Genomic DNA, 144,179 nt, shown 5'->3' with positions numbered 1-144,179 from the left:
TGAATAATATTGAACTTTGCTTATAAAACAATGTGATGAATTAATTAGGGCATGTTTGGTATGGGTTTTGTTTTTCGTGTTTCTGTTTTGTAGCAATGGACAGTGAAAAAACGTGTTTGGTTACACAGTGCCAAAACGTTTTGTGATGTGGCCAAAAATCGAAACACCAATTTGATATTTTTATATATTTTCGCATTGTAAAGTTTGATAATGTAGTGATTAACAATAATAATTATTTAAAAAAAAAAAAAACTCTTAAATGACATTTTTAACTAACCATTATATTTTTCAAACTTAGTATAACTTTTTTACAAAATTACGTTTTCATGTTTTTGTTTTAAAAAATCTTACAACAATAAACGTTAGAACATAATTTTATATTACTATTTAAAACACTCTATAATAAAATACTTATTTTATTTCAAATTAAAATAAAACTGCCAAAAATAAAACCTCGTATGAAATATGCCCTTAATTTGTGTATGATACACGAAAAAGTAGCTACTAACTATGTATCACTGTTTAACTCCTAAAGTTTCACATGCATGAAAGCAGATAATAAACTTGACAAGATAGTGATAGATGTGTGTGTTATAAGCTCTATTTTGTGGCGGCCATTGAATTAGAAACATAAATGTCATCCATGTGTTTGAACGTCATGTTTGCCACAAAAGGAATAAATTCACATTGTAATTTTAATGTCAGTTGCTTAAAATTTCAAAAAAAAAAAAAAACAATACAGTATCATTCACAATGTCTTAACCAACATAATCATTCACGATGTCTTGATCTGTCCCTGTAGATTAAACACAACATTAAATTACCAAGTCGACTCTAATAGATTATTTGTTACCCATCTTTATTCTTAATATAATATATATATACTTTTTTTTAGTTAAAGTTCTTAATATAATATGTTGCAACTTACATTAATTGCATTGTGAACACCGTTACTTAAATAAACCCAACGAATACGACTTTCATTTTGCATTTGTCATGTTATTTTTATTCTTTTCCATAGGACATTCTCAATCAGCACTTCTTTCTTGATCACTCTAAATTGAGTTTATATTGAATGTGTTGTACAAGTCATGTCATTAATATATTCATCTAATAAAATATAACATATTATTTTATTATTAGCAATTTTATAAGTAAGCAAATCGAACATTTTTTTGCAAAGGTGCATTGTTTTTGGATTAGTATATCAATAAAGTGAAGTGCAAAGCATACCTAATATCTAATGTACCTTGATTGAGATATTTTTGTTCAAATATTCAATCTTTACTAATTAAAACATTATTTTTGACTTCAATGGGAACTCGAATAAGTTTAAATCAAAACAATTTTTTTTTTTTTCAAATATTTAATCTTTATACATTAAAAATATTTAGTGACTCAAAAGGTACATTGATTGAGGTAGTTTCATTCAAAAATTCAATCTTTATTTATTAAAAATCTCTTATTAACTTCAAATGAAACTCGAATAAGTTTAACTAAAAACAATTCGAATAAGTTTAACTAAAAATACTTATTTTCTTTCAAAGATTTAAACTTTATATATTAAAAAGGTCTACTGACTTAAAAAAGTACCTTGATTAAGGTATTCTTTTACCATTTTTGTTACGAAATATACAAAAATAATGATACAATATTTGAATCCAAAAAAAGCTAAATAAAATTTATGTGAGTAAGAATGTAAAGTCCACTGGATGATGTCTACGAAGTGGGATCCATGGCCCCATTTACATCACCCACATTTGACGTGCATATCATTTTCTGTAATATTTTAAAAGCTAACCAGTCATCGATAAGTCCTAAGGTGGGGTTCATATTAAGTTCACCAGATGAATTTTGGACATTTCTTATACGATGTGTTGTATCTACATCCATTTTGTCGTAGGAAAAGCCAATTTAGATCTTACTCACATAGACTATTGGGTAATTAGTCAAGCTAAGTTATTTAAGGCATGGTTTGTAGTTTTGAAAATAATGAAAGACTTCAAATAAAAAATAAAGAAAAAATTAAATGTTGGTGATCAAACGTAAACAAAATTGTTAAAAAGTAATATTAAAGTCAAGAAAATATGGTTAGTGACTATTTTTAAAACTTAATCGAGTTTCATTTGAAGTTAATAAGAGATTTTTGAAACTCGAATAAGTTTTCAAAAAATACTAACTTGTTAATAAAATATTCTAAAAATAAATTTTAGATGACAAAATTGTGGATTCATTCTCCTCTCTCTTTCTTGTTATATTTTCCCCTTTTTAGTTTGCAAATTACCAATTAAAAAATTAGGATTTCTTTAATAACCTTTTTGAACTTTTTCTATAATATGTATATATCTTAAATTTAGAATTTCTTTATTAATTTTTATTTTATTTTTTTAACGGCTCTTGGACATGATCGAAAAACATGTTGAGCACAGAACTAAGAATATTATATCCATAGTTATAATTTATATGAATATATATACTTTCAAGTTTGATCAAATTATATACATATATATATACACACACATCTTGTTCACATAATAAAAGATTAAAAATCACAACACCATTCAAATACACCTCCATTCCCTTCCCTCTTCATCTTAACCTCTAATTGTTGAACAACAAAAGTATTTAATGTTGAGAAGAAATATGTTCAATTAAAAATAGATATATTAAAAGAAGGATATTTATATAATAAACCATCAAATGGTCACTTATTAGTAATTAAGTTTTAAATTAGTGACTATTTTTCTTTCCTCAACTTTAAGGTCACTTTATAACAATTTTGTTTAGGTTTGGTCACTAAATTATAATTTTCCCTAAAAAAAAAATATATACAAAAACTCTAATTAGTTTATTTTTTAAAAATATTTTTTAAATTATGTTATAAAAATACATGCTTTCAACAAACAGCATTTTATAATTTTTTAAAAATATATCGAAAAAGTAGCTTTTTCCTCATAACTACATTGTGGTGGTACCCACAAAGAAATAAAAATAAAAATAAAAACCTATCATACTATAAACAGCAGTACATGATTCACACAATGCCCTAATGAAATTTTGATTTCTACTTCGATGCCAACCGGGTGTTATGACAAGAACAACATTGCTAATAACATTCTTGAAATGTGAAATTAGTTTTCAATATAAATGTGCGCGTTTACATATATGTTACCTATTTTTATCCTTATAACATTCTCCGATCACAATCGGTTAAGATTCTTGAAATTTTATTAGAAAAGATCCAAACTCAACTTTAAATTTTCCACTAATAGGAGAAAAAAACTTAAAGAAATAAAATATAAAAATCACAAAATTTTAAAAATATATATAGACTTAAATAAAAATTCTAACGAAGTCATATCTACCTCACTCTAAAATTAATTTGTAAATATCAATAATTAAAACATTATTTAAAATATTATATTATCTTAAAATAAATAATTGATGATTCTTAAATAGTGTACTTAATCCGTCTATGACTTTATTTTTGTGCCCCTGTGAGAAAATTATAATTAGATATATGATATATAATTACATCATTTACAAATAAACAATAAAAATAAAACAAACATAAGGAAAAAAATAAAGAAAATAATACTCAGACTCAAGACTCAAGGTGATGTGTTATTGTAGCTGTACTACACTTTAAAAAATAAAATTATAAAGACAAAACTATCATTACAGAAACAATTAGCAAAGAATCTCAATTACCAATAATATCTCTCTTCATCCATTTCTTTCCATTGTCAAACCATTTTTTATTTTATTTTCTCACTCTTTTCTCCATTATCATCATTGATTCCTGATTAGGATACACAAATATTGTTGGAAACAGGTGCATTAAAAATATAAACTTTGGATGAAATTTGGAATAGATTCCGCTTATAATTTTTTGCGAATCTCTAGATGAACGCATTTCTCTCCGCAAGGAGATGAACGTAGTATATTTACTTTCTCAAATCCGTTTTCGGGTGAAAGAGAAATTAGCTTCAAAGTGTGGTGTTTTGATAAGCCTAAATAGGTATGCAAAATGTGTGAAGTGTTTGTCCCACATGGAAAAAAATGTTGAAACTAACTCAAATTTAAAAAAGTCAAATTTGGGCTTAGGCCTAATTGTAAAGTCCAATTATTCTTTTTATTAAATGGAATCTTGGATTGGCCTTTAATTTTGGGTTAGGCTTATTTAAATGGGTAGTTAGTTTTTTAATTTAAATTAAAAGTTAGTTTTTTTTTTTTTTTTTTCCAAAAGGTTCCATCTATTTATAAAGGGTTGCATCTGTTTTTCAAAGAGTTGCATCTGTTTCTAAAAGGTTACAACTCAAAACCAACAAACATAACTATTCATATGAACCATTGCAACCTATTGGAGTTGATGTGTCTATTGGTGAACAGACACCATGTGAACCATTGCAACCAATTGGAGTGGATGTGTTAAGTGTGAAGAGACACATATAAATGGTTGTGTCCAATGATGAAGAGACACACCCAATCTGTAAAGGCACCTTACTTAAAAACTACTTTTTAGTTTTTTCCAAATGGTTGCACCCAATCCGAAAAGACACATTAATTAAAAAACTACTTTTTAGTTTTTTTCCAGAGGGTTGCACCCAATCCGAAAAGGCACCTATAAATACCCCCCTTTGGATCATTTACAAATCATTCATTTTCATTTTCTTCTATCTCCCTCTCTAAACTTGAACCCAACCCAAGTGGGTTCAAACCATAGGTTAAGTGGTCCAAGTCACTTAGACCTTAATCCAATTTCATCGAGCAATATTAAGATTAGTCCGAACCATTTTGTTCGGATTGCACCCAATTCAGTATTTATATAGTATAAATGCATTTTTGAGTCAGAGAGAGTATTACACGGAGGAGGTTCACCGTATCCACGAATTTGTAGTGCTGCTACTGGTGGATGTAGACCGTTGTATCCTGGGAGATAGACGCCACTGAGTTCGTTAGCACCATAGCGGGGCGAATCTGTCTTAAGGATATAGTATCCAATACTAGCCTCGGTCCAGGTTCTTTATTTATTATTATTATTTTATTACTTTATTTTGCATATTTAATTAAATATATAGAATTGCATATTTAATTAATGATTTCTTAACATATTGTTAATTATTTCATGACATATTAGTATAAAATTTGTTATATCTTAAATGTCACATGAAACATATATTTATAAACAATCTTAAGACAGATTCATTCCTTGCGTAAATTTTATCACTTACTTCTATTTAAGATATAAATAAGTAGATATTATACTAATAGTTGAGATATAATAAAATAATATTATATGCATTATTATATAATAATATGTAAAATATTAATGTGTTCAATATTATGTGAAATGGAAGCATGTTATATAAGTAGATTATTGAATTATTTATATAATTCAATATTGGTTGAATTATTTTAATTTTGTAATATAATATTATGAAGTATATGACATTACCTTAAACACGTGCCAACTAGAGGTGGAAAAAGGTACTTCGTTACTTTTATCAATGGTTGCACAAGATACTGTTATGTATATTTGCTATGAAGTAAAGATGAAACCTTAGAAATGTGATATCATATGAATTATGGAAAGGTTGAAAACCTTCCTATCAATTTTTAAAAGTGAAGGGGTGTCTATCTAAGGTTACAGTTCTTACTCCTAAGAAAGTTAAAGTGGGACTTAAAATATGACAACCTTGTAGGTAGGTGTGTCGTGGACGGGTGCAAGAGGCAATGACAGACTACCACACTAGACGAGTTACAAGTGTACAGCCCCATATTGCTTAGGTAAGGGAAATATGAAGTGCTTTTATGTGGTGAAGTTATTTCCAATTGGTATAAAGGCTTTCTAGGATAAAACCTAAGAACAAAGTCATGCAGGCTCGAGCCAAGCGGACAATATCATACCATATGGTGGAGTGGATCGTTATATAAAACTTTTGATAGGTTATGCTCATAACAGTAGTACAAATCATTTTCTTGTGCATAAATCATACAATGAAAATAATGATGAGCTTAGATGTAGCAAAAGCGCTAGAACGTCTAAATCTTTTGGTCCTAATTTTCTAACATGTTTATGAGAATAAGCCACAAAGCTTTAAGGAAGTAAAGTCTTATTCTGAATATTATTATTAAATTATTTTTTAGATTAATTATGTGATATAATTAATCATGTGATATAATATGAAACTATATTGTTACGCAAATTCAATATTATTTTTATAAATGTTTACTTTTATTTGATACTATCATATTGAACTATGTAGTTGAATTACTTAATGTGCATTGTAATTTAAATTTATAACGTAATTTATATAATATGTGATATTATTGAATTTGTATGAATTCATGACCGGTTTGTGTATGTAATACAACAAACAAAATTGACTAGTCCAACTATGTCAATTCTTCCGATAGTCAAGGGAAAAAGATCTATACTAGTGTCTAAGACACGTATAATTGTGAATTGGCTAAATAAGAAAAGATTTTCTAATATCGTTTAATGGAAAATGTTATGGATATACTAAGCAAGTATATCGAGACAAGCTAAATCAAGCTAGTTAGTTCTAATGTATAATTTAGCTAAAAGCTAAAATGTTACTGAGTTGCAGACTAATTAGCTTAACTATAAGCTTAAATGATTAATGAGGTGCACAAAATCTAAGAGGAAGATAAAAATCTATTAGCTGATTCTAGCTCTCAACTTGGTAGTAAAAAAACACGAGGGTGATGAGTAGTCATTTTAGCCATAAGCTATTTGAGTTATACATCATATTTGTTCATGTAGGAGGAAATAATATTACTTGTAAAGTAGTAGTTTTTGAATAATATTCTTCAAAACAAATTACTCTACTACCAAGATAGACTACTTAGATAAGTGTGTACTAAAGTTATGAACTACTAGAATTGATAACTAAACAAACTTAACTTCAAGCTGGTGGTAATAGCTGAAAAGTGGGTGCTCATCATAACCTAGTAGTGAGATATGAGAAGAGTGTACTTAATCTAAGCTAGTAATGATAGCTAAGAACTCACTTTTAACTAGTAATGATAACTGATAAGTGAGTGTTCACTCTGTGGTGATTGTATCCAAAACTTAAATAATAAGATAATTATTTGCTTAAATGATTGAGTTATGTGATGTGTGATACATGAAAGGTTATGACATATTAATATAATTGACTTAACATGAACCTAAACATGAATAACTCAATTCAAAAATACAAGAGATGTAAAATTAAATATTAATTAAAGTCCATTGTAATTAATATCTCTAGCATTAATTCACAGTGACGTCTGTGACATATTATAAGAACAAGCTAGAGATAAAGTAAATACATATGCACTAGAGACTGTTATACATACTTGTTGAGAAGAGAATATAGAACCTTGGAAAGGTAGATGAGGTGAAATATTTAAATATAGTATTTCAAGAGTTTGAAAACCATAAGAAATATATTATATATAAAATTTTAGGATTATCCCAAAATTGTGGGGGGATATTGTTCATAGATGAAATTTGCTATGAGTTACCTCACCAGATAAGAAATACTTATAAATGTAGGGTTCTTAATCCTAAAAGATTTTGGACAGAACCAAAAATTATTTATAGTATTATAACAATAGTGCATGTTGTTTCTTTTGAGGAAAATAATATGGAACAACTAGAAGTGTTCTTTTTCCAGCAGAAGAGCTGAGTTATTTGTTCTAGTTGAAGAGTAAAGTGTGCAAGCTTATAAGTCATTGAGTGGATTAAAGCAAGTACCAAGACAATGACATAAATGTGATGTATAAGTCATTGTATGCCTTAAAAAAAAAATTAATGATATACTAATTAATATATTTTATATGAAATATTTAACATCTGATAACATAGTATATTCTCAATAAAGTGAGATTGAGATAATAATAGTTATGATAACAAAAATCAAGCTAACTTTTGTGAATGTAAATCTCAAATATAAATACTAGTCAAAGTATATCATTGGTTGAGATTGCAGGGCATCTTAATAATTGTGTTTAATTACATATTTTCAATCCAGGATCGGATCACTGAAAAATAACAAATTGGGTAGTTGAGATACACCCTAAGTCCAATATTGCATAGATTGAGGTATCTAACTAAATTGGAGGTATAACAGTGATGCAATCTGGATGTGGGATTTTAAAGATTTCAAATCCAATAGTGGATATATCTTTAATATTAAAGGTGTAGTTGTATGTTCTTAATATAACTCAAAGTTAGAAAATTTGAATAAGTCAAATAGGAAAGTCAATAGACTTCACCTAGAGGACATTTCAAAGTAAGTTTACACCTGTGCCACTAAAGAAAATGATATTTCTAACAATAAACAATTTTAGGGCACAAAGTATACAGTTGCTCTCAACTGGAGAAATCTCTGCAGAGTGTAATATTTCTAAATACAACTATGTGGCCACATATAAAATTAAGGGTTGTATTAGAGAGCAATTGTATAGATCATCGAGGGAAAAAGGGTTTAAAGCCGAAAGCTAACGAGTCACCTTAATGGAAACCCAACCTAGTTGACTGTAGATCCCAAGATCTAGGTTCAAAGGGACAACAGAAATTCTGAGTGGCTCACCAGAAGCACTGGGAAGATATAAATCTTCTGCCCATTTCTATGATGAAACAGTGCTACCTACAACGAAAATTAGAATAAGCTACGCTTTTAATGACTCTTATACCTTGAAAATTCTAGTGGGGTATGGTAGGATACTCTTAATAAGAAGTCACCAGTGTGAAGTGTGGCCGCTTCTATGAGAACTATAAAGGCTAAGTTTTCTGGAGCACTCATTAAATACTAGGACTTGTTCAGGGCCAAAATGAACACAACAATGAAAACCAACTTTGTGAGGAAAGGTATTGTGTGTTTGTTATTGTCTTGGTTTACACAAACAGCTGAACAGTTCAAGACATCGCGTTCACTGGTTAGCCAGTAAATCCGATAGCAATACACTAGGGAAGGTTCAAAGCCAAAAGCTATCTATCCTGATGCAGTAACTTTCCGACTATACTCTCTTTAGTGTCTGCATGATCATCTTTTGCATTTTACGCAAATTTTCATTCATGTGGGGGATTATTGGAAACAGGTGCATTAAAAACATAAACTTTGGATGAGATTTGGAATAAATTCCGCTTATAATTTTTTGTGAATCTCTAGATGAACGCATTTATCTCCGGAAGGAGATGAACGTAATATATTTATTTTCTCAAATCCGTTTCCAGGTGAATGAGAAATTAGCTTCAAAGTATGGTATTTTGATAAACCTAAATGGGTATGCAAAATGTGGGAAGTGTTTGTCCCACATGGAAAAAAATGTTGAAACTAACCGAAATTTAAATAAGCCAAATTTGGGCTTGGGCCTAATTGTAAAGTCCAATTATTCTTTTTTATCAAATGGAATCTTGGATTGGGCCTTTAATTTTGGGTTGGGCTTATTTAAATGGGTGGTTAGTTTTTGAATTTAAATTAAAGTTAGTTTTTTTTTTTTTTTTTTTTTTTTTTTTTTTTTTTTTTTTTTTTTTTCCAAAAGGTTGCATCTATTTCTAAAGGGTTGCATCTATTTTTCAAAGAGTTGCATCTGTTTCTAAAGGGTTGCAACTCAAAACCAACAGACATAACTATTCATATGAACCATTGCAACTTATTGGAGTGGATGTGTGTATTGGTGAACAGACACCATGTAAACCATTGCAACCAATTGGAGTGAATATGTCAAGTGTGAAGAGACACATATAAATGGTTGTGTCCAATGATGAAGAGACACACCCAATCTGTAAAGGCACCTTACTTAAAAACTACTTTTTAGTTTTTTCCAAATGGTTGCACCCAATCCGAAAAGACACATTAATTAAAAAACTACTTTTTAGTTTTTTCCAGAGGGTTGCACCTAATCCGAAAGGCACATTGTTACCTATAAATACCCCCTTTTGGGTCATTTACAAATCATTTATTTTCATTTTCTTCTATCTCACTCTCTAGACTTAAACCCAACTGTAATACCCTTAATTTTAAAAGAATAGTCTCGGTATTTATTTATTTGTTTTAATTGTATTTTTTAATTATTTAATTAATTATTTGACTAATTGTTTATGTGTTTAATTGAATTAGGTATTATTTGATTATGTGTCTATGTGTTAATTGTTTAATTAGATTATGTGCTTAAATGGTGTTTTGATTAATTGTAAATTAAATGTTTTTTTTCTTTTATTATTTTATTTTATTTTTCTTTTATGGTTATGGTTAGTAGTAATGGGCCAACCAATTGGATCCCATAGACTACTTGGATAGGAGGTTGGATGTGTATGGATTATTACCCATGAATAATGTATGTATATATATAGATATATATTATATACATATATAAAAAGGAAAGTAATTTATTAATTATTTTTATGGTAACTTGGGTAGTAATATTTAATCTGATGTATATGTTTTATATTTAAATAATAAAAATATACATAGATTTAATACGTGTTATGTTTTAAGTTACTTTATAATATTATGGTAACTTAAGTATTATTGGATAATCCATTAATAAATAATGGAATGTGTATAATTTATTTATTTAATAAACATATACATAAATTATATACGTAACATATTTTACTTACCTTTTTAATATATATATATATAAAAGATAAAATAATTTATTAATTACTTTTATGGTAATTTGGGTAGTAATATTTAATCTGATGTATATGTTTATTTAAATAATAAAAATATACATAGATTTGATACGTGTTATGTTTTAAATTACTTTATAATATTATGGTAACTTAAATATTATTGGATAATCCATTAATAAATAATGGAATGTATATAATTTATTTATTTAATAAACATATACATAAATTATATACGTAACATATTTTACTTACCTTTTAATATTTTTATTTTTATTTTTTTTTAGTTAACTTGGATTGGGAAAAGGGTTAGGGTTATTTTATTTAGCCTATAAATATATAGCTATAGGTTGTAAAAGGGGGTTAGAAATATTCACGTGATATATACTGGAGAGATAGTGTTAGAGAGGGAAGGAGAAAAATGAAGGAATGAGGAGAAAAACCTTATTGAGAGAAGATCAAGGAAGAAAAAGTTTAACTTTCGATCCGAAAGTTTAAGGCAAGTTCTTCTTCTATCTCTTTCCCTTTGATTCGTGTTTCTGTACATACCTAGGAAATTTCAGAATTTATTAAACACATAAAATTAAATAATTATGCATGTTTAATTGGGTTAGAACATAGGTTTTATGGAATTGGTTCATATCTGTTCTTGTGTTATGAATTGATAAAATGCATGATTTTGATTTGATTTCTTATGTGAATTTTTACATGTTTAAATTATGTATTTTTCATATCTGTGGAATGATGGAACGTAGAAACATGCCTAGGATTCCTGAACATTAAATAGGGACTAGGTTTGGGTTTTAATAAATTTAAATAGACTCAATCATAATGATGCTTACTATTTGAATGTTTTAAACAAACGAATGGATTTAATCTTTTTAAAATATTTTAGCAATTGAGATTAAATGTGTAGGATGAATTGGATATAGAAAATCCTTATTTAACGGTATAATAAAATATCATCATGTATAAGATTCAGTTTGTGTAGGACATGTGATATAGGAAGTTTAAAGAAATAATAAGTCAATCCTATTATGTGATAACTTGATATCATATTTATCATAGTTATTTATGGAATGTTTGATGTATTTCCTTAATTGTTACATTAATTGTTGGATTGTGTGGTTTAATGCACCGGTATGAGACGGTGGCATTCTAGGGATGGATTAACTTATCAGTTAAGTCCTACCTATTTTATATAAGGGAATGAATTAACTAAAATGTTAAGTCCTACTTATATTTAAGTCAGGTCAGCTGAACAAGTCGAATGACCTATGGAGGATTAATTTATTATATAAGGGAATGGATTAACTAAAATGTTAAATCCTACTTATATTTAAGTCAGGTCAGCTGAACAAGTTGAATGACTTATGGAGGATTAATTTATTATATAAGGGAATTGATTAACTAAAATGTTAAGTCCTACTTATATTCAAGTCAGGTCAGCTGAACAAGTTGAATGACTTATGGAGGATTAATTTATACTGGATAGGATGGTTACTAGATTATATATATATAAGTATGGTGCCATGATATGAGCTTGAGTCTCAGGATCAATGGTTAGGGCGCGTATATCGCCAGGGATGTGTAGCTAGATATAGTGTAGTTGTGTACCCTGGTAGGTCTAGGTACTCATGCCCACTATATGTGCGTTTTGCATGTTGCCTACTATTCAGGTTGAGACAACCCTATAGTCTAGTGAGGTTCCTTTAGTGTGTGTATATATATATATATATATATATATATACGGACTACTAGTTACTGTTGGATTGACTAGGATGTATACGTGTATCGGATCTCTGCTTGGACTGTAGTAGAGTAGAACTTGTTTGTGGGCCTGACCCACCATTATTTTTCAGGTGTTCGTCACGAGTAGAGGTTGTTCGTGCTGAGCGGGGATCAGTCTACTTCATTCTGCCGATGCTACATAGGAGTTCCTTTATGATTCAGTTTCCTGTTTCAGATTATTGTCATTTGTTTAGTTTGAATTTTCTAGGGGTTCACATAGTATGGATTCCCGAGTTGTATTTTGGAGGATCAGTTGTATCAGAAGAGTTTATTAATTAATGGAAATATATTATGAGGTTTATTATTAGATTATCATTTTAGTTTCTTGTCAGCATTTTATTTATTCTTCTTTATTCTTTTGTACTCTGTGTTCGTTTATTATCAATTTGTTTTGATATCCTCGGGTATTCGGGCGTGGGCCTGGCCAACCCGCATTCAGAAATTCGGGGGTATCACACCAACCCAAGTGGGTTCAAATCATAGGTTAAGTGGTCCAAGTCACTTAGACCTTAATCCAATTTCATCAAGCAATATTAAGATTAGTCCGAACCATTTGGTTCGGATTGCATCCAATTCAGTATTTATATAATATAGATGCATTTTTGAGTCAGATAGAGTATTACACGGAGGAGGTTCGCCGTATCCACGAGTTTGTAGTGCTGCTACTGGTGGATGTAAACTGTTGTATCCTGGGAGATAGACGCCACTGAGTTCGTTAACATTATAGCGAGGCGAATCTGTCTTAAGGATATAGTATCCAATACTAGCCTCGGTTCAGGTTCTTTATTTATTATTATTATTTTATTACTTTATTTTGCATATTTAATTAAATATATAGAATTGCATATTTAATTAATGATTTCTTAGCATATTATTAATTATCTCATGACATATTAATATAAGATTTGTTATATCTTAAATGTCACATGAAACATATATTTACCAACAAATATATCACTTTATAGTATTTGGTTTTTCTCCCATTATCTTCGGTGTCATCATCGTTGTCACCGCTATTCGGTCGCCTGGAGAGACCACTCGTTCCTCTTCCATGGTGGCATTCTCTCTTTCTCCCCCCTTCAAGTTGATGAACTCAGTTCTTTAGATTCGTCACTCGATCGACGAGCCAATTTAATCTGTTGTTGGTTTTGTGCAGAAGAGTGTTGATCATATCCAACAATTCAACATACACACACGCACCACTTTTTTTTTTTTTTTTTTTTTTTTGGAGTTATGATAGAAAATTTTAAAAACTTGTTACTTATTTATTTTGTATGTTTTGTGAAATTTTGCATATTCTTATATATATATATATACATATATATTAGAGGGAGAGTGTTTTGATAAAATTTTAAAAACAAAATTATGGGATTGAATTGCAGTATGCTTAATAATATATATATATATATATATATATATATATATATATATATATATATGTTTGTTGATTTCTTTTTAAAAATTTATATATTATTATATGTATACCTATCTAAAGAGACATTGTTTTGATAAAATTTATAAAAAAAATTTAAGGGATTTTTAATTATAGTTGTTTTTGAAACGATGATCTAAATTTAGTGACCCTAAAGATGGGAGGATGAATACAAGAAGGCAATATATGAATAATTTTGTCTTTAAAAATTTATATTATTTTAATCTTTCTACCTGAATATCACGATTCAAAAATAAATACTTGAACCCTAATTGTTCACTTTACCATTTTTTATTTTTTACCGTTTAAAAGAGCGCCGTATGGTCTTATGCTGTCATTCTTCTCTGCATATGCTAGTTTGGAAACTTGACTTTTTTTAGTATGTGAATTTCTTAATTAACTCAAAATTTTTAAATGAAAACAAAAAATTAAAAATGGCCAATTTGATGGATTTTTTTATTATAATTGTGCACTCAGATTATTGAAAAGGCAGAACGGTAAACTAAGAAAGAAACTTTGTAGAAAATAGTTTTCAAAATAGTTTTTTCTTCACCAAATATGTTTTTCATGCTATTCACTTTTCTTTTTTTTTTTTTTTTTTTTTTTAATTAAAAAAAAACAGAGAAAAAGTATTATCTTATATTTTCAACAGTTCTACAAAAAGCAAGCCTCATTCAAATGACTGAAATGAGCACTAGAATGTGAATTCCAATTTTAGCAAATTTTCTCTAGGAAATAACATCGACATTTGAATGCGTCTTTCAGGTCTTCTCCTGCTGGCACAATGCACGATAATAGCCTTCTGCTGTCAACAAACAAAAACTTCAATCAAGTTTGACATGCCATTTTAAGAAAATAGTTTTTTTATTTCACTGCAGAAACCAATTCAAACACATTACTTCTTATTAAAATGAACAATAACAGAAAATACTTCTAAAATATGATTTGCGTGATATTTTTATTTCATATTTAAAAAAGTGTGTAAAAAATATTATTAATCTTTTCACATTATGCAAAAATACTCATCAACCAAATATTTGACATAAATTAATGTTATATTACCTGTTTTGTCCTTTTACTATTTCAAAAATATTCAAGGAATATATATGCTACTAATATCATAATATAGAGGTGTAATGTGCACATTACCTTTTTTTTTTTTTTTTTTTTTTTTTTTTATAACTTTTTTCTCTATATATATCTCTAATTTTTTTTTTTTTAAAAAAAAAAATTTTGAAAATTTGTAGAACTAGTATTTGAATTTTTTGAAATTTCCGTTTAGTGAGTTTTACTAATTTCCTTATTTTATTTTTTTCGTACCAACACGGTTAAACAAGAAAAAAAAAAAGAATAAAATTCCAATATTAGTGTGCACTGGCTTTCGGAGTTTAGAGTAAATTTGTTTTATTTAGTTTGCACTATATTTTTGTTTTTTATTTTTTATTTTTATCTTTACTTTTCTTGTATACTTTTTTTTTTTTTTACTTGTCCGCTGCCAGCGTCCTCCAATAGTGTCTTTTTCAATCATTTTACAAAATTATTTATTTTTATAAATTTTATAAAATGGTTTAGTAAAGGTTATTTAGTAAACTTATAATTTAAATTTGTCAAATGGATCTATTTGCACCAAATTTAAACATTAAGGATATTTTTTGCACGTTAGGGGCATCCACCAATAGTGTCTTTTTTGATTATTTTACAAAATTATTTATTTTTATATATTTTTCAAAATGATTCAATAAGATAATTTAGTTAACTTAAGTTTAAATTTGTCGGAGGGACTTATTTAAGTCAAATTAAAATTTTAAGAATAATTTTTGGACGTGAGTGATGTGATATGTATTGTTAACATATTTTATGAGTGTTTTACCCTATTAAAATTTGTGAGGAATTGAAACAGAAAAATAAGATTTTAACATTCAACAACTTTGTTGTAAAACAGAATCCTATATTTTTTCCGATGTTTATTATAAAAGTGCAAATGCGGTCACAAAATCTATATCGTTGTGCCAATACTTTCAATTTAAAATTCATCCCTCACTTAGAAACATAATCTATATCGTTGTGCCAATACTTTCAATTTAAAATTCATCCCTCACTTAGAAACATAAACTTGAACTGAACATCACACCAAATAAATTATGGTAATGTTTGGTAGCACTATATAAAAATTTTAAATTGAGATTCTAAGTCCCTATTTCAAATTTACTATTTAAATATTACAAAATAATATGGGATTGGGATTGTAATCCCAATATATCCCAAATCAACAATTTAAATAGCACGATTGAACCAAAGATTCTCAATATCAAACCAAGCCTAAGAGAACACCTCTCTCTTATGGCTCATTCGACTTGTCAGAATTAGGTGAATGGAAATTTTAATGTGTGTATGCGTTTATATACATGTAGAGGATTATTTGACATTAAAAAATATTAGAAAAGAGACAAATGGACGTATGTACGTAGAATAAGAAGGTGGCGTGAGTGTGGTCTGCTAGCAGCCTATTTTACAACATAATTAAATTTATATTTATATCATATATCCCACGTGTCACTATAAGTTACATATATTTGGAAGCCTTGATAAATAAATAAATAATAGAAAAGAAAAAAAAAAAAACACTCCAATCATTTACTTAATTACAAGTTAATTTCTAAAAGAGAAACAGGAAAAAAAAAAAAAAAAAAGTTACTTAAAATTTGGGAGACAACATACCCATGCTATTCATTTTTTTATTTTGGACTGTTCAAATATTATTTGTTGAATAAAACAAACATCTTATGATTGAAATTTATCTTATATAGCTAAAAGAATAAAAAGTGATCATCAAAATTTAATAATTTTAATCTTTTGAAATGAAGTCGAATAGTAAGATAAAAAATGATTGATTATAAAAAATATGATTGTATTGAATAATTCTGACTAGCTAAAGTTAGTGGGCCATTCCTTTTTTCAGCTAAAAAATGTTAATTATTTCAGGATAATTGTTATATTGATGGTAAGTAGTCCTAACCAAAATGTTGTGATGTTAATTGTTGTTGTTAATTGTTGTGATAAAAGTAGTAGAAGTCTTGTGATGAAAGTAGTAGAAGTTTTGTGATGAGTAAACTAAAAAGTAGTAGAAATTTTATGATGAGTAAACTTTATATATTAGAAACATATAGTGTGGAGGCAAACTAGTAGAAGTAACTAAAAACTAGTAGAAGTTTTATGATGTTAATTGTCATGTGTTTTTTTGCATGATGAACATCAACCTTATGTATAATGGACTATACTTTGAAGGTGAAAACACTACTATTCTCCCAAAGTGAAAACACTAAAGTGAAACATTTGGCTTATATGATAATATTATTGAAGTATTGGAGTAAATTAAAAATGATAATGAGTATGGGTTATAACCAAGTATTTGCAAAATGAAAATTTTCGAAACCACATGAAAACACCGTATTAGTTTAGTGTGACAAAATTATTGAGGCATTGTAGTAAACTAAAAATAGTAATAAGTATGGGTTTCAAAAGTTTGGGTAGCCATAACCAAATATTTGCAAAATGAATTTTTTTTGTTTGATTCATATTTAACTTTTAGTATCATATTTATATAATTATAAATAAATAATTACAATTATAGATAATGCCTTCACAAAACTACATATACATATGAAAAATATCGTGATAATACCTAGGGGTGGCAAATAGGTGGGTTGTACCGGGTTTGGGTTGGGTTAAAAATGAGTGTGTGGTCAAGACCGATATTCAACCTGTTCAGAATGGGTTGAAAATAGACTGATTGAAAATGGATCGGGTTAACCCGTTACGATCCACGGACCTATTAATTATTATTATTATTTTTTAAAAAAAATTTTTTGGAACTAATTTTTCTCTTTTTGGAAAGTGGCCGCCGGATCTGGTCAAAATAGACCACCTGACTCGCCGGCGGCAAAATTCCGTTTACCGGAGAATGAGTTTCATAATAATTTTGTTTGATTGAGCTTTAATGGATTTTGTAGGTTCTTGGCAATGTCTGCAACAGTTTGTAGCGATTCAATGGTGATATCTGCGACACAATCACAACCTGTGGCGTCGAAGGCGGCGACGACTCAAACCGAAGTGGAGTCGGCGAGATTTATTGACGGAGGAGTGTACTCTGGCGTACATAGACCGAGTTCGGGAGCGATACCAAGGCAAATGGATCTGCAGACTGTGCTCGGAGGCCGTGAAAGACGAAATCGTTAGATGCGAGAGGCTGATCAGCACCGAAGAGGCCGTAACTCAGCACATGAACTTCTGCAAGAAGTTGGAACCGCCTTCGAATCCGACGGTTCATTTGATCTCTGCCATTAAGCATTTGCTCAGGCGAAGTCTCGATTCTCCGAGATCAATGAGGTCATTGCCGAGCAGTCCGATTAATCGTCGAGCTGTTCTTGCTCGATCGGAAAGTTGTTTTGCTCGATCGGCAAAATTCCGTTAACCGGAGAATGGTTGTGCATTCAAGGTTTTAAATTTTTTTTTACTTTTTATATAAAATTATTTTTTTAAAAGAATTTCGTAGAGAGAGAAATTGATGAGAGACAAATATACAGAGATGATTGTGAGAGAGGTTTTTAGAGAAAAAAATGAGTTGAGTGTAATATAAAATAAATGTGTTATGTGTTTATTACATGACGGGTGAAATATGACCCTCAAACTAAATATGGTTCACTCATAATCATTAAAAGGTGAGTAAATATGGACAAGTTAATAGTTTCAGACTCATTTTGCCACCCCTAATAATACCCATGGAAAGCAACTCCACGCATGGTAACAACAACATAATGCAATTTACTAAATTGATTCTAAGCAAAGAATGAGATTTCCAGAATATCCCAATTGATTGGGTTATATCCAGATATTGGTCATAGAATATTATATGGTAATCGATTACACACACTGAAAAAAAAATTTAATAGGAACACTATTACCTCTATATAATGAATGAAGATAAGCTAGTTTGTTTTCAAATTAATAATAAAAATCAATAATAACATACGGATGAAGAAGCAACAATTTGTGTATGATTCTTTGAAAAAAAAATTAAAAGAAAAAAAAATCAGTGAAATATACAGTCACTGGAGCGTAGAATAGCAATTAATCTTAATTTTGAGGTGGGACCTACTAAATCTTGATCCAGGATTTAGCACTTGACTAGAGATCTTTCCCGTAAAAATTACTACGTAGAACTTGTCAACCGTGCACACCAAGTGAAGTGGGGGCAAGATTAGGTCGTTTATGTTCCTGAAAAGAAGGAAATAGTTGCCTTTCTGAGCTTGGAAAAGTCTCTCAAATTTTAAAAATCAGTGAAGCCAATATGCTACCTAAATTGTGGAGACTGTCGAGTGAACATCACTATCCACCGATCTGTGAAAGAGAAATTATCTTTTTTTTTTTAAAAAAAAATTATTAAATTAAAGATGCCTTGGTATCAAACCCAAGACAAAATGACTTTAAACACAATTAATTAAATCATAAATTTCTCTAAAGAAACATTATTTTCTTGACTAGAGTAATTTTGTCTGACTTTATCGAGATAGATCCCTTGTAACCATACAAATCAAAATATTAGCAAATGGATCACGCTTGCATCTTCCTTTGTGCCAAATAAAAAAAAAAAAAAAATCTTCCTTTTGTGCTAATCTTTTCTAATGCGTCATGTATCGTCATAATTACGTGAATGATGCGAGTTAGTGACTTGATGCCTATTTATTATTATTATTATTATTATTATTATTGTTATTATTATTATTATTTTTTGTTGCATTAGGAATTTAATTTTTTATTAATTATTAATGCTACAATTAACTATTTGTATATTTTGTGATTTTTTTTTTTCTCTCTTTTTTAGTTTTATAAATTTATAAATTTCTTGTTACCCAAGTCCATGCCATGCACCAACTAAAGGCATGTTGTGAATAAAAAGCATTTCGCAATTTCAGCAATAAAAAGTGTAGTAATTTTGGCTTTTTGTGTGTTCAATTCAACTTGGTTGAGGAAGTTTGTTAGACTTGAGTTCAAAACGAAAAGACATGAAAGTCCAGTTTGCATATTTTTAAGAGAAAAAAGTTGAAGAAAGTGTTGCGCAATTCATGTGAACCGACTAGGCTATTATTCTAATAATAATAATAATATATTATTATTATTATTATTATTATTATTTAGAGTACGACATTTTTTTTTTTAGTTAAAATATTTAGAGTACGCTTGTTCTCGTGGGTACAACCAAATTAGAACATTAATTATCATAAATGACCCTCAAAATAATAAATAATAGGAGGGTCCGTAAAGAAAATAAAATGCAAAAAAATAAGGGAAAAGTAGTTAGCTTGAGACTACGTAGTAACTTTTGACCCTATATGACCCAAAGAGTCCCCCTCCATAGCTCCCATACCTACCGTCAAGGCAACAAAAGTCCATGTTGTTGGGGGCCATGGTTAGAATTTATTTTATTTTACTTTTCTGGTATTAATCTTACTTTAAAATTTCATTATATAACAGTCCTAAGATTTTTCATTCACAAATAGGGAGGGAGTTGATATTGGCGTTTCACTAATATACGGGACATTTTCATTTTCTTATTTTTATAAAATAAATTTACAAAAGAGTCCATGCACCATTAAATACTTTATTCTTATATTTTAAATGTTACAATTGTTCTTCTTTTTAACATTTACTATATAAGTAAGTAATTAAATAATAAGGAAAAGTGTAGAAAATATTCTTGAAATATACCTTTTGTAGCACTTTTACTTTTTAATTAAAAAAATTGCAATAAATACCTCTAATATTTAATATTTTGATATTGTGTAAAATTATCCCTTTATTAAAAATTTAACATAAATTAGTGCTGTAATATAATTTTTTTTGCCTTTTTATTCTTCTCAAAATGCCTATGCAATCGTCCTTTTCACTGGCCGAAAATTTCAGTGTTCACCGCGAAAATTTCTTTTTCTTACTTTAACAAACCCATCAAACTTGACTTTTTGCCTGAAGAGGAACTGCAAGAAGTGAAGTATCAATGTCAGATTGTCATATGGCAATACTCCCATCTCTCAAAAAAAAAAAAAAAACAAGCGTATTAATAAAAATGAGTAACAATGGACTAAAATTGAACGAAAGATTACAAACGAGCGAGCAAGCTTCTCCAGAAACAATCAGATTATTGACTAGATTTTTTAATCTGTCTTTGTTTGTGTAAGAAGGATGTTACGCCAAAGCTTTTTCGTGTGTATTTGTACCCCTCGTCTTTTGGACCATTCTTTGACTTCCGTGAGTACACTCGGCCTGTCCCAATGATGGAACCATTAATATCGCCAATAAGAATAAATCGGAAAAAGAGAGAGAAAGCTGCAGAGATAGAGATCAAACAGATGGTGGTCTCACCGTTTGCAGCCATCGCCCGTAACCACCCTTACCAAGCAACTACCCACCAGGTGACACCCACCAACTGTACCACATCTGACGCCAGGACCGCCGATGAGAAACTCCTTCTGAACGGGGATCTATACATAGGAGGGTTTTCGGGAAACGTGTCTCACGGATCAGGAAAGTATCTATGGATCGATGGGTGTATGTACGAAGGGGAGTGGAAGGCCTCCAGGAAAGGGAAGTTCTCGTGGCCGTCGGGGGCGACATACGAGGGCGAGTTCAAGGCGGGTTGGATGGAGGGGTTTGGGACCTTCATCGGCTCCGACGGGGACACCTACCTAGTCAGCGGATCAGAAGCACGGGTACGGCTAGTGGTACGCCAACAACGACTACTACGACGACTCGTGGCAGCGAAACCTCCAGGACGGCCAAGGCCGGTACGTGTGGAAGAACGGGAATGAGTTTGTGGGTGAGTGATTGCTGATTTGGGTGAACGGAAATCGATACGATGGGGAAACACAGTGTCCTTTTTGGTCTTTTTACAAAAAAATTATTTTTATATATTTTATAAAATTATTCAATAAGGGTAATTTGGTTAATTAAGATTTTAAATATGTCAGGGGACTTAATTGCACTAAATTAAAACTTAAGAGGAGTTTTTTTTACACGTGAAGAGTGTGATATGCACTATAAGTATATTTTAGGGTGTTTTTTGCACTTGACCCTTAAATAATATAGGAGTTTACCTTTACAATTTGTATGTGATTATGATAAAAAGATGGGTAAAAAAAATGTATTTGAGTTGGAAGCAAACTTTGTATCACTGAATTTTCCCTAGTTCAGTAGGGAACACAAGTAAACAAATCTACAATAAATAGTAATCTTTAGTTGATATTTTTCTTTCATTATTTTAAGGGTATATTTGAATGAATTGAAAGTATAAGGAAAAACTAATTTTACTTAAATATAAACTACCTTAAATTGAAAGTAAATCAATCTCTACAATAAATAGTAATTTTTAATTACTTACAAAAAATAAATAAAAAAGGAGCTGATATTAACACTCCCAAGGCACTGGATTCTCTCTTCAACCAAAATTAAAAAATAGCCCCTAAACCATTCAATGTTTTATTCTTACAATTTTTTATATCATAATTTTCCTTCCCTATTAAAGATAAAGATTCTTGATGCTAAAATAAAAATTCTTTCAACTTCCTTTTCAAGGCTCCATCCCTTCCTTTTCTCTATGCGCAAATCTAATGGTGATTTTTTTTTTTTCAATAAAGGCGGGAAAAAAACTGGACGCGAACCAAGTGTTTAAATTGATATCTCTAATTATCAACAACAATACATGCTAGAAAATTACACAAATTCAAAAATTCCAGCAGTTGGCCAGCCGCAATTTAAAGCATCATTAAAGTGCACCAAATTCTACTGGACCAAAAAAAAAAAATTGTATTTTGAAAGAAGAATAATAATTTAAAGATGGAATTTGATTAATGTGAGTATAGTGGTGAATTTATTATATGATGTCACCTTAACGTAATGTAATGAAACTCACCACCTCTTTCACATGAATTGAATTCTGTCGATAATATTTTCATAACAGTGATTGGTAAGGCAATTATAGAATGATACGTTCTACAATGTTCTACAATCTTCCAGAGAGTTATATTAAAGTAAGAGTTAATTGATATCCACGATGTTGATATTTTTAACACATTTATTAGACTTAATTGAGATAATATTTTTATAACATCTGATTGGTAGGACAAGTATAGAATTATACATTCTACAATCTTCCAGAGAGTTATATAGAGAGCATTGGAGGATTAGATAGCTGTGGTTATGGTTGTGGTTGTGTAAATTTTGAATGTTTTAGAGAAATATAGAAGGATTAGAGAGTTGTGTTGTGGGTAAATTTTGAACGTTGTAGAGAAGTATAGAATGATGTAAATTAAGCATTAATTATAAATGCATCCAAGTTGTCAATTAAGTGAAGGATGGTTTCTTTTGTAAATCAACTAGATCCAAGTAGTCAGAAGCTCCAAAAGCTAATCAACATTTTTTTTGTTTTTAATTCAAATAGCATTTCGTCATGGCTTATAAAAATAGATTAAATATTATGTGACAATACTATTGAGGTATTGGAGCAAATTAAAAATAGTACTACTTTCGTTTCATTTTAAATGTTATCTTTGAAGATTATGTTGTGAGTCCCGAAAAATAACATCTAAAATGGAAGGTAACATCTAAAATGGAACAGGGAGAGTAATAAATTTGTAGATTTGTGAATTTTGAACGTGATAGCGAAGTATAGAATGATATAGATTAACCATTAATTATAAATGCATCCATTAAGCCATTAATTATAAATGCATCCATTAAGCCATTAAGTGAAGGATGACTATAAATATGATAATGGTTTCTTTTGTAAATCAACGATATCCAAGTGGTCAGAAGCTCCAAAAGCTAACCAAAATTTTTTGTTTTTAATTTAAATAGCATTTTGTGGCAATTTGATAATATTATTGAGTCTTGGAGTAAACTAAAAATAGTACTGTAGCTTTGTGAAGGGGATTGTAATTATTTATTTATAATTGTAATTATTTATTTATATAAATGTGATACTGACACAAAATCTGATCTATTTTCTAAATAAATAAAAAGTAAAATATGATCTTTTAATTTGGCTGTTTCTCATTTTGCCAAAATTTGGTTATGCCTGCCCAAACTTCTCATAAATTCTCATTCTCCTGTGGGCACTCCACCAATATACTGGGACGCTCCATTCTCCAATTTCTATAAAATAAATTTATAAAAGAGTCCCTGCACCATTGAATACTTTATTATTATATTTTAAATGTCACAATTGTCCTTCTCTTTAACATTTACTATATAAGTAGTTAAATAATATAGGAAGTTTTTTTTACTACTTTTATGTGATAATGATAAAAAGATGGGTGAAAAAAATGTATTTGAGTCGGAAGCAATCTTTCTGTCACTGAATTTTACCTAGTTCATTAGGGTACACAAGTAAACAAATCTACGATAAATAGTAACCTTTAGTTGAAAATTTTTTATTTATTTATTTATTTTTTTTTAAGGGTATATTTGATTGAATTGAAGTATAAGGAAAAACTAACTTTACTTAAATAGAAACTACCAAAAATTGAAAGTAAATCAATCTCTACAATAAATAGTAATTTTTAATTACTTACAATAATAAAAAAGAGCTAATATTAGCACTTCACTATTAGCCTAAGGCACTCCAACTCTTTCTCACTTCAAACAAAATTACAAAAGAGTCCCTAAACCATTCAATGTTTTATTCTTACAATTTTTTATATCATAATTGTCCTTCCCTATTAAAGATAAGATTCTTGAAGCTAAAATAAAAATTCTTTCAACTTCCTTTTTAGTGTCCATCCCCTCCTTTTCTCTATGCGCAAATCTAATGGTGATTTATTTTTTTATTTTTGGTTCTACTTTCTTCTCCAAAATATGTATTTTGAGTTAATTTTGAAAATATTATTTCTTCTTGATGAATCAATCTATCAATATTATTTTAGCACTAGATTTTATTTATTGGGATGCTATGTTGAGAATAATAGTCTTAATAGATATCATTCATGTGTAAATTAAAAATAAAAATTCATTCAACCTCCTTTTTAGGCTCCATCCCCTCCTTTTCTCTATGCGCAAATCTAATGGTGATTTTTTTTATTTTTGGTTTTACTTTCTTCTCCAAAATATGTATTTTGAGTTAATTTTGAAAACATTATTTCTTCTTTATGAATCAATCTATCAATATTATTTTAGCACTACATTTTATTTATTGGGATGTTATGTTGAGAATAATAGTATTAATAGATATCATTCATGTGTAAATTAAAGAGCAAAAATAAAATATTATTAAATAAAAGTGAAAAAAATTTAGGATTCAATATCATGACTTGAGAGAGTATCCTAATAAAATGTATCCAACTAGGATAGAAACTTTAGAAAGTATTTGAGTTGGAAACAAATGGAAAAACTTGCCAATCTATAATCTTATTATAATTGTAAATTAATTGCCATATAAACAGAAAAAAATACCTATTGATCATGTGTACATAAAATAAATTACACTTTTGCAATCACAACAAACCTCTAAACTTAAAAATAAAAATCTCAAACGTTGATAGATTGAATTCTAAAAAGGTAAAAAGAAATTGTCATATTTTAATTTGATAACGTTGAGAGAAAAAGTTAATAAATTGAAATTCTAAGAAAGGTAAAAATGAAGTTGAATTTTAAAATAGTTTGAGAGGGTTAATACATGTAAAGTGGGATATTAAGGTTAAAAAAAATTGGAAGGATCAAGGAGGGCAATTATGGTATTAAAAACATAAGAACTATAGATGGTGTAATTTAAGGACTCTTTTGTAACTTCATTTTGAGAGGGAATAATAATGAAGATGATGATTCAGTTTAATAAAGATTTGTTCCAACTATTTTAAGTCTGCTTCATATATCGATCTTATTGTGTCTAGAATTAATAATAATTTCAATTAAACCATTTTTTAATATGTTTTATAATAACTATTTGAGTTTTTCAGAATTTCAATTTGTCCATTTTGCCAACAACAATCTCAACTTAATTGGGATTATGTTACTCGATCCTCTTCAGTAGTCCGATTACTAACCCTTCTTATATATGTCAAGATCAATTTCATTATTCAATTTGTCTAATTAATTATTATATCTGTAGCATTAAGAATTTTTTGTTTTTTATTACCTAATTAAAAAAAATCACCATTTTTTTTATCACTATTATGTACAATTGTATACGGATCGATTGACCATCATATGAATTCTCATTTTCTCTCTTTTCTAATACACATAACATTTCTTATTTTTATAATATTTAATAAAATATAAAAATAAGATAATAGCACATTTGTCGGTGACTATTCTAATTTATAGGCCTTCACAATATAACTGACTTATTGAGCATTTATATGACATGCATAAATATACTCTTCTCAATAATACGAGGAAAACGACATTGCTTCCATAAATAAAATAAATAACGGAATTACTTATCCAAAATAAATAAATAAATAAAAGAATAGGATACGTATCCATCGTGCAAATTATTAGATATTGGTTGGTGGTGGGGCTACCCTCAACCTCAGCATAGCTTTGTGCCCGTGATTGTGTCGGGGACTAAGAACAATAGATTTGGTGATTTTAAGACTTATTTATTTATTTATTTTATGACTTTAAGATCATTTTGAACAAAATTTTGATGCGGCCAATGTTTTTAGGACAAATTATACGGATTTCTTGTAAAATTTGTCATAATTATAGGAACCTTCTCGATAGTTTGAAAATTTATTCAAACCTGCTTTAAAAAATGAAATTATTTTACGCAAACAATGGTATTTTAGGGATTTTATTAAATTTTGTACCTAACATTAGCTCAATCTGTGTTGATTATAACAGAAGGGAGGTCATGTAGGATATTTTCATTTTTAGGATAGGCCCGAATAAAATCCCAAACTATAAATTTTTTTTTTTGTAATTATAACAAACCATAAGGGAAACTGTGTAATTTATCCTACTAATAACAGGGATGCCATAAATTTTAAATATATATATATATATAGTCACTAAAAATATATATGTATTCATTTTTGTTTGCAAATAATAATACCAATTGTATTATAATTTTTATTTTTAAAAGTAGTCTGATGACGCAAGGGAAAATAATATAAAATGACATGAAAGAAAATGTATTTTTTTCAAACAAAAGAAAGATTGTTCTAATTATTACAAATTTCATGGACGGTTGATGTAATAAGTTGTGTTTTGCCTGTTTGAAGCTGAGCAGAGGACTAATATTAAACCTAGACCTATTTCTGATTAAGTAACGAAGCTAAAATGACATGAGCATGGCGTAATAACATGGTTATAAGGTACTTGGACACCCTCTATGCACGGTGATTAATATTTGTCGCTTAGGGCAAAGAAAAAAAAAGAAGAAAAAATCAATTCTCGTGAAGAAACAGTCGTACAATTAAATACTACTATGATTAGAAGTACTTCAACACCTATAAATATTAATAGTCCCCACCCTCACATGCACTAGTTGATACCTTTAACAACCACTGAATTATTAGGTTGGGTTCTAGATCCCCAAAAGCCAGTTTTCAGAGGGTCCAAATCGCATTCTGAGTGGTTTTCTGGTAGAAAAGGTGGTTTTCAGGTACTCCAAAGTCATGGGAAATTGCATAGAGACATTCAGACATAGCGAAGAAGTAGAGAGAGAGCAAGAAGAAGTAAAAAGAGGTGGTTTTGTTAAGGAAAATGGTGGTATGAGGATCAAAGTAGTGTTGACAAAGGAAGAGTTGGAATTGCTACTGTTTCAGCTGAAGAACAAAGGAGAGAAGATGAGGTTGGAAGATGTGTTGGGAGAGATTGAGAGAGGAAGAGAGCATAGAGTTGCAGCAGGGTGGAAGCCCTCTCTAGAGAGTATCATGGAGAGCCCTGAAGTGCTTGAGATGGTCAAATGAGTCATTTAATTACTTACAGTCTTCTTCTTTTTCTTCTACTGTACTGAGTTTTTTCCCCTTTTTTATTTTTACTTTATTTTTATGGGTTATAACCCAATTTTGTAATTATTTTTATGTATTAACTGAGAAGCCCTGAAGTGATTGGGATGAAAATGTTCTTCAAGCTAAAATCTTCTTTTTCCCTTTCTTGATTATTTTGATGTGGTTGATGACTCAATTTATAATTTGGATTTCCTTTTCATGGTAGGTAGGTGTTTTGAAACCGATCTTTGTTCTAAATATTTTTCTTTTTCTTCTTGAGATTCTTGAAGTGTTGTACAGCATCCAACGATTTTCATCACTCATGTGTAATTGCATCTAATGATTCACATCACTCACATGTGCGCCATCACACATGTGAGTGATGCACAAGTGTTATACTACATCTTTCACTCCCCTTTTTCTCACTCGAAATATTAGACTTTCTCATCCATGATATAGAACATTATTTAGGAGAGCAACATGTAGCAACATATATGTCCCGGATATTGAGGACTTTCTCCAATTATGTGCACACGCATATGTCAGCATATAATGGGTTAAGCAGCAGCTAGTTGGGAAGACAGATGGATAGGTGCACTTTCCACTAGTTTTTGCAATGTGAGAAATTTTAAACATCTACGTGTTTGCCATTTGTAACATAATATTATTTGGTAGGTCATGTTATGGTCCTCGCAAATTTCACAATAACTTAGTAATTAATGACAATGTGGTTCTGTGGTCAATTAATGACAATGTGGTTATGTGGTAGAGGGGGTTTTCTCTGCCAATATAAGGATTTTTGCTTTCCTCTTGTCACTTATTTACAGCCTGCATATCCTCTGCCACTCATAATTTTGTGTTGTTCGAAACCTTAGAATATCAATACATCTGTTGTGGAATAGATTGCGGATAATTTTGGAGCCTGTTTGGAGCATCAAAAGGCCAAATGGACGGGGTGATAGAATTTTTCGGAATATTTTTGATGAGCTCGTTTTGATAGGACAAAACGCTAGTATGATTCGAAACAGGTTAACTGAAAAAACTCACTAACTTCGGTGCCGGTGTAAGATGCTTTCAGCCAAATTCTATGATTTAGGTTTCTTACTTTAATTTTGTAGAAATTTTGGAGCTTATGGTTTTAGCTTTCCTTATGCTATTATAGTTTATTTATTATAAATACATAGTACATTTTGAACCGTTTCCTTCCTAATTTCTTTATATTTTTCAGTTTTCTTATGCTATTAGAGTAATCATTCATTCAATTTTCAATAATATATCAGAATTCTCTCCAATTTTACTTCAAATTTGTGAATTCAAAGTTACACCTTATTCCTCTGTGAACGTTTTCAAATCTTGCACTTCGTTAATAACATTGCGGGTAAGTATTGAATACCCCGAAATGCTGACTATGTGTTTTTCATTTGTTAGTACTACATAGCCAGTACCCCATAATACCAGTATCAACCATATCCGCCCATGGAATCACGGTCAGAGAACTTTGGGAGAGACTAGTTACAGGTTGAAAAAGAAAATATATATCCACAGCTTTTTCACTCATATATGCGACACATTGTATGTGTGAACGGAAAGGGCGGCTATGCATACAACCAAAAAGGCTGTGGAAATAGTATATTTCCCATATTTGATGATTCAATCGATAAACAACTAGATGGGTAGTTGTGACTACGTGAGTGAAATTTTAAAAAAAATGTCTGGTATTATTATTGGTTAATTACATTGCAGCTTTCTAATGCGTTGGAGACTAATCAAAGTGTAAACAAAATTGAAGAAATCAAACTTATTAAAGATGGTCTTGTCGAATTTCTGGTGATACTGTAAAAAATGCTATATACATGCATTATAAATTGCAAAAAATAAAAAATAAAAAAATAAATAAAGCAATTTATGATCTAGTGAATTGAATATGTGCATTTGTGTTTCTGACTGCATACAAGTGAATGTTAAATCAAAATTTTCACTGATGTGAAGACAAACCACAAAGAAATTAATCAAAAACAGAGACATCCTTTTTAGTGGCAAATTGAATCCCAACATGTTCCACATGTAAAATGGCATTGAAAAGGTACAGAACTTTGAATGCATGTTCCACGGCTGTCATGGACCTCTCTTATTTTCTTGCAACATTTTGAGTGAACATCGTTGTCACTTATGGTGTTTTTTGACGCCGTAATCAAACATACTAACTGAGTCGATGCAATACTAGGGAAAATTGAATGCGGTTTCCTGCTGCTGCTTTTTTTCTTTTTGTTTTGATGAATTGTTTTTTCTTTCGACAAAAGAGTTTTATGAAGTTTAGCAAAAGAAACCAAAAGTGAACCTTTATATTTTGATTAAATGTACTTAAGTACTAAAAGTGTCTTGCTTCCTCAATAATTTGTTTCTCACAAGTTTAATATTCCATTTGTCTGTATATATCTCTTCCAATTCAGCTCAAAAAAACATTAATGCATGCCAACTGCTTAGAGATGACTATAGTATCCCTCTCTGCCATTACTGTATTACTGCAACTTCAAATTTTCAGATGAATTTTAATATGACATTCCCTTTTTAGCTAAACTAAAACATGTGGACAATAATTGGACCAAAACCGATTTCCAATCAAGCCTTCAGAACTACTCATTTCAGTTTCAATAACTTCATTAAAGTTTAAACTAAGACCATTAAAGCAAAAACTTACATAGATGTCCTAAATAAATTGTAACTTTGGTTGAATATTCAGGTCCTTAATTGACGTAACAAAAGTTTTGTTACGAATCGTTCACAAGAAAGAAGGGTAAGTTTGAATCTGAGAATTCTGAAATAATATTGATAATTGATTTGAATTATTAAAAATTTCTCTAAAAGTATTGAAAAATAGAATAAGAAACTGAATCACTAAAAAGTACTAAATATAAAATCTTATATCATTCCGATTTTGTTTAGGCTGCACACAAAAAATTCAAAATAATCAACAAACCTTTTATAATACCGAAAAACCCAAATTCAGAGTCTTTTTCCGCCGAAAAACCGACACAGTCTCACTAACTATTTAGCTAGATGGTTTTGATCAATGGTTTGTTTTCACTTAAACAAACACTCCTTTTTAGTCAAAAATGGACTCGTCCTTACTGAAATTCTGTCTTGCATCATTTATGAGAATAGTGTTACTAAATGCTTGAACAACATAATACATAAATACAAGCAAACACGATGCAACCGTCAAGAGTGACTTGATAAATTAAATGGTGTAAAACAAGGCAAATGATTTCACTAGATGTAATACGGAGTAATACATTACAAATATACAGTTTCATATATATATATATATATATATATATTGCTATATATAATCCACTTTCATGTTGATCAATTTGAGTTCTGTTCAACAATTCAATACTGATAAGAGAAAAGAAACTCTTGTTAGACGTTCATGATTGCAAACAAAGGAATAGTGTCGCTTGGAAATTCTAGACATGATCAACAGAACATTTCTAGTAATTAAGAAGATATATAGCATCAAAATTGCGTTTTCATTGTAAGAACATTAACAAATGAAATCCAAATAGTATTTAAAGGTAAAATTATAATTCTAAAGTACTTCTTCTGGGATACTCTTAAGCACACGATCATTGCTAGCACTACCAAAAACAACAGTGACCCGACTAGTTGGGATTTGTACTAGCTCATGAGCCACATCCTTGAATTCAAGCATTCCTCCATCTTTACACTTCAATAATAGCCGCGCTGCTTCTTCCTTTGTCATCAAAATTTTAACTCTGAGCCCTCCTTTCTCCTCATCGCGGCCATTAATGTTAATCTTCCCGCCTTCTTCTCGTCGGAGCAGTGGTTTTGCTTCGCCGTCAACTGTTTTCCTAAGCTTGTTTGGTGATGACTTCTTGTCCATCTCATCTCTGTATACATAATGTGGTAGCATTTGTTTCCTACTTTTTGTCATCTCATCAAAGCAAGAACGCACAAAGCTCAACATATTTAGAGAGAGAGAGAGAGTGATAAAGAGAGATGATAGTGAATATATGAGTGAAGATGATGGCAAATGAAGCATGAAGAATCTTCACATATATAGAAGCTGAAGTGCGTGGGTAATGAGAACTATTGCATTGCGCACAATTTGGGCTGGACCGTCAAGGCCTTGCTGTCCCTTGGTCAAATACTACTCAATATTCTCCTACGATGGCACTGCGCAAGTGTGGGCCCCGGGACTTTGCTCAACTTGAACTTGGTCGCTTGCGTGCCACTCTTGGATGGTGCATATCTCCACGGTTTTCTTGTTATGGTGGGGTTCGCATCTATATATAAGTCTTTGCGTTTAAAATATATAAATTTTATTTAAAAAAAAAAAAAAATAATAAAAAATTATTTCCTTCTTACATATAAGATCGAAGAAATCTCCTCTTTATCTTAAGTCCCTGGATAATTAGACTATTTAAATTCTGATGCCCCATTGATAAAACTATAGTTAGACTATTTTAAATGAATATTTTGTTAGCATTTGTCCGTATATCTATCCTAAATTGGTTTAGAATTAAATTTAGTTGTTAAATTTTGCATGTGTGTGATAAAAAAGCAACTCCGAAAATAACTTATTTTTTTTTTTTCATGTCCCCCAATCCACAATGAGAGTACAAGCTTAAACCCCATCCCAAAGAGACTTCTTAGATTTTTCCTCGAAAAAGATGAATGGGACGACCTAAAATGCGGGGGATATAAAACTTTTTCTTAGAAAAAGATGAGTGGGATGACCAAAGTATGTCCCCTAAAATGCGTGGGATATAAACAGTAGACAGAAATGCCATGTTTCACTTTTTGACGGGATTTGAAATTCAACACGTTTTAGTGTTTTAATTTTCCCATGTAAATATACTTACTTATTAGAAGACACAATATTCTTCTTAGACCATGGAGAAATTGTTGCTTATTCAAAAACCCTCACCTTACGTACACTTATGAATTGAAAAACAGACCTGTTTGGCATACACATTTTACATGAAAGATTATTTTTTTTTTCTCTCACTTCTCGTGTTTTGTTCAAAACTTAAGTCTCAGCCCAGAAGAAGTCATTTTTAATATAGTGGGTAGATATGTAGAGAAAAATATAGGCCTGCTAAATAAGTTTCAGCCCGGAAGAAGTCATTTTTAGGTTTTATCAGTTGCTTTCATTTTATTGAAAAATTTTTAAAATACTTTTAAACAACTAAATATTAGAAATAATATTTAAGAATAATACTTAACTACTCACTAGTGAGATCTACACTATTCTTATTAGTGATATGAATCAATAATAAATGAACATATCATTTTTAATTACTAAATTTAATATAATAAGTAAAAATATGCGTGCGTATGTGTCAAAACAAACGAAGTGACAAACACGAAATCTGAAGTCAATACTAATTCTATTTGTCATATTCTAATAAGTAAAATTTTCACAAGTAAAGTTGATAACATCCATTCCATCGATGTGTTTCTAAGAAAATGACATGAGTTTTGTTGATAGCATACGCGTTTTGGCTAGAAGTCGTGATAGACCCAGTCACCACTAATTACTACATTAAACTTATCATTACAAGTTACATTAAACTTATCAAATTCACAAAGTCACAAGACTGACATTACGCGCAAAATCAATTGCTTTTCAAAGTAATTTTTCGTCCCAGTAATTTCACCGCAATTGCCATATCTTGTCTCCAGTAAATTCCCTACAATTGCTAAGTCTTGTCTCAGTTTGTTTCGATGTATTTTTTTTTTTTTTTTTTTCAGTATTTGACAAAGATTTAGGTCGAGTCTATCGAGCAGGGCATATAAAATAATTTGTCGAAAATAAATTGATAAGTTAATTTTAATATTTTTTTCTTAGTGAATATTTTACGACAACCAAACACCACAAAAATATATATATTTAAAAGAAAATTTACATCCAAATAGACAAAGCCCTAATATTAAGAGCTTTGGCATGTAAAGAATTCTTGTTCCCAGTGGCGGATCCAAGGGGAGGCTTGGGTGGGCTTGAGCCCCCCCCCCCCCCCTCTCAATATTTTTTGGGTATAGGTATATATAGCCTAATGTTTTAAAAAAGAAAAAATTAGAAGTAATATTAGCTCCCAATTTTAACCCATCCAAACAAGCCCAATAGCTAAGTCACAATTTTAAAACAAAAGTCCAACCAAATAAGCCCAAGCCAAACAAACTCTAAACAATCACTAAGCCAAAATATAGAGAACTATTAAATTCCTAATCTTGCACAAATCAGAGAGTTCACTCCTTTTCTCCCTTTAAAGTCTAACCCTATTTTTTAAAAAATTTTCTAACTCTTTAATCTTTCGATCTCTAATTCTCTCTTCTTTAATATTAGTCCCCCATTAAGAATTTCTGGATTCGCCTTGGCTTGTTCCCCAATAATTTTACGTATTGTCTAAGTCATCTAATACTAGGAGCTTTCGCATCTTCTCCCCATTAATTTTACCACAATTCCTATGTCTTTTTTGAATCATCTAATATTACGGTTTTTGCAAGCACAAAATGTAGTATTGTAATGTGTTTTTTGAATCATCTAGGAGCTTTGCTTGTGAAAAGTAACGTTTTGTTCCTAATAATTTCACCAGCAGTTACTATGTCTCTTCTGAATTCCTAGCCTTACATTTGAATCTAGTTCTTGGAAGAAAAATTAATGTCTTCTCCACGATAATTTCACCACAATTGCTATGTTTTCTAGTCATCTAATCATTGTTAGGAGCTTTGGCATGTAAAAAGTAATTAAGTCTTGTTCTTAGTATTTTCTGTAGGGAAACGTGCTAATTTTAAAAACTTTTTGAGGAATTTTCATTCACAGATCTTAATTCATCATATGGAGACAGGTTTTATGCAAAAATAAAATATGGTATATCATTCAATTAACAGATTGAATATTTACATCAAAGGTCTGAGTAAACCTTTAAATCTGTCATTTAAAGTGAATGTTTTCACTTATTGTAAATCCCTTAATAATATGCCTTCTCCTTAGATTTTCATTTTCTTGGTAATTGTTTTGCCTTTAGGAATCACTCATAAACTTCCATGAATGACCTTGGAAAATTAGGCTCGTGTGAGCCTCCATTAGATGAGAACATTAACCCTAATTTTCTAGAGAGAGAAAATATATTCATTTTTCTTTCTACTAAAAATCACCCCCCAAAATATAAATAGACCATGTATATATATAGGCAACATAAAGATAAGGAAAAGGAAACAATAAATCCTTCTCAATCTCTAATTCACATGTCTCAAATCTAATATGATTCTAATATCAAGTTAGGCTATGAATGAGAATCCTTTGGGCTTATTATTTTATTGGTTACAATGAATTAATAATTGGTCCGATCTATGGACCCAATTCAATTAATTCATAAATTAATTTCTACTCCATTAAAATAAATTAATTGAACTCCAATTAAATAATAAATAACCTCTAAGTCAATATTGCACTTTGACCCCTCTATGCATAATTAGTTATCGGATAAATAAAGTTATCAATCTGACTACTTAATTAATATATTTATTTTGGTACCATTGATTATTTCTGGCTCGATCACAATAAAACATTTGTTTGAAAAAAAATAATAATTTAAATAAATAAATATATAATAAATTATTTTGTCTAAAAACACACGAAGGCCTTCGAATTTATTTTGTGATCAACCATAATCAATACAAAATAAATACACGTAGCAATGATGCAAATATTGAAAATATAACCCTCTAACTATTAATTACATAACTACCCAAAGTGTCGGTCTACGGATCCTGAAGTATTCGCCGAACAAATCAAAGTAATTATTAATTAATAAAAGAGTTTATACTTTTTTCATACTTAAGAGTCAAATGCCATGACAGTGATAGGAAGCAATTGCATACGACGGCTCTCACAATATATCTCAACCTAACCCGGATCCAGTTCAAGTCTTAGTTAATAATGAGTCCATCCATAATTACCGACTATGAATAATTTATGATTACTATTTATATTCATGTATTGATCGCCATCACATACATATATAAATATCTTTTGTAATCAAATAGATACTATCAATTCCATAATGAATTGAAACATAATATATTGAATTCACCAATTGTATAAAGTATTAATATTTCAGATACGTCAGGAACATATGTCACTTTAATCCAAACAGGAATTGTAATACCCCGTAATTTTAAAGAATGTATTTAAATTAATTTTGTGTTAGGTTAATTAATTTTATTTATTTGTGCATACTACATTATTATATTATGTTCATTTAATTGTGCATGTAAAGTAATTGTGTATGTTAAAATAGTAAATTTATTCATTTAATTATGCATGTATTATTAATAATAATTTTATTTGTTGGTTATGCTTATATTAATCATTATTAGCTAATTAAAGTATTATATTTGTGTTATATAGTATTATGATGTTATAATGTATTCTTTTGTAATAATAATAATTATATTAGTTTAATAATAATAATAAAAAATAATAATATAATAATCATATAATAATAAAAAAATTTATTAATAATAATATTAGTAATAATAATAATAATAGTTATAATAAATCAATGTGATGATGGAAAATTAAATACTAGGATAGAATTTCATTTACTATGGTAGAATGGTGGATCAAATATCTTGATTAAAGATAGCATTGTCTTAAAGCCATATAGGTAGGAATATGAGAAATGGGTGAGAAGTTATTATAAATTAGATATTTGTAATATTTATATTATATATTTTGTGTATAAATTAACTAGCTTGCCTTAGAAAAAAATAAAGGGAGTTGGAAGCAAAGTATAAATTCTAGAGAGCTATTTTATAAGAGTGAAAGGAAAAGAGAAAGAGAAAGAAGCTTGGACTGGTGTAGGCAATTTTACCCGACTACGCGCAGACCGGCGGATTTATTTTAAATCCAAAAAGGCAAGTTATTATCTACTTTTCCCCTTTGAATTAATAAATTAATTGTTTAGCTTATTTTTATGCATAGAGCCAAGGTTTGGAGGTTAATAAATTATTAATTTTATTTTATTAAATTAATGGAATTTTAATTATATAGGATGGTATATATTTATTTAATGTCCTATGAAATTAATAATGGCTAAAAATAATTAAATAAGACTTTAGGGATTTTTCTAGAATTTTCTAGATTTTTTCGGGCATTTTCTGCAATTTCCGGCGACCTTCCTGCGAGTTTTCCGGTCGCCGGCAGTGGGGGAGACGACCGGAGTGATCCGGTGCGACGCGGCGCACCATAGGAGGGTGTACGCGCGCATCCTGGCCATTAGTGGAGTCTGATTGATCCGGTGCATCGCGGTCCATGATACCGCGGTACACCCGGATCCGTGGACGTTGGATGGAGGAGATGTAGGTGGATTGATCCGGTGTGGCGCGCACGTAGGAAATCTGATGCAACCGACCAACCAGCACACGCCGCGTCAGCAAGGCACCCCTAGTGCGCGCGTGGCAGCGCGTGCACGCGCGTGGGACTCTCCAGACGCGCGTGGGAGCGCGTGGCTGATGCCAGACGCGCGTGGAGGCGCGTGGGAGAGTGGGGAAGGTTGGGCTGCGCGTGGGGAGGCTCTGGGAGGCGCGTGAGGGCGCGTGTGGGGTCCCTACAGCTGCTGGAAATTACCAGAATACCCCTAGGGACTGTTTTGTAAATTCCAGAACCTTAAACTTGGATTTTTAGGTACTGTGTTGGTAATTACGGGTTTAACGGGCCACGAAATTATTATTTTAACACCCGTTACTTATTCTTATGGCCGATTAATCTTTTCTAAGCATTTATTGGCTCGTTCGCAGTACGGATACTAATGTGATTTATTTAACGACATTTTTAAATATAAATAGTGTTATGATCGTATTTAATGGTATCAAACATTACTGTTAAATTAAATAAGGCCATGGTTTTAGTCAGATAAATTATCCATGATATCTTATAGGATGTTTATACTGTTAATTGATATATAAACCATGATTATTATGCTGTGTGCATTTCAGGAAATAAATGGACTGTTTAATTATGTCGCATTTATATTATATGGATGTGTTGCCATATAGAACCATATGAGCTGGCTAATAAGTTTAGACTCATTTATACCTTATGCATTCGTTGCGATAGACAGATGTGTGGCTGTCGGGGTATGTGGTTTAATATTATTGGCATGTGTTGCCTAACTGACATACTCGGTATATTTATTCATATTATTGGCATGTGTTGCCTAAATTGACATTATCGGTATATTTATTAATATTGTTGGCATGTGTTGCCTAATTTATATGCTCAGTATATTCATCAGTACTTTGCGAGGTGTTATCACTGTGTAGTTCGTTATAGTCTGTGTTGTCAGTACCGTGCACCATGTATAATAGCTGATTTCCCGGGTAGGGAAAGGCGACACTTAACCACCTAGTGTGAGTCTAAGTGATCACCGTCTATTCTGGTTGAGGTCATGTTATACATCGGATAGTTCCCGTAGGATGTATACGGATATAGTACTCACCCGATTCATAATGATTAATTTATTTGATTCTCTGATTTGGGTCATAGTAGAGAGGACTTGCTCGTGGGGTTGACCCACCATTGTTGTTATTTCAGGATACGGTCAGTATCCGTTTCAAGGCTGAGGTTAGCAGTGTGGGACCATCATCCGAACTCATCTACTCTTACGATCCAGTGCAGGGTAGAAGTTTTATGTACTACTTCAGTTTCAGTTTTTATTTACTTTTGACGTTGAACTCTCAGGGTTATATTTAGGGATCCCTGACGTAGGATTTTCAAGTTGTAATGAAGTACTGTATTAAATAAAGGATGGATGGATGTTGTATCATTCAATGTTTCTTTCCTGTCTAAATTCTTTTATTTCCATCATTTTGTATTCCATGCTTGTATATTGCCAATTGTTTTTGATATCCCTCGTTTTTCGTGTATAAGCCTGATCAACTTATGCGTGGAAAATGTGGGGGTGTTACAGGAATTTACTATAATAGGGCATATAAATCCCAACAATTTCACCACAATTGCTATGTCCTTTCTAAATTATGTAATGCTAGGAGCTTTTGCATATAAAAAGTAATGTGTTATATCAGTAATTTCACCACAATGGCTATGTCTCTCATGAATCATCTAATACTAGGAGTTTTTGCATGTAAACACAAATTCTTCCATTTTGCAAGGGAAAAAAATATACACATGTGATTGTAGATGCTTATGCATCATTCATTACCATACATAACCTTTGTAGTTTAACAAAGACAAAACACTTTCAAGCGTTGGAAAATGTTTTAAAATTAAGTATAGTTTTCAGGCTTATGTTACCGTCATAAACTAATCATGGCGATAGACTTGCCCTTAGCTAGGGCTTGAAACGGAGGTTTAGTTTGGGATTCGATTCAATCATATAGACGAAATCAATGTTAAATGAGTTTAGATTTTTTTTTTTTTTTTTTTATTGGAAAATTACAGATAGGTGGAGTTTGGAACGCATTTTACACTAATAAGGTATTTCTTGCTCTAGAATGGACTTTTGTAACCTAATTATAATATAGTGACTTGGGAATTCCCTGCAGAGCGTTACTCATTTTTTATACCAGAACTGCCCTTTTAGCATTAAATTACCAATCTACCTAAACTTAATTCCCCTAAAATCAAACAAAATCTTCCCAATTCTTCACAAAATCAAACATTCAAGAGTTTGTGATTTTCTTTGATGTTGTAACAAATCCTAAATTCTAAATTCATGGCAAGAGCTCCTGATTTGGACTCCAAGGTGATATGGAATGGTCTAGAACATCAATGTCTTACTGATGTTTTTAGCTTTGGTTGCATTTGGGCTAGCTTCTCTTTGTTGCATTTTCTTTCTTGTTGAGTCTTGGGTCCATCTTGCAGGACTGGGCTTCCTTTTAGCCCACTCAATATTCTGCACAGTAGGGTATGCCCTACTATACTCGTATATATTTATTTCCTTTAAGTAATTTATTCACTTATTTACCAAAAAAAGAAAAAAGAAAAAAGAGAGCATATGTTTGTATAAATGTGTGATAATTATAATATAATACATTTATGCTATAGTAGCTAGCATTAGAACCAATTAATTGGTGATAAAATGAGAAAAGCTAACTATGTAAATCAGAGATGAATGAAGTGGATTGATGTAGATGACTGTGATATAGGCATGTGGTTTTTCTGAAATTTATGACTCTGTAGAGATGGATGGTGAAACAGGATTCAAATTTTAGACCCAAATGGTTGCAATAACACAGTTGAGTTGGATTTTGGTTGAGTACATTGGTTAAACTAGACTAGAAATAAATAGGTTCAATAAGTTGTGATGGAGTGGTGCTTCAGCAGTGTTTTGAGTGTACTCCTGGTATAAAGCAAATAAAGTCTTTGGGTAAATACCTCGATAGCACAGTAGGTTAGTATTTTCAGTGAATTTTGAAGTGCCAGATTTTGACTCTCTGCATCTACTAATCTAACGTCTAACACTTCTTGTCTCGTAAATAAATAAAGCCTTTGAGTATAAAGTATGTTTATAAGTAATGCTACATTTATTCAGCCTATTTTTAATTTATTTATTTTTCACTTCTGACTTCTTATTATTTTCAAGTTTGTTTTAATTGATTGCTCAAGTTTCTCATTTTATGTACTAGATTGATTCTATTTGATGAAAATTGTTACCAAATCAATAGAGAAGAAGAACCATAAACATTGCCATTTTGTTAAAGTTGGCAGATTTGATGACTGGAAACAATCAAAAATATTTGGTGAAGGCCATCATGAGTGCACTCATTCTGAAGAGTGAAGAAATCATTTTACTAATATAGCAGAATGTTGATGATTAATCCATTAAAAAATCAACTTTTGTTGGCTCATTGTTGGATAGGAATGGTTTAATTAAAGCTGGCAAAATGATCAATTCTGAATCTCCAGATTGATAGTTTTCACATTCAGCTATTACAGATCTCTCTCTTTTTTTCCTTCTACATTGCTATGTCAAAAAAAATGAAAATCCAGCGGACATTACCCTTTCGGGAGAACAAATGTTCGAGTCTTGTTAGAAGCAATATTGTAATGTGTGCGCATTTTTTTGAACTTATAAATAAATAATATATATATATATATATATATATATATATATATATATATATATAAAATACATTACACTGAACAGAAAAATTCTGCACAAATTGAGCATTTTTGACAATCATGAATCCTTCTCTGTCAAAGCTTCAAGAACCACAGACCTGGGACTGACCATTGGAGGGCCCTTCTCGCGGCGTTCGAGCTCTTCGAGCCTGAAAGTGATCAATCTATCCCAGTTACCCCCTTCAAAGAGCACTCCAGCCTTGCCATCAGTGATTCTCTGGACAATGCCACAGTACATGTAATATGGGCTATTAGTATTCTTGACAAGGGCAATCATACCAGGCATAAGCAGTGGCAATTCAGGCGGTTTCGGCTTCTTCATCAAGCTCTGATTGAACCCTGCGGTGGCCAATCCATCATTCACTGCTGTTTTTTTGGGAGGCGGGTTTTTTTCAATGAAATTTTGAAGACCCTTTTCACCACCAGGAAATCCACCAGTCAAGCCTAGTAACTCCTTGTCAAATCCATCTTCTAGGATAGTCTCAACAGTTGATGATGATGTAGCTAGCTTCTTCTCTTGGTCTTTGATGGCAAGTGTTGATGGTGGTTGTTCTGTGATGCTTCTCTTCAGTTCTTGTTGGAGACCTTCTTCTCCATTACAGAGTCCTCTGCCTCCTAATATTTCAGAGAGTTTAAATTTGGCTGTGGGTTTCAAGAGAAAGGTTAAGGGCACTTTGGGAAATATCAAATTTGGTTTCTGAGGAAGATTAAAGAGGTGTGTTTGGCCAAGAAAATGTGATTTGTGTAGGAGAGGGCCTTGAAGGCTTGGGAGAGTGAAGGAAGAGGAGGCCATGGACTGCAACAATGAATCTTGGAGAGAGAGAGAGAGAGAGAGAGAGAGAGAGAGAGTTTTATTCATTTAATTGTGGCCACAAATAAGTTTTGTTTGGATAGTCCCATCTTTCACTTATTCTTTGCTTCATCCATTAACTTATTGAGATATACATTTTATCTGTACAGACTGCAGAAGATCCACTACTCTTCATGAAGACAAGAATTGAATCTGTGGTGACTATTTGATACAGTTAGTGGGCTGTGGGCCTGTGGCCCAGACCAGGTAGTTGTTGAAACCAATCTCTTTCAAATCTACTACACTCGTCATTTTTCCTTCACACTAATCAGAAAGAGGAGTTGATTTTTCTTTGTATAATAAAAAGGATATTGGTAAGTAATGTTTACTTTGCTGTAATAAGACAAATTTTTAAAAAATTATGTTGAGTTTTGTAGCATGAAATCCCTGCCTTGAATTTGGAATTAGGAAAATAATTAGTTTTAAGTAATTAAGTTATTAATTCCAATTCCAAGAAGTTTATTAGGTACTTCTAAAGACATTACTAATTTTGTTTTTCTTTTTTCTTTTTTTAAATGAAGGTAAGAAATTTTTTTTTTTTTTGGATGTTCAAATGAAAAGTTTTTACATCCCTTTTGTGGTATTTTATTTTGTGGACTAATGTTTCAACCATTCTTTCTTTCTTTTTAGTATGTAAAATCTGTATGCAGAAATTATAATTTGCTTTATTGGGTAAGTAGAGGGAAACAAGAGAGAGAGAGAAAAAGAAAAGAAAAAGAAAGGCATGATCAAATTAAATATACTATAGTTCCTTTAGAAGAAAGAAAAAGAGATTTTGTGCCACTAGATTATAACTTTGACGAATTTTTCTCATTAGAATAAAATAATTATATTTAAACGAGAAACTTTTTCGTGTTTAAATAAAATTTTACATTAAGAAATTCTCAGAACTGATTGAGAAAAAAAGAAAAGAAATGTAATAAAAAATTAAATTTTATATGTATTCAAATTTAATTTAATTTTTTAAATACTTAATCAAATTTAAATTGTCATAGTAGTATAATTGTTATATTTGTTCATCAATTTTATGTACGAACTCCTAATCTAAGTTTCTGAAAATATTGATCAATTTTATGTAACTCCTAAATTGATGAAAACAAAAAATTATACTACTAAATTTTTTTCACAACAAAAACCAAAATCATATGTATATATATTTCCATTTGACTTAATTCTCAGAAAACAATAATTTTCAAATAAATTTCACACAACTCACAACTCCGTACATATTCTCATTAAAAAAAACATAAACAAAACAAAAATAAAAAACTCCGTACCTAATTATCAAAGGTATCAAGGGCATTGTTGTCATTTGAAACCAATTATCCTACCCCAATACGAATCACATTTTAATTTCGCAACAATACAGAAAACCCTCATCTCTCTCTCTCGACAAAAAATTCGAGATTCAATCGCACTTTCTCATCTTCAGACGAAAACAACCGACTCTCTCTCTCTAGGGTTCGGCTGCTCTCGTATCTTTTAGGTTTCTGATTTCGATGCAATCCCGCGATCTGATCGGTCAGAGTCTCCGAAAGTTCAGCCGTCAGATTTCCGGAAGGCTCATCGGCCGGCCGGCCAACCATATTTCGTTCGCGTGTTTGACCGACAACATCTGGTAACGACAGAATCTGAATGATTTTGCCGATCTTAGTGAAAACTTCAAAACTAGGGTTCTGAATTTTTGGTTTTGGTTCCTGTTATCTATACTATTATTATATAGTTATGACGCGAAGTTCTCGGCACAAATCGCACAAGCAAAGCAAACATGGTTCGAAGGACGAGAAGGAGTACTCGGAATCTGCAGAAGATGTGAAGATGAATGAGAGGAACGGCAAGGAAGAAGGTTCAGTTAGGCTTTCTAGGGATTCCTATTCTGGTGAGAAGCGTAAAGTTTCTTCGCAGTCGAGAGAGGGTAAAGATCCGTCTGATCATGGTAATGGCGATACAACAGAAGAGCCTGTTGTTTCGAAGCGTCGCAAGGAGAAGGCTGATGCCGCTGCTACGGATAGGTGGAACAGTGCAGGGGACGAGCGAGGCGATGGTGTGACTACTGATAAGGAGAGGAAAGGGGAAAGTTCGAGGCTTGATTCAGATAAAAGCTCAAAGTCAAAGGTTTCGGCTGATTCAAAGAGTAAAACTAGTAGAAGGCATGATAATGTCAGTGAGAAGAAGGAAGAGAATGTCTGTTCGGTGCCAGAGAAGGTGGATCCAAAACATAAGTCTGAAAAGGATTCTGGGTTGAAAGCAGTTCAGCAATATAAAGATTCGAAGGAATCAAAAGACAAGGAACGTGGGTTGGAGAAGGAGAAGAAGGTTCAGAACGTTAAGCGTGATGCAGAGGCACCGGCAATGGATGGTGAAGTGGCTGCAAAGCAAGGATCGCAATCAGGGGATTTTGGCGAAGAGCGGCAGGGCAAACGAAGTAGAGAAAATACTGGTAAGGTAACTAATTACTGTGGTCATATCATACTTTTTTTTTTTTGTTGTTCTGAATCTACTGATACGATACTGTTGGTTTTGTGGAAGCTGTTGCTATTAATTGTGTTAAGTAACTTGACTTTAATATTCACCCGAAACTGTACTACTTTTTTTGCCCAAAATGAGACCTTTATATATATATATTTAATTCGACTATGTATCTCAGCTTTCCACAAGGTTAGAACTTTGCATGTACTTTTGAGTTACAAAAGGTTGAGTTAATTGCCTCCCTGCTTAATAAGTAAATGAGAAGGTCATTACTACCCTACACCAAAATATGGCTAGAAGTAATCAGATGTTTCAAGTGGTAGACAGAGAGAAAGATAGTCTTTCGGTTAGTTTCTACTGTATCCAATTAGTAATTATGATAGTCTTAGTGATGGGAGTGTGTTTTGAAAAAGTATCTTTTTAATAAAGTGTGGCACAAAATGAATGGATTGAAGGTGTATAGGATATTGACACGGGTATAAAAACAAGTTGGGGTGGTTTGCGGTGTGTTTGCTGAAGAATTTGATTGGATCGGGGATTTGGTGTGTGGCAATCTCGCTATTAGATATTAGTCATTACCAAGGTGGTATCTCGTAAAACTGAAAATTAGCTTTTAAATTTTTTACTGATGAATTAATCGTCCTGAATACTTTTCAGCAGCTGAATATGTAGAACTGAAATAAAAGATAAATTTGTGGAGTTTGTTGAAATTTAAGATCACTTTTCCTTTAATACATTCAACATTCAGTCATAGGTTTAGTCTCCCTAGCATAATTTCACACATTTTTTAACTGGAATTTTCTTTTTAAGTGAGAACTTAATGTGTTTTATCAAACACACTTTATGTAGTAAGCATACAAATTTCACTTTTAAGCACACAATTATTCTATTAAACAACATCTCAGATGATTTACAACTTGTGCTATCTAGCCTGAATGTTTTGTTTTGTCAATGGACTCTTATTTAAGAGAATTACATGAAATGGTTGTAGAAATGATTAATAAATTTTGTTGTAAGGAGGAAAAAACAAAGAATTTGGGAACTGTGTAGATAGCTTTGAGGAAGCTTCCATTCTTGTGTTTCTTATGTTGGCTAAAATGGGTAGTTAATGTGCTGAAACTAGACATGGTTTGATTTCAAGACTTTTGTAGCTTTCCAATTTGATGAGATATGTTAGTAATGAGATTAGGCTGTTGCAAATCATACGGTGGAAAAGTAGTGCCAATCTTCCAGTTTTCAATTATCTATTGATTGAAGAGGTCTGTAGCCTTCCTTTGAGCTAAGCTGACTTATTTCATATTTCTAATAAAATTGGCTGTTTAACATCTTTGTTTTGTGATTTTGAGGCTGGAGGTTTTAACATATGTTCCCGTTTTCTTTGGTTTGAGAAGTTTGCTAGTTAAATACTTATAGGGCTGTTGTAATGAGGTTAACCTCGAGGAGTATTATTGTTGTCTTGCAGAACATTAGTTTGTTGCATGATTCTACGATTAGATTGTCAGCTAAGACTTAAGTGGGTTAGAAGATATCCTTGTTTAGCTTAGTAAGGATGCTAGAAGTGGACTACTAAGTAAACAAAAAATGTGTTTGATAAGTGGAAGTAGTTCCCAGGCCGTACCGCCATAGGAAGAAGGCTTTCCATTGAAAAAGTGTTTATAGTGCTAAGGAAGAAGTTCTTGTAATAAGTTGATTTCTTGTGGGCTATATAATTTTGCAAGTCAAATTCTTTATTTAATTCTTGTGGGCTTGCAAGCCAAACTCTTTACTTTTCCCATATTAACAAGACAAAAAGTAAGAAGTGAAAAGATTGAGAATTTGAGAGTACTAACTGTAGGCATTGACCATATACTTGTTTGGAAAGTGAACACGCTTTTCATTGATTCTTTCATCTCGAGGATTTATCAAGAATGATTCTATTATTTGTTATTTTTAACATCATACTTTATGGTGCTATCTGGATGATACTGCATTTGATTGAAGCGTACAGAACCCTGTCTTATTGGAATCACTTTAATTTATGATGTATTATAAGTTGCTTAGGCACATATATTTATGAATTTAGACTAATTGTCATGGATTTATTAGAAAAAGTTATTAGTAATTAGGCGAAAGAAGTTTGCTCCATTGAGGGTCCCATGACTCCCATCTAAGCTTATGCATATTGTCTCCTGCACGTCTATTTCACATTTGCATTTGGAATTTGATCTTGGCTTGTAGAGTTCCGTCTTCTTTTTAATGTTTGAGGTTCCTTTTTAAGTGTGATAACCTGTAAAAGAAGTAGAAGGCACCTTATTACTTGATTTTCAATATTGTCACTGTGTAATAATGTTCCTTGTCACTTCTTTCTACATGCACCTCTCGCTTCCTTGCACATGTACCCCTTTTCATGTGTTTGCTAATTCTAATAGATGTTGAAAGATATCATGCACATATAATGGCATGCAGTTGAATTTGTTACAAATGTAAAATTTTCAAGATGTTGGTCTATCTTTTTTTTTTTTTTCTTCCTTGACTAAATTTCAGTTTACATTTCTGTAACTTGTCAATTTTGTGACCATCTTATTTTCTTTTATTTTTTATTTTTCGACCACAGGGCGGCCTATACAAGATGAGTTACGAAATCCCGAGTTAGAGAAGGAGCTTGAGAAACGGATAAGGAAGAGAAGAGATGGTTCTAGTGATAAAGATAGAAATCAGGATCATGCAAAAGAAATTGATGATAAGCGATTGTCTTCAAGGGGTGAGCGTGGAAAGGATGGAAGATACAAGGATGAAAAGCATAAAGATGGAAGTCATGGAGATAAATATAAAGAAGATGGTGGAAGGGAGAATAGAAACAAGGACAATAAGTATGGGGAAGATGGTGACAAAGATAATAGAGTCAGAGACGAAAAGTATCGGGAAGATGGTGCTAGAGATAAGAGACACAGGGATGACAAGCATCGGGAAGATGGTGACAGAGATACTAGAAACAGGGATGGTAAGTATCAGGAAGAGGGTGAGAGAGATAACAGACACAGGGATGATAAGTATCGTGATGATGGTGATAGAGAAAACAGACACAGGGATGATAAGTATCGTGAAGATGGTGAGAGAGAGAACAGACACCGGGATGAAAAGTATCGCGAAGATGGTGAGAGAGATTACAGACACCGTGATGAAAAGTATCGCGAAGATGGTGAGAGAGATAACAGACACCGGGATGATAAGTATCGTGACGATGGTGAGAGAGATAACAGACACCGGGATGATAAGTATCGTGAAGATGGTGAGAGAGATAATAGACAAAGAGATGATAAGTACCGGAAAGATGCTGACAGAGATAATAAACATAGGGAAGATTTTGACAGAGAGAATAAACATTCAGATGGCAAGATTAGAGATGATTTTGATAGAGATAAGAGACTCAGGGACTTAAAGTACAGAGACGAACGCATTTCAAGAGATCGCACTAGTGACAAATCTGATATTAAGCGTTCGAGGGATGAAAGTAATGCTGGAGAGCGTTATAGGAAATCAACCAATCGTGATGATAGTCCTATATATGATGATCGTAGCAACAGGTACAAAGATGACAAGGGAAAGAGAAGAGCCAATGATAAAGATGACAAAGAGGATAATAGTGATATGAGATATCATAGTACCAAGGAGCAGCGTTCTGATGCAGAAAGGAAATCTATGAGCAGTGCTAAAGTAGACTTGGTTACTGATAGGGGAAGATATTCGAGGAATGCAGATGTGGAAAATTCCCTTAGCCACAGCAGACGGAGGAGTTCCCCCAGCTCCAGTTATCATGCTGCAAGAGATCACTACAGGTCATCATTATATAATTCTTTTTTGATACATTAGAGTTATTTTCAACTATATGTTTCGTTAACCGTGTGCAATATATTGTATGGGTGTTAATGATACACTCAAATTTAGCATTATTTTTGGGTGGTTGCACACACTGATAGGGTTATGGTTGCTCTTTCTAAATCAAAATTTTCCGCCACTGACTCGCTCCAAAGAGGAGAAAAGAAAAGAAATATGCACCTTGTTTCGTATTCTGGGGACTGAAATCTGTGCCATTGTCTCTTACATTGGGTTAGGTGATAAACTTTGTTGTCCGTTATTTCCACCAGTTTTAATGGCACGAGACCACAAAATTTGGCACCCATGTCTTTGTTTACCAATGACTGGGAAATAGAATTTGTGCCTATAAGTTATTTTCTGTGAAAAGAAACTATAGCTGATACGAAGAAACAATATGAGCTGGTTGGGAAATGTATAAAAGACTTAATTGGATCAAATGGATACCATTAGGGACAAGGTTTAAGAAGCTTAATTATACCTAGCTTTATTACTAATCTTGAATCCTGGAGAACTCATTTCCTAAGAGGCTGTTGAAACTTGATAATAGTAATTATTGCATTTTTTTATCTTATTATATTGAAAATTTTGAGAAAAATGGGAAAGTTTTTGGGCATGTGTAATGTGATTTCCTTAACTTATTTTATCAAGTTCTCTACAGTTCTATTTTGCTTAGTGTGAATTTTTTGGTGGAAAATGAAGGTTGTGTTTCACATGGAAGTTTGGATTTGAAGAAAAGTCCCTTACTGGCCTGACTGAATGGAAGGAAATTTGAATCTTGTTCTGTTCTATTGCTAGTGAAGTGTCAAAGACATAAATATTGCTAATGTTGTTTACCTTCCTGTACTTTCAAGTTTTATTCAAGTAGATGTCAACCTAATTTTTTTAAATAGCATTGGGGTAACTGTTAGGAAGGGTATCAATAATTAAATTGTTCCTTATCACTACTGGCGTGTGTGCTGCATATCCTTATGCCCGTGGCTATGGTGGTGCCATACATGGGGCACTGACTCTGATTAATGAAACTACCTTTGTAGAAGGGCCATATTTTGCCACTGTTGGGAAGGGTATCAATTAATACGTATTAAATTGTTCCTTATCACTACTGGCGTTTGTGTTCCACTTCCTTATGCCCATGGCTTTGGTGATGTCATTGTACATGGGGCATTGCCCGTGGGCAATAAAACTACTTCTATTAATTCATTAGGAGCGCACTTCCAGTTGATTTTCATCACTTCGTTTACAATTTTAGTTAGATAGCAAACTGAGCTCAACATTCATTGTCTGTCTTGTGCTGATCCAGGCTTTCAAAGCAAGAAGGATCAAAGTACAGGGACTATGCGAATGAAGAGAGAGTTTGGCATGATGTAACCGCTATTAAAGAATTTTCTGGAGTGACTCAGAAAGTTTCTGCCTCTCGCTCAATAGAGAAATCTGTTCCAAAAGATGAGAGCCACTTGAGTGAATTCTCAATTGAAAAGCGTCAGAAAACAGATTCCCGCACTTCTCCCTTGCAGAAGATGGATAAATCCCCATCATCATCGAGTACTGATCGCAGACACTTGACCAAATCGGACATCCGGCGAAGTCTTGATATTGAAGAATCAGGGCAGAGGAGTGGTGGTTCTAGGGATACAAAGGATTATTCTGATAAGGAAGGGAGAGGAAGTCGTGAGTTGCCTATGGATACACTTCCAGTGGATGAACTATCCCAAGCAGATGGGGACACTTTATCTGTTTCTTCACCTTTCAGTAGAACTAGTCGTTTCCCTAGCAATTCCAAGTCTCTTCTACCTCCTCCTCCTCCTCCCTTCAGGACAGGGGTTGACAATCATTTGGCATTTTCTATGGAAGATGACAATAGAGGGAAGTCAATAAACCGCCATAGGAGGGTTGGCGATTCTAGCATTGGAAGAGCACAAGGAAATACTTGGAAAGGTGTCCAAAACTGGCCTTCCCCCATGGCAAACGGCTTCCTACCTTTCCCACATGGTCCACCGCCTGTAGGATTTCATCCAGTGATGCAGCAATTTCCTGCTCCACAGATGTTCGGCGTTAGACCTTCAATGGAAATAAATCACACTGGGGTTCCTTACCATATTCCTGATGCTGATAGATTTTCTGGCCATGGGCGGACATTTTGGCGGAATCCAGTGGATGACTCCTGCCCTCCTCCCTTACATGGTTGGGATGCTAATAATTCTGTATTTGGGGAAGAATCTCACTTATTTGGAAGGCCAGATTGGGACCATAATAGATTCCCGATGAGTGGTCGGGGTTGGGAGACAGGTGGAGAAATGTGGAAGGGGCAAAATAGTGGTGTGAGCACAGAGTTGCCAGCTGATCCCCAGAAACAGGATTATTCAGCCCATGGGCCAGCAGATGAAGTTTGGATTGGCCAGTCAGGGGAGCGAGCTCAGAATGAACAAAAGCAGCCGTGTCTAGAGGCAGAGAACATTGATATCAATAAGTCCAGTGGTGCAGTTGCTACAAACACACTTAAAGCTCCCAAAACACTTCAGGAGGATAAACCTAGCAGTTCCAAGCCATCAAGAAAGGATGATGATTTTCTTTGGCATGCTTATCTTTCCAAGCTTGACATATCAGCAGATCTTACTCAACCTGAGTTGTATAAGCAGTGCACTAGCTTAGTGGATATGCATCAGAAAACTAATTCTGGTGAAAATGATTCCAAGATTCCATATACAGAGGTAAACTTTGTGACCACATTTTCAAATATGGGGCTGTTTGGGAATATAGAGAAGTGTAGATGAGGGTTGCCTCATTTTTTATACCCCTCTTATGAGAAACCAATAATGAATTGATCTGTGAATGGCCTTTGTTTTTTTTGTTTTTCCTTTTTCTTGGGACTTATTTTGTATGTGGATACCCGTACCAAAGATAGGCCAACGGGAAACCAATCAGCTTTATTCTTATTGAGTTTGTTCATGGCCTTCCCAGACAGTTTTTATTTTTATTTTTATTTATTTATTTATTTATTACTTCTAATTATATCAATCATTTAGTTCTAATAAAACCCGTTCTTTTTTGTTTGACAGGAGGCTATGGAAGCTAAAGTGATGAATTTCAGAACAACATTAAACGCCTCTCCTTTTGCTGCCATAAATGATTCCATTTTTCAGGTAATGCATGCTGGGAAGTGAATATATAATTTACAAATAAAAGAAAAAAAAAATTTATATATTGCCATCTTTTACGGTTATTTTACACATAATATTCACTGCATTTTCGTTATAATGTTTATACTTATGTTCTTTAGGCTGTAGTAGTTCAGTGGCGGAGCTAGGAATTATATTGGTGGGAGGGCAACCATTTACAATAATATGATCAGAAATTTTGAACCAAAATAATAAATAGCAAAATAAGAGTCGTTTCTAAATTTTAATTCTTAAAAATTTTGTGGGATCCACTGGAAAAGAAAAGACTGGTTTTTATTTTTATTTTTATGAATTTTGAAAATCATGTTGGGCCAATGAATTAGAAATGAGGAGTCTTTTCAATTTTAAAAGTTTTTTTAAGGTCTTTTGTGAATTTATTAGAGATTCTATTGGGGCATTTTTATAATTATTAAAAATTTGTATAAAAAATAAAGAATAACATAAAATTTCAGTGGGGACAATTGCCCCCACTGGGAAACATAATGTGGCTCCAACACTGGTAGTTACTACATTCTTATCATTTAGACCGATACTTCATCCGTCCCTTAATATTTGTTCATCTTAGGGTTCTACCTTTTTGAGATGTGTAGATAATGCATTCACCTTTTGGGATATATATCTGAAAAAAGATGGGCACATAATATGTGTCGGATGGAGTAATACATTTGTTTTTGGTAGGGAATTATATGCTTTGATCAAGTAAAAATTATCTGTTTTATTTATTTATTATTTATTTAGATTTTCCAAGTTTTCTTGATTGCAAGTGTCCTCACCTCACCCGTGGCCAAATTGCGTTCTTGGTAATGGTCCTAGGTTTCCCAATGGTCTTACTCAAGAATTTGATTGAATATCTTCAACGGTGAACATTTTTGTTCAAGAATGGATAAGTCTGTTTAGCTATATAGCCTATAGGGGGTTTTCCCCCTCTTATAGGTCAAAAAGTTGAAGCATAAGTAGTCATGCCCTGAGTTTTATTTTCTCCTCTTATAGGTCAAAAAGTTTAAGCATAAGTATTCATGCAAATCAAAGTTTGGGCTACCCTCTTTGTTATTTGTTGCTTTGATTTGCCCTTCTTTCCTTCGAGTTACCCATGTGGGTGGTGCATTGTTTATGTACTTCTGTTGCTCTTCCTGTCCGTGAATAAAGCTTGCTTGTCTAGAAAAAGGATTTAGATTGCCAATCATCACTGCTAGGTTGGGTGTTCCAATATGACCATTTGGTCCTCTTTTTTACCCTCTTCTTTTCAAATTTATCACTTGAATATTTTATGACTTTTGAGAGAACTAATAGTTCTGGATCTCACTTCATCTGTTTAAAAGCCTCTCTCTCTCTCTATGTTGTGGAGTTATGTGCTTTATTTTCATCATTTGTAAAGTGTAACAAATCTTATGAATTGATGATTTGGAATTGCAAAGATTGTACTGACCAGGATATTTGCAGGTTTAGTGAATGTGAAGTATCTTACTGATATTATGGTTAACTTGCAGAAAGCCATGTCCCTTTACAAGAAGCAGAGAGAAGAAATCAAGGCTATTAATGGGGAGAGAGTGCCTTTTCTTTATGTGGTGCCAAAAGATGGTTCAAACGATGATGAACCAGGGGAGCTGGATCCGGCTTGTGATCAGCAAGAGGCAGATGATGCAGTCTCAGAACCTAATCAGGAGAAAGCAGAGCTTCCAAATACTTCTGAAAAGCTAGAAGTGTCTCCCGTAACAACCAAGAAGGCAGAAGATGAACCAGATGATCTGAACAGTTTGAAGAAATCAGAGGAGCCATTTTCAACTTCAAACGAGGTGGAAACGGTGGTTGATCCTGTTTGCATTCAGGAAGCCTCGGAGAAGATTCTGGAGGACAAATCTTCGCCTCTGGAAAATGTTGAGTGTGATGTTCACTCACCTTGCAAGGTTGACGATGTGGACTGTGGGAGCGACTCCATAGGCAATCATTGTGCTAATAATAGTGAGGAACAGAAGTTGGTTGATACCATGTGTGGTGCATTCCTTTTTTCTGGTATGTCTTCTGAGGCATGTGAGGTTGTGATGCCAGAGTCAATCGAGTCTGGGTTAGTAAATTTAAGCCGGATACATCATTCTCCTGAAAGTACACATTAAGACAATATATTTCTTCATGAGTTTTTGAATTGCTGTTATAGATCATGCTTTCATTCATATGTTCTGTGCTTGCTGCTCATCTTAGTTCATCAATAAAATTTCATTTTCTTCATCCATCTTTATGTGGATTTCTGTTCCAAGGAAGGAAATTCCCAATCATGATCTCCTGGAATAGAGATCTAACAAATCCTTCAATTACGAAAATCATTTTTTTCGTCTTTTGGGAAAACTTGATCGGCATGATGGTTTCTGTCTGCTGTGGCTGAGGTTTTGTGTGGAGTATCAGGTATTTTATGAAGCCTTGCAAATGTTTGTGAATCATTTTAGTTCATAATGCTCAAATTGTTGCATCTTTAAGCTGTTTGGGAAATTTGATATAAGACTATTTTGCAGAGGGATTGACAGATGGATTTCCCTGTAGTGATGACTCCACCATCTTGGCTAGTTGGTGAGTTTATTTTTCAACTTTATCTTATAATTAACAATTAGATTTTCATAGGAATTGAGCACGCTCGCCAGCGTCTGCAAGTTCAACTTTCATATGGCGTTAAATCATAAAATTATAGACCAAATTGCATCAGAATAGTTTTTTCATTTTTTAGCCCCCTGAAATTATGGTTTTAAATATGGATTTTGGTGATCTTTAATATTAACTTTTGTGAGGAAAATTTGAGAAAATGTTAAAAGACAGGGTAAAAGATTAAAGTCTCGATGGGGAACATTAAAAAAAAAAAAAAAAGAAAAAGAAAAAGAAAAAGGTTTGATTAAAATAGTTGATTTTATTAGTGGCCATCCACATAGCCTTCAATTGCAGTTGCATTCAGAAAAGAGGTAGCAGCATTATATTGTTCAATTCATTGTTGGTCGTCTTGAGTGCCAACTTCCACGTCAAAATGGGCACTACACTTACCCTACCCTACCATCCCTACCTACCAACTTTTGGCAAAGATGTAAAACATTTTACAAAATATATATATATATATATATATATATATATATTTGTTGTTTGGTGTAAGTTATTTTATATGTCTTGCCCGATGGATTTACTAAATACCGAAATATTAAAATTTAAAAAAAAAAATTTATTTAAAAAATATATATATATTTTATGTTTGGAGCTTTAATTAATATGATTCGAGGCATATTATTTTTTTCTTCGTAATAGCTTATGGCTCGTGTCGTTTGTTAATTTAATTAGTTTAAATAATAATAATAATACAAATTTATTTGTATGTTTGTGTTTGTGGGTGTGCCTATTTTGCTAAATATATATATATATTTTTATTACCAATAAAACAAAAGATAAGGATCTCACAGGAAACTTTAAAGGCGGAGAGAAAAATTGTTAGGGAAAAAAAAACAAACCAATAAATAAAAGATACAATGGAGTATGCTAATAATTAAAAAAGAGAGGAATATGTCGGTTTACTATTTGTGTGATTTATATGAATATGAGCACCATGGGGTATAATGTATTTTTTGGTTTGGCAAGCCACGTTACACGGAGTAATTAATTAGATATCAACATCAATTTTGTTTGTCTGGTTACTACAAATTGAACTGACCACCATGAACCCTGTTTATCTGTTGTTTGATCATGTGGATGGAATTTCATTCCATACTTTCTACACTTTGCGTGGAACGTTCCTATTATTATTGTTGTACTGTATCACCGAAACATGCATATTATATATATGCTTGAAAATGATATTTAAGTTGATCCCCATTATTTATCACTTAAAAAACATATTTAAAAGTAAAGGTCGTATTAGTGCTTTAAGTCGTGTTGACTACATTATAGGATAACATTATTCTTTACGAAAATAATTGGAGGAGGCCGAAACTCCCACGAGCGTGCACGATAGGGAATTGAAAATTAATATCTTTTTAAGTGACATAAATTAGTGAAATTAATGAAATTATCTGATCTTTTTTATTTTATTTTATTTTTATAGTTAAAGTTAATATCTGATCCTTGAGATTAAAGACTCGAGACGAATTGATTCTTTTTCTTTGTTCCAATAACCAACTTATTTCGTGAGGTGGTGTTTTCCTTTCAAAAAGTCTGCCATTGTCTAAATATGGATGCAAAATTTGACTCGATTTACATAATAATCTTCTTAAATTTTTAATAGAGGTGTCTCACTCATTCTCCAAATATAAACGTATTTTTATTTATTTATTATGATGAACAATCGTTATGCCACGTGTTAATCCCATTTGCAAGGCCAAGAAGACAAGACTTGAAAATAAAAAAAATAAAAAAATTGAAGGAAAATGATATTTGCAGGAGTAAAGAGGCAGACCACGTGCATGTATTATAGTGAATTTACTTTTCCACTGCTCGTTGATTCTGTTTCTGCATTAAGCAAGTTTTACTTCTTATTATTGAACTGGTGCAATGTTACAAAATAAAGTACATAGGAAAGAAGAAAAATATATATATCCATGCTGTATAGGTTTTATAAAAATGCATACAAAAATTGTTCTTCAATCCTACTCAATTTTAACCCATATTTTTTATATGTCTCTATAAAGCGTTAAATTTAATGATTCTTATATCAATCTGATTTTATTTTACTGGATAAAAATTATTTCATTCCGGATGTGTATTTGTATAAAATGCACTTTTCATGAGATGTTCTTAATCACTTTTTAATCAAATATTTAAGAGTTCTTTAAGTATTCTTCTAAAGATTTTTTATATATTTATTTTATTAACTTCTACTGTGTTGTTTAAAATTTTAAATAATGCCTATAAATAAGCTCTTTTCTGTCAACATACTTCAATCTTATCATATATTAAATTTAATGTGTTACTTCAATCTTATCATATATTAAATTTAATGTTACAAAATAAAGTACATAGGAAAGAAGAAAAATATATATATCCATGCTGTATAGGTTTTATAAAAATGCATACAAAAATTGTTCTTCAATCCTACTCAATTTTAACCCATATTTTTTATGTCTCTATAAAGCGTTAAATTTAATGATTCTTATATCAATCTGATTTTATTTTACTGGATAAAAATTATTTCATTCCGGATGTGTATTTGTACAAAATGCACTTTTCATGAGATGTTCTTAATCACTTTTTAATCAAATATTTAAGAGTTCTTTAAGTATTCTTCTAAAGATTTTTTATATATTTATTTTATTAACTTCTACTGTGTTGTTTAAAATTTTAAATAATGCCTATAAATAAGCTCTTTTCTGTCAACATACTTCAATCTTATCATATATTAAATTTAATGTGTTGCTAATCATTTTTTTTTTTTTTAGTGAATCAATAAGATAAATTAACACAAATATAACCTCTTATTATTTATTTATTATCAAATTAAATTTATTTTATTATTCAATTTTATACTTAGCAATCCTACCAACAGAAAACTGAAATATAAGCGTTGTGAGTGAATAAATTTTGGACGTCAAATCATGTTAGTAAAGTGTCAAATTTATCATCATTACAAAAACTCACCTCGATAAGTCACCTAATTATCATGAGAAAAGTAATTATTGAAAAGTTTATTTTTAAAAATTTATTTTTTCAAACTGTAATAATTTACAACCAATTAGTCAAATAAGTGGAATATAAGGAAATCAATGGGCAATGACTTTGTTACTTGATTAATTAGTCGCTTTATTTATATTCATATTCTTTGGTCGGCTTCAACTCTTGGATTTGTGTGGCATAACTTAACCCGTAACAATACATTTATTGTAAGGGTTAAAAAAGTCTTATTACATGATGAAATCACTCCGGTCACCCATTACCGAACAGTCGTATGATTGCAGTCACAGGGTCAAAACTTTTCCGAGATGACAATGAATACGCATTAGCTCCTCTTCCAACTTCCGTGGAGGAAAAAAGAAGAAAGAAGTAAATTAAAAGGTACAAACCCTCTTCTTCTTTGTCTCTCTAATTTCTATTCAGTTAATATAATCTGCTTTTTGTATGTTGTATTTTGCTAATCGCTCATGCTTTTTTTTTTTTTTTTTTACCTCACTCGCATATCATATTTTTAGTTTCTTGATTTTATTATTATTATTTTTTTTAAGAATTAAAATTGTATATAGAGATTGGATGGAAATCATAAGGCTGTCTATCTATTTATGATATATATTGTTAGATATCTACCGTCTACACTCGTATTGAGATAGAAGTTCCTCCAAATTATAATTTCATTGCATCCTAACTTTGTTATTGTTTCAAAATATATATATATATATATATATATATATATATATATATATAAAATTAAAAAAAAAAATTGTTATTGGGACTTTTTATTCAATGGGAACTACTGGATTTAGCTCCTTACGTGATTCGCTGAGTGATTTCCTATATTAGTCGTCCAAGCTTGTAGATTATGTGGATTGTTTGTGTTGAACTTCCTTGATTCACTTGGATTGTAGAAGATCAACACTAAGTACAAACACTCACCATTTAGATGCTATGTTGATGAATGGAAAAACATGAACTCTAGCAATTAATTTCTAAAATGCACGTTATATGCTTTTCAATGTTTGATACACGCTACTATATGTATTGGTGTATATTTCTGAAAATGTTTTTTGTAGAGTTTTGAGACTGGAAGGATTAGGGTTTGAAGTGTTTAATTCCCTTTTTGTACTTTTTAGAACTTTCAATCGATTGAACTTCCTGCAACTTGGATTTTTAAAAATTTCAAGTCAAAAACAAAATTTATGCATTCAAAACTTCTTTCTAGGATACAGACATGTTTGTTATGAACCCTAAACATGAATGATAATGAGAATTCATGAAAATGAAACCCTAATTTGGTGAGTGCACAATTTGATAGTTAAAATTTACCATCTTAACCTTATTGAATAACTGAAATCTCCATGTTTTCCTTTGGTTTGAGGTAACTCAACTAACGAACTAACTTTCACAAAATAAGTAAATGAAAAAAAATAATAATAACGCACACTTTTGTTTTGAACTAAATTACAAACTCCGAAAAATAATTTTCTTTGTGATATAGACTATTACTTCTTGTGCCTCCTTTGGATAGAGGCTTGGAGATGACTTATTGGCACTTTGTAGGAGTTGATTCTAGAGATTCCATGCACATATTGTGCCACATTGCATCTTGGGGTCAAAATGCAGCAATTAGATAATGAGTTATGTAGTGTGTTGCTTTAGTAGAATACCAGGTGCCAACAATTTTTTGGAGACCTTTCATTATGTTCAATTTTGAAGGTTTGTGTATTGGGTACTGATTTTTAAATTGCCATCCTCTACAAAATTAACCTTTAATCTAGTAATGTAGACAATATTGTTTATATGATAATAGGAAAGTATCTTATACTATATTCTTTTTTTTTTTTTTTTTCTTTTTTTGATAAGTAAGTTTTAATAGAAGAGCGCCCAAAAGGGGGAGGCAACCCAGAACAATTGCACAAAAACTATAGCTTTAAGATATCCACAAAAGGCGAAAGAACCTCCATGAATTTACAATTGGAACCCTAAATCCATAGAATAGGAAACTAAGAACAGAATATCTAAACACCCCCCCAAGGAGCCTTTACCCCATTCAAAGGATCTCCTATTTCTCTCCTTCCAGAGCCCACCACAAGCATAGGGAGGCTGTCCTCCGCATATCTCTTGGGACTGCACTCGGCCACCATTAGTGTGTGTTTCTAGCAAGCTGTGACCATGCTGAACCTCCCCCACCCCTTTTTTGATAGGTAAGCCTCACACACCCTCTATTTTCCTAATGGGGACTTGAACCCTTCACTTCCCATGAAGAGGAGATGCCACTTGGGTTAGGTCTTTGGAGGTAAGATCATTCTGAACTGGAGGTTTATTAATGTATGAAAGTTGATTTTTCTATAACATCTCATTTTCAATTTTATTTATGACCTTAGGTTTGTGCCTTCTTAAAGAAGTAAAAGTTAGACTTCATGGATGATGGTCTTAGGAATATATCCCAGATCACATTTCGAGCTTCGACATAGTCTCTGGACTCTCTTCCAAATAGAACTTCCTCTATTTCACATCAAAGAACTGAAACTTGTTCCACGTATTTTTTCTTGATGAAAAACTATGATAATGATTAAGAAAAGAATGGAACTGAGAACATTTTAGTTGAATTTCAGTCTAGTTTCCTTATTTTTCTTTTAAGATAGGTTCGACTTCCGTTTGTGGGCTCAAGGGAAACTAAGTGGTGCTGCGGCAATGTTGAAATTGTTTAGTCTACCAGGGCTGCCATGGGGATCTGGTACTGATAATGAGGAAAAGGTTGATCTGATACTTTCATTTAGCTTATCAATCGGTGTTCGTGAAAATTCCATTTTCATGGAAACCTTAATTTTGATTGGCAGGTTGTGCTAACTGCTGCAGAAGTAGAATCCCTTCGATCAGAACTTGCTCATTTAGAAGAAAGAGAAGCTCATTTGAAAGCTCAGTAAGGGAAACTTGATGCTAAAGTTTGAAGATATGCCTTTTTGCGTTGTGGACTTCATTTCTGTCTTTCTATGTTATATTTATGTTTTATAAAATTTGCATTTAGATATCGTGGTGCCCTGGTGCATCAATCATGTTATAAATTCTCAAGCAACGTAACAGATGGAGTTAAGTTAGCATCTGAATTGTTAATTGTTGACATAATAATAAAATCAGGAGGTTATTATTAATGTGGTGCTAGTTGGTGGAGGTTTTGGTTTCACTTATCTATAATAAAATCAGGAGTTTGTTGTACTCCTTTGTTGAGACCAAGGGCGATTAAACTTGATGGGATGTATGAATGTAGCTAATTAACTGTGTGCTATCTCTCTTTGAAAAAGAAAACAACTATAGAGAAAACACTCATACCTACATTGTGTTTTTACATTTTATTCTAAAGATCATCTTCTTTCGTACTTGTTGTGTTGTTGACTATATAATATTGCAGTCTCTAAACATATTTCTGTTCCTCTGTATTTGTACTGAGATTCTTCTATTCCATACAGGTTGGAACACATTGATGAAATTTTGCGATATGCTCGTCTGTCTGGCTATTTATACATTCGGAGTGTACTATTTCCATCTCTTCAGTTTCAACTTTATTCTAGTTTTTATAGACATGTGCATGTTATAAATTTCATTGACATTTTCTTATATTTTTTCCTTTGATAGAGATGGGCAGCATTACCCGGAGAACCTCCTCCTATTGATGATGTTGATGTTGATGACTGGCTTCCACGATTTGTTGTCCTTAATGGGCCATGTATCTTCTTCTATCTGCTGTCTACAGGTGATTGATTCTTGGAAATCTTAGCCTGCCAGCATCTTTCGGTACTCCTTTCTTTCTGTCTTTATTTTTATTTTATTTTTTTACAATTGTAATTTGTACATAACAATTAGGTAGGTTGTATCACACTTTCTATGTTTGACTGAGTTTCGTACAATGTACTATTGTTGTGAAGGGTTAGGAACTTTAGGCCACAAAAACCATATATTATTATTAATCAGGGCTGCCATCAAAACTGGATTATCTATCCTAGTTGAAGCAATTGTGTCTTTCCACCTTTACTGCATGAAGAGAGTAGCTGATACCGAGCTAGGAACCTGGGAATGGTTTGATGTTGCATTAGCACAAGCTTATGATTTTAATGGGCCCTATTGAATGTGTTATAGATGGTATACTTGCTTATATAAGCATATTCAAGATTTATATAACAATTTAAATTTTCCTTTCTTAGATGTGCCAGTTATGGTGGTGATAGTTTTAACAAGAATTTTGTGTTCCTTTTTCCAATTAGAGTTTACTCGTACCAGATTTTCAGGATTGTTGAATCGCACTGATTCTTGGTAAAGTGGTAATCCGTGCATGAGAATTCAATGTATCTGTTTGAGTCTCATGTGTACTACGTACCAAATTTATGTTACTCTAGTAATATGGACATTTCTTCTTTTGCATGTGGAAACATTCAATTTAAACAGCTAAAATTGATTCCTGATGGAGTTAGGAAACTATTTGCAGATTTGAGTCCTCAGGACTCGACTCTACTATCTGATGTAACTGAAGTAGGTCCTCTCCCAAGCTTTACGCCTGAAGATGATGATACACGATATTCCTTCTATATTTTAACTCGTCATGGACTACGGTATGAGTGCTCAAGTGTTTCAAAAATGCAGGTATGTCCGGTAATTGGTCATTTTTCTTAGAGCAAATAATGAAAGATTATATATAAATGCTTGACCAGTATATGGAAGCGGTTCTGTAGCTGTAAACTAAAAAAGTATGATCCCTGCTTTAAACCTGATATGAATTGTTTACTTAGGTAGCATTATAAGTTTTGAAGCATAGATCATCGAGTTTCGAATGGTATCTTATTAGCCATTTGATTTACTCAAGCTGCTCTTGGTTACTGTATTACGTGGACTTCACTATTCACCTCAACATACTTATGTCTACATAACATGATATGGGTATTGGGTTGGGAAATGTTTCTGACACTGAGACTGACATCTCAATCAACGATCCTCCACATCATCATGTGATGATAAAAAGGATGAAAAGACTCCAACTTGATAGAAGAGAAAGGTTCCTACTTCATATATTGATGGAGATCCCCCTTTTCACCACCTCCCATCTGATCTGAATTTCAGTTGAGTATATATATTTTTTAATGTATTTAAATGTGCAGGACTTGTCCACGTACCCATATGTAAATTTTGGACACTCTTCAAGTCAAGTCCCCATGTCCTAAGATTTGGGTTTCAGGGAGGTCCGACTCCCTAGAGACACACCTGTACCTAACTGCATACCAGAGTCCTTGTAGCATCGCTTAGTTGCATAAATTAAGAGCCCATTTTGCTAGAATGAACAACTGAATTTACAAAGATTGTGTGGCAATCTGGAAGATTTAGTTTATTGTAGATTTGGGTGGAGGGAAGGCATTGTTGAATTCTGATTGTTGAAATTATGGTTGAATCTGCAATTTGTGAATGGTTATCTATGTCTCAAGAGGAGAATAATTACTCTAAATTATTTTTTTCTACATGTTGATGGTTGGCAAGTTCTAATTTACATATTACAGAACAATCTCATAATTGGTTATCATGTCACTGAACTCTCTGTCTCTGTCTCTGTCTCTCTCTCTATATATATATATATTTGTGTGTGTGTGTGTGTTTATATATTGAGTTCACTGTAAATTTTTAGATAGCTCATCTTTTTTTGTTCTTGAACTTTGAAATTTTTGCATAAACGTTTGACTTGTACGGTTGCGTATCATATGCTTCTTTTCTCAGGCGGACTCTTGGTTGATGGCTCTGCAAACTGATTGCGAATTGAGACCTGATAAAACAGCTCTCAATGATTCAAGTGAGACGTCGTAAATAGGTCCTAGAATTGAAGTGATGCCGTTGTTTAACTTGTATGAAATTCATACGTTGTATTTGTGTACATAACATGGCTCTTTGTAGCTTAATAAAAAACATTGTTGTATTACTGATTTCCATAGGAATTATAATTCAGATATATTATTAACACAGGAGTTCATCAACCTTGTATTTGTTGAACCTCTAAATTGATATTTTCATCTATTCTTCTACTTTATAATTCGCTTTTGAACCATTGTTGATTCTCCTACAGTAAGTACCCATTATAAAATTTGTGCCTCCATACCTTTTTGCTTAATGTGTCCTAACGTGGGTTAGGGTCGGGTTGATCAAGTTAGGTTTGGGTTCCTGCTATTTCAATACGAATAATGATCATCATCAATATTGATATAGGTCGGGTTGGCTCAGGGTGCCTGATACCCTCTCCAAGTTGAAAAACTGTTCAAAGACCGAGTTCTTGACCATTTAAACTCCTGCCCTCAATCATTTTTTGGCGCAATTTCTGACCAAATTGTTCATCCCGACTTTTGAGAGTGCTTGGCATCTCTGCAGATCGCATTCCAAACTTGGTAATGGCTCTAGACTAGTGATCTGGCATTACACACTAGCTTGAGTTGCTCAGATGAAAAAATATTGTTGTTATTTGATTTTTGAGGTGATGAAAATGATGTTGCCAGATTTTTTAGGAAGGTTCTTCGATATTGCTGGCCTAATTTAAGAGAAATGAAGAGTTTTTGGGGAGGGGTATCTTTGTGTCAAAATACCTAGACATCATGGAAAATTAATTTTTTTTTTTTTTTTTTTAAAGTAAATAGTAAGGTCCAATAGTATGACCAATCACTTATAATATGTATTAAAGTAGGTCTTTAGCTGATGCATCCTAAGAAGTATTCTGTGTGTCCTGTGCACTGGGTCATCAGAGTCGTTTATTTTCGCGCATGTTGTGCACAAATGACTTTGATGTTTTTGGTGCACTGGATACACTGAATACCTTGGTGATATATTGATAGCAATAAATAATAAATGAGGGTAAATTGTACTAACTTCTAGGATGGTTCCTCGAAATTGCTGGCCTCAAGTACATTAGCGCACCATGTAATCTTTTATTCAAAATGATAATGAGTGTAAATTTGACTGACCCCTTGTGAGTGGCAAAAATTACATGAGAATCTTTTTTCGTGGTTCCAAAATTTTTTCAGACCACTTTTGTCATTGATGTCGGAGACAACAGTTGGTGTAATATTACTAAAATATTTCAAAATAATATAACAAATTTCAATAATAAATAATGGTAATATTGAAATTTAAACAATTTTCATCTCAAGAAGTCATTGTTCTTCATATTTAGATCATCGCAGAATGTTAGGAAGGAACATAACTGTGTATCCAATTTTGGTTTTCACTGGAGCTTTGAAATCATAGGAGAAGTGATAATAATTGAATAAAAACAAAATAAAGAGCACCAATCAATAATTGTCTCTCGCGTTTCACGTGCAATGCAATGCTTCCATAATAGTAGGCCATCAAATGAGTTATAAACATAAAAATGGAATAAGTATTAACTTTGTCTTGCCTTAGAGTGCATGTGTTGGAAAAAGGGTCTCTCTATTGCTTTGCTTTTTCTTTTCTTTAGCAAAGGCATCGAATGATGTACTCTGTATCAAATTACCTTCACTTGCACAAAAGGCCCAATAGAAGGGAGCAGCCTAGCAGGCTTTTCTTCTTTTGTATCATTGTATGTAGTTTGATTCCATTTTAATGAATATAAAAATAAAAGGGATTGAAGTGAGGCCTCCTTCTGTTTCGGTATAAAATATTTTTATATTTTAGGTAAAATTTATATTTATATTTTTATATTTTGGTATTTTGTAAAAGTCTAGATCGATCGAGTTCATTAGGCGGAGCATATAAAATAACTTGTCGAAAATTAATGAATAAGTTATTTTAGTCGAAAATTAATGAATAAGTTATTTTAGTTAAATTTTTTTTTTTTTCATCATAAATATTTTACGACAACCAACACTAGGAAATAAAAATATTTTTTCTAAAAGATATTTTACATCCAAACAAATTGAGCCTAAATGTAAAATGACTCTTTTGCCTATCAAAGTTGTCTTATTATTGCAACAAAACTACCTGTACATTTTGGATAAATAAATAGATTTGAAATGAATGAATATGATATGAGTTTAAATATTTAGGTTCTCAATGGTGTAGATGTACTCCATTATCATCGCTAATGTAAATTAATAATAAATGAATACATTCTTTTTTGTCCACATTATTGGTCCAAAAAGAAAATTGTGTTGAAAGATGCCAAATTTATTCTCCAATTAAACCTATGAAATGATCAATCTATTCCCAAATTATTATTTTTAAAAAAAATTAAGTTCCCAAAAACTCTCATGTTCTAAGTCTAAAACCCACCACCACTACCTTCTATCACTGTCACCTTTTCCACCGTGACTGCCATAGCCACCACTATCGTCGTCGTTGTGACTACCACCACCATCAATTTCTACCACCGCCACCCTAACCACCTTCCACCACTATCATGCCACCAAAGCCGCCTTCAACCACCACCTCTACCTCTGTTGCCTTCCACCACCTTCACTACCTTACACCATCATCATTGTCACCACCACCATTACCAGTATTGCCACTACTGCTGCTGCCTTCCACATACACAATCGCCACCACTTCCCAACCTTCCACCACCGCCACTTCTATTGCCACCGGCTTCTTCCACCATTACTACCGCTGTCTTCCAACACTACCACCTACACCAATGTTGCCTTCCACTTTCACCATCATCGTTTTTGCCATCCATTGTCACCCCAATTTTTTTTTTTTTTTTTACAAAATTAAAGAAAAATGTTATTTTGTTCATTTAAATTATTTGGCACTGAAATGGGTATTTTGGAGAATTCAATTTAAAATTCACTCAATTATTGGCTTTAAATTGATCCAACCAAGCATCGGAATGGTTATTATCATTCCATTCATATGTCATTTTATATTTGCAACTAAACAATAGAATGATAATGATCATTCCATTCCCACTTGCATTGCACTGCATTCCTTTCATATATACCAACCGCAACATTATAGTATTTTTATTTGGAAAATGCAAAAGAAAATAAAATAAATAATAACAATTAAATTACTATCAATACCATTTTATAAGACGGGACTCAAATGTCATAATAAGGGGTTTTTTTTTTTTTTTTTTTTGGTTTTGTAATTATTGAGTATATTTTTTACATTATGAAGATACTACTTAATTTTTCTATCATTTCTTTTCAAACTTCTTATTATTTTTTAAAGGGTAACAAGTGAATAATTTGGAGGGATAAGCTGTGACGACCTCTGTGGGTGGGTGTGATGTAACGCGAGCATTGATAGGATACAAGGTGTCATGATCTCACATCGTCTGGGGAAGGTGACGTACTATATGTAAGGCTCAATATTCTTCTATGACACAATGCGCTTAAAAGCCGTGATGATCGTGAATCCATTAAAACTCCAGAAGTAAGCCTACTTAACTTGGAGTAGTACCAAGATGGATGACCCACCATAGAGTTTATGGTGTGAGGAAGGCAAAAACTGACAATATTGCGTCTGAGTAAGATAAAAATCGTTACATAAGCCATTCCTTCAAATCTCTCTTATTTTTTTTATTTTTTTCTCCCCTTAATGTTAACTCAAACACAAAAATCACTATTCTTTCTTTTCTATACACTCCAATTCTTTCCTTCCTATACACTCCAATTCTTCCAAATCCATCAACCTAAATTATATCCAACCAAGGGCCTGTCCCAATAATATCTCCGTTACTCCTCGAAATGAATGGTAAGGATTTGAATTTTTAAATGAGTAAAACTTAAACGGTATCCAAATAAATAGGAATGTCAAAAAAAATTTAGGGTACAAATATCATTTTTAATGATCAAATATTCAAAAGTTTTGTGTATAGCTGACAAAAACATTACTCAAAGTTATATTTTTCAGTATATAGCAAAATGATTCAATGAGGGAATGCTTTCTTATGCTCTTGGCTGGATCTTAACGAAAAGTGTGAATGTGAGGTTATGTTTGGTGTTACTCCTATTAAATATATATTGAACTGTTAACAAAATATATACTCTGTATATATATAAATATACATTGAATGGCATATTTATTAATGCACATGTAATAAGGTTATGTTTGGTGTTCTATTAAATATATATATTGAACTGTTAAAAAAAAAATTGATTGTACTTATCCAAAAATAATGGTTAAAAAGTCGAGTAAGCTTACAGTTGTCCTGCGAAGTCTCGAACTAGTGACCATTAGAGAGAGTAAACTCAAGGTTTGATCAACATGGTTAAGTTAAGTTTACTTTTACTTTGAGACAATCTTTATAATTAATTAACCAAATTTTAGTTGTGTCAATATTTATTTATTTATATGGTGTCAAAAACTTTAGCCCTAAAAGGATATATTTTTGTTTTACTAAAAACATTTAAAATTAAGTTTTGAAACTAAAAGGTGTGAAAAACTAACAAAAGAAAATAATGCAGAAAGTTTTGCTTTTAACCAAATAATGAAGAAGAAAGATTAAAAGTAAAAAAATAAGATTACGTGAAAAGTGTGGTTGATTTGTGTAATCGAGTTTATATATATGATTGTTAATTAGCCATCAGCAAAAGGTAAACATCATTGTCAAAATCATACTCGTGCTCATATTTGGGATATTTAACGATTGTTAGATGGGTGGTTTGACAAGTCAGATCACACACATTATCATTTTCTCTCTCCTCCCAACGGTGCGGCTAGGGTTTGACCAAATACCCCAACTTAATGTAATCTCTCCCAACTCACATGTACATTTCTTTTTTCCAATATCGGTGACACTCACAAAGTTGTTATCTACTCTTGGAATCAGCTTTCTTACTCCTCACTAACCTCACTTTTACAATCCACACTTCAGCTTTCTCTCTCCCTCCAAAAGGATAGCTCTCTCTGGTTGAGTGGTTGTGACTCTCAAAGATGAGCTCTCAGCTTTGCAGATCTGCTTCGAAAGCTGCGAGGTCTCTAATCACTGCTTCAAAACGCAGCTCTCATGTTTTGGCCGGTAAATTTCTAAGTCTCTCTCTTACATTTCTATCCAATTGTTCGTTCATTGTTATACACTTTACGCGATTGATTATGTACGTCTATTCCAGTATTTTTGGACTGTGATTGTCGATCTGTGAATCAACCAATTTCGAAAAATTATGTTTTTTTTTTTTTTTTTTTTTTTTTTTCATAATTGCGGTTGTATAAAATAAAAGAAAATATGTACAAAACGTTTGGTTTTTTAGATCCTATAATTCCTTCTTGATCATCTGAAGATTGCCAACACATGTTACATTGTGTTCTCAGTTTAGCTCTTGTCTCATCAATCTTTTACCAAAGAGATTCTGGTCCTCTGGTTTAGCTCTGTACGATTGAATCTTTGTATCTAAAATCCTAGTTCTGGGTTTCTTTTGCTAATTATTGCAGATTTTATTTATGATGCTCAAATACTTTTTTAATATGAATCCCAATAAGTTGATAGCCACATCTTGTGTAGCTATTCCATGTGGGTAAATTTGATTGATATATCCTTTCTTGTACCGTCATTCCAATTTCTACATGCTGTGTATTATCATATATTGACTTCCCTGGTTATAGTACAATGCCGATGTGTTTTAAATGCAGATATGTGTACATCAATAATTGATTCTTTGCCGTATTGTGTTGTCCTCAATTGCAGAAGGTAAAGCAGCAGCTGCAGTGGCAGCCATTTCACTCCGAGGAAAGGTGCCCTCTTTAGCTTCATATGGGGGGGCCAATTCCGGGAACGCATCTAGAGGATGGATTTCTGGACTCCTTGCCCTTCCTGCAGCAGGTTTAAACTATGTTTCCCCACGCTTGTCTTGTTTTTTTTTTTTTTTAAGATGCTGCATGTCTGATTTCCTATTTGAGTTTCTACAAGATGATTCAACTCGGCTGATAAGGATTTGAAAATTTAACTGGTTGTTTCCTTTTTACTTGGCGAGTATAATAAGACTCTCTATGTGCAGTCTCGTTATCTCAGTGCAGAAGTCATATATTATATATTTTTTTACTCTACTTTGTTCTCCCAAATCATTTTTTTTTTTTTCCTGAGTGTTCTCCCAAATCCATCACAGCGCAATCATAAATTTTTTGGCATGATATCTAAAATGGAAGGACGGTGGATGTAGTTCATGTTGTTTAATTTGAAAAAATAGTAATTTGGTGAAAAAGAATTGTAATAGTGGTTTCTAAGCTTGAGACGTGTTTGCATATTTGACTGCTAGAGATACAGATACAACTTCCCATTTGGGATTTATATTACCTGCCCAAGAAAAAAAGAAAGAAAAAGGAATTAGGTTTTCTGTAGAATATATGTATCTATCTATCTATCTATCTATACGGAAGAGATATCCGTTCTGGGTTTGAATTTCTTGGTCTAATCATGGCCTCCGTTGTTGTATAACCTGTTCAATTTCTCTATTGACTTTGCATGGTGGTTTTAATTCATCCTAAATTTCTTCAGTGTTAGAAAAAGAATATGATTTGCCTTAAATGTAATATTTCTTAGTTGGGGTGAGAAGGAAGAGGAGCCTTGTCCCTTGTTCAAGATTTAGCATTGTGGCATCCGTGACCTCTTCTACAGAAACTTTATCACGTTTAAGCGTGGTAATGGGATGAATAATTTTCTTGGGGTTCAAGACTAGAACTCTTTTCTTTGTTTCTCCCAACATTGAATTTGAATCATCAAAATGCTAAGCTTTGTTGAGTGTCTAATTACAGTTCCTGTACCGATCCAATCTCATGCTTACTGTGTCACATCCACGTGCTCTAATCACAGTTCATGACCTTTAATCTCATTCTTAATTCTTTTGGCAGAGTAGAATATTTACAGTAGTTGTGGATGAGTAATATCATGTTCACAAACAAACCGACTACATATATAAGATTCTAAGACTGCTTTTGGATGGATGGATTTGGAAGTGGTGCATATGGATTTGATCTTGAAGTCCAAATAATTGCTTTAGGATTTTATAGCTTGGGTTTGGAATTTTTTAATGAAATTAAAAAATGGGAATGAGAGCATTATGTTGGTGGATTTGAAACAACTAGGTGGAGAGAGTTATTTGAAAGCTATCCCTCCAGCAATTCTAGTTTTACGAGGATTTTAGATGGATATATCCTTTTTATTTTATGCTATCCTCTCTCAAAGAATCAACTCCAGAAGCCAATCCTCTGTCATATCTGCAAATCTTAGTGGTCCCTGTCACGTGAAGCTTTTTTCAATTTCTCATGATCATTTTTGCTTCTTTTCCTCTTTTCTTTTTCTTTTTCTTTTTTCAAAATTGTGCATTATTTTGTTACATGACATCTTTTTTTTCTTTATGCTGTAGCTTATATGCTTCAGGAGCAGGAGGCACATGCTGCTGGGGTACTTTAGCTAACCATTGATTCTATATTCTTCCCAATCGACAAATTTTTTTCTATTTCCTGTCATTTTGTTTGGTCAAATATTTATGCAGTTTTTTTTTCTCTATTTAGATGGAGCGCACTTTCATTGCTATCAAGCCTGATGGAGTGCAAAGAGGGCTGGTGAGTTAACCTTCAAACTTTTTTGTGTTACACTAATTGCTGCTTCCCATATCATGAAGTTGGCAGTTAATCTATGGATTTTGGGTTTTCTCTACATGTAGCTGTTTCCAGTGTCATTGATTGTCTAGATTGTTTTTTGCTCAATGTTTCTCATGTTCTTTTTCTTCCTTTATTCTTTTATGTTTTTCCAAATTTGCTAAAGAAAAGGTAATCACTTCTACTTACACTCTTCAGCCTAATTCCCGTTTGTGCATTCGGTGTTGCCTTTTTGCTGCTTTGCATGGAGTGAGATTTTGACTTGTTGATGTTATTTTTTAAGAGAGAGCTGTTTGTGCAATCACTGTTTGCCTTTTTGCTGTTTTGCATGGAGTCAGATGTTGATGTTATTCTTTAAAATATATCTCTCTCTCATTGAGGTGGGGTAATTTTGCCCTAATTAAGGCAGTTTCTTTGCATGCCAGATTGCAGAAATCATATCACGTTTTGAGCGCAAAGGATTTAAGCTTGTGGCGATCAAGATAGTGGTACCTTCAAAGGAATTTGCTGAGAAGCATTATCATGATCTCAAGGAAAGACCTTTCTTTAATGGCCTGTGCCAATTCCTTGCCTCTGGCCCTGTTATTGCAATGGTAAGAGGAACGATAACTTCCATCTCCTTGTTTGGTAACAGCTTGTGAGGTTGATGACTTGATGAACTCAATTTTTTTTTTTTTTTTTTACCCTACAGGTTTGGGAAGGTGAGGGTGTAATAAAATATGGTCGCAAACTTATTGGAGCCACTGATCCCCAGAAATCAGAACCTGGAACCATCAGAGGCGACCTAGCTGTTGTTGTTGGGAGGTACATTTTCGACTTGAAACAGATTTTTCACTTCACAATACAATGTAGTTCTTCACATCTTGAATCTTGCTCTTCTTTAGCTCCACCAAAGCAACAGTCTTGGTCTTTTGCTTCCGGTTTTCTTTTTCTAATGTTAAGGATTTTTGTCCTGAAAGCACACCCTGATCTTTTGTTTTGCCTTGCAGAAACATCATCCATGGGAGTGATGGCCCTGAGACTGCCATAGATGAAATCAACCTATGGTTCAAGCCAGATGAGTTGGTTAATTACACTAGCAACTCAGAGAAGTGGGTCTATGGAAACAACTGATTTAGTTTTTTGTTCAATTATTCGGCAATCTAGGCCCCTCATGAAGAGTGGAGACAGAAAATTAAATGATCAGAATAAGATGGTTTTTATTTATATGTGAGTTGCAACATTGCTTCGCTACAAACTATCAGCGAAATTGAATCACTACAATAATCTATTTTGCCCTCTTTGTTAAAAAAAAAAAAAAAAAAAAAAAAAAACCCAAAAACTGTGAGTTGATTTTTTTTTTTCTTGAGTTTGTAAAGTTGTATCCCTTTCACGTAATAATAGGCTTAACTTCCATTGGTTTTAGATTTCCTGTAGCATGGAGTCTTGGTCATATTTCAGCTAGCAATGGAAGTTAAGCCTCTTATTACGTGAAATGGTGGTCTTAGATGTGGGCTCTAAGCATTTTTTACTTCTTTCTACTTCCTATCTTCCACCTTTTGTTTATGTTCAATTACTTTTGCTTCTTTGTATAGCTGAAAAGGGTAAAAAGGGATAAAAAAACCAGCATGAGACCATTCTATTAATGGTAAAAAAAAAACATTCGACAGCTTGTAGCCCCCATCCTTGGATATTCACTCGCCCAAATGATTAATCTAACTTTCCAATTTTATATAATTTTTACAATATGGAGTTTGACATGTAAAATGTTCTCCTCTTTCCTATTGTTGTAAGACCATGGTTGATAGATGTTGGAACATAATGTACCAAATTGAAAAGGGGGATGTTTGGCAATTATTTTTTCTTTATGTATTTATTGTCAAATCAGTAAAAATAGAAACAAACCGTAAAACATGTTTGGTAATATTTCTAAAAAAAAATGGCCAAAGTTGAAAGAAAAATAATATTTTCAACTGTTTTTGCCACTATAGCTGAACAATTGCAGAGAGATTTTTTTTCTAAAAATTAATATAATATAAATCCTATATTTTTTTTTTACAATTATTCAAACATCATTTTCAATTTTTTTTCTTTGAATATTGTGCAGCAATTTAAAATTCCCCAAATATGTTTTTGTTTCAAAATAAATCACAGCATAACGAATATATTATTTCTGCTTCATATGAAATTGAAAATTGAAAATTGAAAATAGAAACAATTGCCAAAAGCATTAAAAAAAATAAAAAAGTAAAAAATGGAGAGAGTGAAAGGAAAAATATTAATTTGTACTTATTTTTTTTCAAAAAGTCAATTTATTTACACCACTTGTCTCTTAGTAGTTTGTTCTATTATGTCCTGGGAAACGACGACGTTGAGATTAGGTATTAATGACGTGTCGCGTTAGATTGAGTTGCAGAAAAGCCTTAGCTGTGTCTACCTCAAATATACGTGCGGTTACGCAAGCTTTGCGGACCTGAAACGAAATTATAAATTTCATTTGATTAAAACTTGGAAGTCCGCCTAGTTTATTGTACCTGTATATAATCTTTTTCCTCTATATTGCGCCCTCGTTTTCGTCTCTTGTTTTTGGGTAACAATTCTCTCTTTCTGCTATCCCTCGAATCATTTTTGTTCATATCTTGGAACCCTAACCCTAATTTCAGCTCTTTCTGATTTCTATTTTCACCAAAGTTCGTCTTTGCAAGTAGGTAAGCATCCCTTGTACTTCTCAAATTGTCTCGAATATATGTTCATACGTATGTGTATATGCGTGTATATATGATGTTTAGTTCATTTTCGTGGACATGTTTGATCAATGTAGTTCTTTCATTGCTTAAAGGTTGAGGTCAGCCGGTCTGGAACCCCCAGGATTTGTTCTTCTACATTTCTTGTTTTTATTTATTATGAATATAATTTTATGAAATGTTGTTTGTTTGTGAGAAAGTTGAGGAAGCAAAAGAAGAATAAAAGGTTGTTGTCGGTACTTTTTGTATGAAACTAACCTCAAGCAAGATTGTCTGTCCTTTTTGTACATCTTTCCTAAAATTTTGTTATTTACCTTTTGCATGTGGGGTTTCTTGAAATTTATGTAATTATTGGTTTTCATCTTTGGGTTATTGTTACCATGTTTCTAATGTTTTATGGAATCTTGTGGCACTTGAATTTATTCATGTCATCATCATTATATCCTTGAGAACTTGGTATATCACCACCTGCTTTTGATGAAATTTTTGGTTCTATTTGTTCTTGAATATTTCCAGGCGAAAATATTTTATTAAAGGTTCCAGTTGTATTAGAAAGCTTTTCTCCTTTTCTTTTCTTTTTCCAGCCAGAATTAAATATGTTCGATTTTTATTCCTAGAAATGTATTCTATTTAAACTATAGGAGCCCCTGGTATTGTTGCTATCAGAAGACTGGGAAAGGAAATAAATTGAAGGAATATGATTGAGGAAAAATTTGAAGGAAAATTATGAAAAAGAGCTTTTTTTTTATTATTATTATTTTTTGGCTAGCTGCTTCAGTAATTTCCCTTCCCATTGTTCTTTCTGTTTGGGTGTGTTAGCAAGTCTTCTCTTATCAGTCTTCAGGCCTTGCGTATCAGTTAAATTTTATCTTTTCTAGTTGAAATGCTTTTCTCATTCTCTTTGCTATAGTTTTTTTAGATTTAGTCCTCCTGTTACTACATTTTGTTGATAAATCTGTTCTCCTAGTTTATTGATTACGATGGTGTCTTCCTATTGCTTTAGTCTTCATATGGATTTTATATGCATGCCATTGCTAATTAGGAAAAGTGGCAGCTTTTTTATATATCTATAAGGTCCATTATTCTACATTTTTAGGTTGATTTACCTTGACTTACTCTTTGTCCTTTTCCAGATGGCGGCTAAACCACTAACAAACGAGGCTATTGCTCTCACAGAGAAGAAAATGGACATGACATTAGGTTTGTCATTTGTGTATTAACAACTCTTGCCTTCTTATCTTCTTATTCTTCTTCTTCTTCTGCTTCTTCTGCTTCTTTTTTATACAGTCTTTTATTGATTATTTCTGCTGATATTTAACACAGATGATATCATCAAAATGTCCAAAAGTACCACAAATAAGGATAAGAAGCAAAGAATTCCGGTAAGAGATTTTAGTAGTCTTTCAAAGTACATCAACTTATTTGTCCTATGCTATTGCAATAGTGCCCATACACAAGACTGTATGATATCTAAGAGAAAGTGTTTGTTTTTAATTTATACAGAATAAAAGTGCAAAATTCTTGAACAATGCTGCCCAAGTGAAAACTGCACAATTGCGACAGTTTATGAACTCAAAATCTTCTCTTAGACAGGTAAACAGATGATAATTTCATTGTACAATGAAAATGGAAGTAATGCATTGACCTCAATATCATTTTGTTGTTCTTTTTCTGAGATTCTTTTTGTGTCTAGGGAGCTCTTGCTCAGAGGAGGTCAAATTTCCAGGGAAACCAATTTCATTTGGCAACCGAAGCTGCACGCAAGGCTGCAGTTGCTCCCATACGTAACAGACCTTTTAACCGAAGCAGGGCGGTTGACATGATTAAACCGAGGTACTTTACAGCATGTTGTGTTATTATAGCAATGAGGAGATGATTATAACAATGTGACGTCCAACAAATGACTGCTTTTAATCTAACCAAATCTCTGGTTTTGGATATGCTGCAGGTAAAACATGGTTTTTATCCGTAGATGGTTTTGCCATGTGTTTGTGCTTAATATATGTTAAATCGTGTACTGTCGATGGAACTCCTGTATTCGGTTGGGTGTGAATGGCAAGCTCCAATTTTTGGGAGTTTTTTGTACCGAGTGTCTTCTGTTCACTTTTTGGCATTCAAAAAGAAGCCTTGAGCTGGATTTTTGTGTTGTACGTGGTTGGGTAAACAGCATTGTATTCGGCTATTCTACATAATTGGATTTATACTGTTCTGGTTGGATTGAAGCAGCAGAGGATTGACAAGGAAAAGAGTATTGACAAGGAAAAGAGTATTGAGTTTAAGGTGATGGGTAAAGAACCATGTTCCTTTGGGAATCCACATAGTGCAAGGACAATATTATAGTGCATTAAGTTGCTGGCTTCATGGTAGGATAGATTTTTCTTACCATATTGCAGTGTTAACTGGATAGTGGTTCTTTCCGATGGTTATCATGGCTGCCTTATGCTTAGCATGTGTTATTTAAGTTTCCTGGTTTTAAATAATTGCTTCAGTTGAAGGTTTATCCTCATGGCAGCTTCTCTTTCTATGTTGAGAGGTCTGTTGCTTTTTGGTTCTGCTGTTAGATTGTCAATGTTTGGCATGCCATAATTCTGGTTGGTTTGTTCATTCTCCTTTGAACTTATCCTTTATATAACCAATCTGGTCTACAGCTCCTGTTGATGGATTTTGGCTTTATATCATAACTGGGAAGATAAGGTTGCAGGATACAAGGCACTTCATCTTTTGTGTTGTTGTGTCAGTAATTCAGGGGAGCTGCTTTTGGTGTAATCCCTTCTAATGAATACTCGACATTTCACTGCTGTTGTAACTTTCTGTCTTCTCCCACTTGCATATCAGTCTCAATTTGCTACCGAGCACCTTGCACTAGCATTGAAGTTTGAAATGGTATATTCTGGCTCACCGAACACATGTTTAAGGTCTTCGATCTATACCTGTTGTGCACAAGATGATGATGAACGGGAAATTATTTTGTGCTAGATGTATGTCAGAATATAGCATTTGTAGAGTGTTGCACATAGCTAGCATCTTATTTCAGGAACCTTTAGTGGTCAGCAGCTGAGTTTGTAGTGCCTTCCGATTTTCTATACTTGAGTTGCACAAGTATTAGCCTGCCAAAGCTGTTGTGGCTTCTGGGGGTGGAGTTTTTTAGTTGTTCTCAGGCCGAATTTGAAGAATTTTCAGGAGAAGATTTTGTATATCTTTGACTACTAAGGAGAGCGCCATATGGCATTCCTTGCTGCTCCTCCATGGAGGTCGTTCTCCAGGTTTTGGTACAGCAAAACCGGTATTTTTTTTAACTAGTGGCAGATATGTGTTCAATTAGATGGGAGCTTGCAGAACTAGAGATCTGTCCTGAACATTACTGAACTTCACTTAGTGTCCTGATATGGTTTGTCTTCTTTTTGTTAGTTGGAAATAGATAGAAGTAATGATGGTAAGTATTCCCAGTCAAGTGAATCTATTGTTGTAATGACTGATCAATGTTTGTTCTTGACAACTCGGTGGTACATATTCCTCTCAGTGCAGTTCGGTTTTTAGAAGGATTCTATGATTTGGTCTCTCAACTTTAGATTGCTTTCTATGTGCAGGGTTGTAGGTCCACCAGTTCAGAGGAGGGCTGCAAATGGTGGCTTTGCTGTGAAGGTAATTATATTTATGTTCTGCATTTATTGGAAGTGTATTGTTTATTGTATATAATTATATTTATATTTCTGTGGGGAAGATGTCTAATACATTCAGTTGTAGTGACCTTGTGAACATGCACCCTACCTGGGATTTGTGTTTCCAATGTTTTGCCCTCCCTTTTATTTTTTTGTTGGACGAGGTAAGGACATTTTTTGAATCCAACCCAGTGAGAGTGTCTATACGTCAACTTGTTTGTTTGATGGGATTGTTTTTGTGGGTTAAGAATTTAAGAGTACTCATCAGACACCTAGTCAAAGGATAATTTATATTTATTGAAATTTTATTTTTTGGGCCCTTAATCTGTTTATCCTTTTATTGATGGACATTTCCCTCGCGAGTTTTTATGTGCTAGTGTAGGCCAATTAATGGCAGTTTTTTGGTGTGATGCATATTTGGTCATGTGAAATATAAAATTGGAAGAAGTTAGAACGAGGTTGACCTGATGTAATTATCCATATGCTTCCAATTTTTTTAATCCCGATCATGCACAAGAATGAGACACGCACCTCACCCTTTTATAGGGGATAGGATAAGGATTGAACAACCAGAATTTCGTAATCATATGTTCTAGTTGAACTTTTATCTTCTCTATGTTTGACTGAGTTGAGCTGTCATCTTTGACCACCTCATGCGATTTTATATTATGGTATTTTGGTGGGGCTATTTTGGTATGGGAAACATGGTGATGCAGCACATGCATTATTTTTCGTATTGAAATTGTGATACTACAAAGGATAGCTGTGGACAAGAACCATGAGGTTGACCTCATGATTGTAGATAAATTTTACAAGGGTTGCTCTTGTGTGCAGCGGTCACAGCAAGCAAGCATGGTGCTTAAGCAGAGGCCTCAAACTTTGGATTCTCTGTTTGCGAACATGAAGGAGCAGAGGATGAGGGTTTCGGCTCAACATAATAATGGTGGAAGACAAACTGGAGGTGGTCGGCAAAGGCAGCAATGGGGAAGAGGTCGATTTGGCAACTGATACCAGCTACTTGTGCACAGCATCCTTGTTGCATTCAAGAAATCATTGTTCCGAGTTAAAGTACTTGGGAAAACCAAACTGCAGAGCCTTGGATACTTTTATTCATGTCAATTTTATGAAGCAGCCTTTTTCCATTTTTTTAGTTCATTCACTGTGGTACTGTATAGCTTTCTTTTAGTTTTTGCCTGCGCCCTTGACATATTTCATGGCTTTTATTGACTGAAACAATGGTACTGTCTTGTGGGAACGATGAGATTGTATTTGGTGTTTTGAAGCTTGAAATTTTGAACTGAGGTGGCTTTTGGTTCTATGAACTTCTAATAAAGGTTTGACTACAAATTGCTATTAACTTTTGATATATGCCAAGTTTGTGCTATTTTAAAATATGGTGCAGTTTTTTTGTTCAATAGTATGATTCTATTGACTCAGTTTGCAATTTAAGGTTAAGAATGTTGTGGCATGTTGGGTGTAGCAGCCTTTGATTGTTGCAGGGTCGCAGCTTTTGGCGTAGTTATATATGTAAACTCTGTTGTTACTTGTTCAACAATTTCGTGTAGTTTTGGTGATTGCTAGACGAGTGATGCTAATGCATTCAACTTCCTAAACCATTTGTAAACTGATTAAATTCCAACCATTGGATGAATACTTGGGATTCACTCATCCAATGGCTGTAATTTAGTTGGTTTTGAAAGTTAATTTTCCAAGTTATTCAATTTTATTTATTTTTTTCCTTTTTTTCTTGCTAGATTTTACAGTTTTGAGTGGATCCAATTTGAATTTGGATAGTCTCCAGTCAAATCTCTCTTGAAGACCACAGGATGGAGGGAGATTTTGCTGGACAGGAACCTTGTCCAAAACTATCCGCAGTGGTTTCTTTCCCTTACGCTCTAATTTGGTTTGGTAGAAATAGGAAGAAAATAAATGAAATGGAAAATTGCTGAACACTTTTGAAGAAAAATTGCTTTCCATAACTACCAGTTTTTCCATAATTTTTTCTTTGCAAAAAAAAATTAAAATATTATTATTATTATTATTATTATTACAGGAAAATTTTGATTTTTTGAGAAAGTTTTATGATCTTACAAAATTTTGATTTCTTGAAAAATACAAAAAATTGTTTTAAAGTAAGTTCCATCTTATCCAAACCATAAAATGGTAATTTTTCTTAATTTTCTTGAAAAATTTTCAAACTAACCAAATACACCATGGAAAACTTATTTTCCTTTCATTTATTTCCCTTTCTTTTTCTTTCACTTAATTTCCATCTAACCGAAGGAGGCTTATTGGTTGCTTTAATATCTATAATTTGAGAGATATTAGAGAAACTATGACATTTTAAAATGTGTTTAGGTGTGTTCAGTTGCATGAAATTGGAGCATTGAAATTGAAATTGAAATTAAAATTGGAATTAGAATTGGAATTGAAATTGGTGGAATTTGAGAAAGAGTAATGATAGGCAACACAAAAAAGGTAAAAACAGAAAGAGTGGAAAAAAGAAAAAGTCCTCTCCTACGTGTTATAACTGAAAGGGAAAAAAAGGAAAGACAAAAAGAAGGAAAAGTGGTCTTCCTCTTTCCTCTCACTAACTGGAAACTAAAAACTCTCCATCTTCCCTATTACCAAAATCTTAAATCACAATACATAACATATAATATTGTATTTGTTTTATTAATACTATATTTGTTTTGTTATAATACTGTATAGTTCTAAGAATTTTTACTTAGTACGGGAACAAGATTGTGATTATTTTCTTTTGCTCTCTCCTCCAAATTTGGAGAGTTTCTAGTTTCCTGTTTGTGAGCGGAACAAGAAGCACCATGTTTTTCTTCTTATTATTATTTTTTTCTTTCCTTTTTTCTCCTTTCAATTATACCATGTAAGAGGTAGCTTAGATGAATCAGATTCGGGAGTTTTCGCGTTGCTTATCATTACTCAATTGGAGCCTTATCATTGGAATTTATGGAATTTGAGAAAAATAGTTAAGAAAATTGAACCAAAATTTTTTCAAAGAGTAATGATAAATTTTCTCATCCTTAATATTGTTTTGAATACTAATTCTTACCCAATTTAATCCACTCATCCATAAACCGTTTATCAAATTATGTCAAGAATGCCTTATGACGGGAAATTCACCTAGATATTATGTAGTTCTAATTTACTATCATTAATGATTGAACTATAATTCATTGATTATATCTCTTTGTACTGTTAATTCAATTAGTTTTAATCTTCCTCAATTATTGCAGGATCAAAACCTTAATTACACTGCCTCATCTTTTTCAATTTTAATTTTAAACCCCCTTCTCTTGACGTAGGCCTAAATTCGAACAAATTAAATCATATATGAATGTAAGAATTTGTTAATAAATCGTAAGGGTGGCAAAAGAATGGATTGGTTCGATTTTGAAACGAAAGATTGATGAGAACCTTATCTTTGTGAGCCATTTCTTTCATGGTGTTCATTTGATAGAGGGAAGTTTAAAAGAGGTGATCCAAATTCCAAAATATATTCTATATGGAGGTATCTAATGCTTGTATATCGTTTGTCACTTGGACAATTATTATTGGAACCCCAACCCCTTTCATTCTTTTCCTCTGGTTGAGTGTTTCATTGCGGCGTTGCTTCTATATGCCTCAAACATTGTTTCTAAATGGAATATTAAGATTTTTGCATTCATTCTTTTCCTCTGGTTGAGTGTTTCATTGTTGCATTGCTTCTATATGCGCTCAAACATTGTTTCTAAATGGAATATTAAGATATTTGTGGATGCGGAATAAACTTGTGCGTTTGAGAGTATCGGATTGTGTGTCTAAACGTCACCTAAAAATATATTTAAAATGAAAAAAATGGTAAATTTGACTTAAATGAAAATGATCACATTTCTTTTCAAAATTCAGTTTGAAGATTGAGCAGATCTCCCCTCCAAAATCATTGCTTCGAGTCAAAAACAATAATATATAGCATGATTAAGAATTTAAGATGCTGGTGTAACATTTAAAAGGTATAGGCAGAGAGATAGGATTAATGATTTGATTTTTGTTGGTTTTAGTGGACAAAAGAAAAAAAAAGGAAGAGAGATCCATCTTTCAAATGATTGGATCTTTTTAGTTTATTCCTTGCTCAACTTAATCTATCCAACAAATCCTTAATAATTAATTTAAAAAAAAAAAAAACCCTATGCAACCTTTCTGCTATACTTTTGGAGTTAAAGTTATTTAATATTGCTAATCATATTGTGCCTAGGTGCTGTGGTGGGATGAAGTACAATATAATACCGTCCGATGCTATATAGATAATAGTACATTTAAATAGAATCGTTGATCTTAATTCGAAATTTTTTTTTTCGGTTTTTCTATTATTATTCTTACTCCACGTATAATAAGTGTATCATTTTGATGCAATATTACACGTTAGCAGATCCACACGGTTATTTTGGTCATTACCACTAACATTTTTCTAAAAGTTATTAATTCATGTGGCGAATAATTTATGAACCATGTAACAACTTTACCTAAAGAGAATTCATTGGAAGAACACCTGGCCAAATTAATACTGTCCCGCTTGTCCCCTTCAACGTTAAAATCAAAAAAGGAATAATAATAAAAAAAAGGTAGTGCGAAAATGACCATCACATCCTTGGGCGGTGTAGAGTCAAGAATCAAGCCACCGACCCAACTCCTGAGATATTGAGCACATCTACCTCCAAAATCATGTTCCAGTCAAAAACCGTTATGGCATGATTAAGATACTGCGTGTAACATTTATAGGTAATGATGGGATTCATGATTTGGTTTTTATTGGTTTTAGTGGGCCCAAAGAAAAAGGGAACAAGTCTCCATCTTTCAAATTGCTGAATCTTTTTAGTTATGCCCACTCAGCTTAATTATACACCGACCTAACAAATCTTTTTTATAATAATGAATTATAAACCATACTCTAAGATCAAACTATTGCAGCCTTTCGGTTCTACTTTTGCAGTTAAGTTATTTAGTACGCTAATACAGTAAATAAAAATTATTTTTGGAAACTTTAATATACCTAAACAAAACCCAAATCCCAAATAGTAAACAATAACTTTTTTGAAAGAAAAAAAAGGTAATAATCGAGTCTAATGACTCCCAATTTCGCTTTGTTGTTAGAATGGTAAAAATACTTTTATTAATAAAAGTGTCATAAAATTACTCTTAATAATATAATATACATAAAGTATTTTTTACAATTAAAGTATTTTTTAATTTGTCTTGTAGCAATATTGTATAAAAGTGCTTATATTATTTGATAATAACATTTTATAACAAAAAGGGATGAAATTGTTTTTATAAATATAAAAGAGATAAAATTGTTATTCAAAACGCAATTTTAAAAATTTAAAATTTTAGATTCATTCAAAACTCTGTTGAACTAAAATGGATCAACATTGCAAATGAATATAAATACAATATATTTTTTAAAAATAAAAGTATTTTTAATCGGTTAAAAAATAATCCGTTTTAAATAATTTAATTTTTTTTAGCGGAAGGACAAGTCAAAGTTCAAATCTTCTGATATGTGTTACAGTCCGATGCATTGTATCTAGGTGTTGCAGCATCATATAATATAATATAATGTCATTTGATGCAACAAAGTGTATTCAAAATATTATCGAACATTCAATGTAGTATAAAACTTGTAGGTGGATGGTAGCCCGAAGTCCACACCAAATAGAGGACAACACTGGTACCGCGTTGCCCCGGATCCCCCCACACCAAATGGACACGCAATAGCGTCTCCATTCGGTTAATTTGGTCACTACAAGTAACACTTTAATTTCAAAATCTATTCCAGAGTAAAGTAGACAGACCTAACTTCACCCAATCCAACTGTCCGTCAACTTCTCGATAGAATATTACGCCGTGCCAGAGTACAAAACTTCGATACGACTCTGTTACCAGAAAGATCAACAAAAAGCATGCCCTAAACGACAACTTGCCACCACGTGGCTCATCTCCTTCATTCCATATATATATAATTTCCATTTCAATATAAAATACACATTCCTTTTTCAACATTTATTTCTCTGCCGCAAACCATAAATATATATATATAAATACACACCCTGATCAGAGTCTTACTTTGTCAAATCAATTCTCTTCTCTTTCTCGTCTATTCCGAAATTTCAGATCTCTCTATATTCTATACACAAAAACAATTGTTCCTTTATACATACACATATATACACACACATAGATATAGTACAGTATCTGTATATTGATTAACCATGGCACAGACTATTTTGGTTACTGGTGGTGCTGGGTATATCGGAAGTCACACGGTGCTTCAACTATTGCTGGGTGGATACAAGGCTGTGGTGGTCGACAATCTCGATAACTCTTCCCCAATCGCAATCAAGCGAGTTCAAGAACTCGCCGGCAAACATGGCCCTAACCTAACGTTTCATCAGGTTCGGCACAACTCCAGTTCTAGGTCATGATTGTCTCTTTTTTTATTTTTGTTTTTATTTTTTATGTCTATATTTCTGTGCGCATGCATGTATAGATCACCGATGATTAGGCGTTTGTTTGTGGTCTATCTAGATTTCACAGGTTTAAGCTTTACTATGATCTATCACTTGATTTGGTGCTTAATCTGTAGAATTTTTTTTGTTTCGATAGGAAGTACTTATATTTTGGGGGCGAACTAGTGTATGAATAATATATATATATTGGTATTTAATAAACATAACTCTATAAATGAAAAATTAAATAAATTAAAGTTACAAAATAGTAAAACAAGGAGGAGAAAAATATGGATTTTATATATAAATGTGGATTTAAAAATAATATATATATTTTAAAAAAAACTATAATATTGTTCTTTACGTCTAGTTTGGTATTTAACAAGTATAACTATATAAATGGAAAAAAAAAAAAAATTAAAGTTACAAAATAGTAAAACAAGGAGGAGAAAAATATGGTTTTTATATATCTATGTGGATTTAAAAAAAATAAATATTTGAGATTATTTATTATGTATTAAAAATTTACATTTTTTGGTAAGTAAATTTTTCCCTTATTGAAATTAGACTACATTAAAAAGATTTACTCACTAAAAAATAATATTACATTAAAGCTAATAAATAATATCAATTTGTAATTTATAAATAAAACATATTAAAAAAATTACTTACCCAAAAAAAAAAAAAAAAAAAAAAAATTAACAAGTAAACTCCACAAAGCTAATAATAAATAATTTCAATATTGAATTTTAAATAAAATATATTAAAAAAAAAATGCACTCGCCAAAAAAAAAAATATTGCATTAACAAGTAAATTCCACAAAGAAATTTTGTGAGGAGCAGCTAATATTTTTTTGATAAGTAAATCTTTTAGTATTTTAAAATTTTAGAACTCTATAAAATAGGGATTTCAAAAATTTTGTGTAGCCAGGTCCCTTGGTCTCCAAATAGGTCCGCGCTTGTGCAATTGAGCTTCTCAATGTGAACTGTGTTGATCACAATCCGATTGTGCAATTTCAGCCAGTCACTCTCTGCCCTAAGATCTTGTGGGTCTCAGAGTGTCCACAGATCCAAGAGCTTATGTTGTGCAATTGCCACTGCACTTAGCTTTCTCCTTTTAGTGTATATTTTTCTCAAAGTCGTTATTTTAAGTTTCTAATTTGACATATATAATATTAAGCACTACTGCTATTTAAAATGTTTATACTATGTGGAAGAAAGGTACTGTCCTGTTAGAAGTTTATGAATAATTGTGACCTTACATATATGAAAAAATATGTAACTTGAACTTATTTTCTTGGTGATGATTTTTTAGTTAATATATGAAAAAATATGTGTGGATTTGGAAAATAAAGTCAGCTGCTAACATAAACTTCTGATAATTTGGGTTAGTTTCGATTGCCAACATCCATTTTCACAAATTTTGCTATGCAGTTGACATTTTGAATCATTTTTATATTTTATGACACAATTTTTAGGTTTAATTAATTAATTAATTTAATTTTTATTTTTATGGTAGACACATGACTAAGATTAATCAACTATTGCCCATGGTGCCATTTGTATTTCTAATTTAAGGTCTGATTCCGTTGTTCTGGTTTACCTACAGATGGACCTCCGGGATAAGCCCGCACTTGAAAAGCTGTTTGCTTCAACAAAGTAAGTTGTTCTGTATGCTACTATATAACATAAATATTGGTTTTTTAAAAATATATATAGTAAGTTATTGTATGCATATCATTTGATTATAATTCTCTTATCATCTACCATATTGGACCTTTTCCTACAAGCAAGCTTCTCCATGTTGTGCTTAATGAAATTTAAACCATATGGAGTGATTGCTGAGTCATTACTTGTCAAATAAATTAATTGATCCATTCAAGTTTTTTTTTTTTCATGCAAAACTATTGTTAGTGATTGGATGGATTACATTCTTAAACATGACCGTGGAATTGAATCTGTGGTTTATATGAAGGTTGTTCCTTGCTTGGTATATGACCTCTAATTTTTCTTTTATTGCCCATTCTTGTTGAACTGCAGATTTGATGCTGTTATCCATTTTGCTGGATTAAAAGCAGTTGGTGAAAGTGTGGCAAAACCATTGATGTATTATAATAACAACCTTATTGGTACAATTGCTCTTTTGGAAGTCATGGCTGCCTATGGATGCAAGAAGGTACCTGTCTCATATCACTTCATGTTAGGTTTCAAATTTCATGGCTTTTATGTATGTTAAAAAGATACTAATAATTAGTTGAACAATATTTCACAACACTATATTTCCGTGGTTTTTTCCCCCTCCTTAAGTTGCTAATCTTCAATTGTCTACATTGCATAGTTTACAACTTTTTCTGTTACTTCTACATGTAACTGGATAGGACAAGCATGGACTTTAAAGCTTAAAATTTTTCCCATTGGATAAGTTGCCTACTTCTAGATTTTAGATTTGGTTGCATGACAGAGTTCTTCTTTTGCACTAGTTGTGATTATATGTTCTTGACTGATTTTCGATCTTTTGAGTGTTACAGCTTGTTTTTTCATCATCAGCCACTGTCTATGGTTGGCCGAAGGAGGTTCCATGTACAGAAGAGTTCCCCTTATCTGCTGCAAATCCTTATGGACGAACCAAGGTATATTTTGGACTATGATGATGTGCATAATAACTCAGAGCCCGTTTTATAATAGAATCAAAACATCTACTTTATTTAATCACGAGTGCCATGCACAAGATTTATCTGTTTTTGTGTTCAAATATTTGTTTTCATTGACTGTCTTCTTTCACAGTATAATATCTAATTGTCTAACAAGGTTGAACCTGTCAGCTTGTCATTGAAGAAATATGCCGTGATATCCACCGTGCGGACTCTGGCTGGAAAATTATATTGCTGCGATACTTCAATCCAGTTGGTGCACATCCTAGTGGCTACATTGGCGAGGATCCCCGAGGTATACCAAACAATCTCATGCCCTTTGTGCAGCAAGTAGCTGTTGGCAGGCGACCAGCATTGACAGTTTATGGAAATGACTATGCTACAAAGGATGGTACAGGGGTATGCCTTCATTGCCAACATTTCTGCTTTAATCAAATTTCTTTTCGTTTATTTTCCTGTTGTACACTGCTAATTCAATATTTACATGCAAGTATGCTTTTGTTTTGTCTATTTAAACAAACCTCCTGGAGTTTTTTTTTTAAAATGAAAATAAGAAGTTTATGCAATAGTTGGTGTAAAAAGTTGTCTTGGTCTCACACCCTCACTGCTTACACAATGAGATGTGAGATGTCATAATAATAATATTGTTGTGTTTATACCATGGGTCTTGTGGCTTAGTGGTATCTCCTCTATCTCCCAAAGTGGATGGTGAGGATTCAAGTCCTCAAAGGGGCATAGTAGGTGTGTGTGTTTCTTGCCAATGAAAAAAAAATTTGTTAGTGTTTATAGTTTTTAACCTGTCCCTCATTTTTTAAGCAGCCCTTTTGTGTTTTTAATAAAAATATCAAAATATAGGCCAAATATCAGATCTGGAAGTGTGCTTGAGAAATTACTGTTGACTGGCTTACTGGGTTGGGTCATACTAAAGTCTGGGGATGTTCCAGTTTTTTTGCTTTATTTTTCCTTAATTTTTTTATGAAAAATATGGAAACTTCATATGGTTTTATGTGAAAACTTCAAATGGATTTCAATTTGTATGGTGTGTATTAATCCTATACTCTGAAAGGAGAATTCTAGTTGTTGATTGATTTAGATATATATCCTTTCTCAGATTTTGGCTTTAAATAATGTTTTTATCTTAATTGTTTCTTTTGAATTTTCAGGTACGTGATTACATTCATGTTGTGGATCTAGCGGATGGTCATATTGCTGCATTGTGCAAGCTATCTGATCCTTCCATAGGTATGTGGTTAGAAATTGTTATCTTCTTTGTTTCCCGTATCCATCTCCACGGATGATTTGTATTTTTTCCATACTATGTCCTTATATGTCTTGATTAGATGTGTTGAAGAGCCAGTTGTATCAAAGTTACAGCTCTAGTTATTCTTTCAAATTGAAACAAAATGCATGAAAGGCGGAAAAATAAAAGCATAATATAAAACATTTTACTTAAGGAAGTGTCATATTTGTGTTGGACACTCCATGGACACATGTAACAATCTTGAAAACAATAATTTAATTTATTTATTTTTATTAATTCAGACACTTGGCCGACACATTTTGGACACTTGGCTCACATGTTTCGGAGCTTAGGCTTCAAAAGACCTTTGATGCCTTACTGCCTTTAACAACTATGCCTGATAATGTTGACAATTGGCATTCTGTTGGTATGCATTACATAAATACTTAATTAATTTGTTTGTTAACAATATTGCCTAAAGCATTTCGAGTACTACTTTTACAATAATACCCTTTAATGGATTGTTATCCATTCAGAACTTTATAAAAGAAGGGGGAAAAATGGTTAAATTTGTGTAAGGAAAACAGTTACCTAAAATGTTGAAAAGATATTGTTCAACACCATTGTTTGAAGTCTTAGTCATTTATTATTCTCCCCAAATTTCCATAATATGACTTTTTAATCGAATGTCACGATAAGTTGTACAACTTTGGATATCCCTTTATTTTAATACATATCCACTTTTTTGCTATTCAACAAACATTTTAATATTTGCTATGATTTATTAAGTAATTTTTGTGCTGTGATCTTTTTAAGTACTTTTTAAATCACTCCATCGTCCTGACTTTATTAATTAAGAAACTTTATTCTCAATGTCTCTAGTCAGATTATCCATAATTAAGGTAAAAATGTAAAGGCTTAATGTTGTTCTCTGCCGTAAGTCTACAATCATTGGAAACTTGAATTGTTTCTTACAGTTGTCCTTATAAAATTGCAGCTTCATCATATTTACCTTTTATCATGTCTAGTATTTTTATTTTTGATTCCTCTTTTTCTTACATCTACCAAATTATATCTCTCGAGGCCTTGTGATATATTTTTTCCAGCTCTATAAGAATCATTTGGTGATCTTCTTTCAATAACTTTCCGTTCATCTCCTTAATAAGTACATAACTTCTATTTTGACCTACTAAGCATAAATTCAGATTTATTTTTGGTATTGTTGTTTTAAGTTGGAGTTAGTGTTGTCAAAGGCGTACCTAGGCTCCAGGTTCCTACAGGCGCAACATTTGCGCCTGTTGTGTGCCCAGGTGCGCCTTGAATATGGAATATGAATATGCTTTAGAAGTACTGTAATTTTTCAATTGTTCACCTCACTACTCTCAGGTGCTTGACTCGCCTCGCACCTTGCGCCTAGGCTCCAAAGGACCTATAGCGCCTTAGTGTGCCTTTGATAACACTGGTTGTAGTCACTACTTAATCATTCTCGCAAAGTTTTATTATATAGGACTTTAATTCTAATGATGTGATGATTTGTACAACTTTGAATATCTCCTTATGTTTATAAGTTGGTTCTACAATACTACATTTTTTTTTTTTTTTGGTGCTCCTCAAATGTAATATTTTCTGTGGCTATGATCTTACTATGCCATTTTATTGGTCAAGACATGTTATATTCCCTAAACATTTTTGTGCTATGCTTCCAATTTCCCCAACTTTCTTTCCTATTGACTCAGTCTCATGTATGCATATAGTGTTAACAATTCTTCTTATCATAGTAACTACCGATGTGTTCCCTTTACTTGTCAATATTCTTATATTTCAATTCAGTAATCTGAGCCTAATACCATTAGATCCTCTACCCATGCTCATCCAGAGTGGCCTGAGATGGCTCATACAGATGATTTAGGACAGATATGTTTTTATTATGAGGTATTTTTAATAAATCTGAAACTATCCTTGTTCATAAGACAAGACCATTGGTTTTAAATTGACGGTTGACCTTGTTCTGGATGTTGGAGTGACTGAAAAATAAGACATCGAGTATGACACAAGCACACAAATTATTCTAAAGTAATCTAAAATTAAATTTAAGTTACACATGCTTATTTTTTCCAATAAGAATGGATTTGCTGTTTGGTCTTTACTTGGCCTCCAAGTTGGGTTTTATATCAGCAAAGGGCAGGTTGAAACTACCGTCCTCACTTTAAAATAGTTATAGCTCAAGCACTGTCAGCCTTTGTGAATGTTTGTGGAGAGGGGGAAGGTGGAGGGAGGGAGGGACCAAACCTGCTTAGTGAGCACTAGAAATTTTGAACTGGTCCTTTATGATATTCTTGCATGATGTAAATAGGAATCGTGGTCTTTTTAAAATAAAAAAAAAAAAAAAGAGTAATAATTCTGTACGACATCCGTTAAAAACTTTTTGGTTAAACAATTTGCTTTATATCACATGGGGTTAGACTTTAACATGTTGATTCTGATAATATACGTAACTGCAGGTTGTGAAGTGTACAACTTGGGAACTGGAAAAGGAACATCAGTTTTGGAAATGGTAGCAGCATTTGAAAAGGCATCAGGAAAGGTATTCAACTATTGATACTGTATTTAATTTTCTTATGCGCCGAAATTTTTCGAAATGCATACATTCATTTTTCCCAGGAACTATTTATTTCTGTTTTACCCAACTGAGACATGATATTCTCCTTATTTTAACTTAAAAATAATCTAGAATCTGAATCTGGACTATTGACTGAGTCTGGACGGATCTTAGCTGTTTATTTATGAATGGTTGTATCTGCTCCCAATTTTATGGCCTGTAAACCCATACCTACCCATATGGGAATTCAGGTTTAGAGAGCAAATAAACCCACCAAATCACATTTTAAGTATTCCTTTTACTGGCCCCAAATTGTTCAGGTAAGGCACTGTGATAGAAGTGGTTACTTTTTTTTGAATTGTGGTAAATATGAATTTCATCCCCTGGATTCATGACTTGTGTTTGGGACAAAAACACTGGTGATAATTACTTAGTACCCGACACCCACCCCAACAAAATGAAAAAAAATAAAAAGTAAGAGAGACAGATGCTTATTTCAAGTGTAGATGGGGTTTTGGGAAGATGTGGTGATGCGTGGTTAGTAGTAGCAGGGTGTGGTTCTGGTACAGAGTGCCTTCTGTTAAAATGCTACATACACCAAACTCGAACAGTTGTTCTATTCAAGCCATAAAATCCTGCAATTGTATTTTTGACAGTTTTTTTTCCTCCCTTATTTTTTGGATGCACCCTTGGAATAATCTGATTCCACCTTCTCACACTATTTAAAGTTTATATTGTTGGGTCAGGGCTACTTCCAAACCCGCACCCGATCTAGGCTGTTGTTTCTCACAAGGTGTTTTTGAGATAAATAATGGCTAAAAAACTTAACGGTTTATTCTGGCCATCATAATTGTACATTCATAAACTCTCTCTCTCTCTCTCTCTCTCCAAACCTTTATTTTCTAACTGAATGTTGATATTATTATTAGTTTCCTTTATGAGTATGCTTTTTCCCCCTGCTTCTTCCAGAAAATTCCTATGGTGTTGGCTGGGCGGCGACCTGGTGATGCTGAGGTCGTGTATGCATCAACGGACAAAGCAAAACGCGAGTTGAAGTGGAAGTAAGTACCATTTTACATTTACATTACTGTGTACAATTTTAGTTATAATGCTTCCATGAGTGGTGAATTAAATTTCTAGTTGGCCAAATGGATTCTGGACTGCACTCTTGAGCTTGTTTGGGGATATATTCATACATGCTAGAACTCTGGTGGTGAAATCATGGTTCCTTCATGATGCATGACGTTATTTTTCGCATGAAATTTTAGCAACTGATATGGTTATACTTGTACTGATATGTCAGTTTCTGCTAACTTCGTATGTGGTTCTGATTATTAAAATATGATATTCAAGAGAAAATTAGTACAGTAGATTGAAAAATGAAAATCATTGTATTTTTTACACTTGTAAGTAGTAGAGTCGTCCCCAATCATTTGAACTGAATTGTAAGATGAAAATGATAACACGTAATGACAATGGTTAGTTTGACATTGTCTTTTATCTCATGTGATGGTGGTGTTTTTGCAGGGCAAAGTATGGCATCGACGAGATGTGTCTAGATCAGTGGAACTGGGCCAGCAAGAATCCATACGGCTATGGATCTCCGGAGTCTGCTGCTTGAGTTAAATATCTTGTTGCTATTTAGCTTATGTTCAAAAGGGGAAAAAGAAATAGAACATAACACAACTTACTAGAAAAAAAAAAAAGGGACGTTAGTGTACTTACAGTCGGATTAAGCATCAGAATTTTAGTTTAAAGGAACCATTTAATTGCTACTACTTCACCTTTTTACCACTTTCTATTTTTCGTTTCTTAAGTTTTTTGTTTTTTGTTTTTGTTTTTATTTCTATTTTTTTAATCTTTACTGCATTTCTTGTTTGTTTATGGAGAATGATGGTACTGAAAGGGGGTGAGGTTACAGCAGATACGCAGTCTGTCATGTTCCCAGAATTTGCCTGTCGGGCGGCACCCTCTGTGCTGTGTTGCATCAAATTATAGTACCAATGTAGAGATGATGAATCTTGGCATGCTCTTTGGTTGACGTCATGGTTCCTGAGCTTCTCTATAGATTTTTGTTATTGATGGAACGTAGGCTAAAGTCGGTGCTTTCTTTTAACAGGTGTAGTGACAACCAATGATTCTAGATGACTTTCAATCGTCATCAGATCGTTGGCCCGATTTTATTAATTGAAAACAACTGTGACACAGACTCTCTCGACAAGCTCAGGCCCACAGTGGCCTTGTGCCTTGTCGGTAGAGTCAGGAAGTGACACTAGTCCTTCCTACGTGTTATAAGGGCTAATCTCATGTTATGGAAGTGACCGTGGATTTACTAAAAACATAATTATGCAAAGGTTGGACACGTTTTGATATGTTTCTCTTGTTATGATTAAGTTGCAATCATGAGCGCAACTGTCGTGGCCAGAGCCTATAATGTAAAAGAGCTGTAGATATTTTTCGTCGCTAGTACTTGGGAAAAGTCATTTTGTTTTCTGCGATAAAGTTATTACTCGGCTTGAACATGAGATGAGAGGTCCTTCTCATAGAAAGGTGTTGAAAATTCCTCAGCGGCTAGAATGGGTTGGAGTTGAGTTGTTTGTGATATTCAACAAGGTGGATTTGGTCTCAAAGATGTGTGTGTTTGGAATAAAGCTGTCATCTCTTTGGCTTCGTATGCAGCCTTTCCCTTCTTACTTGTGGGTGCAATGGGGTTCATCAATACATTCTAAAAGGTAGAAGCTTATGAGATGTTAAGATTTCTCCTAAATGCTCATGGTTTGCCATGTGTAAAGCATACAGTAGGCAATGATCAGTGCACAGGAATGGAATCCAGTAGAATAGTACATGAAATGTTCATACAATGTAACATTCACTAGATATAAATTGTCATGCACAGTGGATGAGAGTCTCAGATTTGAGATTCAATGTCAACACAAGCATAGCCCCACCTTCCTACTTTTACACACTACTAGGTACCTTTAAAAACAAAATTGATACAACATCTGCACTTCAATAATTTTAATGCAATGCAATTATTCAAATAGAGTTTTTTTTACATCCTACGGCAGTGGTGTTATTTTACATTGCAAATAAATGAAGTAAAATTGTAACCAAACTCATATGCCTTCGCAAATACAAATAAAAACACATCGGGACGCAATTATATATTAATTAATGATTAGTTAGAATCATACAAAAATTTCTAATTTAAATATATAATCTCTCGTTTTCATTTTCAAACGAGATAATATAAAAAATTATTACATCATTTTGAATTAATCACAAATGCACACCAAAATAATTGTGTCAAATGTTTCAATTTTTTTTGTTTACAAATAATCCGGGACAATTTAAAAATTTATCCATATTTCAGCCCTCCAAAAAATATTGTTTGCTTGAACTTAAAAAAATATAAAAAAGGGGGAAAAAAGAAAATAAAAAAGGGGTTTTGGTAACGTAGGTTAACACGAATTCCTTAAGGTAGCCTCGACAGTATCATTTCCAATGCAAATCCAGAAGAGAGGAAACGCTCGGGAACTTTTGATTGATAGCGATAACGACACTTAACCCCCCCTCTCTCTCCTCTTCTATTCTCTAGTCTCTCTCTCACCCAGGAGAGAGAATCCTAACAAAGATAGGAATCCTTGATACCATAACCCTCTGCGAATCCTCGGGTCCTTTCTACGTGTAACTGTTCGAGGTACATTCTTCTTTTGTTGTATTATTAATTAAATTTGTCATTGTATATATGTGTGTGTATATATATAGAGTGGTTTAACCTAATTCTGACTGGCTCGATGATTGTTGCTTGGCGTTGAAATTCTAGATCCATCATATCTATGATTTGAATACCATAGGAGATTTTGATTTTTTTTTTTTTTTTCTGAATTGTTGTTATTGTACTCTTCTTGATCTATAATCGTCAGGATCTTAAAATGCTAATTGGCTATGTGTTTCTGAAAATATGTAGACTTGCAATTGAAATGTTGTTAGTTGAGATTATATATTGGGGAGTTTTGTTGCGTCTCTCTCTCACATTTTGATCAGATTTTTTATTTTTACTTTTCAGCCTTTTAAAAAATTCAGATTATCGATTATGACTTTGGTTTGACTTAATAATCCATCTCAATTAGAGATCTATATGTTAGGTTATGTTCAATAGTCAAATATAAAAGTTCGATATAACTGTATGAAACTTTAGGAAAGCTAGTTTATTGTGAAGTTACCAAGTATATGAATCTCTTCTTTGTGAGTTTAAATTAATGTTAGAGGTCCGTGTGCCCAGAATATCTGAATATTGGTTTTATCATTTAATAATACTCTCTATAAGACTTTGAATTAAGTATCGTTCGATAAGATATGTCTATTTACAATCCTTGAATGTCCACAATCATAAAAAGTTCCACAGTTGAGAATGAGGATGTTTAGCGTATGAACCCTGCTTTACTTATTAGATTTGATTTGGTTGCTAGGGGAATTTTGTTGAATAACTTCTGAGGGTTAATACCAGCCCAAAATCCCATTCCTCATTGCCCCTACGTCGAATGCTTATTTATGTTCCAAAACTCTGTTTATCATAAGATGCTGATTCAGACAGAACTTGTGTGACTAGTCATGTTTAATTGAAATGGTCAGTTTGAGAGATATAAATGACATGGTTCTTGGTCTATTCTGTGATTTGTGTTTTTGAAAATCATTGGCACAAAGATCTAGTCTGCAATGGATTGTTTGGTTTATGCGTTGTTTGATTGTTTCATGTTAAGGTTTGATCCTTTGGAACAGATTAGCGTCTGATTCATTAGGACTGAATGATTGGCCATAACAATACGTGTAAAAATCCTGGATTTGTTTTGTTGTTCAATAGCTTATATTTAAATTATCTGTTAATATCTTATTAAATTATACTGATTTCTCATATAGCTTATATTTAAATTATATTTAAATTATCCGTTAATATCTAATTATTATTATTTTTCCATATACATTGATGTGATATACATCATATACTCATTTCTCATATAGAAAGTACTTAATTTTACAATTATTTGGTGTAGCATGTTTCTCTAATCTTAGTTTTATTTGGGCTGAAGCCATCATCATATCATAGTGGTGTGCAGGACTGAGATGTTAAAGGATTGGATTAGGTTAAGCATTTTATTCTTCATACTTGTTAACAGCAAAAAGTGGGTGGGGGATGTCAAGAAAACTGGTTTCGCAGTTCACTTCACGCGGTTGTTTTATCTATTATTCTGTATGTAATTTCTCAAATTTAATTAGTCTGTGGCACAAATCATTTTTCAAAACAATGTAACAATTAATCTATGATTAAGAAAAATATTTGCTTTAGATTCTGCGTTTTTTTTTTTTTTTTTTTTGGGTGTTGATAAGTATTAAAAGTAAAGGTAATACTGTAGAATGATTCCAAGAGGAGCAGAACCCGTGTACACACAAGGTATATTTATGAAAGCCATGTATATTACTTATCAAAAATATATATATATATATACGAAAGCCATGTAAAAGAATTTCCCTCTTAGAACCCAAGCAGCTCCCTTTCTAGCCTTGCAACATCTCAAGTGCTGATTCTGATATGACTCATTGAACCCCAGACACAGAAAAAATAACTAAATAAGACACCCAAAGATCCCTTGCAACTTCAAGCAGCCCCCTTTCTAGCTGTGTAGCTCCTTGAGTGCTGATCCTGGAATGACTTGCTGAACCCCAAACAGGGAAAATGGGAGACACCAAAGATCCCTTGCCTCTTCAAGTAGCCCTCCTGCTGGGCATTTTGTGTTGTAATGAACAAGTCAGTCATCTTAATAAACATTGATGTAGAGGCATTTAAAAACTGTTTTAGTAAAGCGGATCGAGGAATCCATTTGTGTATTTAATAATACTTATCCATCGCATTGCAAATGGACTGGGCTCTTCACGTAGAGCTTGGACTTGGCTTGTACGAGTTTGGTGGATTGTAAGACTTTGGTTCATATATCATATTTGTTTGCTAAGTAATGAGTCAAGCTTGAGCAAATTTTTTTGAGCTCTGTAAGTAAATGAGCCAAATCCGAACAACCATGGCTCGGTTCGGTGTGCTCGCGAGTCGCGAACATGTCAGTAGCATGTTTTATTGAATAGACTCTTTTATTAGGTCTTTTTGGGGTTTTTAACCATTTTTTCTTCTTTTCAATGTTGATCTCAAGCTCGAGCTAGAACACAAATAGCTGAACTTGAGCTAGACACACCAAACTAGCTGAACTTGAGCTTGGTGAGTGTTGTTCAAGCCGACGTTGAACACAAATATGTGGTCTGTACTTCAGCGCAAACTCAAACGGTTGTTTGGTTGATTGAGTCAAGCTCAGATAGCTAGATGCTCGACTCGGCTTTGATTGTTGTCCTACTTACTGATTCTATGTTAATGCTGGATATATGTGTGTGTGTGTGTGTGTCTATATATATAGATTGACTAACTGCTTACTGATTTTTCCCTGTTGCATGCAGAACAACCTTAGCTGATACAAAGAGGAAAAAGTTAGAAGAACGTAAGGTGTGATGGCCTCAGAGAGGGAATATTTCGACCTTTCAGGACCCTTACATCTAAGTAATGTTGACTGGTAAGACCTTTTTCATTTTTTTTGATAAATTCATTTGATAGCCCAATTGAACTTTAGCTCAGTACACCAAGATGAATTCGTTGAAACACACGTCTGAGCACTTAATGGACAGAATGTATCACTGTAGCTATCCAAATGAGTATGCTTAAAACTTTCACAGTATATTCATGTACAGAGACAAGTTCAACCGTTTAGACCTTTTTGCCAACATCATTATGGATTTATGAGGCTGAAGGAAGTTTGAACTTTTCCAGAGATGGTCTTTGGGAGTGTGCCAATTATAATCCTAAAATGTTGAACTTATACAAGAGGGTAGTATTTTCAATTTTGTGTTTAGAATTTGGCATGAGTTGTTACTTTGAAATTCTCGTTGATACGTCGGATATTTTGCCTAATTGATTGTTAGACTGTCTCACACTTCACACCTGTTTGTGCACTTGTTTAAAACCAGTATTGTTTACGATGTGGGCATTATGTTTTGACTTGAGTATTGGTGTTATTTTTCCTGTGCTTCTTTCCATCAAAGCTTGCACAAACAAATTCAAGCTCATTGATAAATATATAGACTGCATTCAGGATTCAAAAATGCATGTACATGCGAAATATGATCTATTAACCAAAAACTGAACATTAGTTCTGCTAGAGTTGCTCGAAAAATATGTCCTAGGATGCTTTGTGCTTTACATCACAGTAACAAGAAAATAAAAGAAGAGAATTTTATGCTACCTTATGCAGGAAAAATGTGGATCACCGAAGGTCTGTTGCTGCCAGTTTGGTTCAGGGTGTCTATATTCTAGAGCGGGACCGCCAGGAGAAAAGGCAAGGACCCCAAGCTCTTGCTCCTCCTTGGTGGGAGTTCTTTGATTTTCAATTATGTCGTCAGTTAGTGGATGATGCTGATTTCTCCATATTTGGTGCCATTTATGAATTCAAACCTGCAGCATCCAACTGCAAAGACTTGACAAATGGAAATCCGCATTATATAATCGCATTTCGAGGCACCATAACCAAAGGAAATGCTTTTTCACGAGATGTTGAATTGGACCTCCACTTCATCCGAAACGGACTTCACCAGACGTCTCGCTTTGAGATTGCCATTCAAGCTGTCCGGAACATGGTTGCAACATATGGAAATTTGAATATCTGGTTAGCTGGTCATTCCCTGGGGTCAGCCATGGCAATGCTTGCTGGAAAGACCATGGCCAAGACGGGTGCTTTTCTTGAAGCTTTTCTCTTTAATCCACCATTCGTTTCTGCTCCGATAGAGAGAATCAAGAATGTGAAAGTGAAACATGGGATCCGAATTGCAAGTAGTGTGATCACTGCAGGATTTGCTTTCGCTATGAAGGTTAAGCAACAAAACAATCAGCAACAAAACAATCGCTCAGTAGATACCTTCGTTGCTTTGTCTGCATGGACACCAGGTCTATTTGTGCATCCCGATGATCACATCTGCTCAGAATATATAGGGTATTTTGAACACAGGAAAAAGATGGAGGAGATTGGAGCGGGAACTATCGAGAGGTTGGCAACCCAGCATTCAATTGGAGGTCTATTTATGAATGCAATTGGGAAGGAGTCTGAAGAGGCACTGCACCTCTTACCATCAGCAAATCTAACGCTTAATTTAACTCCGGCAGAATTCTTTGAAGCCCATGGAATTCACCAGTGGTGGAAACCTGATCTGCAGTTGAAGTCCATGCTTTACAAGTACAGATAATGTGTTTGACAAATGTGGTGATTTTTTTTTTTTTTTTTTTTTTTGTTTCCTAGTTGGGAAACTCACACACACTGCCTCCACTGTGGTTAGAACTCCTAACCTCCCTTCGAGAAGTAGGAGCCTTGTACCGCTAGGCCACAGCCCTATTGGTAATGTGGTGATTCTTTCTTTCTTTCTTATTTGCATATTTTGCGGCATTGGAGATTTGCTTTGTGGTTTTCCTTGCAATGGGTAATGGGGCCTAGTTTTATTGTCTATATGTATCGTCAATCAGTTTATGTAAGCCCTGCAAATTTTTATGCACTTATTCAAGGAGATTATCTCTTGTTATTCATTTAGATACGTATCCCCTTTCAAGGTTGTTATTCATTTAGATACAAATTTTTATGCACTTAGTGCAGCTAGATCATATTAAATCCTTTTAGGCTCTATTTGTTTGTTTGGATGTAAAATATTTTATTTTTTATTTTTTAGTGTTTGATTGTCTGTAAATATTTACAAAAAAAAATATTAAAATTTAACAAAACTAACTTACTCATCAATTTTTCAAAAGTTATGTTACAGGCCGACGGAGCCAATCCTAAACAAAAACTCCCAACTGAAATTTCGTAACCCCACTTTCTCCATTAAAATTGATCTCCTCTCCTCTTCATGGGCGTTGATCAGAATCAAAATTCTCAGAGAAAGCTCTTTACTTGCTTGTTCTTGTCAAGGTAGTGGTGTTTTAAGTGAATGTGTTTGGGAATGAGTAGCCTCTGGCCATGGTGTGTTCTTGTAAATGTCAGTCTTGATTAAATTTAAATTTTATTAAATTAAAAACTATCACCACACAGTTGCTCCATCAAACCACACCAGTGAAAATATAATGGATTCAATACCCCACACACACACATATATACATGTATACATACAGCTATGTAGGAAAGAAAATGAGAGAGAGGAGTGAGCCCTTCAGTTTGGCAGCCTCTGAGAAGCTAAGAGAAACATATATCTTTGCAGCTATAAGATTATTTTCCTGAGAAGCCAAGATAAACATCTCTCTAAGAAGCTAAGAGAAGCATATGTCTCTCTAATAGATTTGTGCTCAACATGTATTATTGCTATCAGTACTGTACTCAAAATGCACAATTGCAGAGTCCATTCTGTATGCCATGTCCAGAGAGTAGTGGTTTGTGTCTCGAGACTCTCAACATTATCTTGATAAATTTTAATTTATAAAATAAATAAAAAGTAGAAGTAAAAACCCTAAACCAGAAAACAAACATAACATAACGTCCACGACTATAAGCATCTGTTCAGTGTCTGCATTACCATAGTCCTGCAATCTAAGAAATTTAGAAGATCACATACATTAATCAAGATCATATGTATGTTTGACCTCTCAATACAATACAAGGTAGCAGCTGAAGGGAAAAAGATTACAAACGGAGGAGAGAGAAACCACTCTGTATTGCATTGTAAAATGCATCATTCAATCTATGCATGCTAATAAATACATAAAAAGCCCCATACTGGTTGTTTGGGTTTGTCAAATCACATCAATGAACTGGGAGACAAATACAAGGACTTAATTTCCGAAAAAAGAAAAAACAAATTCAAGGATTTACACGAGGCAATCCCAATATATACATAATATTTTGCACGTACTATATTATTTGTCCAATCTGAAATTGACAGAAACATTATACAAGATCTTTACACTCCAGTTCAATCTCAGCAGTACATTAGACAGTTTTGCAAACCATAAAGTACCAACATAAGCTTCTTATTCGTGATTTTAACTTCTGTTCATGTCTCCATCGAATAGTAAAGAAAGAACAGAAGTGAAAGGAAATAAAAGTTTCAGGCTCACCACCGAGAACAAAGGAAGCCACCCACGTTACTAGCCATCCACATTACTTAAAACATCCAATCCATACCAATGGAGTGGTCTCATTCAATCTATACATACAAATATATACTATAAATCCCATGAAAATTATTTCATGAGATTGTCGAGGTGGAAATCCATGATTTCGGAGACTGCACTAAGAAATGCGGTTTCGCTCATGCCAGGGAGTATGGAATCCTGGGCTTCACGAACAATCTCCTCAATCACAGACTCCTTGGTTATGGTTTCTCTACACATGATACTTCCAATGTCAAAGGGAGTGAGTCCTCTCTCTACCCCTTTCTTCAGAAGCATGGTGGAGATGCAGAGTGTACGAGCACACTCCAGGGAGAGGTCCCATCCGTAGAACTTCAGAAGTGTAATGTCTTGCTCGGCATCCAGCGATTTTATGTAGTCAATGGTGTCCTGGGAGAAAGGGTGGCGAGCTTGCGGCCAATAAAGCCAATCAAATGTGCAATCTTCAAACTGTAAAGAGAGGGCTAAAAGTCAAGTCCATAGTTAAGAACATAAGAGCAAATTGATCTTAAAAGACTCCTAAAAAAAGTTACACAAACTACTATATCAAAACATATAATCTGCAAAGTGCACTTCTCTGTCTCTGTCTCTCTCTCTCTCTCTATCTATCTGTCTATCCTGGCTAGCATGTTTTGTCTAAATTCTAAACAGAAAACAACATAAATTGTTATATTATAAATCGGGTTCATTTGAGTCCAAGAATGGGGAAAAACAGTTATGTTGATTGAATTTCATGAGTAAATCGGGAAAAAAAATTTAAAATTAGTTCCCTTTTCTCTAAATTATTACTCAGTAAGATAAGCTAAATTGAATTGCACCACTCTCAGAGACATATAAGATAAATCAAATGCACTCTCATGAAAACACAATGGCACAGAAAAAAACATCTAATATGGCAAAGCAAAGGACGAATCGTACCTTCTCAGGCAAGCAGTAGCCATGATCAATTGGAATAAGCACTATTCGTCCATCCTCTCCCTCTTTGCTCGCCAGAATATTCCCAGCATGCCTGTCTGCATTTGCCATTCTTATATCAAACACACTGATCTTATGAACCTCTTCCACAGGGAAATCACGAGGACCCATGTCCTCGCAACATCCAAAATTCTTCATGAACATTTGCAATGATCCAATCTTAACGTGCTCTGATGAGCATTCATAACCATCTGGATGATTGAATCCTCTGTGCAAGCACTGGACCATAACCGTGGGGGGTACGCCAGCGAAACCAGTATCCCCATTTGATATTAAGCGAGGTCCATTCCTTGGATGATCCAGTATGTATGCTGCAACTTCCCTCAATGCACCTTCTCCTACTCTTGTTCCCCTCTTAAGCCCTTCACCATTTGATGATAAAGGTAGCCCCTGAGGGTTATTCACAGCCATCGGTTCCTCATCAATGGGCTTGAAAACGGCAACGTATCTGTTGCCCAACCCATCTTGCATGAAATAAGTACCTCCTGTACCTTCTGACGACCTGATTGGTGGTTTCCCTCTCTCCAATCCATCAAATGTAGAATTAATCATATCCCTCAAAACTGAAGGCAATTTGATATTCGGATTAACAAAAACCGGTTCTAACAAGAAATCCCTATTTGGTGGCTTCCTAGAAGCAACTTGAAGCTCCTTGGTGTGGTGGTGATTCTCTCCTTCTGGCAATCCATCTTTGCTCTCATCCCAATTTGCTGCCACAATGGAGAGTTCAACATCTTTCTCAACAGGCTTGGCTCGAACTTTTGCAGATTTCTGAACTACCAAATGAATAACAGCATCGGTATTCTTACATATATCCTCAATAAGTCTCTGGTCTTCGAGCTTCTCGCCATTACATAACAATTCCTGATCCTCAAGATCAGCAAAGCCTTTCCCTTTCTTGGCAATTCGTTGCTTGAGATACCCAACATTTCGATGGCGATCAACATGAAACTCGAATTCCTTCCCACAGGTGGTGCTAACAGTGATAACAAGGAGATCGGAAAGCCGGAGAACCAAATGCAGAACGTTCCCGTCAGTGACACCGTAGTCCTTGACAAGACAGTTGTTCCGTGCCAACTCTCTGCCTCCGAAAACTAGCTTCTGTCTCTTCACTACAACTCCCTTACATGTTTGGATCCTAAGCTTCACTGACGCAATCGAATCGGACTCCAAAACTCTCATGGGAATCACAGAATCGTCGACAGTGAGGTAAATGACAATTGATTCACTAGAGCAAAGACCAAACTGGCTATGTAAATAACCAGGTGGCCTTAAATACTCTTCGCAGATCGGGCTCAAAGCAACATCAGCAACAGACATTGTATGCTCTTGTAGCTCCCTCAAGAAACACAGGACCCTTTTTTTGTTATTCTATTTTTTTTTCTTTCTATTTTGCCTAATTGAAAATTTACAAATTTTGGAACCTATAACAACCCATAAATCCAATCGAACAAGGCCTCTCAATCAAATTGGAGTTGGATCTCCTAATGATCAAAAGACTCTAGTTCTAATCCAAATAGATAGATTCCCAGAAATGAAAAGAAGAAAAAAATAACCGACCTACACAAGATAAAATGGGAAAAAACAAAACTAAAAGCACCCAGAAGGAATTCAAAGCTCCAAACCCTAAAAGATTCAACGTTCTTCCTCAGAAACCAAATTGCAAACCTTGAAGTTTCGTATGCTGAATTGCCAAGAACCTCCAGATACAGAGGTTTTGAAGATCAAGAAGCTGAAAATACCAAAGCTTTATCGCTCCAACAAAGGACTGAAATTGAAATTGAAATTGAACTTGAAATTCAAACCCCTAAAATGCGCTGTGCAATTAGGGTTTGAGACTTTGCAACATAACAGCGATCTGTGAGAAGAATGATGGGGGGTTGTGGTTGTGGAGAGAGATGGAGAGAGAGAGAGAGAGCGTGGATTCTTTGCCAACGGAAAGAATCAAAATGGAATGGGGCAAAGAAGGTGAGCTTTAATGGGAAGAATGGGATGTTGCAGAGATGGCGATTAATTGGCGATGAATTGCAATATTCCTAGATTAGCATCAGCTTATGTCGATAAGCTTCAAAGGGTTCCGACCTGTTCGCCGATTTTTCAGAGTTCCGGTAAAAATGTCGATAAAAGAGTGACTCAGAGAGTGTGTGTGTGTGTGACAGTGAGAGCGGAATTATAGCCGTTGGCTTTGTAAATGCTTTGACCCCAATAATTTAACGGGCAAAGTTCTAGTCTAGGCTTCAAGTAAGTAAAATTACGAAACTACCCCTACGTTTTAAATGAATGACTTGCACCAACTTTAAAAAAGAACGAAATGTGCAGAAGTGTTTTATCAGCTTTAAAAAAAGGTATCCTAAAATTGGCATAGAAAAGAGAACCTCTGAGGCCGTTGTATTGGAAAAATTAGGATGCTTTGCTCCTAGTTCGACAGAAATAATGACACCATTAGTTAGGTCATCTTATTGTTTAGGTCATCTTTTTTTTTATATAAACGGACCGAATAAGTTCACTTACCATCTAAGTCTACTTCTTTTTTCTTATTTTCTCATTGATTAACACACTTCTAATTTCTCTCTTATAAGTTAGCAACATCACATTTTAGCTAGTTATTAATTAATAGTTGAGATAGTTAGCATTTTTTCGGGCTTGTATAGTTTGTAATTCTGAAAATAGTTATCAAGAATTTATAGAACAGAAAACAGAAATTTTTATAACTGAGTTTTCAGAAAACAGAACCAAACAAATAGAAATTCTTTGTATAAGTTTGTGTTTTCAGTTTTTGTTCACAAAACTGTTCTTAGAATTACAAATCAAATAGGGTCGAAATTTTTTGTTTCTTAAATTCATATGTACACTCACTCCACAAATTTAACTAGTCAAGTGGTGTTTGATAAATTTAAAATTAAGTATTAAATTTGTTGAAAGTTGAGCTTTTATATATATATATATATATATATATATATATTTAAAATTAAATTTTCAGTATTGAGTACAACATTTAAAATTTATTGAAGTTTAACTTTTAAGTACAACATATTCTTCCAGTATTTGAGATAAACATTGATTTAATTGTATAAGTGTTAGTTTTTTTTTGGGCTAAATTATAAAAACCCCCCTCTTGTTTTCAAAATATATCTACTAACCCCCTTAAGTACGGAAACTACCATAAAACCCCTCAACGTATTTTAAAATATATCATATGACCCATTCCCCGTTAGTTAACCGTCTAAAACTAACATCTTCTTATTACGTGAGCGTCACGTGCACCAGATACCCTAATATAATGACGAAAGTACCCTTGTTGTATAGAAATGACAAAAAAACCCTTCAGGTTTGTTATCTAACCCTACCCCCTCGGTTATGCATTGTTTAAGGTTTGTTATCTCTTTTCTTCTCTATCGTTGCACTAATTAGTGAGGATTGCCACCATAGAAGATCTCTTCTCTCGTTCGTTGCTATCGCTTCTCTCTTCGTTAACTGCCGTCTTCTCTCTTATCTCTTCGTTAAGTGCCTTCTTCTCTCTTCTCTATTCTCTCTTCCCTCTTGTCTTCTCTTGTTCTTGTCTGTGATTGAAGTGGTTTAAGGATTCTCTATAGTAGCAGTATCATAAGCCCTAATTGATCTATTAAATTTTCCAATTGATGATTTGAAGCCCTAATCGATGTATTGAAGTCCCCAATTGATTATTTAAAGCCCAAAATTGCAGCCACCGTGTGCCCTATTAGAAGCCCTAAACTGCAATTAGGGAACCCAAATGTCTTCTTCGACCATACAATCTGTTAATTGGTAAGATCTCAGGTATAACAACATAATATGTGGTTGTGGCTATCCAGCTGTAGTGAGAGTTACAGGTTCAAATGAGTATAATAACAAAGGGAGGATATACTATTCTTGTGGTACAAAAAAATGCTCTTTATGGGCATGGTGTGATCCGATTTGTACAATGCCAGCATATACTGAAGCAGATGAAAGCAAGTTTAGTGAAATTGCAGAATTAAAGTTCCGGTATGATATAGTTAGTTCCCGTTTGGAAGCAATGAGAAAAAGTATGGAAGAAATCCAAAAAATTATGAAGCAATTAGTTGTAATATTTGTTATATTCTGCGTTGTTGTATGTATGATAGATTTAGAAAGAAAGTAGTCAGTTGGTTTTAATATGAGGCTGTGTATGCAAAATATATTTTGAAGCCGTATGAAGTGTGTATGCAATGTACTTTCTGAATTGTTAAGTGCATGAGTGAAAGCATATGTTGAAGTTAAATTGTAGAATTATAAGTGTTGAGTCTTGTGTTTCGAATTATATGAACAAAATCAAGGTAAAGTTGCATACATATATTCAAACCAACAACTTCATTATCCAAAATAAACATACATTAAAAACATTCACCGTCATTACATTGCTATACATTGTCAAATAAGCCAACACATTCACTGTCCAAAATAGCCATACATTAAAAACAGCCACTGTCATTACATTGCCATGCATTGTCAAATAAACTAACACATTCACAGTCCAAAATAAACCCACCATTGTTAAATAAACCAATACATTCACTATCCACAATTAACCATCCACATTACACAATTAGTACAAAATACCCACCACTGTCCAAAATAAACCCACCACTGTCATTAGTTTTACATTAAAAACATAAGAAAATATTAATATGTAGTCAACCATTTCTTCAATTTGTCCTCCAAAAAAGCTGCTACCACTTTCATTAACATGCCATCATTCTTGTGTGTTAAGTGTGGATGGAAAGTCGATATGAACCACTTCATATTAGGTGGATGTTGATGCCTATTCAATGGATGAAAAGTATGTGTTAGTTCAGTTTTATTTAATATAAAGTAAAATAAAATAATAAGAGGTTGAATAATAATACCTCTGAATAACCAATAATAACTTTTCCACCAAGACCAGGACCAAGACCATAATGTTGGGTGGACGTTAATGGCTATTAAATAAAGCAATAAATGTCAACCTACATGTGTTTATAATGTATAATAAATATAAAATAAAAAAATATAATTTTTACCTCTGAATGAAGTACAATAGGTTTGTTACCAGCTCTTCCACCATTGTTACCACCCCTAGCAGCACTGCCACCACTACTACCACCTCTACTAGCTATGACACCACTGCCAACACCTCTACCAACTATGCCACCACTGCCAACACCTCTACCAGCTATGTCATCACCGCCACCAGCTCTAGTATTTGTGCTACCACTGCTACCATCTCTTGCAGGTCTGCCGCCACCACCTGTGTGAACATCACCACCTATGTGAACACCACCACCATCCCTAGTAGCAACTCTGTTAGCTTTCCCACCACTTCTACCACCACCTCTATTAGCAGATCTCCCACCTTCTGTAATATAATTCCTCACACTCCTACCAGCAACAGTTTCATTTCTACTACCACCTACACCACCTGTGCCTCTTACTATTCTTGGTCTTTCACCTTTACCTTTTGGTTATCTTGTAGATTTCTCAAGTGCTTTACAAATCCTTACATAATGACATAAGACAAGACATTTAGTGCATCTTATTTTTGACCTCTTCACCACTGGACCTTTTGACTTAATCTCATCTGGACCTCTTTTCCTGATCTTTTTAGGTCTTCCAGGTCTAGTCCTATGATGTGGTGGCAATATTGGAGCAGTGCTAACTTCTCTTTTCAGATTCCTTAAAAACACTAGAGTTATGACATATCTATAAGACTTCAAGTATGTCTCTCTATAGTAAGAATGGTGAATAAATAGCTCTGGATCAAACCTCCTATCTAAATTTGATGCCACTGTATGTTTGCAAGGTATGCTAAATATATAGCATAAATAAGTTCTTGTAGCAAGATTCACATAATCACTAACCCCAACTTCATTCCATGTCATGTTTTCCACCTCATACTTGTCATTCCCTGCATAACTCACATGTAGTCTTCTGACATCTTTAAAAATTTTATCTAATTTCTCTTTAATTTTTGGACACAATAGTCACTTAACCTTATCCATCATCTCTCTATTGCTTTGATACCTTAGCATCAGTTGTTTTCTAATCTTCTCAAACATGTAAATTAAAGGCTTTTCCCTTGCCTTCCCAATGTAGCTGTTGAATGACTCACACATGTTATTTACACAATGGTTATTCATAATCTTTGTAGTGTATGCTGACCTTGGCCAAACCTTTAAGGGAATCTTCATTAACCAGTTATGTGCATCCTTGTTAATTGCCTTTATCTCTTGCATATGTAGCACAAAATCAGATTCTGTGTATGCTGTGGATGCATTCCAGAATATGTTCCTTAGTATTCTGCCTTTGTATTTCTGACTGAAATTATCACACATGTGTTTAATACAGAACCTAATATATGCTCCAGGATATTTATGCTCAAATACTTTAAGAAGACCTTGAAAATAAGATAACAAAATATTATATTTATGTAAAACATTACAGTAAGATAATAAATGACCATATATATTAAAAGATAAACATGTACACCTTCTGTCGATCTGAGATAAATGTGTACTTCTGATAATTGCCAACTAAAGCCATCAATTCATCTAAGAACCATTCCCAAGAGTCCTTACATTCTGTATCAACACAACCAATTGCAATTGGGTAAAAGCCATTGTTACCATCCCTACCAACAGTACACAATAAGTGTCTCCATAGGGTCCTTTCAAGAAACATCCATTTAGACCAATAAATGGTCTACAATCTTCTAAACATCCTTTCCACATAGCCTCTAGGGAATAGAACAACCTATAGAATGAAGTACCATCATCACTATATTGTATTGTTCTTACATTAACAACACTTCTAGGATTTGTTTCCAGGATTAAGGCACAGTAGTCCCCAGCTCTTCCAAATTGCTTTGAATAATCACCTTCAATCATTAGTAAAACCAACTTCTTTGCTCTAGCCACCTTTTGTTTTGTCATATCAACATTAAATTCACTTTTAACTGTCTGCACAAAACCTTTCATGAGCAATTTGGATCAGCCATAATCTTTTCAGTATAATGTTTTGCTAAATAACTATATGTCAGCTGACTGTTGTGTCTTACACCAGTACAATTGTGAGTATCATTGAATGTCTTTATTTGGAATGATTTATCTTCACTATTTTCAGAGGCATGAATCCTCCACCAACATTTAGCCTTGCATACCACTGTGATTCTATCTCCATCATTCTTCACAAATGATAGGTCAAACTTGCTTTTTATAGCTGTATCTCTTACTGCTTCTCTAAATTCTGCTGGAGAACTAAACTTTATGCCTATTTCAAGTTTTTTTTTTTTCCCCAAGTCTGTATGAACATTGAAATTTGGATAAGATGGGCCACTTATGGCATCATCCTCACATTATTCACCACTTGAGTATACCAAACTCATCAACTCATCACTTGGTACATATTCAGAAGCTTGATCACTGTCAGCATCTTTATCAGATTCAATCTCAGGTTCTTCATCATTTATAACCTCATATACCTTAGTTGCATCTTCATTATTTCTTACATCATCAACCTCCTCATATATCATAAAAGTTTCATCATAAAAGTTCAACAAAATATTGTCATTATAATATTCATCATTCACATCTTCAATATCATTACCATTCACATCCTCATCCTCAATTTCATTTCCATTTCTATCAACATTACTGTCATCTTCACTTTCAGGCAGATCAAAATCACTGTCATCTTCATCTTCATCTTCAATTTCAGGCACATCAAAATGACTGTCATCATCAGTTGCTATTGCAAGCATCTCTACTGATCTATCTCCATTATTCTCACCTTCTGCATTTCCTTCTTCAGTAATTGACACCACATATATTTTAATTAGGGAGAACCTTTGGTTGTGTTCGAACATGTCAATGACATCCCTGTCAGTTTTCAACTCTTTTAAACTCCCATCAATGTAAGACCTGTAGAATACTTTACTTGTTGTAGTAGGATAACCAAACAGACCTATCATGTATGTAAGTTCTATCATTGACATGAGATCACTGTCTATACCCTCATATATCTCAACAAACCCATCAAAATATGGACTTAATTCTGTACTACCAAACTGACCACCATAATGCATTTCTAGTGTGTATAACTTTTGAAAAGTAGGATTAAAACGTAAAACAATAAATTTCAACAAAACAATACCAAACATAAGATAACTAAAAAAACAATTCTGACACAGTTGCAGTAATTTTAAACAAGTATTGTCAAAGATCACTGGGACCACTGCCCTATATTACTTAATTTAATGATTACTGGGACCACATTGAAACCCTAATTTTTATTACAAAATCATTAAACCCTAATATCAATACTCCCACCCAACAATAAAGACCTACATTGAAAAGGAAATATTATAAAACCCTAAGTACTACAAACCAAAAAAATATAGCATTTACTACTAATTTTAACAATAAATCCCTAAACCCTAAATTATGAAAAAAATATTTGAACAATAACCAAACCCTAATTTATTATCACTGGGACCACAGCCTTATAAACAAATCATAATTTTTATTACAAAGCAACGACAAAGCAACGACATTAGTAAAAGTTTGTCCCCAGACATTGAATTATACCTACCAAACATTAAGAACCCACATTGAAAAGGAAATAATATAAAACCCTAACTACAAAGCAACAACAATAGGTAAAAGTTCGTCCATACCTAGCACCATTATGTCCAACAAAAGTGATACGAACCGGTTGGAATCCACCAAGATCTTCGATCACTGAGCGATTGCAGAAAAAAGATACACATAACACTCGCTTTCATAAACACGCGACACTCGCTTTCATCAATACTCAGACACTGGATTTCATCAACACTCAGACAATCGATTTCATCAACAGTCGCTTTCATCAAGACTTCACACTTGCTTTCTTCAACACTCGGCGCATACACAAACACAGAACATAGATGGAGGCATAAAAATCGATTTAGGGCATATAACCCAACCCCCACACGACGTCGTTTCACAAAGAGGCAAAAACAACACAATACTACATCGTTTCACACGGGGGCATATTTGCCAATTCAAAATTCACATTTTCATTTTAAAATAATATTAAAGGTATTTTTGTCATTTCACAGTAACTTAACGGTTCTGTGACGGAGTGGGGGCAATGTGATAGTTTCTGTTATATCAGGGAGTTTTTTAATACTCAAGGGGGTTAGTAGATAGTTTCGATAAATAAAAGGGGGGTTTTAGATTTTAGCCCCTTTTATTAGACCCAATTCCAAAGTAAAAATAGAAATAAACCCAAATATTTAAAAGTTAGTTATAGAACCAAACACTCCACAACGGTAGAATTAGACCCGATTTAAAAAATGACAACGGTTACATTACATCGTATTTATCAAGTTATTCTATCTAGAGAAATGAGATGCAAGTCCACGTGTACACCATCCAGATAAATCACATTGCTTATATTAAGCAACTAAGATAAGACTTGATTAGTGTGGTTTGATATTTTCCTTCCGGTAAAATTATCTAATTTTTACCTTTCAATTTTAACTTTTTATTTGATCTAATTTTAAACATTTAACTTTGGATAACCCTATCTTATTTTACAGTTAGATGCATCTGAATCTGCCCCATATTGTAAAATTACTATATTAGGAACCTTATATTTCTTTTTCTGTTTCTAAGAAATATACCAAGGTTAGTTAGCCTTTAATTACTATCTTACCATGACCGCCCCCCCCCCTTTTTTTTTTTTTAATTCTCCAGACAAATTTCAAAGAATTGAACCTTTAGTATTTGCTACACATACATTGTGCATGCACTTAACATGATGTCTCTTCTTTTTGTATACTTAATTAAGCTAAGGGACTTAGTAGGAAGCATAGTGAACCAAATTAAAAATGTAATCCCATTAAACTAAAGTTATTAATTAAAACATGATTAATATTAAATTAGCTTCTCATCTTCCTAGAACCACACTCATTTCTTCCCTCTTTTTTATGATTGTCTTGGATACGGGTACAAGCACCGTTTTCATTGCCGTTGCACCAGAAAAGGGTTTTGAATCCACATTACAAATCCAAAAAATTACTCGAATGCTCATGCTGCTTAGTTATGTCTCAAAAGAATAACTTTAAAACTCTCCCTCTCTTATCAAAAATATAAATCTTAGACCGCTAAAAACTTGTATTTAAAAACGGTCAATTTATACGATTTGAGATATAAAGTCAGATGGTCTCTTCAACACTTTCAATTTATTTTTAGAAATATTCTTTTAACTAGTTTTAATTATCTTAAAAATGAATATTTCGTGAGTTGTGAAAGATAATATAAATTTAAAAATAAGTAAAAAAAAGTATAATAGACATGTGAGAGATCATTATTAAAAATAGATCATGAGGAGTGTTTATGGAGCAAATATGATTAACCTAATATTGTGTCCACGAGCTTTGTCTCCTTTCAATTAACAAGTGGAGAGTGCTGAAACTCACAAGGAAGGTTCCTCAAAAAAAGTAAAGTTTTTTGGTGGATACACGGAACCAAGCATTAATTCCTCCAATGTAAAGAGAGTGGCTTTATTAATACATAAAGAATATTATTATATAATAATATAAATAATATAATACATAAAGAATTTTATGTCGCCATACTTCATAGTAAACCGCATTATGACTCATTATAGCATGAAAAGGGTCACACATGTGTCTTTTGCTAATCTCTTTTAGTGGTTGCATTATTATGAAGGTCATGTTATATCCTACAATATATAAATTAATTCAAGCTTGTATACCACTATTTGCTTGTAGATGATAAAATGCTTTATGGGACATAGCACTACTATATACCTAATATCATGTTTCTGCATGTGGCTATAGACCCTACACCCCATATTTCACTCTTTTTATTAGTGAGGGTTGCAAATCTAACTAGCACAAAATGGGCTAAAAAAAACTTGCCTATCCAAATTGACAAAAAATCTAAAATGCAACAAGTAGGGAAGTGATAGGGTGCACAAAAATTCCATCAAATCGAAAATTTAAATCAGACTAAATTGGACGGGACAAATTGGTTTAGTTTGCTAATAGTTTGATTCGATCACGATTCTAAATTTGTGAAATTGAAAAAATACGATTTGATCACGATTTAAGGTTCTTTAGGACCAAATCAGACCGAACCAAAACATATATATATATATATATATATATATATATATATATATATATGTTAAATTATAGAGTATATATAACATAATATAATCCTACAATCCAAATCACTTAGAAATTTGTAGCAATTATCAATCATATGGTCCACTCTTAATTATCGCTGAATTGAATTGTGACTGATTTTTTGTTGATGAATTAATAATTCTAAATTTATTAAGTTATTACAAATTGTGAATTTATTTACTTCCGTTCCAAAAGTGATAGAGAAGAATGAATTAAAACTTCTTAATATGTTAATAGTTCTGAATGTGTTAGTAACTTGGTTTATTGTTGTGTATGTGGATAATATGAATACTTATGTAACAATAAAGAAGAAGGAAAAAAAAAAAAAAGGAACAGTGGAATCGAATCGAACCAAATCGGTTTTTCACGATTTGGTTTCGCTCGGTTTCTTTGGTCAAATGGTTAGGTTTGGTCCCAAATTTTATAAATCCGTTATAATTAGTTTAGTTCCAAAAAAACTTTTAAATCGGTCCAAACCGTGTGTACTCCTAACAATGATAAAAAATATAACATCGAACTAGTCGTGTGTCTCACAAACTCTCAGCTGTTATGGCGGCCCGTCGACCCTTACACTGTGAGGCACCCCAATTTTTTAATTTTCCTTTCTTAAAGCATAAGGGCGTAGATTAAGTGCAGCCACATTATGAGTATATAATGTATATATTTTAGTTGTAAATCATATAAAAATAAAATAAAATAAAATTTGTGGGCTCATGCGATGGGCCTAGACCACCTCTCAGGGGCCTAGTGTGTTGGGCAGCCTGCATACCTAAACCTTAGGCCCAGACCTAAACATACAAATTTGTCTATCTATTAGACTATTATACAATATACTTCAACAAGGGCATTTTCGAGTCTTTGCTTAACCCTTAGCCCGCCGATTCACATTCCTCAAACACCCCCTTTCTCTCTTTCTTTCTCTCTCAACATGTCAAATGGATTCTTCTTCAATTTTCGTCCTCTTCGTTCTCATCTCGATGTTTCTTCAAACAAGAGCTCTGCAATATCATCGAGAACTCGTCGATGACCTCCAACCCAACTTCATCAATGTCCTTAGCCCAACAATTTCTCGCCCTGAATCAAGAAGCCCCGTTCCATCTCCAATCCGAACTTCTGCTCTTCTGGTTCCTGCCTTGTTCGTCATTGGAGACTCTTCTGTGGACTGCGGCACCAACAATTTCCTCGGGACGTTTGCTCGTGCCGATCGTCTTCCCTACGGACGAGATTTCGACACCCATCAGCCTACTGGACGTTTCTGTAATGGCAGAATCCCCGTTGATTATCTTGGTAATAATCACTTTCTTGGTCTTCTGTTTGGTTTCTGAGAAAACGGACGAAATTGAAAGAAAATGCATCTTGGGTATTTTAGTTCTTCTTGTATTGTTGTCTGAGAAATGTAAAAAGTAACTAGAACAATGGTGGTGTTATTATCAGTTTGAGTAAAGGTTTTAGTTCCAATAGGGTTTGTAATTTCTCCTGCATTTTTCACTGCCACCAAACGGGTGGTTTGAAATTTAAAAAATTGTCATAATTGACACTGAAACAAGTTTTGATTTTGTTTCTTGGGATTATCAGTTGAGTAAAGGTTTTAGTTTTAATGGGGTTTGTAATTTTTCCTGCATTTTTCTCAGCCACCAAACAGGTGGTTTGAAATTGAAAAAATTGTCATAATTGACACTGAAACAAGTTTTGATTTTGTTTCTTGGGATTATCAGTTGAGTAAAGGTTTTAGTTTTAATAGGGTTTTGTAATTTTTCCTACATTTTTCTCAGCGACCAAACGGGTGGTTTGAAATTGAAAAAATTGTCATAATTGACACTGAAACAAGCTTTAATTTTGTTTCTTGGGGTGATAATTCTTGGACTAATTTATGAATTTATGTTTTCTTTTTTGGGTCTTCTGTTTGATGCAAGTTGATGTTTTAGCAAGATGTTTTTAGAGTTATGTTTTTACAATTTGATTATTTTGATCAGCACTACATCTTGGGCTTCCATTTGTACCGAGCTATCTCGGCCAGACTGGTACAGTTGAAGATATGATTCATGGAGTGAATTATGCCTCTGCTGGTGCTGGAATCATTTTATCAAGCGGATCAGAATTGGTAGGTTTCCCACAAACTGTGTTAATCATGTATGCACTCAATATGTAAACATAAATTCAACATTGATTTTTGTAGTATTATCTGTGAGTAAACAATGGCTTTAGCTATTTAACAGTTAGTAGTACATCTCTACTGTGTGGCTCTGGTTAGAATTACCAGTTAATGATATCTCTACTCCGAATTGGACAATTCATGGTCAAAAGATAACTACTTTTGAAGACAGGGTTCTTTGGCTGTTCTCTTGAAATAAGACCATATTGTTGTGATTAATGTTTTGCTAATTTTTATTGTTCAATCTCCCTTTGTTTGGCCAATGTTTCATTTATTTAATTACCTCTTGTTTATCGACAATTAAGTAGAGCACAAGTGAAATTGGATACCCTCTATGTAAGCTTTTAAGGCATTGTTGAATGTTGGAATTCAGCAAACAGTGATCATTAAAGAAATGTTTTACACTATTTTCACAGAAGACTAGTGATTGTTGTTGTGATACTCTGCAGGGTCAACACATCTCTCTTTCGCAGCAAGTTCAGCAGGTTATGGATACCTTTCAGCAGTTTGTACTGAGCATGGGCGAGGATGCCGCAACTGAACTCATGTCAAACTCAATATTTTATGTTTCAATTGGAATCAATGACTATATACATTACTATATCCGAAATGTATCCAATGTGCAATCTCTGTACCCCCCTTGGAGTTTCAATCATTTTCTAGCACATACAATGAAGATAGAGATTAAGGTAACTACCCAATATGTTTCCATTGCACAGTTCTTGAAACTTGTTAAAAATAGATATTTGTTTTAGTTTTATCGAACATATGGTTATGGCATTTTATATCATTGTCTGTTACCATCTGACCATATTGACCTTTATAAAAGCATTGGTGATTTCAGGTTTTATGGCTTTCTTCTCTCATGCATCATTGCACTGTTATGGCATTCTTCAAACTTAGGATACATAAGCTTTTGATATTTTAATTACGCGTAGTTACCTTATTATGATTGTGTAAAATCTAGTATCTGTTTATTGTTCGCTTATAGGAAATGTTGCAAATAATATCAGCAACTATATAATGACATAGAATGCTTAATTCTTCTTCTCCTCCCTCCCCCTTCTATATAAGATGCATTTCTTTCCCTCTCACATTCTTTTCTTTTCTGGCCTGTTTGGTGAAATTCTTGAAGAATTGTTTCTTTTCCACATGCTGTATAACATTTTTATATGGTACAGAACTTGTACAACGTAAATGTCAGGAAGGTGGTGGTAATGGGACTACCTCCTATCGGTTGTGCTCCTTACTACTTGTCGCAGTATGATAGTGAGCATGGAGAGTGCATCCAGATGATAAATGACATGATAATGGAGTTCAACTTTTTAATGAGGTACATGATTGAGGAGCTTGGTCAGGAGCTTACTGATGCAAAAATCATCTTCTGTGATGTGCTTGAAGGTTCCGATGATATACTTACAAACCATGATCATTATGGTAACAACATCCATATGAACTTGCTTTTCCTCCCATTTTTTTTAGATTTCTATCAGTACTCCACATTACAATACCATATAATATTCGATTCAGGTTTCAATGTCACTACCGATGCTTGCTGTGGGCGAGGCAGGTATAGGGGTAGGATCATTTGCCTTTCACCTGAAATGGCTTGCAGTAACGCTTCCAATCATGTCTGGTGGGACCAATTCCATCCAACAGCTGCAGTGAATGCAATACTGGCAGACAATGTGTGGTCCAGCCTTCATACACCAATGTGTTATCCCATGAACTTGCATGATATGGTAACTCAGAAGGCGAATTGATCTGAATAGGGAAGTTCAGCAGCGGCTTAAGTCTCCAGATAAGTGTTAGTCCAGAAATTTAGTACAATACTCAAATCTTATAGACAGGAATTTTGTGCTGTACCTGCAATTGTATAGATCTATATAGGACTGGCATTTTGAACTAACGTTGGCATTGTATAGAATTGTTTTTGTTTTTGATAGAAAAATGTAGCATTGCATATACATCCAACATTACCAAATTTCTATTGATGCTTATTGGCATATAGCAGTACAAATTTTATCTTTCTAGTAATTCGGGTTTTCTTCTTTCTGACTCTTTTCAAAGGAAGTTGTTAAACTCATCTTCAATGTCTGTTCTCAGCACGAAAACTAGGAAATGCAGTTGTGATGTCCCTGCACAAATGATATAACCACCTGTTAGTATAGTGTAAACACTATTATCATGGAATAATGAGGCTATTACTTTGAAATCAGACGAAACTAGTAGTTGTTCTGTTTTTAATTAAAAGACGAAGGAGAATCAAGTTAATGCATGACATTAAGTACTCAAATCCCATCTTTTTATTTGTCCCAGAGCAATGAAATTTAGGAGAGCCCTTGAAACTTCTAAACTCTTTCTTAATCAGTTTCAAGGTTTAGATTATTAGTTAAGACAATGTTCTCATTTTGAAATGCACATTTCTTTCCTGTTGGAGTTTTTATGCATGTTGATTGTGAAATTCTCAACTTATCCTTATTATTCTCTCATCTGAAACTTTCAAATTAATCTAGTTACAGCTATAGGATCGAGAAAGGGTTGAATCAACAAGACACTGTTCCTGTAGCTTCAATCAAGAACTCCTCTGCTTTATTCATTTCCTTTTTGTTTTATAATTTTTTTTGTTAATTTTCTTTCCATTACTTTTATGCCACAGTAAGTCTGTTTTTCACTACTGCTACACCAAATTAACAAATTTCTGATTCCAGTGAGGTTTGACTTTATGTGTCATATAGTCTTCACATATACTCTACACAAGTGAGTGAACACATAAATATAATTTAAAAGCAGAACTAAACATTATTAACTGTAGCCAACTAAATAAAATATGGCATAAAAGAGAATTTACTTCAAATATGGAATTGTCATGTTCTTCAGTACAGATGGATTTCGAGCTACAAAATCCTTCCACTCTTCCATATCAATCTTGCCATCTCTTTTCGAATCTGCTTCCTCAAATGTCTATAGGAATACAAATTATAAATCATATTCATCCTTAGCACAACCATACTTGTTTGTAAATGTTATACCATCAAGCAATTCATACCGTATCAATGATGGCTTTGATAATGTCATCGGAGAGTATCAAATCCGACTCATGTAGGAAAGCCAAAATCATCTCCTTGACCTTTAACCATTTTAGTTCAAGATATCCAGTCAAATGGTTGAAGAAAGTTGAATGAGCTATATCTTTCGTGAGATATTAAAATTACTGAAAAAATACGTGCTTCGATAAAAAAAAAGTACCAACAATCGACAAGATGAACTGAAAACATAATCCGATTGTTGATCACTTTTCTTTGAGAGGAAACAAAATTATACTGTGTTACTAGAGTTTTAGTTCCACTCTTTACCTCTCCAGGTTCAATATAGCCTGTTTGCCGTGTATCATATAGTTGAAATATAACTGCACCATCAGATACAAGTGCTTTAATACAACCTCTGAGTGTGAATGTGTGTATAGAAGAATTTGCATAGCATAGGATTAGATAAAACGAGAAAATTTTCCATACAAGAAACTTTTTCTGCATAGGGTGCATCAGGGTGGAAGATACTCAAACATCTGACAAACTCGCCAAACTCTATCACACCGTCCTTTTTGGAGTCGAACAAATTGAAGATCTACAAGAACAGAAGAAATCAAAGATATAGATATCATCACATAAAGAGCCAGAATATATACAAATTCCAAAAAATATAAATAAAAAAAATATGAAGGAAAAAAAAAGCAGATAGAAGAATTAATCTGACCCTATCTGCAAAGAGAGACTGCTTCTTGTTATTCCTGAATAATCCAAGCTGAAACTCTTCCTGCAAACCCAAAACTCAGGTAATAACTAGAACCTCTAAATGCAAATGCGAATGTTCAACCTTGAATGATTGAGATATGTCCAAGAATTATGTAATGAACTAGTCCACTAACTCTCATTAGCTTTATTGAAACTAAGAATAAGAGATGGAATTTACTTTGCTGATAAAACCATCATCAACTAAAGAACTGCTTAATTTCCTGAAGAGCTCATGCAAAGCTTTGACTTCTGTCACATTAACTGCAAGCATGAAGATTTTTTTTTAAGGCAAAAAAAAAAAAAAAAAAAAAAAAAAAAACACAATAACAAGGAAATGTTTGTATTAATATTCATTTGACATATTAACAAAATCAAAAAAGGAAGTTCTGAGCTGAAACAATTAATCAGAAGGAAATGTAGCTTACAGCATGTTTGAGATGCAAGAACAGCTGGATCTTCATATCCCCGCCGTTTCTTCACACAAGCACAGCCCATCAAGGCTTTCTATGTTTATTGATATAGGTTATGTGTGTGTATATATATTAGATGACATATGTAGTTGAAAAACCTGTAGTTTTTAATGAGAGTACGTTTTGCAAACACGATGTCCCTGCACATGGAATGCTGTCGAACTTTTAAGTTATTTTCACACGCTGTGCCAAAAAAGGGCTTCTTGAAATTTTAATAATTTACAATATTAATTAATCTGTATACTTCTGTAATCTTAATCACCAAAACAGTACTATTTATTGTATCACTCTGCTTTCCATTTTTTCAACTATACAATGAAGAAGGCTGTAACGGTGGGACTTAATTAATGATTTTACTCATTTAGGAGAAAAAAAATAAAAAATAAAAATAGTGATTCTACTCCATTTTTCTTGGTGCACATACAATGCATGATACGAACTTATCGTCCTATTAGAGAGAATATCTGATTTTTTGAACTATTTTAAGCCATTGAATGGATAGTTGGATGTTGTTCTCTTTTGAACAACCGAATAAAAGCTACTTTGTTAGCATAATAGGAATTTATTCTTTTTTCAGATCACTCCGTGGGTTTTGAACAGCAACGACTACTCAACTGTTAGTGCACTTTCCCTGAAGTAACGTAACTCAGAGTTTAATAAAAACCGATCGACACTTTATCATATCTATCATTTTCCTATTATAAGTAGTCAAGGAACTGTTAGTTTTGGGCCGATTTTTCTTGTGGTCTTGGTCATGATGCTATGATCTGGTTTTGACCCGAATAATTTTTTTACTTATTTATTTTCTTGAATGGTTTGAATCAGGTTTTTGGTGATAGGATTTGTGTTGTCAAGACTAAATGGTGAAAATCTCGAAATAGAGAAAGAGACAACAAAGGTGTATAGGATTTGAAAAACTTGTACATCCTCCCAAATGCAAAAATAGTGAAATCGAAATCTATTTCTCGTTCTGACAATCACATTAAATCTCTATATTCATTGTAATGTTTGATTATTCATTTTGTTTCACTGCATACTTCTTGATTGTTTTTGTGCTTTATCATAATTTGTCATAATGAGAAGGATGGGATTTGAAGTCAAAACATTTTCTTCAACTTAATCCTCAACTACTCTAAAACATGAACGATGGTATTAACCTTCTTTGTTTTACCATATTTTGTCATAATGAGAAGGATGAGATTTGAAGTCAGAACATTATCTTCACATTAATCCTCAATTACTCTAAAACTTGAACAGAGTGGTAAGTTAATAGCAAACCAAACTACACAAACATAAAATATGTGCTAATTGTCACAGCCGAGTGTTTCACGATCCGAGTTAAAAGCTTAAACTATTAGCAGTACTAATAAATTTTATGGGTTGTAAGTCCCAATTGAAGGTGAACAAATTTGTGCTTTTATCAATGGAGAGAATCTGGTGCTAGCATAAATGAAGGTAGCTAATTGTTCAAGACATGTAAGCTGTCAAGGAAATAAAATAGGGAAAACTAGTTATCTGTGTACATTCGCTTTAACAAAGTTAGAGCCCATGTTCTACTGCTTAGAATAATATCATGCAACGATGTTGATGTAGGAAATATTGGTATAATAATATAATTACTGTTTTACTTTCATTTTTTTCCCTATATATATATATATATATGTATAAAATAATATCATGCAATGATATTGATGTAGGAAATATTGGTATAATAATATAATTACTGTTTTACTTTCATTTTTTTTTTCCTTATCTATATATATATATATATAGGTTTCTACTACTTTCTTATTTTTCAACTATAAATTATCAGTCTTAATCCCTGTAAGACTAGGATGACTCAGAAATGTTACTTGTATTTCAAATTTAATCTCATTCATCCAAAAAAACAAAAAAAAAAAGAAAGTAGTTAAAGAGGACTCAATCATGAAACAGTTAAGACTGTTGTCTAAGGCTCCGCAAAAGACGCCCTATATCTAATATACAATTATTTTAAATGTGTTGTTAGAGCCAGTTCAACCATAAGACAATTAAGGTGGTCGTCTAAGGCCCCCAACAGGGACCCATGTCTCATTATATTAGTTATATATTTCTTTTAATAAATTAAATTATGATTTTTATATTATATTAATTACTAAATAAATACAATTGTTCTTCTATTTGTCTACATAAGTTTCTTTTATATTGGTTATATATATATATATATTAATTAATTAAAAAAAAAATTGTCCATTGTATTAATTACCATATAAACACAGATGCTCTCCGTCAATATAAATTTCTTTTTATCAAAGGGCCAAGTGGATGAGTGGTATTGGTTCTTACCTCTACCTTTCCGAAAAGGAAAACAAAATACAAGTCTTTTTTAGTTTTATCTTATATAATTACCATTTTTTTTTTTTTTTGGCAACATTTTCACACTTTTATAATTTTTTAATTCTCTTGCATAGCAATGCCAGTTCAGAAATTTGTAGTTCCTAATTTATTGACTCTCATTAGTAGATTTTTAGCATAATAAAATCACCATCTATTAAGTTACAAACATAAATAGTGTTTTAAATTTTCTTGAACTTATTGCGAGCTAAAGTAAAGAGAATCATTTTTTTAATATAAATTATTAATACTGTATTAATATAATTATGTAGAATGCCTAATTTAACAATTATACTTTAGACCTCAAATGGCATCAAGCTGACCCGGTGGGTGGCCTTGTGATTCGAGGTTCCTTGTAAATATAAATTATTAATGCTGCTATATTTTCTTGAACTTATTGTGAGCTAAAGTAAAGAGAATAATTTTTTTTAATATAAATTATTAATACTGTATTAATATAATTATGTAAGAATGCCTAATTTAACAATTGTACTTTAGACCTCGAATGGCATCAAGCTGACCCGGTGGGTGGCCTTGTGATTCGAGGTTCCTTGTGGAATCAAGGCATCTAGTGAATTCTAGAATTGCTCCGCTTCTTTCTTTGTTTTTCTTTCACTTTCACAAAGACAGTTAGTAATTTGGTATCAATCTCAATCTAATATCACAAAGATAATGCTGCTATTTTGTGTGTACACACACTTAAGTTTATACTAAATGGTGATTAGATAGTATTAGTCAATTTACACAGGTGACCAGATATATAGATAGTAATAAACCTAAATCCTAAATGGTAAACTTATATACGGTTAAAATATATTATACAATATAGTAATAATATATATTAAAATATATTCTAAAAGTCCCTGAAAATCAAGGTGGATTACACATACATTTCCTTTGTTCCTAAATGCCAAAACCTATCCTCCATTCATGATTATAGGCCAATTTCTTGTTGCAACTCAGTCTATAAATGCATTGCTAAGATTCTAGCATCAAAGATGCAATCTTCCCTCCCTTACATAATCCACTCATCTCAACCAGCTATCTTCCAAGGGAGGAAGATCACTGACCCCATTCTTCTAGCTCATGAGTTACTAAGGGGGTATCACAAAGACTCCACCACAGCAAAATGTGCTATCAAAATTGACTTGAAGAAGGCCTTTAATTCTGTCAAATGGGACTTCATCACCTCATGCCTTACTCTGTTCAACTTCCCTCCAAAATTCATTTCTTTGGTACAGGCTTGCTTCTCATCACCTTCATTCACCATAGCACTGGATGGAGAATTTCAAGGATTTTTCAAGGGGAAAAGGGGGCTGAGACAAGGTGATCCTATCTCTCCCTTTCTTTTTGTTATTGTAATGGATGCACTGCCATCAATTATTAGCAACTTTGTTGGTAGAGCTAATGCTTTCAAGTACCATTGGAGGTGTGGGGAATTGAAAATTACTTACATCTTTTATGCTGATGATCCCCTACTGTTATGCCATGGAGACATCACATCTGTTTCAGTCTTAAAATGTGCTTTAGATCACTTCTGCTCAATGTCTGGTCTTGAAGTAAATTTATCCAAAAGCAGTGTTTTCTTTTCTGCAATTGATCAACATATAGAGCACTACATCACAAACTTACTTGGTATTAGTGTTGGGACCCTTCCTGTAAAATATCTTGGAGTACCATTAATCTTCACTAATCTTAAGGCCTCTTATTGCAGCATCTTGATTGGGAAAATCACACACAGAATAACCCATTGGTCTTTTAGATCTTTATCCTATGTAGGTAGGCTGCAGCTCATCAAAGCAGTCCTTATCTCAACCCAAATATACTGGTCCAGTATCTTCATCCTTCCAAAAGCCGTTCTTAATGAGCTGAACAAAATCCTAAGGTCCTTTATTTAGTCAAGACTTGAGATGAAAAGCACAAGAGCTAAGGTTAATTGGGGTGAGGTGTGCAGGCCAAAGGAGGTGGGTGGATTGGGTATTCCTAACTTAGAAATCTCAAACAAAGTTGGGATTCCAAGGTTCATTTGGGATCTGCACAATGATGAGAACAATAGGATTTGAATTAGGTGGTGCAAAGCTTACCTTATCAAATCAAGAAACTTTTGGACTCTCAAAACTCTACAACCATGCTCATGGAGCTAGAGGAAGAGCCTTCAATTGAGATTACATGCAAGACAACTGATGAAGCACAAAATTGGTAATGGAAGTTGTAATACCCCGATATTTTTAAAGGATTAATTAATTAGGACTAATTATTTTATTTTATTCTTCAATGATTTATTTTATTTTATTGAGTGCTAGATTAATTATCTTATTTTAATTAAGTTATATTTCGTGATTATGTATGATGATTGATTGTTTGCGTGGTTGATTATTGATTGAATTATTGGTGTGTTGATTTTATTGGTATTGTGTGACTTAGTTGTAAATTCTTGTTTGTTTATGTGCTTTATGTAATTAGTTATTTTAATTTCAGTATTTAATTAATTATCTTATTTATTTAAATTAATTGGATTGGGTTTAAGGAAAGTTGGACCAAAAGACGTGGTCTTGGGCTTGTATGAAACCTTATTGGGTTAATTAATGAAGGCCCGTAATTATTTAATTATTTAAATGATCACTTTTTGTATTAATTATAAATATATATATATATATATATATATATATAATTAATTAATTAATAATTGTTATGGAAATATATATATAGATATATATTTATTGATATATATATGCATATATGATTTAATTAACTAATGGGTTAATTATGGAAGGAATATATATTTATATATATATATATATGTGTAATATAATATATGTTTATAGATGTAAATTATTTAAAGGTTATTATTTTAATTCATAATACTAGTTGGAATAGGATTTGAAATTTAGGGTATATAAAAATACACATAAAGTTTTAGGGTTAAAGGTTTTACACGTTAGAAAAATAAAATAGACAGAGAGAGAGGAAGAAGAAGGGCTGACAAGGAGGAGATCGGATCTGAAAAGGAGGACGTCGGAATTGGAAGAGATAATTAAAGCTTGAAGCGTCGGTTTCGTTTCGAACCTTCAGGCGAGTTTTCTCTATTTTTCCTCTTAGAACCTATAAGGATTTCACCTTAAGTATTAAAGCTTTAATTAAATTATTAATTTGGATTAATTAAAAGCATCAAGTTAATTTATTTTATTAAATCGTGTTTAGATATGATTATTTAAAAGTATGAATTATTATATATTTTTAATTTTGGATTATTGGATTTTATTTGTATATGTAGGTGTTGTATATATATATTAAAATCAATGTATAGGTGGAACTGTGACCTAAGGGGATTAATTTTGGTTTTTATATTTTTTGGAATTTTTCTGTACTTTTCAGAATATTTTTAGAATTTGTTTTGTAATTTTTTTTATATTCTGGAATTTATTTTAGAATTATTTTTATTAAATTTTAAATTAATTCTATGCACTCTGTGTGAATCGGCGCATAGATCAGGAGATGGGTGATTCGAGATATGATCTAGTGTGGTAGAATGCATAGTAAAAGGTTACATCACTGATCTAGCCCATTGGAATAGTTTAAATATAAGTGGAATGATTCGGTGCATTACGGTGTACATAAGAGAGTGCGCATGTGAATCTGGACCATGGATTAAGTTTGGTCAACAGAAGATTGATCTGGTGTGGGTGCATACATGTGAGCTCAAGTAAGCTAATCTGGTGTGGGTGTGTTTGTGTGAGCTCAAGTGAGCTAATTAAGTGTGGGCGCGCTCACAGTAGTGTTTGAGCTTAGCCAATTATTTTGTCTGTTTGTGACATAAAATTAAAACGGTCAAAACTTAGTCATCTTAAATCGAAATTGGGTCATTCTTGAGCTCAAATTCAAGGATTTTTCGTCCTCTTTCCAATGGTACCAATTTCATTATCATATTCTCATCCTAATAAGAGATATTTACGTTTTAGTGAGACGGTGTCGGAAAACTATTTAAACCGGTATGGAGTATTTAGGGGAGACTATTTCTGACATATTTAGTAGCATTAATTTGTGTAAATATAATAAATTAATAATTTATTATGGAGGGAAGTGTGTGTGGGTATATATATATATATATATATATATATATATATATATATATATATATATTTATTTATTTATATATGCGTATATATAGTGTAATTCGTTTATGAGTTGTATAGATGGATGAATATATGTATATATAGATATATATACATATATGTATATTGATTTTAAAAAAATTAAGGATTATTAAGGAAGGTGTTAAACACACATATATATATTAAATAATATATGTGTAGGTATATATATAAATATATATCATTTAAAATGATTAATATTATCATTCTTATTTGTTGTATCTTGATAGGTTGATTATTAAATCAATAATATGCGTATAATATGCATGAGATAGTTATGTATGATTTAGCGTATTCTTAAGTTTCAAGTGATTCATGGTTAAGATGTAGGCATGGATGAATTGCCAAAGGATTAAAAATATTACATAAATATTTGTATGAATATAATACATACATGGGACGCATGGATGAATTTCTAATTAAATGTATGAATAAACATACTTATGTAGGCATGGTTGAATTGCCAAAATATAAATAATTATACTTAAGGAGGCATGGTTGAGTTGCCAATATATAAATAAATATATTTATAAGGGCATGGTTGATTTGTCAAAGCGTAATTAAATTGTTATGTGCTAGATGATTAAAATTCAATCTACGGTTATTGTGTGTATCAGTTGGATTAGGATTACATTAGAATAATCTAGTGTTTAAAGGTTAGTATATTATTTTATATATAGCAATAAAATAATACTGAGAGAGACGTGGATGATTTGTCAAAGTCTAGATATTAGCTGTGTGATTTAGTGAATAAAAATCATTATCGGGATTTGAAATTTAATATAATTTTCCTTTGATTTTAATTGATTGTTTAAATGATTAAACAGTTGTCTATAATGGAATTATGGTTAATGGAGTTTCTTTTTAAAAGAAATATGAATTGTGGATTGGTCTTGGAATGATTGTTAATTTAATCATTGTTTAATAGTTTTAAATTTAATGAACCTAGTAGTAGATGTGACTAATGTAGTATATATAATTATATATATAAATGCATATCATGGTGTACTAAAGATAAAAGCTTTATTAGGATTGGCTTTGGTCAGAGATGATCTTTTTATTGGTTTTCAGAGGCCTGGTAGAGAGAACTTGCTCGTAGGGTTTAACCCACGATTTTTTTTTTCCAGGCTATTAGAAGTTCCAATCTCGAGGTTGAGGATCCGCAACTGGGAGACTGTCTTTCATCTATTCATCTTGTGTACTTTTAAGTAGTATAACATTATTGGAAAATATTTTAAGGGGTCCTTGAGTTACGAGATTCCCGAATTGTAATTGTTGGAGAATTATTAATTAAAATTTATTTATTAGTTTTTCTTCAGCGGTTTATTTATTCTTTTTATTTCATTTTGTACTCTGTGCTTGTTTAAAATACTTTAATTGTTTTGATATCCTCTGGTTTTGTGCGCGGACTTGATCAACCCGTGTTCCGAAATCAGGGGGTATCACAGTTGGTATCAGAGCACTCCAGGTTCAAGTATCCCTAGGGTGTCTTTCGTTGTGTGACTTCCGCGTTATGTACTCTTTTACTTAGAGCTTAAGTTTAGGATTCTTTGTATTTTAAATTTGGTCCGTTAGTGCGTCCTATAGTTAAATCGTTTAGTCTTATCTACAAACGGTAGGACATCGATTTGGAAGGTATTTGAGGAGGCAAGAGCGTAGGTGCCAGTATTGTTTGCTAAATCAGTGAGACAATATTTATTGTAGAAACTGATTGAATGACATAGACTACGAATGTCGATAGTTTACGTTCACATAGTAAACACAGATGCGAGATAGTGTAGATAACTGAATTGTGGGAAGTTATTACTTCTACACTCAGTATTTTTCAGGGAGAATAAATGTAATTGCAGAATTGGGTTTTAAGTTCTGTTTTGAGGATTGGGGTGTTCCAAGGTTATTTAGATCAAATTAGGTGATTTACATGGTGAAATAAACTGGTTAAAATTTCATAATGCATAATATACATTAATATGCTAAGGACTTGAACAATATGAAATTTTAATTAATTTGTGGTGAATGGAGTATTTTGTTGCTTAATGTTATTTCAATGTATATTTATGTGATTTTAATCATGTATTGGCATATAATATAATCATGTATTTGTCGGATTCTTATTATCTTTACTTCTGGATTATTTGATGTATAATTATATATGTTGCATCAATTATGGATTTTATAGATTTATGCACCATTAAAATAATATGGTTGTATTTTAGGGACGGATTAATGGAAAAGTTAAGTCCTACTTATTTGTGTATTTTAGGGATGGATTAACGGAATAGTTAAGTCCTACCTATTTATTTATGGATTGTATGGTTTAATGCACCGGTATGGGACGGTGGCATTTTAGGGACGGATTAACCAAAGAAGTTAAGTCCTACCTATATATTTATAAGGGAACGGATTAACCATAGAGTTAAGTCCTACTTATTCGTGTCAGGTCAACGGAATAGTTGGATGGCATGCCATTGAAATAATATGGTTGGATAGTTTACTTTTATGTTTGGATATAATGGATTATATAGTTATGTGCCACGATATGAGCTTGAGTCTTAGGATCAATGGTTAGGATGTAGGCGTATATTGCCGATTAAGATAGGTAGCTGAATTTAAGGGTGTGTGGGCCCTGGTAGAAGGAGGACTCGTGACCACCTTTGTGTGCGTTTTACATGAGATACCCACTATCCGGTTGAGACTGCTTTAGTCCAGTGAGAGTCTCTAGTGTGTATTTATATTTATCAATTATATAAATATAGAATTAGCTAATTACGAGATGTGTCTGCTAGTTATGAATATGTGTGGATGGGTTAATTTCCACACGGATAAAAGGAATAATGAAATTTGAAATTAAATAATCAAAATTTTTATTTCATGGATTCGTGAATTCCGAGGACGGAATTCCTTTTGTTAGGGGGGAAGAATGTAATACCCCGATATTTTTAAAGGATTAATTAATTAGGACTAATTATTTTATTTTATTCTTCAATGATTTATTTTATTTTATTGAGTGCTAGATTAATTATCTTATTTTAATTAAGTTATATTTCGTGATTATGTATGATGATTGATTGTTTGCGTGGTTGATTATTGATTGAATTATTGGTGTGTTGATTTTATTGGTATTGTGTGACTTAGTTGTAAATTCTTGTTTGTTTATGTGCTTTATGTAATTAGTTATTTTAATTTCAGTATTTAATTAATTATCTTATTTATTTAAATTAATTGGATTGGGTTTAAGGAAAGTTGGACCAAAAGACGTGGTCTTGGGCTTGTATGAAACCTTATTGGGTTAATTAATGAAGGCCCGTAATTATTTAATTATTTAAATGATCACTTTTTGTATTAATTATAAATATATATATATATATATATATATATATATATAATTAATTAATAATTGTTATGGAAATATATATATAGATATATATTTATTGATATATATATGCATATATGATTTAATTAACTAATGGGTTAATTATGGAAGGAATATATATTTATATATATATATATATGTGTAATATAATATATGTTTATAGATGTAAATTATTTAAAGGTTATTATTTTAATTCATAATACTAGTTGGAATAGGATTTGGAATTTAGGGTATATAAAAATACACATAAAGTTTTAGGGTTAAAGGTTTTACACGTTAGAAAAATAAAATAGACAGAGAGAGGGGAAGAAGAAGGGCTGACAAGGAGGAGATCGGATCTGAAAAGGAGGACGTCGGAATTGGAAGAGATAATTAAAGCTTGAAGCGTCGGTTTCGTTTCGAACCTTCAGGCGAGTTTTCTCTATTTTTCCTCTTAGAACCTATAAGGATTTCACCTTAAGTATTAAAGCTTTAATTAAATTATTAATTTGGATTAATTAAAAGCATCAAGTTAATTTATTTTATTAAATCGTGTTTAGATATGATTATTTAAAAGTATGAATTATTATATATTTTTAATTTTGGATTATTGGATTTTATTTGTATATGTAGGTGTTGTATATATATATTAAAATCAATGTATAGGTGGAACTGTGACCTAAGGGGATTAATTTTGGTTTTTATATTTTTTGGAATTTTTCTGTACTTTTCAGAATATTTTTAGAATTTGTTTTGTAATTTTTTTTATATTCTGGAATTTATTTTAGAATTATTTTTATTAAATTTTAAATTAATTCTATGCACTCTGTGTGAATCGGCGCATAGATCAGGAGATGGGTGATTCGAGATATGATTTAGTGTGGTAGAATGCATAGTAAAAGGTTACATCACTGATCTAGCCCATTGGAATAGTTTAAATATAAGTGGAATGATTCGGTGCATTACGGTGTACATAAGAGAGTGCGCATGTGAATCTGGACCATGGATTAAGTTTGGTCAACAGAAGATTGATCTGGTGTGGGTGCATACATGTGAGCTCAAGTAAGCTAATCTGGTGTGGGTGTGTTTGTGTGAGCTCAAGTGAGCTAATTAAGTGTGGGCGCGCTCACAGTAGTGTTTGAGCTTAGCCAATTATTTTGTCTGTTTGTGACATAAAATTAAAACGGTCATAACTTAGTCATCTTAAATCGAAATTGGGTCATTCTTGAGCTCAAATTCAAGGATTTTTTGTCCTCTTTCCAATGGTACCAATTTCATTATCATATTCTCATCCTAATAAGAGATATTTACGTTTTAGTGAGACGGTGTCGGAAAACTATTTAAACCGGTGTGGAGTATTTAGGGGAGACTATTTCTGACATATTTAGTAGCATTAATTTGTGTAAATATAATAAATTAATAATTTATTATGTATATATTTATATATGCGTATATATAGTGTAATTCGTTTATGAGTTGTATAGAAGGATGAATATATGTATATATAGATATATATACATATATGTATATTGATTTTAAAAAAATTAAGGATTATTAAGGAAGGTGTTAAACACACATATATATATTAAATAATATATGTGTAGGTATATATATAAATATATATCATTTAAAATGATTAATATTATCATTCTTATTTGTTGTATCTTGATAGGTTGATTATTAAATCAATAATATGCGTATAATATGCATGAGATAGTTATGTATGATTTAGCGTATTGTTAAGTTTCAAGTGATTCATGGTTAAGATGTAGGCATGGATGAATTGCCAAAGGATTAAAAATATTACATAAATATTTGTATGAATATAATACATACATGGGACGCATGGATGAATTTCTAATTAAATGTATGAATAAACATACTTATGTAGGCATGGTTGAATTGCCAAAGTATAAATAATTATACTTAAGGAGGCATGGTTGAGTTGCCAATATATAAATAAATATATTTATAAGGGCATGGTTGATTTGTCAAAGCGTAATTAAATTGTTATGTGCTAGATGATTAAAATTCAATCTACGGTTATTGTGTGTATCAGTTGGATTAGGATTACATTAGAATAATCTAGTGTTTAAAGGTTAGTATATTATTTTATATATAGCAATAAAATAATACTGAGAGAGACGTGGATGATTTGTCAAAGTCTAGATATTAGCTGTGTGATTTAGTGAATAAAAATCATTATCGGGATTTGAAATTTAATATAATTTTCCTTTGATTTTAATTGATTGTTTAAATGATTAAACAGTTGTCTATAATGGAATTATGGTTAATGGAGTTTCTTTTTAAAAGAAATATGAATTGTGGATTGGTCTTGGAATGATTGTTAATTTAATCATTGTTTAATAGTTTTAAATTTAATGAACCTAGTAGTAGATGTGACTAATGTAGTATATATAATTATATATATAAATGCATATCATGGTGTACTAAAGATAAAAGCTTTATTAGGATTGGCTTTGGTCAGAGATGATCTTTTTATTGGTTTTCAGAGGCCTGGTAGAGAGAACTTGCTCGTAGGGTTTAACCCACGATTTTTTTTTTCCAGGCTATTAGAAGTTCCAATCTCGAGGTTGAGGATCCGCAACTGGGAGACTGTCTTTCATCTATTCATCTTGTGTACTTTTAAGTAGTATAACATTATTGGAAAATATTTTAAGGAGTACTTGAGTTACGAGATTCCCGAATTGTAATTGTTGGAGAATTATTAATTAAAATTTATTTATTAGTTTTTCTTCAGCGGTTTATTTATTCTTTTTATTTCATTTTGTACTCTGTGCTTGTTTAAAATACTTTAATTGTTTTGATATCCTCTGGTTTTGTGCGCGGACTTGATCAACCCGTGTTCCGAAATCAGGGGGTATCATAGTATATATCTCCATACCTACACATATATTATTTAATATATATATGTGTGTTTAATACCTTCCTTAATAATCCTTAATTTTTTTAAAATCAATATACATATATGTATATATATCTATATATACATATATTCATCCTTCTATACAACTCATAAACGAATTACACTATATATACGCATATATAAATATATATATATATATATATATATATATATATATATATATATATATATACCCACACACACTTCCCTCCATAATAAATTATTAATTTATTATATTTACACAAATTAATGCTACTAAATATGTCAGAAATAGTCTCCCCTAAATACTCCATACCGGTTTAAATAGTTTTCCGACACCGTCTCACTAAAACGTAAATATCTCTTATTAGGATGAGAATATGATAATGAAATTGGTACCATTGGAAAGAGGACGAAAAATCCTTGAATTTGAGCTCAAGAATGACCCAATTTCGATTTAAGATGACTAAGTTATGACCGTTTTAATTTTATGTCACAAACAGACAAAATAATTGGCTAAGCTCAAACACTACTGTGAGCGCGCCCACACTTAATTAGCTCACTTGAGCTCACACAAACACACCCACACCAGATTAGCTTACTTGAGCTCACATGTATGCACCCACACCAGATCAATCTTCTGTTGACCAAACTTAATCCATGGTCCAGATTCACCGTAATGCACCGAATCATTCCACTTATATTTAAACTATTCCAATGGGCTAGATCAGTGATGTAACCTTTTTCTATGCATTCTACCACACTAGATCATATCTCGAATCACCCATCTCCTGATCTATGCGCCGATTCACACAGAGTGCATAGAATTAATTTAAAATTTAATAAAAATAATTCTAAAATAAATTCCAAAATATAAAAAAAATTACAAAACAAATTCTAAAAATATTCTGAAAAGTACAGAAAAATTCCAGAAAATATAAAATCAAAATTAATCCCCTTAGGTCACAGTTCCACCTATACATTGATTTTAATATATATATACAACACCTACATATACAAATAAAATCCAATAATCCAAAATTAAAAATATATAATAATTCATACTTTTAAATAATCATATCTAAACACGATTTAATAAAATAAATTAACTTGATTCTTTTAATTAATCCAAATTAATAATTTAATTAAAGCTTTAATACTTAAGGTGAAATCCTTATAGGTTCTAAGAGGAAAAATAGAGAAAACTCGCCTGAAGGTTCGAAACGAAACCGACGCTTCAAGCTTTAATTATCTCTTCCAATTCCGACGTCCTCCTTTTCAGATCCGATCTCCTCCTTGTCAGCCCTTCTTCTTCCTCTCTCTCTGTCTATTTTATTTTTCTAACGTGTAAAACCTTTAACCCTAAAACTTTATGTGTATTTTTATATACCCTAAATTCCAAATCCTATTCCAACTAGTATTATGAATTAAAATAATAACCTTTAAATAATTTACATCTATAAACATATATTATATTACACACATATATATATATATATAAATATATATTCCTTCCATAATTAACCCATTAGTTAATTAAATCATATATGCATATATATATCAATAAATATATATATATATATATTTCCATAACAATTATTAATTAATTATATATATATATATATATATTTATAATTAATACAAAAAGTGATCATTTAAATAATTAAATAATTACGGGCCTTCATTAATTAACCCAATAAGGTTTCATACAAGCCCAAGACCACGTCTTTTGGTCCAACTTTCCTTAAACCCAATCCAATTAATTTAAATAAATAAGATAATTAATTAAATACTGAAATTAAAATAACTAATTACATAAAGCACATAAACAAACAAGAATTTACAACTAAGTCACACAATACCAATAAAATCAACACACCAATAATTCAATCAATAATCAACCACGCAAACAATCAATCATCATACATAATCACGAAATATAACTTAATTAAAATAAGATAATTAATCTAGCACTCAATAAAATAAAATAAATCATTGAAGAATAAAATAAAATAATTAGTCCTAATTAATTAATCCTTTAAAAATATCGGGGTATTACAGAAGTGGCATACTCTTCTGGTGGGACAATTAGGCACCTGGAGGTCTTAGGGCTGCACACGATTCGGTTCGGTACGGTTCCTGCCGGAACCGGAATCAGAACCTGTCTGAACGGTTCGTAATAAATGGAACTGGAACCGGAACCGTGAGTAGAAGTGATTGAATCAGAGGTTGAGATGAGAGGATGAGACAGAGATCGATCTGAGTAAAAGTGATTGAATCAGAAAAAGTTGTCAATTTTCGAGCATCGCCTCCATCTCTGATCGGCTCCAGTTACTGATCATCGGTCACAAATGCCGACGTTCTCACCGATTCTCTCGAGCGCTCTCTCCAGTCTCCGCGTTCCGGACCTTATTTTACCAGATCAAGTCTTCCCTCGCCAAAAATCGACAGAAAACCTTCCTAAAATTGACTTAATTAAATCAGAGGCTGAGAGGAGAGACTGAGACAGAGATCGATCTGATCGATCCGACCGGTGGTTTGAGAAGATAGAGACCAGTGAGTGGGCCGAGAGGCTGAGAGGAGAGGCTGAGTGGAGAGGAGGGGAAGTGGAGCCGCCTAGTGAGTTTGAGAGGTTGGGTAAAGTGGTGAACCTAAAGCTTAGGTTTAGGTTTTGAGAGTTTTGTGACTTTTGATTTTTAATATTTTATCCAAGATAATCTGAATTCTGAAATGAATATGTGGATGTGGTCACTTTGAAACTTATAGGCTAGACACGGCCTAATCGCCCATAGCCTATAGCGGCACATCCCATAGCCCACAAATATAATTATATATATATTACGGTTCGGTTCGGTTCCGGAACCGAACCGTGAAACCGGAACTGAACCGAATCTAAACGGAACCGAACCGTGAAACCGGAACTGAACCGAATCTAAACGGTTCCTCGTTTTAGGAACCAGAACCGTGGGAACCAGAAATTCGGTTCTAGTTCCCACTGTTTCGGTTCCGATTCCACGGTTCTTTTGTGCACCCCTAGGAGGTCATCTAAGCATTAGGTTTCTAAGTCACATTCTCACAGATTGGGGGACTTAGCATTGACATCAAAGTTGGCAGTTTCATAATTAACTCTACTTGGTCCTTCCCACACTGCATTGTATCCTCAATTCCAGAGCTCCTTAATTTGACTCCACCAAATCCAACAACAAACAACAAATTGGTATGGGCACCTTCTCCTTCAGGGACATACAACCTCAAGTTCACATCAGCTTACTTAATGGAACAACAATCTCTAGTTCTTTGGCACAACCTGGTTTGGGAAACTCCAGTTATCCCTCGTATGAAGTTTAATCTTTGGCTTGCAGTTCAGTCCAAGCTCCCCACTTTGGATAACAAATCAATGGCTTAACATGAGAACATTTGTGTTCTCTGCCATACTCAACTAGAATCTCATGAACATTTATTCTTCAATTGCTGTTTTGTTTCACCATTGTGGAGATTCATCAAACAAAAAGCTCAATTCTATTCTCCAATTAAAAATTGGGATAACCTAATCCAATGTATTAGTATCCAATGGAAGGTCAAATCTGCTATCAATCTTCTTCGCAAAGTCTGCTTCTCTTCAATTGTGTACCACACATGGGAAGAGCTCAATGATAGAATTTTCAGACGGAAGAAAACTTCACAAAGATCTGTACTCACCCGCATTTGCTCCACCATCACTTTCATTCTAAAATTGGGATGCTTGAAGGAAAGCCATGCCTCTACCAGGATTCTTTGTGACTGGGATCTCTCACCCTCTTCGTGTCGTCCACCCCCGAGGACACCAGATTAATTCTCGCCGGCAATGGCGCCGGATCACTGCTTTGAACTACCTGATTGGTTTACCATTAATGGCTAATCTACCGTTAATAGCGATTTTATTGTTTTGGGTTTTTACCTTTTGGTATTTAAGCTGTCCCTCTTTGGGCTTATTTGCTGCCCTTTTGGGCTTGTTTTTGGCCTAAGGCCCTCATTGTATATCTTTTTCATATATATTAGTTGCTTAAATTTCCAAAAAAAAAAAAAATAATAAATCAAGGTGGATTGAATAAACCTATTATGAGTTTGGAAATAATTAAGATCTTGAAAGCGGCATGGCGGAAACGATTTGGTGAAGATGGGGTTTCACCCATGATGAAGATGGAGACACGATTAACAGCTGACGTGGCTGGTTGTTATGGGTGAAGATAGTTTTTCACTCATGATGAAGATGGAGACACGATTAACAACTGACGTGGCAGGTTGTTGTGGCAGATATCTCATATCATGTTAAATATAAAAGAGAGAAATCTGTATTGTATTGTATTGATGTATGAGATATGAAGATACATGGGATTTATATAGGTAACGAGATGTACAGAGAGTAAGAAACCTACCTTATATGGTAAACCTATACATAGCTAGAATATACTCTACAATTACAATATTGTAGAATATATTCTAACAGATAATATGTAGCTTAATGTATAACATCCTCATCCTAAAAAAGGAGTAGAGTTTAAGTCTTAGCAAAGACAAAAATGTGTGTGCTTCTTGCTAATGTAAAAAAATTTAAATTAAAAATAAAAATAGTAAGTTTTTTTTACTTACATCCACAAATGTTAGTGACTCGAACCCCTGCCTCTATTCTAAGGAGGACCCGTAAGTGATTTATACCAATTGGACTAATGATCCAAACTTATTAATATCAATAACCAATTAAGTTTTAGATTTTGTAAAAGAAAAAATATAAATAAAAGAGAATACCAATTCCATCGTATAAAATATTGAGTTCCAATCTAATGAAAGGAATCAGTCGCATTGCCAATAAATCTAACTGCATGCTTATGAATAATTCAAACTCTACTACATACAATGGTGCATTTGACTTTAAATCTCTCAAGAAACTAACTTGGAACTAAGATTATTAATTTGCCCAGTTTAGACTTGTTTAGGATGTGTAAAATAATTCAACATAACCCATATTTGGTGAATTTTATGTGGCAAAATTTTCTAATCCCTCCTCGATGGAACCTGCTTTATTTTTTAATAATAAGTCCATATGCTAATATTTATAAATGAAATAATAACCTATATATATTTTACCATGGAAATTATTGATTAATGAGATGACAGCAACATCATTCCTCTTTTCATGACCTATGTATTAGGTGTTCTTTTGAAAGAATATTCTTTGAGCATTTGACTTGAACAATATATGAAAAATGATAGACGTCTAATTTACTATTGTCAAAATGAATTAATTAAAATCATGATTATTATTTTTAAAAAATAATAATACACTTATTTTTTTTCTTTTAAAAAAATGACAAGAAAATTATTCAATTCATTAATGCACTATACTTTATTTTATAATACCATAACTACTCTTTATATAACTTTATTATTATTATTATTTTTAAATTTCCTTCTTTAGTTCCTTTACTATTTTTTTTTTCTTATGCTATATATATATATAAATATATATATATATATTTTTCAGAGGTTCTCTCAAAGGAGATAATTTATTCCATACTAATAATTTTTTATTCGGCAGTCAAAAGAGATAATTTATTGGTGATGTTTTTGGTTCTCTCAAAGGAGATAATTTATTCCATACTAATAATTTTTTATTCGGCAGTCAAAAGAGATAATTTATTGGTGATGTTTTTTTTTTGGTGCAATCAAAACAAATAATTTGTTCAACAAAGTTGACTTTGTTTTTCAGTCCTGTCAAAAGAGTATTTTTTTTTATTTTTATTTTTTGGCTCCAATCAAAAGAAATAATTTATTCAAGAAATATATATATATATATATATATATATATATATGTGTGTGTGTGTGTGTGTGTGTGTGTGTGTGAAAAAAAAGCAGAAACAATATATGAAGAAAAAAAAAAAAGACTGGAGATTAAAAAAAGCTAACCCATAAAAAATGACTTCATCTTGAGATTAAACAAAAAAAAGAAAAAAAGAAAAAAAAAAAGACCACTTCAATACATTGAAATAGTCATTGTTTCGGAGATAAAACCTGTTGATGCAAGATTAGGAAAAATAGATGGTAGGTGGGTGATAGTTGTTGAAGAAGGAGTAGACCTGAGATTAAAAAGAGCTAACATATGAAAAATGACTCGATCTTGAGACTAAAAAAAAGAGTTAACCTACGACAAATGTAGCTTTTGGATAACTTCGTAACCAACTTATTTTCTCAGAAAAAATAAAATAAAAATAGTAAACAAAAAAATTTAATAACTAACAGAGTACCCTCTTGTTGGGAAACGTGCAAATTTTTAAAACTTTTTGAGAGATTTGCAATCATAGGTCTTGATTCATTACATGGAGACAAGTTTTATGCAAAGATAAATACAAGATGATGCATAATTCAATAAACAGATTGAATACTCACATCAAAGGTCTGAGTAAATCTTTTGAACTTTCCTCTAAAGTGAATGTTCTCACTTATTGTAGATCCCTTTAGCAAGATCCTTTCTCCTTCTTTTTGATTATTATCTTCCCTTTAGGAATCACCAATATGCCTTGATGAATGACCTTGGAATCTAGGCTGGTGGTAGCCTCCTTTAGAAGAGAAACAAGACCCTAAAATCTAGAAAGAGAAAGTGTATTCCTTTTTCTTGTTCTCCAAGTCACACCTAAAATATACATGAACTCATGTATATATAGGCAAAATAAAAATAAGAATAAGGAAACAATAAATCATTCTTCATCTCTAATTCAACTTTCTCAATCCTAACATGACTCCAATATCAACTTAGGCTATTGGTGAGAATCCTTTTGGGCTTACTATTTTCTTGGCTCTTATAAATTAATAATTGGTCCGGTCCATTAAATCATGGACCCAATTCAATTAATTCATAAATTAATTTCTACTCCACTAAAAGAAATTAATTGCACTCCAATTAAATAGTAAATAACCTCTAAGTCAATGTTGCACTTTGACCCCTCTATGCTTAATTATTTATCGGATAATTAAAGCCATCAATCCGACAACATAATTAATATAATTATTTTGTTACCTTTGATTATTTCCGGCTTGATCACAATAAAATATTTATTTGCCAAAAAATAATAATTTATTAAATAAATATATATATATAAAACATTTGTCTAAAACATACGAAGGCCTTCGAATTTAATTTGTGATCAACCATAATCAAAACAAAATAAATACAAATAGCACTGATGCAAATATTGAGAATATAGACCTCTAATTATTAATTACATAACTACCCAAAGTGTCGATCCAAGGATCCCGAGGTATCCGCCGAACAAATCAAAGTAATTATTAATTAATAAAAGAGTCTATACTTCTCTCATGCTTGAGAGTCAAAAGCCATGATTGTGATAGAGAGCAATTGCATACGACAGCTCTCACAATATATCTCAATCTATCATGGACTCGGTTTAAGTCTTAACTAATTAAATGTCCATCCATAATTACCGACTTTAAATCATTTATGATTACTAATTTATATCATAGTATTAATTGCCATTACATACATATATAAATATATTTTGTAATCAAGCGGACACCATCAATTCCATAAAGAATCGAAAAATAATACATTCCATTCACCAATTGTATAATGCTTTAATAATAATATCCCGACAAGAAACCATGATTTTTACAATCCAAAATTAGAATTTGCTATGCTAGGGCACACATATCCTAACACCTCTATCTATAAATAGTCACCCCCCCAATGCTAGATTTATCCAAGCAACCCTACAAAGAAGTTGAAAATGAGCAATCACTTCCTTGTAGCCGCAGCCATCTTTGCTTTTGCATTCTCACTAGCATATGCCTCTGACCCCGCCCCTCTTCAGGACTTTTGTGTTGCCATTAATGACCCCAATTCAGCTGGTATATATGATATACATATATGCATATATTATCCCATTAGACCTAATTAGTCTTAATTTGTTTTTGCCTTTTCACATGCATGAATGCTCTTGTTGTTCTATGTGAAAGGGTATAGTAGTCCACATTAATTGGTTTTCATTTCGTTATTTTCCAATTGGCATGTTCTATATTCTAATGGAGTTGGGTCATATATGATTGAAATACATAGTAGTACTTCGTGTATGTGTGTTTCAATCACAACCTTTATTGTTGTATAATAGAGGATATATCTCGGTCCATTTTATTGATAAAGTTTACTTTTACTTTGGTTGCGCAGTGTTCGTGAATGGGAAGTTTTGCAGGAACCCGAAGCTGGCCACAGCCAATGATTTCTTCTTTCCAGGGTTGCAAATTGCTAAAAACACATCGAATCCAGTTGGGTCAGCAGTGACTCCAGTAACTGTTGATCAAATAGCAGGACTCAACACTCTTGGCATATCCGCAGTCCGAATTGACTTCGGAGTAAATGGCCTAAACCCACCCCACACGAACCCACGCGGATCTGAAATCTTTGTTGTCTTAGAAGGTACCATCTACGTTGGGTTCGTCACCTCCAATCCTAACAACACTCTCTTCACTAAGGTCTTGAATCCTGGTGATGTTTTTGTGTTCCCAATTGGTCTCATTCACTTCCAACTCAATGTTGGAAAGACTAATGCAGTAGCTTTGGCCGCCCTGAGCAGCCAAAACCCGGGAGTCATCACCATTGCAAACGCGGTCTTTGGATCGAAACCACCCATTTCTCCGGATGTTCTAATCAAGGCATTCCGACTGGACAAGAACGTTATTGACTATCTTCAATCCCAGTTCTGGTATTACAATTAGAAAAAAATGTGGGCATTTCTGTACCAACCAAATCGAACCCACCAAATGGTTTGTCTGCTAAAAATAAACAGATGTATCATCATCTGCTCAGAATCCTAATCTATTTAGCATAAATAAGTGGGTTGAAGATGTCCTCCTCTTTTTTCTTTAGTTGCAAATGTTTCTCTTTCAATATACTAATAGCTGCATGAGTTTGTCAACTCTCCTCCAAGCTCTCTATCTCTCGTAATTAATTTAAAGAAAATGATGCTTGTAATTGTCACAAACCAACAAGAGGTCGATCTCATCTATAATTTCATCGAAGATGCATATGATTTCGGTTTATATGGTTACATGACAGTGTATAATATACAATGATACTACTATTTGGAAAGTTGGATCAGAGGTAGTACAGAACTGCATGTCATGTCCTTGCAAGTTTCAATTTTCTACAAGGTTTAGGCAGTAAGATTTTGAAAGGGTGAGGTCCGTCACTCCTTGGCGTACTCCTTACATAAAATTAATAAAACCAAAGTTTAACCAAATCATAGACTTTCTTGTTGAAAATTTGGAAGTAGAACTCTACTTGCTAAAATGCACCTAAATGATCCATAGCAGTATTGGTTCTTACTACTGTGTCGTTGCTTTGACTCTTTGAAGTCGATGTCTCCCAAGACTCCAAACCGAAAACTGTTGGGATAGTTTAAAGTTTAAACATAGAGTTTTGAAATTTTACTTATCATTTTATGAAGTCAAAATAATTATGTTTTCATAAAATATAGTTAGAACAAATTATCTTATTATTTTTAAATATCACTTTTGTTTATGTAAGTATCACTCTTATGTATAAAATACCACCTATCCTAGTGCCCTTAGGTATCATTTTTTTGTCCAAATCAGGTTATCAGGATGGTCTGCACAAAAAAAGTCTTGGTTTGCCAAAGAAAAAAAGGGTACATGCGGGCATAAGAGTGGTACGTCGGTGTACAAGAGTGGCACCTTGAAATAAAAGGGTAATTTAGACGAATAAATAATGTTTTTTAACATTCTTATTAGGAGTGGCCTCAAATCGGATCGGATTATGCATCAATCCTAATCCGATCCGATCCCAATAAACTCACATACGAAAGCCAAAATCATCTCCTTGACCTTTAACCATTTTAGTTCCAGATATCCAGTCAAATGGTTGAAGAAAGTTGAATGAGCTATGTTGAATATAAGAAAGTGACAGATCGATATATATCTTGAATATAAGAGAAAGATAGAGAGACACAGTGATATATGTTGAATATGTTTTGTATATTCAAATTGATATGAATCATGTACAAGAAGGGTATAAATAGATGAGAGATCACCAACGGCTATACAATAATCGTGGCAACAATCTATACAACGGTTATAATATAATCTAACTATGGTAACAATCTATACAACGGCTATAATATAATTTAACTATGGTAACATCCCTCCTCAAACTCTAGATGGTAGAGCAAAAACCAACTTGAGTTTGGAAACTAATTCCCAAAATCTTCCTGGTGGATGAGCTTTGGTAAAAATGTCAGCGGTCTAATCAGCGGAAGTCACAGAATGAAGACGTACAGTACCCCAAGCAATATGTTGATGCACAATATGACAATCAATTTCAATATGTTTGGTGCGTTCATGGAAGACATCATTATGAGCAATGCAAATAGCACTTCGATTATCATAATAGAGAACTGTGCCAGTGGAGTGAGAAATACCTATATCTGTTAAGAGCCATCGAAGCTAAATAAGTTCTTATGTGGAATCAGTAAGGGCACGATATTCGGCCTCTGTACTGGACCAGGAGACGACATATTGCTTTTTGCTACGCCAAGAAATGAGAGAGTTCCCAAGGAAGAAGCAATAACCAGTAGTGGAACGTCGGTCAGTTAGATCACCTACCCAATCAACATCAGAGTAGGCACGTAACTCAAGTGAAAAGTGAGAAAAAAAGTGAAGGTCCTAAAACATAGTCCCTTTAATGTATCGAAGGATGCGTAGTACAACAGTATAGTGGGTAGATCGAGGTGTAGATAAGAATTGGCTGACAAGATGCACGGCATAAGCGATGTTAGGTCGAGTAACAGTAAGATATACCAAACTGCCAACCAACTGTCGATACAATGTAGCATCACTAAGGAGTGTACCATCTAGAGGAGTGAGCTTGACATTGGTTTCAATGGGAGTGGGAGCTGTCTTGCAATTTGTGAGTCCAGCACGAGCAAGAATGTCAGAGCAATACTTGGCTTGGGATAGATAATAACCATCTGAATCGGAGAGAATCTCCAGGCCTAGGAAATAACTGAGGCGCCCAAGATCCTTCATATCAAAGTGATGACTAAGGAAACTTTTGAGTGTAGAGGTACCTGCAGGATCATTTCCAGTGATTATCATGTCATCAACATAAAGTAAAAGAAGAGTAATTCTAGAGTTACTTTTGCAAATAAAAAGACTAGAATCATATGAGCTTGAAGTAAAACCAAAATCTCCAATAGTGGAACTAAATTTTGCAAACCAAGCCCTTGGAGCTTGTTTAAGACCATATAGAGTGCGACGGAGTTTACAAACTTGGTACGGAGAATGATCATATCCTGGAGGAGGTTTAATATATACATCTTCAATGAAATCACCATTGAGAAAGACATTTTTCATATCCATTTGAAACAATGTCCACTTGTGGGCTACTGCAACAACCAATAGACTACGAACAGAAGTAAGGCGAGCAACAGGGGCAAATGTTTCCTCATAGTCAATGCCATATTCTTGGTTGAAACCCTTTACAACTAGACGAGCTTCATATCGTTCTACCGAACCATCAGAACGAGTTTTTATTTTGTAAACCCATTTACAGCCAACAACAGTTTTATCAAAAGGAATAGCAACCATGTCCCATATATGAGCTTGTGTGAGAGCCTATAATTCTTCTGCCATAACTTGCTGCCAAAGGAGGCTAGAACTAGCCTCACGGTATGATTGAGGCTCATGATGAGACATGAATGTGGAGAAACACTGAAAACCACATAAATGACTAGGAGGTTTTCTCACCCGATCAGATTATCGAGAAGGTTTAATAGTGGTGATGATATCTGATGGAGAAGAGCCAATAGTAGGATCATTAAAAGATATAGATTTATCAGGTAAGGCCATTTGTGAGAGCTCAGACGAATACATTAGATCTGGAGTAATGTTTAGGATCTCAGATGAAGAAGATTTATTATGTAAGGCCATTTATGGAAGCTCGGATGGTGACGATATGTCTAAAGTAGTGTTTGGATTCTCAGATGAAGATATTAAATTTGTGTTATCCGGGAAGAGTGCAACTGAAGAATCGGTAAAGAAGAATGGAATAGAAGAAGAAGATATATGAAATTTGGATAGAGAAGAGAAAATTTTGTGTTCCCAAAAGATGACATGATGAGAGATACGAAGACGTTTGGAAATGGGATCCCAACATCTGTATCCTTTGTTTTTAATTCCATAACCTAGAAAACAGCACAGTCGAGCGCAAGGTACGTTCATGAGGCTGAAGTAAGATAAAACAAACACATCCAAAAACCTTTAAAAGATTATAAGCCGGAAAGATGCCATATAAACGTTCATAGGGAGATTGATTGCCAATAATAGGCATTGGAACACGGTTGATTGTGTATACAGCAGTGAGAGCTGCTTCCCCCCCAAAAATGCTCAAGACAAGAACTAGATATTAGGAGAGAATGAACAGTGTCTAAGATATGCCGATGCTTACGTTTAGCTCGCCCATTTCGTTGAGATGTGCTAGGACAAAAGGAATGAGAGATTGTGCCATGTTGTTGAAGAAATTTTAGAAAATTTGTTTCATTGTACTCTATAGCAATATCAGCGTGGAACATTTTAATAGAT

The 144,179-nt window shown here is 32.8% G+C and overlaps 10 protein-coding genes and 1 pseudogene across 10 annotated transcripts; 7 read left to right on the top strand and 4 right to left on the bottom strand.

The window, feature by feature from the left end:
- Nucleotides 1-31,190: 31,190 nt before the first annotated feature.
- LOC132310451 (uncharacterized) lies at nt 31,191-31,894 on the bottom strand. Its single transcript, XM_059808622.1, has one exon. It carries the CDS (start codon nt 31,842-31,844, stop codon nt 31,446-31,448), a length of 399 nt encoding a protein of 132 aa, XP_059664605.1. The 5' UTR covers nt 31,845-31,894; the 3' UTR covers nt 31,191-31,445.
- An 8,899-nt stretch (nt 31,895-40,793) lies between these two features.
- On the bottom strand, nt 40,794-41,946 carry LOC132308208 (NAD(P)H-quinone oxidoreductase subunit S, chloroplastic). The gene has a single exon (XM_059806226.1). It carries the CDS (start codon nt 41,887-41,889, stop codon nt 41,089-41,091), a length of 801 nt encoding a protein of 266 aa, XP_059662209.1. The 5' UTR covers nt 41,890-41,946; the 3' UTR covers nt 40,794-41,088.
- Nucleotides 41,947-43,218: 1,272 nt separating this feature from the next.
- On the top strand, nt 43,219-53,605 carry LOC132308205 (uncharacterized). Its single transcript, XM_059806225.1, has 6 exons — nt 43,219-43,498; nt 43,604-44,320; nt 46,943-48,164; nt 49,505-50,912; nt 51,261-51,344; nt 52,868-53,605. The coding sequence occupies exons 2-6, from the start codon at nt 43,606-43,608 to the stop codon at nt 53,489-53,491; spliced, it is 4,053 nt and encodes a 1,350-aa protein (XP_059662208.1). The 5' UTR covers nt 43,219-43,498; nt 43,604-43,605; the 3' UTR covers nt 53,492-53,605.
- A 6,041-nt stretch (nt 53,606-59,646) lies between these two features.
- On the top strand, nt 59,647-71,862 carry LOC132308204 (nucleoside diphosphate kinase 4, chloroplastic-like). The gene is made up of 13 exons (XM_059806224.1): nt 59,647-59,762; nt 59,846-59,928; nt 60,473-60,536; nt 60,639-60,756; nt 61,486-61,640; nt 62,760-62,816; nt 67,896-67,968; nt 68,632-68,766; nt 70,307-70,344; nt 70,455-70,505; nt 70,967-71,134; nt 71,233-71,345; nt 71,531-71,862. The coding sequence occupies exons 1-13, from the start codon at nt 59,700-59,702 to the stop codon at nt 71,652-71,654; spliced, it is 1,242 nt and encodes a 413-aa protein (XP_059662207.1). The 5' UTR covers nt 59,647-59,699; the 3' UTR covers nt 71,655-71,862.
- A 1,480-nt stretch (nt 71,863-73,342) lies between these two features.
- Nucleotides 73,343-78,239, top strand: LOC132308203 (uncharacterized). Its single transcript, XM_059806223.1, has 7 exons — nt 73,343-73,365; nt 74,398-74,464; nt 74,588-74,646; nt 74,768-74,857; nt 74,958-75,097; nt 76,852-76,906; nt 77,758-78,239. Exons 2-7 carry the CDS (start codon nt 74,398-74,400, stop codon nt 77,929-77,931), a joined length of 585 nt encoding a protein of 194 aa, XP_059662206.1. The 5' UTR covers nt 73,343-73,365; the 3' UTR covers nt 77,932-78,239.
- Nucleotides 78,240-82,816: 4,577 nt separating this feature from the next.
- On the top strand, nt 82,817-91,732 carry LOC132308201 (UDP-glucose 4-epimerase GEPI48). Its single transcript, XM_059806221.1, has 9 exons — nt 82,817-83,372; nt 85,036-85,085; nt 85,467-85,602; nt 85,955-86,056; nt 86,249-86,476; nt 87,241-87,319; nt 89,819-89,901; nt 90,886-90,977; nt 91,444-91,732. Exons 1-9 carry the CDS (start codon nt 83,190-83,192, stop codon nt 91,535-91,537), a joined length of 1,047 nt encoding a protein of 348 aa, XP_059662204.1. The 5' UTR covers nt 82,817-83,189; the 3' UTR covers nt 91,538-91,732.
- A 1,475-nt stretch (nt 91,733-93,207) lies between these two features.
- LOC132308202 (GDSL esterase/lipase At4g10955-like) lies at nt 93,208-98,585 on the top strand. Its single transcript, XM_059806222.1, has 3 exons — nt 93,208-93,616; nt 96,415-96,527; nt 97,263-98,585. Exons 2-3 carry the CDS (start codon nt 96,466-96,468, stop codon nt 98,245-98,247), a joined length of 1,047 nt encoding a protein of 348 aa, XP_059662205.1. The 5' UTR covers nt 93,208-93,616; nt 96,415-96,465; the 3' UTR covers nt 98,248-98,585.
- Nucleotides 98,586-99,873: 1,288 nt separating this feature from the next.
- Nucleotides 99,874-103,303, bottom strand: LOC132308200 (phosphatidylinositol 4-kinase gamma 4-like). The gene is made up of 2 exons (XM_059806220.1): nt 101,072-103,303; nt 99,874-100,603 (listed from the first exon to the last, which is right to left on the bottom strand). The coding sequence occupies exons 1-2, from the start codon at nt 102,446-102,448 to the stop codon at nt 100,226-100,228; spliced, it is 1,755 nt and encodes a 584-aa protein (XP_059662203.1). The 5' UTR covers nt 102,449-103,303; the 3' UTR covers nt 99,874-100,225.
- A 9,911-nt stretch (nt 103,304-113,214) lies between these two features.
- Nucleotides 113,215-116,516, top strand: LOC132308198 (GDSL esterase/lipase At5g08460-like). Its single transcript, XM_059806218.1, has 5 exons — nt 113,215-113,627; nt 114,314-114,441; nt 114,942-115,181; nt 115,674-115,929; nt 116,023-116,516. Exons 1-5 carry the CDS (start codon nt 113,276-113,278, stop codon nt 116,253-116,255), a joined length of 1,209 nt encoding a protein of 402 aa, XP_059662201.1. The 5' UTR covers nt 113,215-113,275; the 3' UTR covers nt 116,256-116,516.
- LOC132308199 (calcineurin B-like protein 7) lies at nt 116,517-118,946 on the bottom strand (annotated as a pseudogene).
- Nucleotides 118,947-139,312: 20,366 nt separating this feature from the next.
- On the top strand, nt 139,313-140,297 carry LOC132310450 (germin-like protein subfamily 1 member 11). Its single transcript, XM_059808621.1, has 2 exons — nt 139,313-139,433; nt 139,750-140,297. The coding sequence occupies exons 1-2, from the start codon at nt 139,313-139,315 to the stop codon at nt 140,295-140,297; spliced, it is 669 nt and encodes a 222-aa protein (XP_059664604.1).
- The last annotated feature ends 3,882 nt before the right edge of the window (nt 140,298-144,179 follow it).

The sequence above is a fragment of the Cornus florida genome, unplaced genomic scaffold (assembly GCF_030987335.1).
Source record: "Cornus florida cultivar Cherokee Brave unplaced genomic scaffold, ASM3098733v1 CherokeeBrave_3.0.0_Hap2_Chr05, whole genome shotgun sequence".
NCBI classification, from domain to species: Eukaryota; Viridiplantae; Streptophyta; class Magnoliopsida; order Cornales; family Cornaceae; genus Cornus; species Cornus florida.
The sequence above is the reverse complement of the archived record's forward strand: the minus strand, read 5'-3'. Positions and strand labels throughout refer to the sequence as shown.

Bases quoted from the DNA above. Each gene is read 5' to 3' on its own strand.
- LOC132310451 (XM_059808622.1), bottom strand. From the start codon at position 31,844: ATGTTGAGCTTTGTGCGTTCTTGCTTTGATGAGATGACAAAAAGTAGG.
- LOC132308208 (XM_059806226.1), bottom strand. From the start codon at position 41,889: ATGAATAAAACTCTCTCTCTCTCTCTCTCTCTCTCTCTCTCTCTCCAA.
- LOC132308205 (XM_059806225.1), top strand. From the start codon at position 43,606: ATGACGCGAAGTTCTCGGCACAAATCGCACAAGCAAAGCAAACATGGT. The intron at 48,165-49,504 runs GTCATCATTATA...GTGCTGATCCAG, and splicing joins GCTGCAAGAGATCACTACAG to GCTTTCAAAGCAAGAAGGAT. The intron at 51,345-52,867 runs GTAATGCATGCT...GTTAACTTGCAG, and splicing joins TAAATGATTCCATTTTTCAG to AAAGCCATGTCCCTTTACAA.
- LOC132308204 (XM_059806224.1), top strand. From the start codon at position 59,700: ATGTTGAAATTGTTTAGTCTACCAGGGCTGCCATGGGGATCTGGTACT. The intron at 60,757-61,485 runs GTGATTGATTCT...AACTATTTGCAG, and splicing joins CTTCTATCTGCTGTCTACAG to ATTTGAGTCCTCAGGACTCG. The intron at 71,346-71,530 runs GTACATTTTCGA...TTTGCCTTGCAG, and splicing joins CTAGCTGTTGTTGTTGGGAG to AAACATCATCCATGGGAGTG.
- LOC132308203 (XM_059806223.1), top strand. From the start codon at position 74,398: ATGGCGGCTAAACCACTAACAAACGAGGCTATTGCTCTCACAGAGAAG. The intron at 74,647-74,767 runs GTAAGAGATTTT...TAATTTATACAG, and splicing joins ATAAGAAGCAAAGAATTCCG to AATAAAAGTGCAAAATTCTT. The intron at 75,098-76,851 runs GTACTTTACAGC...TTCTATGTGCAG, and splicing joins GTTGACATGATTAAACCGAG to GGTTGTAGGTCCACCAGTTC.
- LOC132308201 (XM_059806221.1), top strand. From the start codon at position 83,190: ATGGCACAGACTATTTTGGTTACTGGTGGTGCTGGGTATATCGGAAGT. The intron at 86,477-87,240 runs GTATGCCTTCAT...TTGAATTTTCAG, and splicing joins CTACAAAGGATGGTACAGGG to GTACGTGATTACATTCATGT. The intron at 89,902-90,885 runs GTATTCAACTAT...TGCTTCTTCCAG, and splicing joins TTGAAAAGGCATCAGGAAAG to AAAATTCCTATGGTGTTGGC.
- LOC132308202 (XM_059806222.1), top strand. From the start codon at position 96,466: ATGGCCTCAGAGAGGGAATATTTCGACCTTTCAGGACCCTTACATCTA. The intron at 96,528-97,262 runs GTAAGACCTTTT...TACCTTATGCAG, and splicing joins CATCTAAGTAATGTTGACTG to GAAAAATGTGGATCACCGAA.
- LOC132308200 (XM_059806220.1), bottom strand. From the start codon at position 102,448: ATGTCTGTTGCTGATGTTGCTTTGAGCCCGATCTGCGAAGAGTATTTA. The intron at 100,604-101,071 runs GTACGATTCGTC...CTCTCTTTACAG, and splicing joins GCTACTGCTTGCCTGAGAAG to TTTGAAGATTGCACATTTGA.
- LOC132308198 (XM_059806218.1), top strand. From the start codon at position 113,276: ATGGATTCTTCTTCAATTTTCGTCCTCTTCGTTCTCATCTCGATGTTT. The intron at 113,628-114,313 runs GTAATAATCACT...TATTTTGATCAG, and splicing joins AATCCCCGTTGATTATCTTG to CACTACATCTTGGGCTTCCA. The intron at 115,182-115,673 runs GTAACTACCCAA...TATATGGTACAG, and splicing joins CAATGAAGATAGAGATTAAG to AACTTGTACAACGTAAATGT.
- LOC132310450 (XM_059808621.1), top strand. From the start codon at position 139,313: ATGAGCAATCACTTCCTTGTAGCCGCAGCCATCTTTGCTTTTGCATTC. The intron at 139,434-139,749 runs GTATATATGATA...TTGGTTGCGCAG, and splicing joins TAATGACCCCAATTCAGCTG to TGTTCGTGAATGGGAAGTTT.